The 112,887-nt window shown below is 41.5% G+C and overlaps 4 protein-coding genes across 10 annotated transcripts; 2 read left to right on the top strand and 2 right to left on the bottom strand.

Annotated features, from left to right (window-relative positions):
- Positions 1-16,185: 16,185 nt before the first annotated feature.
- Positions 16,186-73,149, top strand: LOC117468880 (Down syndrome cell adhesion molecule-like protein 1 homolog). 2 transcript variants are annotated; one of them, XM_034113247.1, is made up of 33 exons: positions 16,186-16,408; positions 25,343-25,663; positions 29,793-29,939; positions 46,602-46,748; positions 46,834-47,112; positions 48,667-48,942; positions 49,764-50,060; positions 51,440-51,712; positions 52,962-53,246; positions 53,404-53,523; positions 53,608-53,784; positions 54,311-54,510; positions 55,238-55,334; positions 55,966-56,094; positions 56,178-56,345; positions 56,470-56,540; positions 57,602-57,842; positions 59,026-59,211; positions 60,009-60,164; positions 61,798-61,937; positions 64,573-64,726; positions 65,335-65,452; positions 65,557-65,720; positions 65,816-65,914; positions 66,502-66,690; positions 67,367-67,654; positions 67,735-67,890; positions 68,001-68,031; positions 68,152-68,270; positions 68,367-68,519; positions 69,264-69,464; positions 70,154-70,465; positions 71,368-73,149. In XM_034113247.1, the coding sequence occupies exons 1-33, from the start codon at positions 16,186-16,188 to the stop codon at positions 71,790-71,792; spliced, it is 6,342 nt and encodes a 2,113-aa protein (XP_033969138.1). In that variant the 3' UTR covers positions 71,793-73,149. The 2 variants fall into 2 exon arrangements, with proteins under 2 accessions (XP_033969138.1, XP_033969146.1); XM_034113255.1 differs by having other exon boundaries at positions 16,287-16,408; positions 59,026-59,172.
- Positions 73,150-76,897: 3,748 nt separating this feature from the next.
- On the bottom strand, positions 76,898-88,494 carry arhgap35b (Rho GTPase activating protein 35b). Of its 2 annotated transcripts, none has more exons than XM_034113224.1 (7): positions 87,715-88,494; positions 81,965-85,871; positions 81,514-81,655; positions 81,107-81,184; positions 80,808-80,939; positions 79,494-79,599; positions 76,898-79,381 (listed from the first exon to the last, which is right to left on the bottom strand). In XM_034113224.1, exons 2-7 carry the CDS (start codon positions 85,679-85,681, stop codon positions 78,976-78,978), a joined length of 4,581 nt encoding a protein of 1,526 aa, XP_033969115.1. In that variant the 5' UTR covers positions 85,682-85,871; positions 87,715-88,494; the 3' UTR covers positions 76,898-78,975. The 2 variants fall into 2 exon arrangements, with proteins under 2 accessions (XP_033969115.1, XP_033969124.1); XM_034113233.1 differs by having other exon boundaries at positions 87,894-88,494.
- A 1,189-nt stretch (positions 88,495-89,683) lies between these two features.
- myo1ca (myosin Ic, paralog a) lies at positions 89,684-108,042 on the top strand. 5 transcript variants are annotated; one of them, XM_034113185.1, is made up of 33 exons: positions 89,684-89,792; positions 93,692-93,925; positions 97,557-97,715; positions 97,806-97,921; positions 98,863-99,061; positions 99,256-99,336; positions 99,485-99,664; positions 99,758-99,856; positions 100,549-100,662; positions 100,755-100,826; positions 100,925-101,044; positions 101,513-101,595; positions 101,730-101,835; positions 101,926-102,006; positions 102,090-102,181; positions 102,300-102,394; positions 102,511-102,557; positions 102,692-102,772; positions 102,917-103,022; positions 103,599-103,716; positions 103,821-103,934; positions 104,073-104,149; positions 104,761-104,829; positions 105,216-105,300; positions 105,399-105,558; positions 105,646-105,729; positions 105,831-105,924; positions 106,328-106,383; positions 106,481-106,616; positions 107,138-107,208; positions 107,283-107,380; positions 107,474-107,573; positions 107,658-108,042. In XM_034113185.1, exons 2-33 carry the CDS (start codon positions 93,908-93,910, stop codon positions 107,682-107,684), a joined length of 3,138 nt encoding a protein of 1,045 aa, XP_033969076.1. In that variant the 5' UTR covers positions 89,684-89,792; positions 93,692-93,907; the 3' UTR covers positions 107,685-108,042. The 5 variants fall into 5 exon arrangements, with proteins under 5 accessions (XP_033969076.1, XP_033969057.1, XP_033969065.1 ...); XM_034113166.1 differs by lacking the exon at positions 89,684-89,792 and adding an exon at positions 93,268-93,366; XM_034113174.1 differs by lacking the exon at positions 89,684-89,792 and adding an exon at positions 93,416-93,522.
- A 76-nt stretch (positions 108,043-108,118) lies between these two features.
- On the bottom strand, positions 108,119-110,313 carry LOC117468863. Its single transcript, XM_034113212.1, has 5 exons — positions 110,251-110,313; positions 109,292-109,450; positions 109,095-109,196; positions 108,657-108,848; positions 108,119-108,548 (listed from the first exon to the last, which is right to left on the bottom strand). Exons 2-5 carry the CDS (start codon positions 109,448-109,450, stop codon positions 108,369-108,371), a joined length of 633 nt encoding a protein of 210 aa, XP_033969103.1. The 5' UTR covers positions 110,251-110,313; the 3' UTR covers positions 108,119-108,368.
- Positions 110,314-112,887: the final 2,574 nt, after the last annotated feature.

Here is a 112,887-nt window from a genome sequence, read left to right as displayed (position 1 = left end):
AAAAATAAAACAAGTCGTGAACTACTTTTACTCCTCTTTTTTTGCTATTTAGCACATTTTAACATGATGATATGCTGACCTTTAACCTTTGTGTGCTGTTTGGGTCTGTGGGACCCGTTTGCAGTGTTTACTAAAAGAACATGTATTCAATTTAATTATTTTAACCTGCTTTATAGGGGGGTCGGGGGGCATGCAACCCCGTGCAGATGTTTTTTTAAATGTTGAAGTGAAATGCATCAATCTGGAGCACTTTGAGCACAACATGAATTGATGGATACAGCTCTCAACACTCAGGTGAAAGGGAGCTGTAGACTTTTCAATAATCCAAACATCTTTAGAATATGATCACAACCAATAACAAATCATTTAAACTGGTTTATTCTTATCTTATGTTACCTAGTTAGCATTCTTTCTTTCTATTTATGCATATTTTACTAATCACTCCCCTTTAAACTGTTTTTTTTATTTTTTACTGTCCTATAGTACACATTGGAATGATTTCTTACTTTATTTTTTACAACCAGGCTATATTAAATAGATAAAGGTGTGCTCTCTCTCTCTCTGTCTCTCTCTCTCTCTCTCTAAACATAGACCTATTTTTAAAGTGGGGGGCCACAAACGGGATTTCAAAAAGTGTCACGGTTAAACTCCTTATGAAGTGGTGAGGTGCCGCTCCACATTGCTTTTCTTCCCGACTGCAGCGCTGTTGTGTGTGTGTGTGAGAGCGATTCACATGTGTGTATGAGAGATTTTTACATATGTCTGTAAATTATTTTGGTTTCAGTTGTGTGTGTGTGAGCAGGCTCGGATTGGCCATCGGGAGATTCGGGACTTTTCCCGGTGGGCTGCTGCCTTCGGTGGGCCGCTGGCTCTGGCATAGGTGGGCCGTGGACTTTCACAGCTCCGCTGCGCCGGTACCGCACCCGCCACCGCACCCGCCACCGCAAATACCCGCCGTTGTGAGGCTCCGGCGGGTCCGGCGCAGCGGCGCTGTGAAAGTCCACAGCCGTTGCGAGTCTCCGGCTGTAACAGTCCACTACCGCCCGCGAGGACCCAGGTTCGATTCCGGCCTGAGGTCCAAATAATTAATTAAAAAAACATTTTTTTTTTAAATCTCCCGTTCATCACGTCCATTCGCGACCCACCTATCACATCTCTGCGCCCCACCAGTGGGGCGCGCCCCACACTTTGAGAAACGCTGACTTAGACAGTGAGAGGGAGGGGCATGATCAGGTTTTGTCCCACATGGCTCTAAACAGCTCAATAGGCACACACTGTAGACACTAATTAGAAGAACACAGACTAAAACAGCAATGTACAGACAAATCAGATGATTAACCATGATCTTAAAATATATTTTATATTTTTTTTAATTAATTTTTTGCATTTTTTGTAATCATTATTTGTAATACTTTCTGCTGACACTAGGTGGGGCTGTGCCCCACCTGCCCCTAATGACCAGTTGCCACTGCATACAACAAGGGCACTCTAATACATCGGCAACCATCCAGTTTTCCAGCAATAGGACCGTATTTCTGCAGAGGATATCACAGTAATTTACATTTTAACATATTATAACATATTATCCTGCCCCAGGTTCGTTCAGAAATTGAGATAGGTCGTTGTTCTTGGTATGCTGTATAAAACGTCCCCAGAACTTCTGGAACAGTTCTTGTTTGCCTTTGAGAATGTAAGTGATTTTTTCTAAAGGCAGACATAAAGAAAGTTCCCTAAACCACTGTGCAATACTAGGTTTGACCAACTTTTTCCATGTTAAGGCAATCACTCTTTTTGCTTGTAATAAACAGATATCTATAAAAACTTGTTCATAACTCTGTATGTTATGTCCATCCGGATATAGGCCAAGTAGGAACATTTTTGGTTCCAGCTTTAAGCTGATCAATAAAATATTCTGTACTGTTACCCTAACCTCTTCCCAGAATTCCTTTATTCTTGGACATAACCATAGACAATGGAACAGTGTGCCTTTTTCTTCCCCACATCTGGCGCACGTGTCTGGGATATTAGCATTAAATGTATTCAGTTTTTCTGGTGTAATATACACTCTCATTAGCCACTTGTATTGCAGAAGCTTTAGACGCGTATTACCCGTCTGTGTTTGGGCCGCCTTACAAGCTGTGCTCCACTGTTCCAATGTTAGATCTTCCTGTAAGTCAGTTTTCCAGGCATTAAGTCTAGAGTTCGAGGATTCTGGGGAGAACGCCAGCATGAGATCCTAGAATTCATATATGATGCCCTTCCCAAAGGGGTTTTTAAAGGGCCCATGTCATGGCCATTTCCACTGATCATAATTCCATTGTTGAGGTATACTAGAATAGATTTATATTGTGCAATTTTCCAAACTCACATTGGTTTCTCATACAGCATCTCTGTAAACTACGTGTATTCACTGAATTTCACTCTCTGCCTTTAACGGCTCGTTGTAGCTCCAATAGCTCCAGCCCCCACCCTCCCTGTGAGCACAGTGTGCTCTGATTGGTCGGGACGTTGTGAATCGCGCTGAGCTCCGTGGAGGTGTTGTTTCCTTGTTAGCGATACACAGCCAAACACAGCCAAACTCATCCTGAGCACACACAAAGTCACAGCCGAAGTAAAAACAATAAGTGTGGCTTGATATTGAGTAAGAAAAAGGTTGATAAACACTGTGAGAATGGGTCTGCAGAGAGAATTTCGCCGCGATCCCAACTGTCTGTTATCAGCCTGCAGCCAGGGAGGAGAAATCAGCAGCGCTCCCTGCTCCCTGCACACAGATGTGTGTGTGAGGAAGTCCGTGGATTGGTCAATTTGGACCAATCAGCGGGGGCTTAGCGTAACGGCTCCGCGGACGTAACGTAACGGCTTCACGGATTGGTCCATTTCGTTCCGGGTACGGCTTGACATCATGCCGTACCCGGAACGAAATGGAAGAATCAAATGGACAATGACGTATCTCCAATGAGGCGTTTTGGGGAGGTATTTTCTGTGTTAGAGTTTTACTCGCTACAGGGTGTACTTTGAGGGTTTGTGACTCTGCACACCGTTTACATGCACTGTAAAAAAAGTCCGTGAAATTAACAGGGAAAAGCTGTAAAATCACAACATCAAAAAACTGTAAATAGAGAAACAATGAAGCAGTGTTTAATTTACAGTAATATTTCGTAAAGTACTGAACCAAACAAAACTGTTAAATTCACATTAAGAATATGTTAAAAATAATTATATTTCATTGTATAATTTACAGATTACTGTGGTTTGAACACAGAAAAACTGTAATACATAAAACAATACAATACAGTTAAAATTACAACATGACAGTGTTAAAATCATGTTTTTTTATATTTTTTCATTCTTGAATATACTATAATATACTTACTTCTTATTTCTATTTGTTTAATACATATATTTATTTTTGAAATTGGAAATAACCCAGTACTGAGATATTCTTGGAAATTAAATGAGAATCCATAAAACAGCTGGCGTTTGGATTCTGCGGCCGACCGGCTATTTGGAGTGGAATGCAGCCCACGGCAGACAGCCCAAACAGTAATCGAACGCCTCCGAAGGAAACGGCCGCTGAACTGAGACACGCCTACTGAGCAGTATAGTTTGTTTCTGTTATTTCATTGGACTATTTAATTATCGCGGGAGCTGCCACTTTTTGCAGGTTAACGGTTGCGGCTCAGTGCGCGCCAAGTCTGTCTCTCAAGTCTGCCTTCCACGGAGCTGTATGTACATGAGCGGAGGATCACATCTGTAACACTGGTAAGCTAACCTTTTATTTTCTTCAAACTTCAATTATAACACTGTGTGTTGTCAGGACAAAACTAACTTCTGTTTGTGATTGAGTGCATTTTGCAGCAAAACGTTGAGGGTTTATGTTCTGCATTGCATAAGTGTTTTTTCAAATGTGTTGGCGCGAACTGCAAGCAAACAGGTGTGTTGTCAGGACAATGCTAGCTTCTGTTTGTGATTGAGTGCATTTTGCAGTCATAGTTATAACTTCTACTGACCGGGAGTTAATTTAAATAGTCTGGTAACGTTATTGAAGTATCATGCTAAAAGCTGAACTCTTTATTTTCGTTTAATTCATGCTGTTGTGAAGCGGGGGGTTTGAAGCTACATCTGAGGGGGTTCAAATTTAACGGGCAGTCATGTTAGCGCTAAAAATGATTACCTGCCGTTTTTGCAGGTTAACGGTTACGGCTCAGGGCGCGGCCAAGTCTGTCTCAAGTCTGCCTGCCACGGAGCTGTGTGCACATGAGCGCAGGATCACATCTGTAGCACTGGTAAGCTAACCGTTTATTTTCTTCAAACTTCAATTATAACACGGTGTGTTGTCAGGACAATACTAACTTCTGTTTGTGATTGAGTGCATTTTGCAGCAAAACGTTTATGTTCTGCATTGCATAAGTGTTTTTTCAAATGTGTTGGCGCGAACTGCAAGCAAACAACGGTGTGTTGTCAGGACAATACTAGCTTCTGTTTGTGATTGAGTGCATTAATTTTGCAGTCATAGTTATAACGTCTACTGACCGGGAGTTAATTTAAATAGTCTGGTAACGTTATTGAAGTATCATGCTAAAAGCTGAACTCTTTATTTTCGTTTAATTCATGCTGTTGTGAAGTGGGGGGTTTGAAGCTACATCTGAGGGGGTTCAAAGTTAACTGGCAGTCTACTTTTTTCTGTTCTTTCTGCCACTTCTTTCTCTCTTTTCTGTCTAATTTGAGACGTTTATGTTGCACAATCTTTTTTGTTACTGTAAGCTCGTAAAGGGCTAGTTTGGATGCTTATGGATACTTATCCATAGTCAGTGTATTACTTGCATGTCTTTGGAGGAACAGGCAGGAGTACGGGTACGTATGTAAAGCTGTGGATGGGTGCAGCAGCGAAACGTATTTTAGCCACCTAAAAATTCAGTTTACGTGTACGCTATATTTATAATATTGTCACAAATGTACCCTGCTGCTTCAGTCCCTATCAGAAACAGACTGTATAGCTGTCTGACAGAAAGGTAGAGCTTTGAAAATATTCTTTAATATAGCATACACTAAGAGTAATATTGTTTTAGTTTTTTTGGTGGCTTAACTATGTCCACAGCAGTGCATTGCTTAGCTGTCTGCTGGTTCTCCTCTCTGTTTCTCCAAACTGTAGCTCCTACAACCCCCCTTCAAACAATATGAACTATCCCCTAAAAGCAAGTCAAATTGACATTACATTTATCTCCCCTTAACCTGCAAATACACATACATACATTTTTGTATTGATGGTGAGCAATTTAACAGACCTTAAAATGTGTGCTAAAATTGTTTTGTGAAATATTTCAGGAAGACAAGTCTTGTTTTAATTTAGTTTGAATTGTGTTTTTCTTCTTTTTTAGGACGATCATGCTATTCTTCAAGGCGATTCATGCTGAGTGTGGATCGAAACATAGTACAGGACAACATCCCCTCCTTGGTTTCTGCCCTGTCCATGATGTTTGGGAGCTATTATTGCTTCAACATCGCCTACATCCACCCTGGAGTTTGTCCAGAGGTATGTGTTTTTTGGGATTGGCTTTATCCAACAATTTATTTTATTAAACTGCAACAAATCTAAAGCAGCTGCTTCAGTGAATTGGGGGCTAAGATAATTGTCATTTTGGCTTCAAAATAATAAGATTGATGTGAAGTTTTTTTGTTGTTAGGCAAGCTATTTTATTATTAATTCTGTTGTTTGTTTGTATTTTTATTTTAAGGTGTTTTTTCTCCATCAACCCAGAGAAGGGCACCAAAGTGGAGAAGACACGTGCATCCCGTCTTCAGGTGAACCCGAGAGTCCTCACCTTGATACAGGAACTTTCGGACCATGAGTGGCGTGATGTCTGAATATGGACAGTAAGATCAATGGCATGTAGCGATGTGCCCAAGTTACAGTTTCTTTGATTGTTTAAATCGTAGTTAAAATTTGAAGTGCCTTTTTTTTTTCCATGTTCTTTTAACTAATTTAAAAAAATGCAATATGTAACTCTCAAAATGTCAAACTATTCTTTTAAGGTCATTGTAAAAGCTCAGGACATCACTGTTGAGTGTAAAAATGTTGATGTGTTACACTCCACTGGGTGGTTTTGTTTTGTTTTCCACTTGGGTTTTTGCTTCTGAAGTGAAGGGTCTCTGCTGACCCTACCTCTTCACCTATCTCACTTAGACACACACACATGTGTTTTGCAACTGTAGCTTCATCACGTACACACTTCCTTTAGCAATGAACATGTATTCAACTAAGACAATCCCTTATTTTGGCTAAGTTACAGCTCAGTCTGTGGCTGTGACAGTCGAGTATTATATTATACAGGTGCCCACTATAAGAGATGAGACATATAAAGTACTAAAATATTTAAAAACATTATTTCCCATAAATCATTTGATGTGATGCAAGTAACCTCTCAACTTTGTTCAGCTTGAATTTCCTGGACAATGTGAGCTGTTTGTTTATTGTGCAGCCTTAGTTTGTATGTTTTACCAATATGTATGTTGAGAAATGACAGATGTTTTTGATCACTGCTATTATATATATATATAATAAATTCTTGGAAAGGCAAGTTCTTGTTGGAATTTTTTCAACTTTTAATACAGTGGCTCTTGAGGTTTATCTAGCTTTGCATTTTAAATTTTAAGTGCTTAATCTGTGTACCCTGGATTACATTCTTCACATTTCTGGTAATAGTCAAACATATATATATACGAAGGCAGTGTAGTTTAAATGAAATCTTTCAATCTGACTAATGTATAGGAAAAACATTTTTATATATCAATAATCCTTACAGGCGGTTTTATACTATATATATATATATATATATATATATTTGAGATTGCTATTCATAGAACAGTTTTTTCTGCATTTTAATTGTAATAAATACATTTTACAGAAAATTTAAATTGCAGTATTTAGATGTTGCTTTCACTGTAAAACTCGTCATTACTACGGCAAAATACACTAAATTATACACAACTTTTGATTACAATTTGCGGGAAAATTCAGTTAAATTACAGCATTACACTGATGCTTTTACAGTTAAACAGTGTTATTTGTTTGGTATTTTTCTGTAAAATTGAATGGGATTCAATGTACAATAGACAGCAACTGCATGTAAATCTTACTGAAATAATCAGTTTAATAGCAACGTGATCATGCTAATTCAGCAGAAAAGGGCTGTTGAAATGACAGATTTAAAATGTAAATTACAACAGTTTTAAACTGTAAAATATACACGTTGTTCTGTAAAGTTGTTTACAGTTTACCGTATTTTTTACATCATTATTCTGGCAACAAAGCTGCCAGGTTTTTACCGTAAAAACAACGTTTTTTTTTTTACAGTGTGCATAAAAACCTTCATAACACACAAGGGGACGGGTAATAACCGGAGCATGACATGGGCCCTTTAATTAAAACTTTCTCCAATATAGACAGAGGAAGGGCCAGCATGAGTCGATCCTGGTTCGCTCCAACAAAGCTCCTGAGTTGCAGATATTTAAAAAAATGTTTACGAGGGATATCGTATTTACTGACAAGTTCCTCAAATGATAAAAAGTTCCCATTATAACTTCCAAACATGTCTTTTAACTGTCCCACCCCCTTTTCAGCCCATAGTCTAAAACGCCCATCGGCATTCCCTGGCGCAAAAAGAGTATTTCCCCAGATCGGGCTAAACCAGGAGAGAAGAAGGTTCGTTCATATATTTTTTAACCTCCTGCCAGACACCAATCATATTTTTAACTATAGGGTTAGGTGTAGTTTTTTTAAGGTTTTTATGGTTGTCAGAATATAGATAAGTGGGAAGTGGGAGCTTTAAGGAGCAAGACTCAACATCCCTCTACGCCGGAGGCCTCTCCTCTGTGTAATAAAATATCAATGTTCTCAGCTGAGTTGCCCAGTAGTACCACAACATGTTAGGGAACTGTAATCCTCCTCTATCATAAGGAAAGTACAAGAGAGACAAATATTCTTAATAAAACATAAGAACCTAAACAAAAAAATAGCACATTGTACTACACTTAACAGCAATTTATGTAAAATGTCGAGTTTGCCCATGGTCATCCTCAAGCCAAACGATTGTTTTTGACCCTCCTGCTGTTGGTTCACGTTGACCCTTCTTTAAACAATAATCAGGACACATAACAATGTTACTTCACAAATACATCACCAGAGGTGGAAGAAGTACTTAGATTCTTTACTTAAGTAAAAATAATACATTGTGAAAATACTTTGTTAAGTGAAAGTCCTGCATACAAAATCTTACTTGAGTAAAAGTACAAAAGTATCAGCATAAAATTATAAATAGACTATCAAAAGTTAAAGTAGTTATTGTGCGTTACTGTATGTCCCATTTCAGAATCATATATATTAATTTTCTGGATTATTATCAATCATGCATTAATGTGTTCATCACTGCTGGTAAAGGTGGAGCTAATTTGATGACTTTATGTACTACTACTGGATATCTTGACCTATAATTATATATCATAGTTTATGTATTAGTTTATTTTGTTTATCTGAATCTGTAAAGAAACTAGTAACTAATTTTGTCAAATAAATGTAGTGGAGTAAAAAGTACAATATTGGATTCCAAAATGTAGTGGAGTAGAAGTATAACGTATCATAAAGGGAATTACTTAAGTAAAGTACAGGTACCCCAAAATCGTACCAGTGTAGTAGGGATACTCTGTTACAAGTAAAGATGCTGCATTCAAAAGGTTAGGCTACTCAAGTAAAAGTACAAAAGTAAAAGCATCAAAATATACTTAAAGTAGGCCTACCACAATTAAAAGAACGTATTATGCAAATTGTTCCATTTCAGAATAATATATGATATGTTTTGATTATGATTATAGATGCATTCATGTGTTTATCCAAGCTGGAAAGGTGCTAGCTTTTTAAGTGTTTTTTATATTTCACATTATGAATCCATAGGCTATCTGTAAAGTAGCCTAACTAAAAGGTACAACATAAATGTAGTGGAGTAAAAGTACACGATTTACCTCTGAATTTAAGTGTATTAGAAGTATAAAGTAGCATAACATTAAAATACTCAAGTAAAGTAAAAGGATCTCAAAATTGTACGGCAGTACACCACCAACCAGATACACGTAGTGGGAATTCCCACCTCTGCACATACTATTCATCTAGTTATGAAATGTTCCCTACCATTGCATTCTACAAATTCAGCCAAATGAATAGGGCTCTGTGCTGTAAAGTTAAATCAAGACATTTGAAGCTAAAGTGTGTAAAATTATGAAAGAATGTCGAACAATGTTATCAGTGGCTCTGACTTGAAAACACAGGAAAGCTAATGTTATCTTACCTTTCTAACTTTTAAGAAGAAGACTGACATCATCTTCAAGGCTCATTGTGCTTTACTTTCCAGACTGTGGGTGTTTCTCAATCGCGAGTAAAGCTGCTTCAGAGCCACTATTTCAAGCATACTACGTCATCGAGTGCCGCCGAAGTACTGTTCCAATCTCCAGCATACTTGGAAATCTACCGAGCCCGGCATACTCCGTTTGGAGAAATATCGAGGCTGCACATGAGTAGACTCCGCGGTCTTAAAATCCCCACAATGCTTTGCGCACGGACCAATTTCCCCAAATCTGCAATAGTATGAAGCTGCAGCCTCGGAGGCTGCACTCTCAGGACCACACTCTCAGGACCACATTCTCAGGACCCTAGTTGTTTTGCAACATCGCCACCTAGCGGATTGGATGACCGCAAAAGTACAACCAGCGAGTATTGAGTCTCATACACTGCGAGTCTCTTTAGACATTGTAATGCTTGTTATTAACCATCTAAAAATGCATGAAAATATGTTTTTCTTACTGAAATTACATTATTATTATTATTAACAACAAGTTGTTGTTAATATGTTTTTGATTTTTAATAATAAATGTATTTTGTATGTCAGATGTAAAAAGATAGTCTTTTATATTTGTCTTATCAAATTTGACATACAACATAAATATATATATATATATTGTAGTAATAATTATATAATCTATTTATAATTGTAAATGTATATTGTATGTAGACATACATTTAGATGTATATTTTGTTAAAAGAAAACTGTTAATTTAGTTTTTGGGAGAAGGGGTGGGGTTAAATAAGTGTAAACTCCTTTGAATCAATTTGATACTGCTTATGTTTCTACAGTATCATAATTCTCTTGTTTCATTTCATTATTATATATATATTTTTTATTGTATTACACGTTCGAAATAAATCAAATCAAATGTGTCTTTGAAGAGGTGCTAGATTACTCAAAAACAACTGTTAGTGTGTTTATGCACCAGGCTGCAAAAGATAAACATGCAATTTGACGAGAGGAATTTCAGTGCAGAATACATTTTTATTTATTGGGCACTGTGGATTGTTCACTGGGGTGAGGCGGGGTCTGCTGTTCCCTCAACCACCAGACAACAGCTCCAGCTGCAGTACCCCGGGAAGCCCTCTTCTGAGTAAAAACCCTGCAACACTCCTCGCCGTCCACTTCCCCGGTAGCCTGTGCCAACGTCCTTATAAAGGTTGTCGCAGTAAAAGCACCTGGAAATTTGGTATTCCTTCCGAAATTCCCTTTTGTGTCCCTCTGAGAAGACATTCCAGTTGACGACACCTGAAGTAGAATGTCATAAGAAAATTACAATTCAGACAGAAAAACAACAAAACCTTCCTTAATTTAGCTGACCTTAGTCAGTTAGTTAGTTTTGAAATACTTTCACAGACAGACATAAATTAGGCCTAATTGTTAGATTCTGACACGACAGATTCTAACCTACAGAATAGACCGACATAATAACTGACTAAAACACCTCATGCAATATTACAAAACATGTCAAAATGATGAGACTGTCTGATAAACAGTAAACAGGCAGTCAGCACAGTTAAGATTATTTACAATGAATTCAAATAGTAATACAATGACTATTAAAGAAGCATTTACACTGAAGACAGAACTTATATTAGGCTACTGCTGATTTAATGTAGCGGACAGACAGATCATATTGACATGCTTTTGTCATCCTTTGAAGTTTAATTAATTAGCTGACTATAATTAATGATCAGGGTTGGGAAGTTTACTTTTTTTAAATGTAGGTTACAGATGACTAATTACCCTGTTAAAAATGTAATAAGTAATGTAACTATTTGTATTGATAATCTAATGTTAATTATGGTTCTTTTATGTTTTTTGTGAGTCACTTTGGATAAAAGCCTCTGCTAAATAACATAACCATAACATACGTTTTCATTAAACAAATAAACAAAAAGGCTAACAGTTGGTTTTGCAGCGAGTCATCATAGGCTAACAGATGACATTTAGCTGTTAACTTTAAACAAACAACATGATTCACATTACTCACACTCTTACTGTAATTAGTGATTAAATCAACAATTAATGTAGGACACCTAGTTGGGCTTGCCAAAATCACGCTACAGTTTCATTAAACAAATAATCAAATATGCTAATTAAGCTAATGCTATTAGCATTAGCTTTTGCCGAAAGCTATAGCTAACAAATAATTGTTTTTAGTGCCTTTAATACTGTTAGAAGCTATCATAAGCTAACAGATGTTTGTTTGTATTGCCTTAAGACTATCATAGTTAATGTTAGCTAATCACACTTCATTTCAAGACACCGGAATTGTTATTAATGTTAAACAAATAAAACTTTAAAAGCACTTCACACTACTCACACTCTCTGCGTTGTCGTTCATATTCATGTCTCCTGCTCACTAGGTGGCGATGTTGCAAAACAACTAGGGTCCTGAGAGTGTGGTCCTGAGAGTGTGGTCCTGAGAGTGCAGCCTCCGAGGCTGCAGCTTCATACTACTCCAAATCTGTGGCGGAAGATGTAAGGCGGGGCCTCTCATATGACGCACACCTGCACACTTGCTAGTGTGTTCCACACTTCGTTTTCCGAATGGCAGGAAGTATTCTTGACTCACTTCTGAAGCAAGATGCTCGGCAGACATGTGCTACCAAGCAAGCGTACTCGCGATTGAGAAACACCCTGTATGGCGACTTCAAAATGTTATGGCTAATCCTGCTGCTGCCTGCTGCGACCAACCTGGTTTACAATTTAGCGTGAATTTGGGGGACTTCCTGTAAAATGGTGGACCGGATGCATCCTACTCCGTAAGTCCCGCCTGTCTGTCCCAAGCACATCCATGGCCTGTCCCAGTTATACACTTAGGCCCCGGCTCCACGAGGACAAATACGGCAAAACGCATCGGAGTAACGCAAATGCAACCGCAAAAAACCTTCCGTCCCCACGCAATATACACCGGATTGTGTCAAGCTCCACGAGACGGCTCCGTTTACATCCAAACGCTGGAAAAGCTGCAGTACATATGCCGAACCTGTACGTGGCGCTGTAACTTCCTCCACAAAAGCAGCAACTTCCTCCACAAAAGCAGCGAAGAAGAATGGTTGTCATGGTTGCACTTCTGTGTATTCTCCGCGGTGGGGGCCGACAGAACCGGGCAGAGTTTTTCGCCGGTCAGCGTGTGTTAAAGTTTAAATCTTCCGGACAAAATTATAAAAGTGCCGGTCAAAGGTCTTCATTGTTATTTATTGAGCTTTAAAACAAATGAATAACGACGATATAATGATATATAATCATCAAATACACTGAGCCTGTCTCTTTTTCCTCTCTTCTGACAGCGTCAGTGTCTGTCTCATGCAGCAGCTGATCCTGTAATGAGTGACCCGACAGTAAAAATGAACATATTTATAACTAGTTTAGGTAGTTTGAGAGGTAATTAAAATAGCTAAGGGTGATGATCTGACTTGAAGTGTGTGTTTTGCTCCCGCTGCATCACAGCGGCAGGAGCTGCGTGTCTCCGTCCTGTCAGATTAGACTTCAATCGCGTTTATGTCCATATCGAGATAAAGATAAATAATCTGAATTCAAGGAGGAGCTCCTGTAGATGTTGCACAAAGAACTGTAGCATGGTCAGTAGCGACTGGAGCACGATAGCAACCCTGCGGGGGAGAGGCGGGGCTATGAAAACGAATGACCGTATAGGCGACTCCACGGCCCCGTTGGACCCCCCAGAGCGCTCCGTTCCCAGATCTATCCACCTTTGGACCCGTTGTCGTTTGCGGGGTCTGTTTCTACGTTTCCCTTACGGCGTCGTCGAGCTTAGAGGGCTATACGCATGAGAAATATGCGGATTCAACCCGTTTTCGTCCTCGTGGAGCCGGGGCCTTAAAGGTGGGGTATTTCATTTTGGAGAAACCAGCTCGAGTGCGCTAGAATTTGAAAGTACACAACCGAAACAAATCTGCCTCTTTCTTCAGACTTCCTTACAGAGCCCCTCCTCCAACACACACGAACGCGCACATGACCAATGAGGGCACGAGATAAGTTTGTGCACGAGATGGAAGGCTGACAGGCAGGTAGGCCATCCAGTTATTTTAGCCGGGCCGGCTAAAATGATTGGTCGTGCTTTTTACAGTACTACGGCTTCCACAGATTAAAATGTGTTATGTATTTATTGTCAAAGCATTTAATATATTCATTGCTATCGGGATGTTAAGAGCATTCCATGGAATATAACAAAAAGTGTTTCTGAAATAAATTACATACCCCACCTTTGACTTACTGTAGCCTACAACGTCTATTATTTGGTGCTTTATAACTCTTTGTATTTTCCCCCATAATTTATTTTCTAAAGATCTGAGCCATGGCGACAAAAAGATCCCTGTCCTAGGCCACGCAACAAGACAACCATCTGCCATAGTTAAGGCTAAAATAGAAAAAGTGGAACTATAGCGCAGCGTTTTTCCAAAACAACACAACCTCCTTTCTCACCGACTAAGAACCAACAAGCCACTACAAAAAGTAAACAGAAATTAACGAAGGAATTATTGCCATTTTAGACGCAATAACAAAGCTAAATAAATGTGTCAGCAGCATGTTAGCTAGCAAAGCAAGCGGTCGAGTTGTACGCGGCAGAGATCAAGAGTCTTAAACTCAGCTACAAACCATGGAGAGACCGCAAGCAGAGCTACTGGAAACAGCCCTGGATAAATGATAAAGAAGGTAAAGATATTTGTGCTTTGGTTGTTAACCTGCAGGTTAAAGTCAGTGGTGTAAAATAACTAAGTAGGCCTACATTTACTCAAGGACCGTACATTTACTAAAAGTACACTTTTAAGGTTGGCCTACTTGTACTTTACTTGAGTATTTCAATGTTCTGCTACTTTGTACTTTAACTCGACTACTTTATTTTGTGACTAGTTAGGCCTACTTTGCAGAACACTTAGGCTAATAAGACTTTAGTTACACCTGGAGTAAATTCACAAGCTACCCTGCAGTATACAAAGGAATTACAATTAGCTCCACCTTTACCGTTCTGTGATAAACACATGAATGCATCAATAATTATAATCAAAACATAATATATCTTTCTAAAATGGGCATATCAGCATTACGAGTAACTTGACTTTTGCCTACTTTAAGTATATGTTGATGCTTGTATTTTTTTTTACTTAAAACTTCTTGTCATAGCTTTCCTACACTCTGGTAGCCTACTTCTACTTTTACCTAAGTACTGCTTTCACCTCTGGTACACATTTTCCCCAAATTACTGAAAGTGCCTCAATCATAATCATATCTGAAGGTCATTTTAAACTAGATAATTGTGCAGATTGTGGGCCCATGCACTTGCAAGTGTATCCAGCAGGTGTCAGCAGAGACTCGCATTTGGAGCCAGAGGCTTGAATCTCAGGTCAGATCATCAGAACGCAGCGCCGAGAGAAAGTGATGCTGACCTTTTCTTGAAGTTGTTTAAATCTGTAGACAACCACGTTTACAATGAGACCTCATACACAGGCGTCAAATACACATGGGTAGATGTTATTGATTGCTATACAGACTTATGTTGTTATTTACACAATCTGTGCAAAAGAGTCTGATATTTGATCTGTGAACAAAAACGTTATTTAAATGATCTTCATTAGAGGATTAAGGCTATTGTTTCACATATTTTAATGTGTGATATAGTTGAGTGAAACATTCGAATCACACACATATTTTATTATCTTTTAAACCCTCTCCAAACCATCTGATTCAGATCCTGTTGCGTGGAGAAGTGAAATGTCTAGGTGCGTTTGTGTAGGCCCACTAAAATGTCAATAGGGCCTACTGCATAATGCCAAATACTTTTTATTGAAGACGCAGCAACATGTTCAGTCAATCCTCTGTAAAGTGAGCTATCAGACAAGCTTCCGCCCAAAATCACACTGAATTAACATTAAGTTCCCTTTAAAAAACATTTCACTGTTCTTTCCATGCCTAGATGCTGTCTGTTGCAGCAGACGATCACTTCTCAGATCCAGCACTGGCGCTCACATTGACTTTAAATATTCTATGAACTGGGAGTGTCCTGCAACTTGTGCCATCCTAATATATGGTGATGCAGTTCACATGTGGCGCAACAGAGAGCAGGGGAAAATGGCAATGTGGAAAGTTGCTCGCTATGCTTTAAGGATTCGCTGAAGCCTTTGATAATTGTTTACCTGCTGTGTTATTCACCTGCTGTGTGTGGAAGTGTCATGCCCCACACCCCGATATACTCTCTCTCTCTCTCTCTCTCTCTCTCTCTCTCTCTCTCTCTCTCTCTCTCTCTCTCTCTCTCTCTCTCTCTCTCTCTCTCTCTCTCTCTCTCTCTCTCTCTCTCTCTCTCTCTCTCTCTCTCTCTCTATCTCTATCTCTATCTCTCTCTCTCTCTCCCTCCTCTCTATCTGCAGTGCATATCTGTGCGCAAATGTCTACGCACGTTTCATGGCTCCGAAAGACAAAGAAAAACAGTCATTAGTCTGTCGTGTAGCTCCACGTCCTTGTGATTAAGGCCCAATCTGCAGAGAAAAAGGCGTTTACGCATTTTAAGATTCTTTGCAGCAGCCTTAGCGGCTTTTTTAGATCCATATTGCGCCAATCACCGCGGTCATCAGGGGCGCACAGGTGGCTCTCCAAGGTGCCAACACATCTGTCAGCGCAGCTCAAACTAACTGGACATTTGGACACAACTGGACCCAAAAAAAAAACCTCACAACAACCCTCGGCTTTGCTGAGCCCCTTCGCTCCGCGGTGTTTGATTAGTGTAGGGAGGATGGATTTGCATGCACAGTAGTGTTGGGAGGAGAGGAGGGACATGGGCGGGGCCGAGGCGCCTCTCATTTCCCCTCCATGCTTAGCGGGGCAGCAGGGCTGGAGAGACCTCCGGGGAGCACAGTCGCCAGTCCAGCACGGAGACCCGCCTGGCCAAAAGACCGCGCCTCACACTTGCCAGGATTGCCAAATATTCCTGAAAAATATACCTGCTATTTATGGCATGTGGCTTGTAACTTTACTCCTGCTGTACTCTCTCCAAGAAGGTAAGAGGGAAAAAAGGAATGCTCGAAATATTTCAAATCGTGTGCACAAGGAGTGTTGGGAGTGTTTAAGTTGAATGAAAAGTGAAAATGAATGGAACGCTTAATTGAATTGCGGTGTGTTGAATGATGTGTGTGGCTTGTGCTTTGATGTCGGAAGCCTTGTGCATGAGGAATTGATTTAAAATGATTCTTTAAATCCAAATGTTTAAACTGTTGGTGCTGAACTACATTTTGAGAAAGTAAAATGCGTGAAGTTATTTGTTTTACCTGGCTGTTTTGGTGTTTTTACGTAGCGGCCTCAGATGGTGCTGATAGCACGGATTGTTTTCGCATTACCAACTCCAGTTATGAATATGTAAAATGGCTGAATAGGGAGAATGAGGTGCGAATTCAGAGGGAGGGTGAGAGGCAAATGAAAACATGTATCGGCCTGCAATTATAGCAATTGATTACCAATTCTAGAACAAATTCCCTCAAAATGTGCCAGTCCTGTAAAGTTTTGATGGGAATTCTTGAGATTTGTGTTATCTGGATGCTCTCATTGTGTAGCCTTTGCTAATTGCAGCTGTTTTCGTGGACTATATTTGGCACAAGCGCTCCATTGCACAGAGATGCTCTTGTTTTTATAGGATGACATTTATTTTAGGCTTTTAAATATTTTTTCTCTGTGATAACAAATTATTGCCTTTTTTAAATTGGATGACTAATAAAAGGCCCTCTTCCCCCCCCCCCCCCCCCCCCCCCCACAAAGGCCTTATTAGTTTAATAGATGTTCTCCCACATAAAGGCCATAATTGGTGCATTAAGATTGGTCCGCTTTATCAAATTAATTTGGACTACTCAGTTTCTTTTGTTTAATTTTCTATATGCATATAAAAGGCATGCTATTTGTTTAAACAGATTCTTTCTTGCTCGGTGCATGCAGTAAATCCCTGACCCTACTGCAAAGTTGATCTTCTGCTATTACAGTGCATTATAATAATCCTGTACAAATCTGCGTCGAAAATAACAGAAATTCAACACCATCTCCACATGAGAGCATTTGCTTAGGCCTTTGTGTAGCCTGTTTGTTTGGATACATGTTTACATATTGTTTCGTCCTAGCACAGGGCCTGAGAGGGTGTACAATAATTTAGCATAAAGTCTTGGTATGGAGGATTGGCTGGAAGGAGGCATATGGCTGTTAAAATGGGCCATTTTAAATCTTGGCATTTCCCCCATTTTATTTTATTTTTTAAATATCTGCTAATGAATTAGCAATTGGTCACATATGTGCTATGTTTGTTGTCCATGTTGTGTTCCTCAACTCGCTTAAATTCACTACAATTTCCTCAAAACAACTATTGATTTAAAGCAATTATTCAACTTGAAAGATGTGGTTTCAGAGCTTTGCAGAATCATATTAATATGCGCAAATGTATTTCCCCAAATGAGAAACTCCAGGGGCGTGGGTGCAGATTATAGACTTGCCCGGTCATGTTCCTCACTAATAGCGCACCTGGACCCCGCGGACGTGTTCGCGCGTGTGCCAGCGCGTGCGTCACGGTTCGTGTGTGTGTGTGTGAGTGTTGGCGGGCGCGCGGAGGAGGGGAAGTGACGGGGACACCCCTCTTTGGTTTTGTTGATAAATGTTGGACACTTTGGATTGGATTTTATCTCTGCCTTGAGCTTGACTGGAAGTTTACTCATGTATTTATTTATGAGGTGTTTGAAATATATTTAAAAAAAATCACACCGCTATTGATACAAAATGGTGCTAAATTATGTCAGAGACATAAGGTGGCAATCAGGTTGCAGGGTAATTAACGGATTCTTGAAAAAAGAGCTTGAAGGGCCTATTAGAGCACAATGCCTATAATTTTTCTTCAGTGATTTTAAATATCATACCTAATTAAAGTGATTGTATTTGTTCTTTAAACAATCAGTTAAAATGAAATTCAAAGACTGAATTTACTGTAATTGTAAATTAATTAGCAGTGAATATAATCCACCTTAACATATTCTTAAACATACAGGCCTACTGAAGGCCTATTCTGAAACTTGAATTCAAAATCCAATTTATTAAACAAAATAATAAAGGATTTGTGTGACATTTAAACTTAATTTGAGATGTGTCAAGCAATAAGGTGATCCCTCACCCTGGCACACTTCGTCCTCTCCACTGCTCACCCGCTACAAATAGAAATATGCAAACCCCTTCCCCCCCCCCCCCCCCCCCTACCCAGTCCAATTCCCTGTGCTTCCTTTGCAAGGCTGCACAATTAAAGCTGCAATCTGAGCTATAGGCAGCACTCAATGACAAAGCTGTGTGGTCGACACAGGGGTGCCAATCATTACTCAGGCAGGGCACAGGCCTACATTTTTTACCAGCTGAAACATGGCATTATTTAATTTTTCAAAAACACCCATCTTAAAGAGGGTTAAAGGAGTAATAGTGAGTTCTCTGTGTGATTTTTGTTGTAATTTGCTTCTTTCAGGGGTCATACACAACTCTGATTTATTTTAAAATGAGTGAACTGTGCTCCAACAAATATACACACGACTACTGTACAACACCCAAACCCACTCAACACTGCCGCCTATAAAGAGGCTTTTTTTGGCTATTTCCTTTTAAAGAAAATCATTTATAAAAATCTAGTTGAATGATTACTCCAACAACTTGCCTTTCAGCTTTTATACTTTCACCCGAAAAACCAGCAATTAAATTGAAAGAAAATGTAAGTTATTGTTCTCAAATTAACACGGATAAAATATCCGCACACACATCTCCATCAATGTTGTTGCCTAACGGTGGGCAAAGTGTGCTAAGACCATCAGCAGAGGAACGGAGCTCATTGCACTTCCCAGCTCTCCAATAGGATGCCACAGCTCTGTCACTGACATCCCTGCTCTCCCATTCGTCCTCAAGTCTATCATAAATCCCAACGAGATTATGAATAAGAACTAATCATTTAAAACAACGACAACAAAAAGACGCAAATGAACACCGTCAACGGTTAAAAAAAAATGTTTTTCCCAGCCAGAACTGCTAAATTGAACCAAACCCCCTCCAAATTGTATTGGATGCTGGGACTGCACATTTTCAGAAGGAGGGCGCGTTCAGCAAATGTCAAATCTCTGAAGCAAGTAGTTGTTTTTGTTGGATATCTCTCCCTCTATCTCCATCTCTCTCTCCATCTCTCCCTCCCTCCATCGCTTCCTCTCGCAGTAACTCCCCTCCCTCTCTCTCCCTCATCACTAGGCAGAATTAAAGGCTGGGGGAGGGGCAGTTTATGCAGACTGTGCTGGGACTTGTGATCCACAGATTTGATATTCACATTAAGAGAGAAACTGGCTGCTTTGATGTGAGGGGGAGCAGGTCCCAGGGGATTGCTGAAGTAGCACACTTTTTTTTTTTTTACTGACACAGCACAGGCCGGGGGGGGGGGGTGGGGGGGGGGGGGGGGGGTGTTGGTGGTGGTGGGTGGGGTGGGGAGCAGATTGTTGGGGACAGGGTGTACAGAAAGACAGTAGGTGGGGAGCGGCGATACCCCTTCGTTGATTAGATGTAACCCTGACAACCTTCCCCCCTACTCACCACCTACTTATGCCAGGCCCCTGAGGATTATCCATAAACTTACACCTATCTTCAGCCCCTTGCATCCAACCAATATTCAATTTACACCCCTTCGTGTGGCGCGTCTCCTCCCACTTCCTCCTCCTCTGCTGCTGTACGTTTCCACAATCATCTTATCAGAAACGCAACTTTCTGTCCCAGAAACACCTGAAGAGTGAACAGGAGTTACAGACTTGGTGGAACTGAATAGCAACGGCTCGAGGAGAGAAGGCAGAGACTATTCTCATGTGCTTATGGCCAGAAGTTGAATCCCACTTTTGACCTTTACCACACTTACTGCACTGAATCCAATACAGATGAAATGCTGTTAAGGTTTTATTTTACCGTGGTGAAGAATTAGATGGACTGAGAGAGGTGAGAGAAGAAGAGCAGGAACATGTGGAGGTATTATGCCTCTGGCCGGGCTCTGGGTGGGAGAATGTGTGTATGTGAAACAGTGAGGGGCTTATGGTGTTTGTTTACCTCCTCATCACAATACAGTTGTGAGCGTCAAGGGTTTGTGTGTGTGTGTGTGTGCACTCCTGTGCGCACTCACATCCTGGAGAGGCGTAGATCAGCTGCATTATGCATGATGAAACCTTGCATAGGTTATGACTTCTGCATCGCCGACATACATATTCATGCGCGGCTCTCTGGCAGGATGTATAAAATAGTGGCTGCGAATCTGACAGCCTAAGCAGCGCCGTCAGGGCTCCAACACCCTTTTCTCTCCGGGGCTGTGTCTGAAAGAGCTTTGTGAAGCCCACTGGGTGCAGGTGATCTGCTGCATCAGCAATATCAACGCAGGGGCCCTCATGACTTTGGTCAATACTGCCATCAGGGCCCCGACCGTCCAACCACTGCTGGTGTTCGATCTTTATGAATATGAGAAAGGTGACACCATGGGTTTGGGATGTTGTTGCTGAAATTGTTTAAGCCTACTTGCATATTGTGTTGTAAATAAGTCAATCAGCTGAGATCAGAGTGGACCTGGAACGATCTGTTAATTATTCATCGCCTATTAATAACTGCCGATTTAACGATTGTTTAATTGTTTTTAATCCTCAGTCTCAGTTTCTAGATTCCCCTCTTGAGAGGATTTGACACTTTTCTTAGCTTTTGAATAATTTTAAACAGAATATCTTTGTGTTTTGTTCTGTTTATTTGACCAAACAAGACGTGAAGATTTAGAGTCTGGGAATTTTCCTTTAGCTTTGCCATTTTGTGAATTGAAAGGAAATTGATGGAACTTGAAGTCGTGGATAATAAGGAAGGGACCATTCAAGAGTGAGAAAGCACTCACTGTATAACTGTCAAGCAGTGTCTGTAATATGTTGATATATTTGTGTTTAAATGGATCTGTTGGTAAATTGCAAAACTAAACTGTATTAACTTGACATATAGTTGATTTGTCGATTGGTTAAACCTTACCTAAGCTGGGGAGTACTTCCCTGTTCTGATGCACTTGAGGTCATAATGGCAACATTTGATCATGGTGATGTGTTTAAGGTAACATATCAGATAGTTTCAACCTAATGGAAATGTTGAAAAGCTGTGCATTAGTGTGATGCAACTGGCCCAACTTGAAATCCATTTTTAGCGTTTGGATTCAGCCATGACAAAGATGTGTTTACCATGCAGTCTCGGTCGTTTATCTCACTGTTTGTGCATGTGGCCTTTTCATGTCTTGCCACAAAATCCGTCTGTGCAGGTTGGCACAGGCGGCATGTAATGTTTCGACCGTTGGTTTTAAATGGAGTGGAAAGTCTGCAAGTCTGGCACAAACCAGGACATTGCCAGTTGAGTTTTGGAGCGTGCCCATTGTGACGCGACTGACCACACCTAACCTAAACATCAGTTTGTAATCCTCTTGCTGACTGTCTTTGGTATGTCAGGCATTTACACACTATATTACATGTCATTTGTTAGACGCTTTTATCCAAAGCAACTTACATACATTCAGTACTGTGGACAATCCCCACAGGAGCCATTTGGGGTGAAGTGTCTTGCCCAGGCACAAAGACATGCTGACTGCAGTGGGACTCGAACTTGGTATCCCCTGATTCGAAGTTCAGCACTCTATCCACTGAGCCACAGCCACTACCAGTGGTGGACGAAGTACTGACATATGTGACATATTTTACTTTTCTTCAATAAAAGTAGCAACACAACCATTAAAACACTCAAGTACAAAAAGTCTTGTATTCAAAATCCTGCTAAATTAAGAATATTGGCACAAATAGATACCGAAAAGGCCAAAAGTAAAAGTACTCATTTTACGAAACGGCCCATTTTAGAACATAAAAAAATGCAATGTTTGTGTTATAATTATCAAAGTATCCAGATTCCATCGCTGACTTTAAGCAATCTATTGGTATTTACTCTAAAATAAACACTTTTTTCATAAGCTCATCCAACTTTATGCCATTTAAAACATACCTGCTCACTTTAATCGCAACACAAAATATTTGAGCCACTGACAACATTTGGTGACTTGAAATGTCTAAATTTAGAATGTTCAGTGGGTCAGTGTTGTTGGGTTAAATTGTTGCATTGTTCTATATCCATTGACAGCTTTCAAGTGCCAGCGCCACCATGGCAACCCGCTTTGTCTCCTCCCAGTGTGAGTGCTTTTGGAGTGTGTATGTGTTTATGTGTGTCTGTATGCGTGTGTGTGCGCGGGGTGAGTTTCACCTGGTTTGGACAGTAGTGGTTTGCTCTGATCCCTTTTCTATTCTACTTCCCGCTCCATCAGTCCCAGTGCTCCCCAGCCCCCCAGTGCCCGGGCCCCCAGGCCATATAATCTACTGTATGAGAGGTTCTCCTGCTGCCCAGCCCCCCTGGGCGCTCAGGGTGACCCCCTCACTCCTCCACTTTAGTCCTGTCCCCCCATTGGGAGATTATAGATATTGCAATCTTTAATATGGGCTTTATGCTCAGGGGCCATTATCAGTAATCTGCAGAGGGGAGGGAGTCTGACCTGGTTTTTGCAGCCCACCACTGGACTGCCAGACACATTTTCATATACCATCTGTAACATTCTGCACAGCTTTATCAATCTCTAGTCAACAAGGGAAAGTAGCACTTCTTTGAAAGGAGGCTGGAATGATCACCAAACCCTCCTGGATGGCAGAGGTCACTGGGTCTGCTGTGACCTGCTGCTCTGGGACACTGTTGATGGTGGTCATTGATTCTGTTGCGATTTATGCATTTGTCCCCCAATGCTATAAGCCACACTTCATTAATAACATGTCCTAAACAAAGATTATATGTTTGGTGACACAATATTTGCTCTCACTCCTGATTACTTGTGTTTGGTGTTAGTGCTCCAGAAGGTCACATCTGCTGGACTTTGTTAAGTTTGGAATATTGATGCAGAATCGCTGCTCTCACTCGATTTGAACTCCTTCGGATATTCTGCTTTGTGATCTTGTGATATTCTCATAACTTTGTGAAAACAGGGATATTTGATACTTTCTAAATGATGTAAACAAGACCAACAGTTGGCTGGTAAAGCACAAGTACCATCATAAAGAGGATGCTGATAATGACACATATTCTGTTAATCCATCTGAGTATGTACACCTCTACCTGCAGACCTTTAAGATGTCTGACTGACTCCTTACCTCTGAGTAACAGAAGGTTATAATGTTTCTATTTACCGAGCAAACAACTGTGATTGGTGATACTGCTTTGGTGAAGTCGGAAAACAGATAATCTGGACCATGGGGGGTGAAAACCTTGGTGTGAGAAAAACAATTAGTCCATTTTCAATTACTCAATTGACAAAAGTAAAACTACCACCACTTTGATGATCAATTCATCATTTTCAAGGAAAATTGTTGTTCTAGCCTCTTAATTTCATTGAGTGTTGGTCGAACAAAAACAATGATTTGATGGTCTCTCCCTTTTTTCATCTCATAGACCAAAATGATTAATGGATTTATGAAAATGTAAACAAATAATCATATGATGCAACAATGTATTTTTGTATAAATAATACATTTAGTATTAAGTTATTCAATGTTTTGCAGTCATATTTCTAGGTAAATATTTCATGAGATTTTAGTGACATTCTGTGCTGAACTGTGACATGTCGGACGTATTATATTTACAAAATGTTTCCAGGATAGAATAAATGATTAGAACTGTTTTGAAACCGCAATAAACTATTTTCAAAAAGATACAGAGTAAGCATTAAATATAAAAAGCCAAAAGACCACTTTAAAAAACCTGATGTCACCACCACTGAAGTTTGGTCTAAAGTATGTTTTTGCACCATGTCAATGAAAACAATCAAATCATTACATTTAATTAAACTCAATCAGTTAAATATATAATAGCAAAATATCCAAACTTGTAGATTCTACTGACATTTTTCATCTATATAAATCTATATATAAATATTGACTTTAAAAACAATTCAGCTCTTTTAACAAACATTATTTAATAGACAATACAAATATATTTGATCCTTCTTTACAAAAAGAAGAAATAAACACACTCAGTCATGATTGAACCACAGTAAACTAAAGGCTAATTTCATCCAATTTGGATCCACACCATGGCTCCTTCAGTATCTGTGTGTATCCTCCCTGATGTGTCTGACTCTCTGGGCTGAACTGAACATTAACAGTGTGACCATGTGTTGCAGTGGTGTTGTATTAGATATAATTTAGAATCAGTGGTGGTTAACGTCCACATCTGTCCATCAGCAGTGTCCCCCCCACTCTTCTTTCTCTTCTAATCTTTTCTAATATGACCCCAAATTTGAGAGTGTCTCCCCTCCTCCTTCCCTCTTCTCACTCTCCTTCTCTACTGGAGCTGTATGTGTTTAATCTGAGTGCCAATGAAGAACATTCCTGCATGTGAGTGTGTTTGTGCATGTGTGTGTTTGTGTGTGTGTGTTAAATATGTAAGGAGATTAAATAGACTTAAATCTCTGCGTCTGGCATAGAAATTCCAATCACATAACCTATCATGGAGTTGCCTCTCTGTGTCTTTGTTTGTGTGCTTACACACTGTACGGAGGTAACAGGCTCCTCCTCCCTCCGATCCATCTAAACCATCACAGGCTTTAGCCCAAATCCCTGGCTTTCTGGATCACATGACTGATGTTTGCAGCTGGACATTTGACATATATTTGTTATGATTATTTTGCAACACATTTGAAGGACATCCCACTCTGTCCATTTTATTGTCCATTAATGTGATGCCGATCGCTTCAATTGTGGAATCCTGTTTGTTGGTTTATATATATGTGTGTGTACAGCACATGCCTCTCACCTTCACCTTGGCCTGTTATTGAGTTGTGTTCTGCTGTCTGTTTGCCCCCACAGTACACAGTGAGGATGTGGGCTCCACCAGGCTGTACTTTGTGAATGCCTCCCTGCAGAGGGTTACCTACTCCAGCTCGGTGGGGGTGTCCCTGCCCTGTCCAGCAGGCGGCACCCCCAGTGCCATACTGCGCTGGTACCTGGCCACCGGCGACGACATCTACGACGTGCCCCACATCCGACACGTGCACGCCAATGGAACCCTGCAGCTGTACCCCTTCTCGCCCTCCGCCTACAACAGCTACATCCACGACAACGACTACTTCTGCACGGCTGAGAACCAAGCCGGCAAGATCCGCAGCCCCAACATCCGCATCAAAGCTGGTGAGTTGGATCTGTGGTCGGGAAGCGGAATGAGCATGGGTTTTCCCACCTTTGTTGTCAAAGTAATCCCATTCACACAAGCACTGTTTTAAAAAGAAAAGTCTCTGTCCAGATGAAAACACAAATGGTTAGGATGTCCCCACACACACCAGTGGAAGTCTGACCACTCTGCTTCTCATATATAGGCCAATTAAAAGCAATGGTACAGTTGTGTGTAAACATATAAAAAGTCCATCAGAATACTTTATTCATCCCCCGAGTGGAAATTAGATGTTGGAATAGATGCTCAATTTTGTAATAAAATACAAAAATGGACATTGTACTATAATATATAACAACAATGGATGTATATTTGCCGTCAACAAATGTTGCCTCGTTTGTGTTGCCTTACAAAAGAGATACGGGTGCACACCCAGATGTTTCAAGCTAAAACCATTTATGCATCAATTCTGACATGTGGGGACTCTGGGATGTCCACCATGGCTTGAGTTTTCCAAAAGATTCCTTTTTAGGGATCTTCTATGCTGATTGGGTGTGGACGAAAGACCATTGCGCGTTTTAAAAAAGAAACCTTCACAAAGATACCCATGTACTTGAGGACTAGGCCTAAGTGTGAAGTAAGACCTGTTATTAAGATGAAAAAGTGATGTTGAAGATCACAAGGCCAAATTGAGACACAACATGATGAAGAAGTGAGAAAAACAACATAGTTGTCAAAGCATAAAGTCGAGCAGATGTGATTGGCAGCTTCAAAAGAAAGCCCCGCCCACACGGAGTCACCTGGCCTAAAATAGTGCGTCTCCACCTGGACACAGATTGACCCAAATCAAATCAAATCAAATCAAGTTTTATTTATAAAGCACATTTGTGACCCGCTCTATCGAAATCAGTCGGAAGTCGCAACGGCTCATTTCAAAATAAACGTGGATTTGCGTAAAAAACAATTTTTTCGGGGTTCGGGTGTTTTGTTTGATTTTAAATAAACAAAGTCTTGGCTTTCAGAATATGAAACTTTTATTTCCAAAATCACACGATAAATACATTTGTGAAGCTTGTAAAGGGAAGATGACAGGCACCTCTCACTCGCAATCTGCTCTTCCGCAGCGCCGCCCCCCCTCCCTCCGGCTGAAATTATGAATGTAAGGCATATAGTAATCATAGATAACACGGCAGGGTCCGTTACAGTTTGTTTTCATCTGATTTCAAATAAACAAAGTCTTGGCTTTCAGAATATTAAACTTGTTTCGGCAAATTTAGATGATAAATACAACTATGAAGCTTGTAACGGCATAATTACAAGCGGAGAACGGAGTAACTTAACGTCACAGCAGGCATAACAACAGCCGGTGTTTCTCGTGAGTGTTTTCCCCGGGAAACAAACACAATATACACAAACGCAAAAATACACAAACACACACACACACGTACACACACACACTCGCCAGCTTCCCCAGACCAGTAATCCAAACGGAAATATTTTCCCTCCCCGGACTATTTTGATCATTTGCTCCGCTAATGATCAATCAGATCGATGGATTCCAGAGAAGAGGAAACTTTGAAGGCCTTTTTCTCAAAATGATGACTCGGTGACAGTCATTATATAATGTGACATATCTTGCTTAATATTTAGAGTACAAAAACAATCCTGATATCATTAGAAAGCTAGGAATATCCTCTTTCCAACAGTGTATACAACTCAAAATGTGTCTTCGGGTCGATGCGACTGATTTCGATAGAGCAGGTCACATTTAAAAGCGATTTTTGGTTGAGCCAAAGTGCTGTACATGTAATAAAAACACATTACTACAATCACAATAAAAGACAATAAATTACAACAGATATATAAAAAACACAGGGAAAAGTCAGGAGTCATGCTCCGATCTGACTAGAAGGCCAGGGAGAAGTCTTCAGAGGAAACATCTGCATCAGATACTACACCAGGCCTCGACTCCGCTCACACCTTTTTGACTGAGCTGGTGATGAACCGCTGCACTTTATACCAACATAACCCCTTCAGCTCCATCTACAGCATCTGTTAGGACGAAATCCAGAGCACAACCCCTACAGCACTTAGAGTTAAGTGGCAACTTCGATGTGATTTTAGATGATATAACCACATCAGATGAGGAGGGAGAAAGGGTGACAATAGGTTAGATCACATCACCGCATCATCCTCATTAACACACTTCCACTTTTTAAAAGGTCAGTACAAGTAAGTATAACCAGGAACTTGACGGCCACTGGGATATTTTTTTTGAGGAATGCTTTTTAAAGCTTTGAAAGGTGAGAAAAGTAACTCCACACCTAGTGATAAGGAGATAAGTTTTGTGTGAGGGACCCTTTTTACAGCTAATGGAATCTCAATTTGTTATCTCATAATTTTTAAATATACTGTTACCATACATAAACATATATCTCAGACATTTGTTTCTGACATAAAAGAGAAAACAATTATTATTATAAGGTGTCCTTAGAGAACATAAAGAATCAATTAATTAACACTAGCAGCTATAATAGGTAGGCTATTTTTAGACTTTTTGACCAAAAGCTGCCTCTGTTGCCATCATATTCTCTTTTCTGTCCTCCTCCTTCTCCCTGCTCCATCGTTCTTCAAACTGTCCTCTTGTGCCAGACTAAAAATAGCCACAGCACACTTCTTTAATTATCTCTCATTAACCAACCTAATTGGCGCTTTCCGTTGATTGGACCGCGCGAGGCTGCTTTAATAAGCCAGACCTCATCTAGAGTAAAGCGGTACGTCTGGGGGTCTGGGTTCCTGCAGCAGATACTTCACCAAACAGTTACATCAAACCGCAGCTGGAACAAAAGCTGCAGCTGGATGTTAGTTACACTGCATCTATTGTCCCGCCCCCTCCTCCATCCCATCATTCGCTCAGGCCGGTCGGTCCCTCCCCCCCTTCCCTCCTGCCATCAACATCTGTTTTCATATTCTGCCTCCCAACACCGACCTGAACTAATACTCATATTCATTCTAATACTAATACAAGCGCCAAGTATAGGATTTGAGCCAGGGCCCTGAGCTGCATGCCAGCCGGTTGCTGCCTTCATTCCCACATGACCCAAAAGCCCGGCCTCGGGAGACGAGGGATTAGCATGAACCAAACATCCTGCAGCCAGCGGCCTCTGTCGGGCCGCGGCAGCGCTGGTGCACAGGTTACAGGCCAGACAGGATGCGGCCGCTCTATCTCGGGGTTCAGTCCCGTGGTCGTGGTGTTGAATAATTGACAGGCGTCTCATTTGAATCACCTTCACGGCTAACAATCAATTTTCAAACGCATTCATTGGTTGTTTCATTCCATGTTATTCCAGGAGAACCCGACAGATCTGCATTATTCCGCTCATTTGTTCAAAGAAGATGTAAATTTCCGTGCACTTGCATGTGTTTCCCCCTCGCAGCGGGCATGTATGCATGCTGCCATCGTGTCTGTTACCAGGGAAGGGATTCCGAACCAGTTTCTTAGCAACCTTCGGATACGTCCTAGCTTTCATGTGATTTTGCTAATGAGTCCCTGCTCATTCACCAGAGTGTAAAATATTGCACGAACCTGCATAAACTGAGCCCCAAAAAAGCCTTTAGTTGACTTTGAATGTGCAGCTCACTCCGTCGCATCCTTATGAAGTTCTGTGTTTAAAAAAACTGAAAAAATAAAGAAAATTGTGTTTTGAGATGACGCCATGCCACAGCTAGGAAATCATTTCCATGATTAACCCGCTTAATGGCGGCTTGCACCATTTATGGTGAGAGCGGAGGCAAAATTTGAAGAGTTCAACCGACGAAGAGTAGGCCAGTAATTTCCAATGAATAAATGTGGAGTACTGTGGTAATTGATGAAAGGACGTTTTGTCTCTGGAGTGTTAATGTGTTGTTTTTGATCATGTAAACACGAGTAGATTATTATTTCTGTCAAAACAAAAAGGCTTACATTGTCGTCATGTTCATCCGCCGCCAATATATCTTCTGGATAGGTGATGGAGAATATTTGTGTAGACATCTTCAAATAGTGACAATATGTTAAAATAAATCCTGGCTTGTAAGAATTAACACCTTCATTTACACCTAAAATATTGAGCTTGAGATATCTGAATGTGATTTGTGTGTCTTCTGTAGTTTTCAGGGAGCCCTACACGGTGCGGGTGGCGGACCAGCGCTCTATGCGGGGAAACGTAGCCGTGTTCAAGTGCCTCATCCCCGTGGCTGTGCAGGAGTACGTCAGCGTCGTGTCCTGGGAAAGGGACACGGTTTCCATCGTACCAGGTAGGTCATCACATGAGTGACTCTGGATTATCCTGGGGGTGGGCAGATTGATTCATTTCATAGGATTTAGGTATGTCTTTATCTCCTGTGTGTGTTTGTGTGTGTGTGAGCTTTTGTGTGAGCGGATGCACCGCTGTGCTCCATGTTTGACCGAACTCTTAACTCGTGTCTTCTGTCTGCTCACTGTTCTGGATCACTGAGCTGGTCCTCCTCCTCCTCCTCCCTCACTATCCTTCGTCTTCCTCTACTTTTCCCACACATTTCCCACTGCTTTACATCTCATCAGATACATTTCTCCCCCTAATGTCACATCCTGCCTTTAATTGTGATTGACACTGCATTAGATCTCTTCCAAGTCGCATGACTATTCCATAGTTTCTCCTCATCATATCTATTCCTGTCCTCTTCCTGCTTTTCTTAACACCACGTCCTTGAAGAACAGGGCCACAATTATAGACACATAGGATGACAATAGGACTGTGCCCCCACATTCATCTTCATTAACCTCATTTGTGTGTGTGTGTGTGTGTGTGTGTGTGTGTGTGTGTGTGTGTGTGTGTGTGTGTGTGTGTGTGTGTGTGTGTGTGTGTGTGTGTGTGTGTGTGTGTGTGTGTGTGTGTGTGTGTGTGTGTGTGTGTGTGTGTGTGTGTTTCAGTCTCATCTGTTGTAGTTGTTTGTGAATCCATTATAAGTGTTTTATAATGTGAGTGTATATTGTGTGTAATGTATGTTTGAAATGTTTATTTTCTGCGTAAAGTATGCTCGCAATAACAATAGGAGAGAGGGATGAGAGGTAGAGGAGGACATCCACCATAGGAGGAGAAGCAAGGAGGGTAGTAGGGCAAGAACGGCCTCAGGTCCTGCCAGATGGCGTTTTATATTATATGTATGCAAAACACACCCAGTGTCACACATTCACATGCACCAAGGATGCAGTAGTTTGTTATTGTCAGACATTTTTGTGTTTAAAAAAAAAACCTTTCAGTTTCACTTACAGAATATTAGTGTTTTACTGTACTTTTTATCAAATGATGTCTTCAGTTGTCCTGACAGATCAATAAACACATTTCAACACAAAAAACACCAAAACATTGTATCAAATGAATTACATTTCCGATCAATGGATAACATCAATTTGAGTTCTCCTGTTTTTCACATACAACAATTTTATTTTAGAAAAACCCAGACACCAACCAGCTACTTTTTTGGTTTAAAGTTTTTGTTAAAATTAAAATAGATTTTAGTGTTTGTTTTCTAATGCCTTTTTAAATATACACATATTTTATTTATTTTTTGATCTGCTGTTTTCACTTTAAAAATCAGCAGTAACAGTTCTCTATTCCCTCTGCAATCACTGTCATGGTTCACAGTGCCCTCCTATACGTTTCCTCAACATAAACACTGCTTTGGATGTGCCAGTCCTGTGTGTGTGTATATGTATTTTCATGTATGGGGTGTTGCTGTGTGGGCTGTCATGAGGCTGCTGTGTGTAATTAGGGGTATATAGGTCAGTTGATGAGCAGTGAGTGTGAGGATCAGATGTTGAACATGATGAGCTGCTCACTGAACTTTCGTTTCCCTGCGACAGCGGCGCACACAAACGCAACTCGCGATATGGCCGTGTTCAACCTTGACCCGCGACCTCCGCGCTAATCAACACAGCAACCTCGTCGTCCTCTCAGCCAATCACTGCAGTCGCTTATCTGCAGCATAACCTCTAAAACACAACACGTCTGCAGAACGGTTCATAATCTGAATAATGTGAGTGCACTCTCACATGGATGCACAGCAACTACACACATACAGTGAATATCAATATACAGTGGGTACATTTGGTTATATAAACATTATTGATGCTGATATCCAACTTCTCAGTTAACCCTCTCTTCGAGTAGCTCAAACATCAGCCGTCAAACTCTCTTTTCTACCTCTACAATCTACTTGGCCAGCAAAGGACTGTCTGGACAGGTCTAATGAAGATGTACAAATTAAAATGGATCTTTTTGAGTGAGAGGGTGTTGGCTTGTGTCTGTCACTTGTATTTGCTGAAGAGTTGCAGTTTATTTTGAGTGAGTAAATCCATACATGTTATGGTTGTGCACACCTGTCTTTTCTAATCAAATACTTTCATTCAATCATTTTCCGTACATGCTTGTTCCTTTTCCTGGGCTTTTCCCAGGAGAGAGAGACAATCACATTCACTTCACTGACTTGCATGTCTGTCTCTGTGGTGACAAATACTCTGCCTGGGATATTGCCTGGTTTTTGTATTGATAAAAAGGGACATTGTCTGCTGAAATCCACTGCAAACAGCAAGTCAAAGCACTCAACCATCACTGAATTAAATAGGATGGTTTCTATTTTCCAGCTGCAAGTGTGTGCACAAAGGATTAGTGCTGGAGATTTCATTAGTTTCTAAACATAGATTTTGTTTACAGACGTGTTTGTTTACATTTCAGGTGCCTTCTATGAGAGGTATTGATGGCTTAATGTCATCTACCTTTTTAGAGGGACATTTAAACCATCACAGTTCCTTCCTCTGTGTCTCCTCACTGATTCCTCACCCTCAGAATTAAAAAAAGAAAAAGATCAGAAAAGGGGCTAGGGGTGTAAATCACAAATGTCATCACGATACAAAATAGTTTGACAACGATACAATATTTGACAATGTTAAATATAGCTGCCACAATATGATTTTGTTTTGGTTTAGATCAAGGGTCACCGGTTGGTATCGGAGGATATCTTATGGCCATTTAACAAAATCAATTACAATTAAATCAACACGAAAAACTTGCAACTAAAATATGATTCAACATTTGTATTACTCTGCTTTTCCAGACATTTAAATGAAAGACAACCTATTCCTTTCTCACGTTTAGGCACGGTTTGAATATTTAGTAAGAAGATGTGCTTGGATGTAAATGATGACTCAGACTTGCAGTTTAAAAATAAATGTATCAAGGATTTCGCTTGGCAGATGATAATGGTTGTTGATCTTTAAATCAACGTATCAATCCAAATCTATGTATTGTTACACCCGACTCGTAAAACTTTTTTTTTTACGCCACCCTCACCACCTACCTGTGCCTTTGCACGGAGGAATCGCTGTGTGTATCAGCAGCCTGATCACATACCAGTCTGAAGGTTGAGTTGATGACATAACATAACGCAGCCATGCCCTCTGAACCCCAACAGGTTCCATTTATTCAAACACACGTCACCCATCTGGAGCTGTGTGTGTGTGTGTGTGTGTGTGTGTGTGTGTGTGTGTGTGTGTGTGTGTGTGTGTGTGTGTGTGTGTGTGTGTGTGTGTGTGTGTGTGTGTGTGTGTGTGTGTGTGTGTGTGTGTGTGTGTGTGTGTGTGTGTGTGTGTGTGTGTGTGTGTGTGTGTGTGTGTGTGTGTGTGTGTGTGTGTGTGTGTGTGTGTGTGTGTGTGTGTGTGTGTGTGTGTGTGTGTCCTTCCCTGTCCCACTTTCCTGTCCAGCCAGGACAGTGAGAGGCTTTAGGAGGGGAGGGGTGCAGGCAGACTGACCTATTTCCCTCTCACTTCCCCGTCCCATGCCATCTCTGTAGTTAAGCTTTGTGTGTGTGTGTGTGGGTGGGTGTGTGACCCTCATGAGACAATGGAAGCCTGCGAGTCTGAGCAGTGATCTGAAGGAGGAGAGCTGGAGCGCAGACAGAGAGATGGAGGGTCTATGGACAGGAATGAAAAACAACAGTGGGACACAGGGAGGGTTCAGCCTGCAGATCGAAGCGTCAGTCTAACCAGCAGAAAGCTAATGAGAGGCTCCGATGAATAAAGACTGGACCAGCAGATGGCTGCGGCCACATGGTGGTCCATAGAAGATGCCCAACCATGCTCCATCTCATCCACCTGCCACACAGTTTGGCCTTGTGCATGTGTTTGCACAGTCATTTAATAGACATGCCCATAAAACCCAGAGATGAAAAGGAGTAATAGAAGGAAACAATAGCAGTTTATAGATAGACTGCACAATAAATGAACATTATATCAAAATGTCAATATTGGCTAGTGCAATATTCAAACTGCAGGAAGCAAACTATTTGTTAAAAGGAAACCATGTGTTAAGATATAATATTATTGTGGAGCTGAGGAGATATACCAGCCTATAGATCGCCTTAACAAAACATATTTCCAGGTTTTGTACAGATAGTTTAAAAAAAAAATCTCACCATATTATTTAAATACATTTTCAGTGATAATGACAATTACGATGCAAAAATGATCAACCCCGAAATATCCTGAATCAAATTGATATGCACCTATCTTCTCAATTTCTCTCCATACTGCCACTCCATCTTTTTTTGTTCCCTTTGTCAAATTACACAATGCACACGAGTGTTTTGCATGCATATAGTCCATTAACAGATGCTCTTCCTCTCTACATTTCCAGAAATCTGGGAGGGAAGCTGTATTCGATCTACTCAGTCTAGTTAAATCCCTGTTGTATTGAAAATAAGGCCGGGTGAACCTGCGTTTAACCTGTCAGTGTGTAAGTGCTGAGTTATCAGGCCTTATTGTGAACTTGGATCCTAATGGGCGTCACCGGGTGGTGAGGTCACTTACAGGCTACATTACAGATCAATCTTCTGCCCCTGGGGTCCCTGCTGGAAGTCAAGCGGTTCAACAGACACACACGCATACACACAATTGGCTTTAATTGGAAACACCTGGAGAGTTGAGGTTATATATTTTGTAGGATATGAAAGTTACAATAACTAAACTGATTAGTTTGCAGTCACTTGAGTTTGAACATGATGAATTGAGTGGTGCGCCGTCCCTCCACTTTTGGTTTGAAGGACTTCATCACTGTGTATTAACTAGGCTGCACCTATAGCTACTTTTTTAATCGATTCATCTGCTGATTGTTTTCTTGCTTTGGTATTGTCTAAAAGAAATGTCTGCAAAATGTCTGTTAAAATTACCAGATTGCGAAAGGGACTCCAGAGAAAAATATAAAATCATCACAAACCAAAAGACGGAACCAGCCAGAAAAAAAATCCAAATATGAGTAATAGATTATCAAAAATAGTTGGCAATCTATTTTCTATTGACTGATTTTAGAGAATATAAACTTTAGTTATCCCCGTAACGAAATTGCAAAAGTGTCATAGCAGCAAGAGCAATAACAGTTAAACAGAATTGGTCAAGTATTTATGAATGAATTGACTATTTGCATGTCTTAAGCACATTTTCAAACGATTACGACGATTTAGTTTTATTTTTTATCAAGAAAATAGTTGGCCAAATACCTAATTTAAAAAAATATATATGTTGAGATATTCAAAGCTACTGGCAATGTTCTTCTTCTTAATGAAGTGTATAATAAAGTGCTCCCCATACAACTGGTTTGATAGAAAGATAGCTCAAGTCTACTAGATTTTAGGTAAAAGAACTAGGTTGCTGATTGGGCCTTTTTAATTATACAATATATAAAGGTATAAATATAAAATATATTTTATGTTTACATACAAGTTCACCTTGATAAATGGTAAACAAATCTATAATTCTGAATGTTTATATACTTATATATTATTTACTTAGACACTCCAATGTGTATTTGACGATTCTGACACTATTGTAGATATAACCCGTTCCCACAAGCACTTATACAGCAGCTTTTCCTCTGTGATTAAAAAGTTGCTGCCATCATAAGGCTCCAGCCAGGTGCAGTGAGGAGAGAGGTGACAAAGGCGGAGGGACCTCATGGAGAGCGGCGGTGTGTAAGGACACGACTTCTGTTTGTAAATCTGTGCTTTTGCACTCAGAGCAGGAATACATTAATAGATACACTTGTCTGGGACACAGCAGACTCTTGTAAACACCGGGCTGACACACACACTTACTCCTGCAAAGTACAAATGTACAAGCCTGCCCCTTACACACGCACACACACACATCTTCCTCAAAAGTAACACAATAAAGCCATTTTCAGGTTTTGCATGAGGCTGCCTGAATATGGAGCGCTCATTAAACATTAACTCGGGATACATTAAGGCTCCGCGCTGCTGTGGGACGGCTGTGTGTTGTTGTGCAGCAGGACGTGGTGTGACAGCGGAGGACAGCGAGCACGTGGCGTCCCCGGGGCTCATTGAACACAACCCCATCGACTGCTGCCCTCTGTCACCCCCACCCTCCAGTCTCACACAATCCCTCCCTCACCTCTCCCCCTCCCCTCTGCTGCTGCCTCTGTCCCACATGGCACACAGCATGGCCATGGGGGTGAGTGGGGGACATTAAAGACTGAATCACGCAGATGACGGTGCCGCTATTACGTGCAAACACATGCAAACATTTGGCGGTAACACCACAACCTAACAATGAGCAGCTCCTTGTAAAATCTTAATGAAAAAACAACATGGAAATGTATTCATTTTTTAATCCAGTTTCCAATGGGACTAGAGAAGTCACTTGTTCTGCAGTTTCTTCACCTCAGTCCACTCTTTTTTTTTTTACTTTCTCTGAATATTTTTGCCCCTGCCCCAGTGTGCTGACAGCGACTGAGAGCCGGACAGGAACAGATGGGATGCTGGCAGCCATCTTTTACTCAGTTGGTTGAGTAGGCACGTGGGTGGGTGTGTGAATTAGCACAAACAAGTGTGTGTGTGTCTATGTGTGTGTGTTCAAGGGGCACAATAGGCATAATTATCTCTGCTTGAGAGGTCCCAGTTTGGGGGGGGGGTGGGGGTGGCCGGCGTGGAGAGGCGGAGTTCAACAATGGCTCAACCACGGGCTTTGTGTGTACAGAGCAGAGGGCTGACAAGTGTCGGCTATTATTGACTATTTACACACTACTACACACGCCTGCTCACGTGCACGTAACACGGGAACGTACACACTCTTATCGCCGCCGTCGCTCTCTCGTGCCTCTTTTTCTCTTTGTGACTCCATCAAACACACTCAGGCTGGCACACACATGCAGCATGAGCATGTTTACAGTGCATCAGTGTATCAGTGTCAATCAGTGTAAGAGGGAGAGATGGGGAAGCCCCTGCGAGCGCATCACTCTGACAGAAATCTGGCCACTATCTCACCCTTTAAGCCAGCCTGTGTTAGAAATATTCAACTGAGAGAGAAGGAGAGTTGAGGAAGTCTGATTTGGATTGGTGCACTTCTTAACGTGTGCCTTACAATGTTATAATAGTTTAATATGTTCAGCTTTTTACATTATTTATGAAAACGTCACTTTTTGGACTTGCAGGGACAAAACTGCTGAAATATGATTGAAGTTAAAAATAAATGAGGATAAGAAAAGAGAGATTGTTGGGTACGTTTTAATTGACACGGAACTTTACTTTGTATTTCTTTTACCATTCTTGGAAAGCACCTTGTTATTTTGAAAAGAAAGCTGCAATACAAATAGAGTTTATCATTATTATTGCACAATTCAGAATGTCATCAGAAGCTCAACACCACATGTTAAATTGTGAGTATATCATGTTCATTTAATAATAATATCATACACTTATGTACAAAAGTGTATTATCAAGGAATCATTTGTCTTCTTAAAGATCTCAGGTCACATTGCCCGGTCTTTCTCTCCCCATATTATCACCATTGTGAAATGTTTTAGTATATAATCAGAAGAAAGAAACCAACATATTTCTTACTACTCACTCTGTAAAGGATAGATGTTAATCTGCACCACATCCTCAGGAAAAGTGAAAGCATGCCGGCTTGTGTCAAGGCTTAGAGTAAAGAGTCGGAGGGTTTATGTGGCCAGGATTGGGTTAAGAAATAGGATTTCACTAAGGAGGTTTTACCACTTTCCTCCCGCTTTCTTCTACTCTTTTGTTTAGGCTAGCGAACGAAGGATTAGCGCAAGGAGATTACAGCAGGCTCTACTAAGAAATAGTATTTAAGGAAATGCTTCTTTATTCGCAGCAGCGGTAAGGAGTTGGGTTCTAATTTCCCCTTTAGTCTCCATTTCTCAGTAGGAAAGATTTTCTCTCAAATCCTGTCAGAACTTCTTGTGTGGTTGCACACATTTCCATCCGATTTCATGGGATTATGAAAAACGTTCTTACGTATCTATATGATTACATTTAGATACCTATAATGTATAATGTAGATAAGGAAAGAAAGGTGTGTCAGAGCCTAATATTAGGCCCAAAATAGATATTCTCTATTGTGATTCATTCTTTTCTAGAGTGATATATTTGCATTTTAGTGACCCTGATGGGCAGATTTCTTTTTACAATGTTTCTGTGAAAGCATCTGGTCGCCGGGGACCATGAGAAGACATGATCAGGGATCAAATGGGATCCCCGGTGGTCATCCAAGTGCCATGTTCCTACATGACCTCTTAATCAGACCTATTGATCCGCCTCACTATTAGCTGTCCAAACACACATAAAGGTCAGATCAGCACTGCGGGCCGTGATTGACGGCAGCGGAGCGGGAAGGTAAGGGAGGTTAGCGGCGCCGCGACGCTGCTTTCAGGTTCAGAAAAGTGTAAGGAAGAGGTTGTGATGTTTCTCAGCTGCTTTTCTTTGTGTGTCTGTATGTACATAGTGAATATCATGTGTAAGCAAGTCAATAATTCAGCATGGTAACAGCATGGGAGTTGTTTGCTCTCTCTGTTTCTCTCTTCAGTGGAACTCAGTTAATATTTCAGTCAATAATTCAGCGTGTTGGATTTACAATAGGGATGACACAGAGCAGATAGCAGGCATTACTTTTTTGTGGATCAATAACATAAAAGAACAGCGTCAGTCGCATTTTAAAGCAGGGTCTTTTTCACTCAAAAATGTACGTTTGTTATTGGGCAGGAGTGAAATAAGGATGTTTTCCTGCGAATAATTGGTGTGAATATGAATGTACAGTACTGTGTGATCAGTAAGAAATGTAATGGTACAGTACCAACATGTAAAATATGCACACTTTGCCAGGTCTTTGAAAGTGCTGGAGCACAATCCATAATTTCCTATCAATAGTACTGTCAATTATTATTTTACTCACAGTGCTGTACATTTACAACACAATTTTGTTTATATACTTATACTCCACCACATCTCAGAAGACAGTATTGTGCCGTTAACTCCACGGCTTTTTTGGACACTTTGCATATTCAGACACATATTATCAATACATTTTACATTATTATTATTATTATAGATTAAACTACCCAACAGTGTATAACTTCCTATTGACTAATCACACTCATTTAAATGCTGTCTTTATGTTAAGAAATCAGTAGTAATTTTAATACAGTAAATATTGCTGATAATACATACTTTTTATTAAGTAAGGTTTTCATTACAGGACTTGTGTTTCTTATTGTAGTGTAAATAATTACTTTTTTCACCGCAACATTTTTTTAAATCGGAAGAACTTTGCCCACCACCTTTATTGTGTATGTTACAGTTAATATCTCTGTTGTTGTTATTGTCGATGACGATCAGGTCTGCGCTTTAATTTAAGTGAATGGGAGATTGTGACGTTTGATACTGTTATTCTGAGTGCATTTATAGTCAGTTGGCGTGCTGTGAGGGATTTCAACTGTGGTAAACAATGTAAACGTGTGTGTGTGTGTTTGTGTGTGTGTTTGTGGCAGCAGTTAAGCTTTCTATCTTTCTCTCTCTCTCTATGCTGGGCAGTGACACTCCTCTGCCACCAGCACTCTAATAGGGAGGGACCAGGCCGCTCACTCAGTCCCGCTAATGCAGCTCACTGCCCCGGGCCATGGCCTAAGCCTGAGTGTACACACACACACACACACACACACACACACACACACACACACACACACACACACACACACACACACACACACACACACACACACACACACACACACACACACACACACACACACACACACACACACACACACACACACACACACACACACACACACACACACACACACACACACACACACACACACACACACACACAGGATGGCGTGTAGACACACACCGTATCTCCAACACCGTCTCTTATCTAGAGCTGAATCAAAACAAGGTGGAGGGGCTTTTTGGTGCCGGATGTTAACTTTGACATGTCACCTTTTTAAAAGAACAGTTACTTCTGCCTCATGCTAATAACAGTTCAATAAGACATTATGGGATATCCAGTTGAAGGTGTTTGGACCATCGGTGGCACACTTATGTTGCGGTGCATAGGGGTGTGTGTGTGTGTGTGTGTATGTATGTGGTTTCTCTCTCCCGGGACTCTCATTATCACTGCTGTCCCAGATGTCACCAAGCACATGAAACACACGTCATGAATAATGGAGTCCTATTTCTACATCTCTCCCCATTTCTCTCCTATCCTCCCACCCTCTTCCCCTCCATCCCTCGTTTCCTCTGATGCTCCTACTGATGCTTAATCTCCTCGGCGCTCCCTCTATCTGAGATGGTCCATTTAGCTTTATGCAGTGTCGTCGGCCTGTCTGCTTAGGACGGCTTTATGGGGGGGAACATGGCGTCTCCGCGGCATTGCGTTGAGTTATATCCACGCAAACGACGTCTTTTGCATACGATCACTTTTTATGTCTGTCCTCCACTGGCCGTTCAGCAGATAGGTCGCCAGCCATTCCCCCCCCCACCCACCCTCAATGCATCATCCCCTCCCCCCAGTGTTTACTGTTTAAAGTCACACAGGGGCAAATTGGGACAGAGCAGTCAAGTGAAGCAGAAGAGACGTGGTCCCATCGCACCGGACTCTGTCTGTCTCTCTCTCTCTCTCTCTCTCTCTCTCTCCCCCCCCCCCACCTCTACCTCCACCTTTTTCTCTGCTCCTCACCTCTGTCCCATCAACTTTTCCCTCCTCTCGGGGTGAGTGGGTGCACAACAGAGTGGCGAGGGGCCGGGCATGGAGAGAGTGATTGAGGGACGAGGTAAGCAGTCAGAATTGGTTAGGAAAGAGGACAGCAGTTAGGATTAGACAGTGAAGCGTGGCTTTTTAATGAAAACATGACAGAGCTGTGCGGCTCCTTCTACGTCCTCGTCCCCGCTTCCAGAAACATGAACAAGCGGCCAGATGAGAAGCGAGAGTGGATCGAGTGCTGAGATTCAGATATTGCTCATGCAGTGTGAGTCTTAACTGGCAGCGCGTCTCGTGCTCCGTCTGAACAGTTTGGTCGTGTTAACAAAGTCTCTTTTATGGAGGAGATGCAGAGGGGTGGGCTCCCGTTGCACAATTAGTTGTTACACATCAGTTGTGCCAATAAAACCTGCTTTGAATGTGAATTGAAGGGAGTTAAGAGGGCGCCATTCATAGATGTTAAGTAAGTGTGCGGCAGAATAAAAGCCAGGGAAGTGTATATATTTAATTGGTTGACACCTGCTTCTACTTGGGCTTTTTAATGTACACAGCAGCGAGAGGGGAGAGAGCAAAGGGAGGGTGGAGTGGGCACGCGCTTTGAATACAGATGCAACACCCCTTTTTTTGCATAAAGGTCTAAAAGGAGGGGAGAACACAGACGTGGACTGTTATCTCCTCCACAGTTTGCCCTCCATCTTCCCCTTTGCTTTCCTCCCCTACTGTCTTTTCTTCCCTCTCATTCCTCTCTAAATCAACTCATTCAGCACGACAGCACTGATTTTCATGCTTTAACACATTCCTCTACTGCAAAACTGGACCACTGCCATTCCCTGACTCCACTGGGCTAATTTTATAACGTAGTTTGTTATTTTTCACTCCAGCCGGGGAATATTTGTTGTCCTATTTCGAGCCCGGTAGGTGTTTCTGTGTGTGTTTGTGCCTGGCGTGTCTGCATTTGTGAGCACAACCCAGCACCGCAGAGAGAGAATATCTCCTGAATATATGCTGCGTTATTTTTTCTTTTCCTCTTTCTTCTTCTTTCTGTGACAGTCACAAGTCTTTGATCCGCTCCTCCTCCACTGTCTCTGCTCACCTTCGTTCAAATTCCCTGCAACTTGCCGTTGAGAGCAGGGGTGTAAGGCAAAGAATACATAGTTTTTTCAGATTAGTCAGAATATCGCCCACTTTTTCTATCACAGCGTTCAAAGGATTGTGATTTATATGCTAAATTATTATGACTTACTTAACTTTGACGTCTCTGTGCCATATGTGTTCATTTGGGTTTGTGTGTATCAAAGTTTTGGGGATTCTTTTTTTTATAGGAAAGATTAATTTTTTTATCATTTAAAGGTGGGGTAGGTAAGTTTGAGAAACCGGCTCGAGATACACTTTTTGTTATATTCCATGGAATGCTCTTAACATCCCGATAGCAATGAATATCTTAAGTGCTTTGACAAAAAATCCATAAAAAAAAATCATCTGTGGAAGCTGTAGTACTGTAAAAAGCACGACCAATCATTTTAGCCGGCCCGGCTAAAATAACTGGATGGCCTACCTGCCTGTCAGCCTTCCATCTGTGCACAAACTTATCTCCTGCCCTCATTGGTCATGTGCGCGTTTGTGTGTGTTGGAGGAGGGGCTCTGTAAGGAAGTGGCAGATTTTCTCCGGCTGTGTATTTTCAAATTCTAGCGCACTCGAGCTGGTTTCTCCAAAATGACCTACACCACCTTTAAGTAACATCTTCAAAGCATTTTTGTGATGCATGACTGTTTAGGGTTTATTGCTGAAAGTAAAGTTAAAAGGACTTCATCACAGGAATGTTTTTTGGATCAAAATGTAATGTACCTGGCTTTTTTTGGGAACACATTTCAGGAGAGGAAAATTGCTCAACACCCTTAATTTTTATAACCACTCTCCAATGATCCCTGTGAATTATGAGTATTAGAACATGTGAGTGTGTTTTGTCTCTTTTTAGAGTAAAAATGTAAGCTCACATTTCAGCATAAACAGAGAAAACCCCTTCCTGTCTCTCTTTCGCATCATAATCGTAAACGTAACAAAGTTATTAAAGTCAATTTCCTTTTTTTTTCCTTCTTACTTCTTCTTTAATGGATACAAATGTTGCGCTGCAGGCATCTATCTGAGGATTTGTACTGTTGTTGTTGTGGTGGAGGAGTGGAGCCTCTGACCCTCCGCTGCTTTGCTACATTTTCTCCTTGTGCTAGCTTATAGTCACCATAATGAGCAGTGAAGATACGCTAACCTTCATTTAACAGGGAAAGCCCTTCAAGGCAAGGAACCGCTGCCTTTGACCGTCAACAGTGTTGAGTAAGACGGAGACTCCAGGGATCAGATGGTAGTGCTCTGCCAGGAGGAGAACAGGGATGTGAGTTCGATAGCTCATTAGCCTTTTCCAAACTGATTAGATATGGGGTCCATACCGGGAAATCCCACCGGAATACCAGTGATTTTACTCAGAGCTGTGAGTGCTGCACAATCTCACACTCCATTTGTTCTTTATTGTTGTTCCTTTATACACAGGAAACTCTGTGTTTCAGACGGGTAAGTGTCATTAGATAATTCCTGCTAAGAGAGGAAAAATGCTGTCTCTTAAAATAGACTAGTCTAGTTATAATATGGAAGTTTGCCCCTCTGAAGCATGTAGGTCAGATTCACTTCCAAGAGCCAAATTAGTTTCCTGTTGAGAAGTCCATACAGTTTCCAAACTGCGTAAGGAACTGCCAAACGAACAGGCCGAAAGACATCTTCCAGCTACATTCTGAGAGTCTGGAGGGTTAAAAAGTGAAATAAGTTCCTGTTACTATCCTTAATTTAAGGCACAGCATTGAAAACTGCATTGAAAACCAGCAAACTCTGTGTTGTGTTGTATGTGTTTGGAGAATATTTGTGATTGGATGCAAAAGCTTCTTGCATGTGACGAGCTATATTTAGAAACTTCATACTGATGCGATTTATTTCCAATTCATTACACTGACTTCTTCCACCGTTCTGATTTTCCCATTTACACAACACAGAGGGTTTCACTGATTCGTCCTCGGTGATTGCAAACACGTTGTGCTTTAATAATTGCTGAAAGTACACCGACATCGTAACAGGATGGCAGTGAGAAGACCCTAGCAACAGGGAGAGGAGGAAGAAAGCGTGAGAGTGGGAGGGAGGGGGAAAGATGCAGAACATCAATAAATAATGGCCCCACTGAGGAGGTGGAAATATGGGCCTCGTTATCTTTGCGCCGACGCCTTCATTTGCATGTGAGAAAATGAGGCTGCTACTAACTCTCACACACACGGTGCACTCACACACACATCTCTTGGACCCACACAAGCTACAGTATGTATCCTATTTATAGACTCTATCATTTCCCATTCTCTCTCTCGCACATTTATACTCCATTATTTTCCCCTTTTCTTTTTCTCCTCTTTGGAATTTGTCATAGCAGCAGGTCGGCCTGTTGTGTGATTGCGAGGCCGCTGGCATTTTGTTGGATTGAAAAAATAAAGCGGAAGAAACCCTTTATTGCACAAAAGGTTCGCTAAGGACATACAGTTCGATTCATTTGAGTAATGGCACTCTGACATTTGATACAAACAAACATGGCGTACAGCTCTACCACTTAGATTTTCTCATATAAATCCACCTTTATAAAAAGTGGTTGTTATCGATATAGACTTAAAAAAATCAAATAAAAGATTTCTAAAAACATATAAAAAAATCTTGGCTGGATAAATGGGAAAATATCTTGATTTTGTTCAAAAATAAGTCAATATTAGATTTTTTTATTGTTTTTTTTTATCTGAGAATGACATTTATTTTCCTGTCATGAACATATCTCACCTGACCCAGATATTACAAACTAAGATGATAAAAGTTTCCCTCTGGACCCCATCTGCATCAGGATACGCAAACAGTTTTGCACAATTTCCTCCATGAATGCATCTCATTGAGACTCTGACCGAACTCATACAAAATCCAACAATGTTGACATCCTCTAGGCAACACAGCTTCTTTCAGAGAGCTTATTTCTGGCTGAAAGAGCCATTTATACTTGATGGAAAATACTTAAACCTCTTTTGGTTTCCATCAGAGCTCTTTTGAGGATCCATGAGTGAGTCCATTATTTAACAAGTGGTGAAACCTTTATTGTTTCCTAGGTTTTGGTGTTGCAAAAGAAAATGAACCATTTTTTGGTTTAGAACAATTGAAAACACATTGTCAATACATGGATCAACAAAGCGAGTTTCTGTCTTCAAGTATGTTGGAAAACTTAAATGTGAGGAAAAACTAAGTGTTTGTGTAAAAATGTTTGATACTTGCAAAAAAAAACTGTCAGACTCCCTGGAAAAATTATACAACACGAACAACTGTGACCGTTTTCTCTCGACATCTACATCATCTGCATGTTTTGCTGCAGCTGTGCGTCCCTGTCTATAGTATGTGTGTGTAAAATGCACATTGGCTCAGTTTCTCGTTATCTAGTCAAGTCAGCGTGAATAAAAGCTGAGGGAGCACAGTGATTTAGTAATTAATATTTTACTCTGTCTGCCACTCTGCTTAGAGACTGAGAGAGAGGGAAACGATGAGAGCGTTCACACAAACAGAGATGGAGAGAGTCGACTAAAGAAACACTGATATTCTGATTCTTTGTACAAGCCACGCTCTTAACATGACCAGATAATAATGGAAATAATGTCGTGTGATATGTTTGAATCAGTGTTGCTTCAGAGGGATGCTGCTGAAGACAGAAAGTGTGGCTTTGTCAGATCCAGCTGACTCTCTCCCTCTCTCCCTCTCTCCCTCTCTCCCCCCTGCCTATGTCAGAGTGTTGTGACAGGCGAGTCGTCGGTGTTGTGGGAATAGCAGTCTTAAAGTGCTCATTATCCTGTAAGGCTTCATTCTAGGGGGGCAAACAAAGGCTGCTGTGAAATTGCAGACTGTGCCTCCCTCTCGGGTCATGCGGTATATTCCATGCAAACACATGCACAGTCCATAACTGCTGCCTTCAGTGTTGCTGCTCAAGCACCTCGGCAAGACCCCGACAAACACAGAGCTTGTAGATGAAATATTGATGCTGATAAACACACAGGTGCACCTGAACGAGGCCAGTCCAGCTGCTGGCCTGGAGCTCAGATGCTAAAAGACAGATGCTAAAAAGACACTAGTGATGCTTGCAAACCGAAATGTACCTTATTGTAACCATTTTAAATATATCTCGTTTACAGTGATCTGGCTGATCGCTCAATTTGTAGGAATTCTTCGGAATACATCAGAAGAACAGTTGCATGAGGATACATAGAGCAGTCAAACATATTTCTGTTGCAATATGTTATGTTTGAAATAGTACGTCTTCATTAATGTGCCTCTGGTTTTCCTCCAATCACTGCACACAGCATACACATTAGGTTCTCTAAGTAGCATAACATGCTTGAAAGAGAACAAGCAGCTCTCATTACATAATACAACACTTAATCTTCCACTTTAGACAACACCAAACTTGAAAGACAGAACATTTCAGATAGTTTTTTGATGAAGGTGCATAAGAGCTTTTCATTGTGTGTATAGGGTTGCCGTAAATCTGCCTCTGCGCTGTGTATGGGTGGTGCAAGTGACCGCTGTGTGTCCTCCAGGCCTTGAAAGAGTGCCAGGTTTTGGTAGGCAACATTATCAGGCAGGTACTGCCAACTGTTCAGGCAGCTGTTTGTTCTTAGCACAATACGGTTTTGCAATGAGCACAATGCATTTGTAGCAGAGCGATCATCTTGCTGCAGGTTTCTTACTGCGTGTTTCTGTCTGTCAGCAGTTTTCCTTTGGGGGTATTCATGTAAGTCTTTAATGGATGTGTCTTCCGCAGGTAACAGGTTCTCGCTGACCTCCTTCGGGGCTCTTTACATCTCCGATGTTCAGAAGGAGGACGCCCTCTCCACATACCGGTGCATCACCAGACATAAGTACAGCGGCGAGACGCGCCAAAGCAACGGAGTCAGGCTCTCTGTAATGGGTGAGCAGCCTGTCAGTTTACTCATGATGGACTCATATCACTCTTTGTCTTGAACCAACAAATGACCCCACCTCTTTCCTTCCAGACCCAAACGAGTCCTCCCCTACCATCCTGGACAGTTTCCAAGCAGGCGAGGTGAACGCAGGCCAGAGTATCGAGCTCCCCTGCACAGCGGGAGGGTATCCCACCCCCACGGTGCGCTGGCTAAAAGACGGTCGCCCACTCCCCTCGGACGCCCGCTGGACACGGCGTTTGACGGGGCTGACCATCAGCGACCTGAGGCAGGAGGACAGCGGCAGCTATGCATGCGAGGTCACCAACAGCTTTGGCTCAAAGGAGGTGTCTGGACTGCTTCACGTTATAGGTGGGTGAGCACACACACACACACACACACACACACACACACACACACACACACACACACACACACACACACACACACACACACACACACACACACACACACACACACACACACACACACACACACACACACACACACACACACACACACACACACACACACACACACACTTGCTAAAAGACTCCCACGCTGTCTTTTCGGTGAATCAGCCTGGCAGACGGACACATTCTCAAACTCCTCTCCTTTTGGTTGGAGGCACACATACAAGTCGCACCTCGAGTGTGTCTGTAACAAACATGTGTGTGAGCTGTATGATTGCCCCGTCATATCAGCTCTCAAAAAGAGAGGCAGGGCAGTAATTCACTGAGACTGGATCCGTAACACAGCTGCCAGCACCATTCACCATCAGGGAGGAGGGTGAGGAGGAAGGACGGGGATAAATACGAGGGGGTCACGGGAGGGACGATCAGACATCCAGACAGTTCCGGAATTACATTATCCACCATGTAATAACAAGATAATAAGAGAGGCGGAGATAAATGTACATTGTGTGAAGTATACAAAGAAACAAAAGAGCGGGAGAAGGCGAGACAGAGGGGGAGAATAGAGAGGCGGTGGGCTTTGCCAGTGGGCACATCATGGCAGCACACTCTGTGACTCTGACAGGGTGAGGGGGGGGGGGGCACAGCAATGCCCCCCAGCACACACCACCAGCTGCCTTATTGCTCACTGACATTTGCACACACACATACATACACTCTCTCCCTCTCTCTCACACACACACATAAGTGGACAGAGATGTGAAGAGATATCTCCAGCTGCTTTTTTAATGAGTGCGTCCATCTGATTGAGTCACCGCCGCTGATTGTGCTATCTCTCGTCCTCCCCATCTCTAGTAACACTAACGCCTATAGTATGTATGATTCCATGTGAAGCACTGTAAATCCAGCTGAAAGATTAAGGAGCAATTGGTACTTGACAATAAAACATACTAAATAAAGTATTTCAAATGTTTATAGATCAATTCAATTGTTAATGTTTTGCAAAAGAGGTATAACTTAATATAATGTCTAAATACAGGAAGTTAAATTAGCAGAGTATAACTAAAATATTTACTCTGAAATATAAAATGTATTTGTATTTATTGGATGATAACTGCTTTGTGAAGCCTTAATACCCAAGATATTAACCAATGATAAATGAACAATGGACAACTAATAAGCTATTTATGTTTATGAAACACTTCACAGGGATACCACAGAATTTTATAACTTTTTTAATTCATTTATGAACAAAAACAACAATTATTTTATAAAGTTGCCGGTGTAAAAGGTCTAAGTATACTAAATGGAATATAAAAGGGGAGTCAAGCAAAATGTATACACACTTGTGCTTAACTTAACTTATTTCTATAGTTTTTTTACAAACAGTTTTCTGCGAAACACAACATAAAAAATGGAAATCCGAAAAATGTAAACGTTTTTTTTTCTTTTTTTTTCTTCTTTTTGTGTTTTCAATTATTGCTCTAACAAACAATCTGCGTTTTTCTCCCAGATCCCCTACGAGTCACCCTGTCCCCTAAGAACCTGAAGACTGGCATCAGCAGCACGCTGTTCTTCACCTGCACTGTGGAGGGCTCTCCAGAATACACCATCAGCTGGTACAGCAACACGGAGCCCATCGTCCCCGACCAGCACATCTCCATCCAGGGGCAGCACAACGACACCTTGCAGATCACTGCGGCTCAGAAGTTCCACTCCGGGGCCTACCAGTGCTTCGCCTCCCGAAAGGGCCACACCGCTCAGGACTTTTCCATTATTCTGCTAGAGGGTATGTGGACAGAGACTGGCGGGGAAATAAACAAGTGTACATTCTGTTTTGATGGGTCTGTAGGAGTTTAAAGGTCGCCTATTATGCAAAATCCACTTTTTCATGTCTTTTCCACATAAACATGAGTCCCCTCTGTGTAAAGAGATTCTGAAAGTTTCAGGAAAAAAGATTCGCTCACTTTTTGTCCTGATCCAATTATATAAAAACCTGTCTGAAAATGAGCTGATCAGATTTAGGCCACTTTATGATGTCATAACGATTTTTTGGCTTGTGTAACCATTAGCCAATAACCAACCAAGGTAACCCCCCCCCCCCCACCTTATCACCTGAATCTCCTCCTAGAGCACCATTGGGTTCTTTTTAACCAAATATCTGTCAGAGGGGCTTGGGGAGGGGCTCCTTATTTTCATCTAAAGTAACAGACAGAGAATCAGCACTTTTGAAACAGGGCTGAAACAGAGGGGATTATGGGATGCTACAATGCACGATCTGTTTGGTATTTGGAGCCAAACACTTCAGAGACATGTTTTGTATATATCTGAGACCTATAATATATTGACGAAAAACAGTATAATAGGGGACCTTTAAGGAGAGCAAAATGACAGATGACTTCGATTTTGAGTCCTCTTCTTTTGCAGATTACGTTTATTCTTTATCTAAATACTTGGGCATAAATTGCAAATGTCATTGATAGAGGCATAAATAGGACATCACACAGCAGTGTCATTGAACAGACACATAAATCAGTTTGCTTTAGACATAAACAGATCTAAATCCTGCTTTCTGACCATTATGTGTCTTGTTTTTCTCTCTTCCCTCAGATGGTACTCCTCGTATTGTGTCTTCCTTCAGCGAGCGCGTGGTGAACCCCGGCGAGCCTTTCTCCCTCATGTGTGGCGCCAAAGGAGCCCCGCCCCCCTCCATTACCTGGACGCTGGACGACGAGGCCGTGGTGCGAGACTCCACCTACAAGACCAGCCAGTACACGCTGTCGGACGGCCTGACCGTGTCGCACGTCAACGTCAGCAGCCCGCTCATCCGGGATGGGGGAGTGTATCGTTGCGTCGCACGCAACTCGGCCGGTAGCGCCGAGTACCAAGCGCGCATAAACGTAAGAGGTGCCTGTCTGCTTTTCAATATAACTGCACCCTACACCTGACTGAAAACAAACACACGAGGGCTAGTTAGTGTCAAATATCACTTTGCATTTCACACAGTATGTATGTATCTATCTGTCTATCTATCTATCTATCTACCTACAGCTCTATCTATCTATCTATCTATCTATCTATCTATCTATCTATCTATCTATCTATCTATCTATCTATCTATCTATCTATCTATCTATCTATCTATCTATCTATCTATCTATCTATCTATCTATCTGTCTATCTTTCTATCTACAGCTCTATCTATCTATCTATCTATCTATCTATCTATCTATCTATCTATCTATCTATCTATCTATCTATCTATCTATCTATCTATCTATCTATCTATCTATCTATCTATCTATCTGTCTGTCTATCTATCTATCTATCGACAGCTCTATCTATCTATCTATCTATCTATCTATCTATCAATCTATCTATCTATCAATCTATCTATCTATCTACAGATCTATCAATCAATCTATCTATCTATCTATCTATCTATCTATCTATCTATCTACAGCTCTATCTATCTATCTATCTATCTATCTATCTATCTATCTATCTATCTATCTATCTATCTATCTATCTATCTATCTATCTATCTATCTATCTATCTATCTATCTATCTATCTATCTACAGCTCTATCTATCAATCTATCTATCTATCTATCTATCTATCTATCTATCTATCTATCTATCTATCTATCTATCTATCTATCAATCTATCTATCTATCTATCTATCTATCTATCTATCTATCTATCTATCTATCTATCTATCTATCTATCTATCTATCTATCTATCTATCTATCTATCTATCTATCTATCTATCTACATCTATCTATCTATCTATCTATCTATCTATCTATCTATCTATCTATCTATCTATCTATCTATCTATCTATCTATCTATCGCTCTATCTATCTATCTATCTATCTATCTATCTATCTATCTATCTATCTATCTATCTATCTATCTATCTATCTATCTATCTATCTATCTATCTATCTATCTATCTATCTATCTATCTATCTATCTAGATGAGGGTCAGATAGAAAAATACACAGAATTACTTGGCTACACAGACTATTTAATTAGATTACAATCAACAAATATCCTCAATCCGACTTTAGTAAAGGGAGCATAACTAACCTCCCTCTCCACCTGTCAACTTGCCCCAATCACTCTATCCCTCAAACTTTATCTCCTCACCTCCTCTCGTCTCCGTGGCTGCTCCCTGACTCTGCCATGGCCTCCCTCACCTCATCTGCCCCTCTCCCCGACCTCTGCCTCTCTCTCTGTCTCCTCCCTCCATCCCCTCCCTCTCTTCCCTGTGTCTCCAGGTCCACCCCGAATCAGACCCATGCGGGACATCACCGCTGTGGCGGGCAGGAACACCTACATAACGTGCCGGGTGATTGGCTACCCGTATTACTCAATCAAGTGGCTGAAGGAAGGCATGCAGCTGCCCGATAATCATCGTCAAGTGGTGTTTGAGAACGGCACGCTGAGGCTGACGGACGTGCAGAAGGGCGCGGACGAGGGCACCTACTTGTGTAGCGTTCTGATCCAGCCCCAGGTGTCAATCAACCAGACCGTTCACGTCACTGTCAAAGGTAAGAAGAGAAGAATGGACTCAAAGGGATACAAAATGCACAGGGCAATGTTTTCCGGTCAAATACACACAATCAGTCCAGATAGAGTAACCCACCAAGGACTTCTTGCTAGGGATTGACTGTAGCTTTGGCCTCTTTCCCCAAAAGAGGTCATCTTGCTTGTTGTGGGCATCACTGTATACAAAACATCCCTAAAAACAGTAGTGAGGAATAACTTTTACCTTATCAGATTATTGTACTATTTATATATATATATGCACAACCTCAGAGCATTTTGACTTGCCTTGATATTGCCCATATGTTTACATGCATGTTTGTTACATAAGAATGTCAACACAATTCTAGCCAACATGATGGCAGAATAAACAGCAGGCTTCACCCTACCATCAAGACCATTCAATACAGACATTGCCCCCTTAGTAAGATAGTCCATTTTATTCACAATTTCTCGCTGTTTAGTTTTATTCAATTGTTACCTTATACAGTAAGAATATGTTTAGTGGTTAGTACTTGCATTTTTATGCTATTATCTTATGAATATGTCAGTTGCATTAAATAGTCTTAAAACAACTCATATTGTTATCGCAGTTAGGTCTGTGTAATTATCATGACAGACCCAGTGAGAATTAAATCACAGCCAACACAGTAAACATTAGTTCTCTGCCTTTCCTTTTAGAAATAATAAAAACAGACTGGTCTGGTGCAGTTTCCAGATGTTAGATATATAGATTTCTGGATATCAGAGTACTTAAACCATACCACCATGATACACCAGTGTTCAAAGTTGTTTACAGAGGTAGATGGTGTTTAGGACAGATTTATGTCTCGGTGTGCGCCTGCATTTTGTTCAGTCTGCGAGCGGGCGATGATGGTAGCGGGGCAGCTGCAGAGGTGTGTAAGTGTGTGTGCATGTGCCTGCGTGTGAGTGTGTCTCTGATTTAATTAGATGAATAATAATGAAGCCTAGATTAAATCCCCCAGATGTCTCAGCTGTAGTACCCCCACCCCAACCTCCATTACTATGGCAACGGGATGACTTCCTCCTGCCAATTGGACTCTAACCAGAGCAGCTATTATGGGCTTCAGGAGCTGGGGGCTGAAGAGTGGTGGGGGGGAGAGGAAGAGGGGCCCACTGGCCAATGACCTTCCCTCTCTCTCAGCATTGCTCCAGATGGCCACACTGCCACTCTTCCTCGTCTATCGCTACCTTCATCTCGCTGACTCTCCGCACTCTTCCTCTCTCCCCCAGTGCCGCCGCTCATCCAGCCCTTCGACATCCCCTCTACCTCAGTGGGGAAGCTCATGTACATCGCCTGTGTGGTGTCATCTGGGGACATGCCCATACGCATCACCTGGCACAAAGACGGCCAGCTCATCGTGCCAGGCTCCGCCTCTGGCGTCGCTATAGAGACCAAAGAGTTCATGAGCTCCCTGCAAATATCCAAGGTGACACTGAAGCACAACGGAAACTACACCTGCATCGCCAGCAACGCCGCCGCCACCGTCAGCTGGGAGAGGCAGCTGATAGTAACTGGTGAGGGATTGAGCAAGGAGAGAATGATGATGAATTAGGTCAGATCAGATATCTAATGTGCACTGGAAGCTTAGACATTTCACATCAACACTTACATGTTCTACCTTTTTACTGTAAGACCTTCCATTGAGGTTAATCTCATCTTTTTGTTTCTCAGTGCCTCCACGCTTCACGGTGCAGCCCAACAATCAAGACTGCATCTACGGCAAAGCTGGAGTTCTCAACTGCTCTGTGGAGGGTTACCCACCTCCAAAAGTCATGTGGAAGCATGCAAAAGGTAACATCATCACTGCCTACAACATAACAGAAACAGAAAACAAGAAAAGAACCAGCACTAACACGCGTGTTCTTTGTGGTGCAGGTGTAGGAAACCCTCAGCAGTACCACCCAGTCCCTCTCACTGGCCGAATCCAGATCATGTCAAACGGCTCTCTGCTCATCCGACACGTGCTAGAGGACGACCGAGGCTACTACCTCTGCCAAGCCTCTAACGGCGTGGGCTCAGACATCAGTAAGAGCATGATCCTCACCGTCAAAAGTAAGGGCCAATATACTCTCTTTCACTTTCATAACCACATCTCCTGGATTGCACATATACTGTACACAGAGACAAGGTTTAGCTTTTTGGAGGGAAGGATGCACTTTTGCCCCAGGCTAGTGTGGCCTGCACTGAACCTCACTAAACCCTGTCTCCGTCCTGCGCATCACTAACTGAGGGTATCTTTGCTATCGATTGATGTGTTCCGGCTGCCGGTCTGTGTGCTTCTCAATGTTTTTTGGTGGGGAAAGGGGCTGATGAATTAGTGATGAAAACAAAACCGCAGGAACCCCTTCAATCAATAATCTATGTCTGCGGAAAGGAGAAGAGTAGAAGGAGAAGGCAGGGAGACAGCGAGCAGGGCTTGAAGCGTGAAATGAAAATGGGGAACGCAGCGCAGAAATAGAGATGTCTATACATCTGTAATATATCCTCGCTTTCCAATACCACATCCCCGTGTTTCCTCGTCTCATTACTCCATATAATGCCATCCGTCACACTGACATACGTGTGCCATTCTGCTCAGTTCCCGCCATGATCACCAGCCACCCCAACACCACCATGGCGAGGAAGGGCCAGACCAAGGAGCTGAACTGCACGGCGCGCGGAGAGCAACCCATAATCATCCGCTGGGAGAGAGGGGACACAGTCATCGATGCCGAGAGAAACCCCCGCTACTCCATAACCATCAACAAGAAGGGGGACGAAGTCATCTCCACGCTTAAGGTGAACAGACAGTGAACACAACACAGAGCAGACCCTGAACTCAGCTTATTGTAATCACAACATCAGTTATGATACTGTTCAAAAACAATTAAATTATCATTAATAATGATTACTCTCGCTATAAATAATATTATTTTAACTTTGTATTGTTGCACACATTATAAAAAGGTAATAGCCATATTACGTTTTTGTTAGTTATTACCAAATGATTTGTATATTGACCAGATATTTGACACGCTTTGTTAATGGTTCATAAACATGATTTGAATGGCTTGTCTAAAGCTGCAACTGATGATTATAATACCTTTGAAAATGGTTAATAAATACTATGTAATCCATCTTTAAAATGTTATTTAGATGTTGTCAATGGTTTATAAATGGCTTCTGGTCCATGGTTTAACAATATCTTAAAGGTGTACACATTTTACACAAAAAATAAAAAGAATTACAAATGAATAATACGTTTTACAAATAAACTGTAAATAAGCTAATGTAAACTAATGTTATTAAAATAATTATTGCCACACATCAGCTATGATACAGTATATCATTTATGTTATATTACACAAATGTATAATAAAGTTGAAATAACTTATAAATGCACCATTCATTAATAGTGGTTATTCTCAACTCCTAACTTTGGGAAAAATGTGCAAAATGTACCATTATGGTTGGGTGATCGATCTGGCACATTGTAACATTTTTCTGTTTGTGTTGATGCTCACAGCTGAACCCGGCCGAGCGAGGGGATTCTGTCTTCTTCTCCTGCCACGCCATCAACTCCTATGGAGAGGGTCGAGGGCTCATCCAACTCACTGTGCAAGGTATTTCCACCACATACTCGCCTGAAAACGTACTGAACATTAGGCTTTATTGGCTGCCCTCTGCCCTCCCATCACCAGCTCTCGCTGCCTCAGGAGGACCAGTTCCATCCTGAAGGACTCATCCCACCCAGCCCGTCATTTGTTCGACCTGCTGCCCTCGGGCCGGCGCTACCGTTCACTGAAAGCCCGCACCTCCAGATTCACAAACAGTTTCTTCCCATGGGCCATTAGGACATTAAACACACAAAAATAACTCCCCATATCCCCACTGTGCAATAATCATGGTCTGTCTCTATGTATATACTGTAATATTTATCATATATATTTTATCATAACTCTATTTTATTCATTTATTTATTTATGTATTAATCCTGGTCATCTACATGACGATCCGAAGCTGTGTGCACTACTTGCTGGTCGTAACTGTCAGACCTTTTAATCTGTGTTTAATATGTCTGTTTTTAAAGCACTCGCTGGAGCAGTAACTATAAATCTCGTTGTATTCTGTACAATGACAATAAAAGCTTTTGAATTTGAATTTATAACGCAGTTCATGTATAACATTCTGGAATCAGATCTCCAGTGAAGTACTGCAGGTGAAGAGCGCTCACCTCCTCTGTCTCTCACACAGAACCACCAGACCCCCCTGAACTGGAGGTGCGGGAGGTGAAGGACAGGAGCATGAACCTGCGCTGGATCCAAAGGTTCGATGGAAACAGCATCATCACCAGCTATGACATCGAGTACAAGAACAAATCAGGTTGGTATTCCTAATTCAAATCGTTTGTCAAATGTCTTTAAGATACATTTGCTTACATCTCAAATCTTGTTTGTATTTCATAGACACCTGGGATCACATGTACACAACCAGGAACATCTCCCCCACCAACAACCAGGCCAACATCGTGGAGCTGCACCCGGCCTGCGTTTACAGCATCCGCATGTACTCCTACAACAAGATAGGCCGCAGCCTCCCCAGCAAAGAGCTCACCATCAGTACTGAGGAAGCACGTGAGTGATTGTTTTCGTTCTCTAGAAATAACTCTTTCTCCATGTGTGCCTAACATTTATTTCTGTATGGAGGAGCGATAGGAATATTCATAGTAACACTTTATTTGACATCTTCCATTAACAGCTCCTGATGGGCCGCCGATGGAAGTCATCCTCACACCGATGACATCTCAGAGCATACGTGTTACATGGAGGGTAAAGTCACTGCTATACATGTTATTATACACAGAGAACCCATACACCTGTCTGCACCTCACTTCATTTAAATGTTAACCCTAGTGCCTTCTGATTTGTAAAGGGTTTTTCTTTGTTCAACCTCAGCTCCTTTAATAGGTCAATTATAAACTCAGTGAACAAAAAGCAAACACTCTTAAGTGTTAACAAGAACCCCTTAAAGGTGGGGTAGGTAATTTTGGAGAAACCAGCTGGAGTGCGCTAGAATTTGAAAATACACAACTGGAAAAAATCTGCCACTTCCTTACAGAGCCCCTTCTCCAACACACACGAACGGGCCGGCTAAAATGATTGGTCGTGCTTTTTACAGTATTACGGCTTCCACAGATGAAATTTTTTTATGGATTTTTTGTCAAAGCACTTAAGATATTCATTGCTATCGGGATGTTAAGAGCATTCCATGGAATATAACAAAAAGTGTATCTCGAGCCGGTTTCTCAAACTTACCTACCCCACCCTTAAGAAGCCCATAGCATAAAAGCATGCATTATTGCATGTTGTATCAGACTTTCTATCTAGAAGTTTGATTTCAAAATTTTACTTTTTACTATTTTGCACCAGATTATGCAATCTTTCTCATGTTTGAAAAGTGCAAGCCATTTTCCTCGTTTTCTATAATAATGATAATAATATTTGACATATCTCATACTGTGAACAAATACAAAATCCCCCCAGCATTTAGTATACTGAATTAATTCGTTTTTCATTTATTTAGTTTGACTAAAAAACTAAAAAACTAGTGGCATTACGTGAACAAACAGACAATAATGATCAGGACTGAACTTGGTGAAAAGATTGAACTCAAAGAAAGTGAAAAAAGATATGTAAATCATAGGATATAATTGTTTTCATGCTGACAATTGTACTATTTTAAGACATCAGAACATGTTTTTATGTGTGCTGTTAATACTGGACATCTTGCCAAATTGTAAAATAACTCACCAGTGATTTGAATGCAGCTAATCAGGGTTATAGTTTGACATGCACTTCATTGTTAACTTCTATTCCCACGTTTGTTTCAGGCTCCGAAGAAGGAGTTGCAGAACGGGGTGATCCGAGGCTACCAGATCGGTTACAGAGAGAACGGTCCGGGCAGCAACGGCCAGTACAGCATCGTGGAGATGAAAGCTACGGGGGACAGTGAAGTGTACACCTTGGACAACCTGAAGAAGTATGCCCAGTACGGGGTAGTGGTCCAGGCCTTCAACAGGGCCGGGACAGGTCCATCCAGTACTGAGATCAACGCCACCACGCTGGAAGATGGTAAGAGGAGGGAGAAGGATGGGAAAAAACTACAGTAGATAGAAAGAAGAGGCAAAAGTAAATATGACACGAGAGAAAGTGGAAGTATGTGAGGGTAAAACGCCTCAAATGTTAATTTGTCAAAAAGAATGGAAAACAAAGTAAAAGCAGCAACAGGATGACAGACAAATATGATATAGATTGAAATCACTGAAAAAGGGAAAGGTAAAACTGAATTTGCAGCACATCCCCCATTCTCCCTTTGTCTTGAATTAGCACCCTCATTAGGCTGGTAGAGAGCGAGAGAGGAATCAGGACCCCCATTTCTCTCTATATGTCTGCCCACTCTGCCTCTCTCCTTCTTCCTCCTCATCCTCCCTCTGTCTATTTCACATCTTTTGATTTCATATATTTCTCAAACACTGCAGATATAAATATATGTATCACTTCCTGTCTGTGTGGACAGTAATGATTAGACACAGTAATAATAATAATAGTGTCAGTGATTTTAGACGAACATAGATTTCCTTCAGATTGTATCCTCCACCTCTCAGCTCACCCTCATCTGCATTTAACCCCTTAAGGTGTGACTGTTTTTCTTTTCACGTACATTGCTCTCTCTCTCTTCCTCCCCTTCTCCGACCCCCTCCTCTCTGTGCTCTAAAAGCTAGCGCTGAACAAGGAGCCATTGAGATCTAATTTGAGCTTATTTGACTGATTTGTTTCAGCAGAGATTGCCTGTGGGTTGTTGGTGTTGAGTAGTCATTAATTATGTGTGCTTCAGCCGCCATGCTGGATCAGTCAGTTCTTCTTAGCAACAGCAAGGATATTTTAGTACAAATAAGTAGAAATGGTTCAAACAGACTCACGACTGTTTTGTATCTGGACTATCTGTCAAATCAGTGTCAAACCTATCTGTCATTGAGGTATAAGCTAGTTTTATCCAGAATTTCACACAAATGCCGCCATAAGGTCTGTGTGTGTGAAAAGGTTTAAATAACAAGAAGCTGCAATATTGTATGACTGAAAAATGTGGGAAATCCATTGTTGTTACAACCACAAAAACTGATGCATTACATTACTTAGCACTTTCCGGACATAAATTGCAACAAATGTGAACTATTAATAATGAAATAGGGAAGAAAATTAAATGTAATGTACTTGTAAACCCTGTATCTCTAACCCTCTCTCCCTTTCTCTCCAGTGCCCAGCGAGCCTCCTCAGAACGTGCGAGCCATCTCCGTGACGTCGGACGAGGCGGTGATCACGTGGTCAGAGCCTCCGCGGCTGACGCTGCACGGTGTGCTGAAAGGCTACCGCGTTGTGTTTTGGTCCCTCTTCCCCGACGGAGGTGGGTGCTGTGGGGGCCAGGCCCAGTGGCCATTGCAGAGTAATTATCACCTATCTCATTCTAAATGTCACCAAAAATAAAACCCCACCCTCCCACCCAACCACCTGCCTCTGTGTCAGTGTCGTGCGTCACAACGTGGTAATGTGTGTCCACACCTTCCGCATAAAGCACTTCCTGTTCCTGTGTGTCGTTGAATTTATTCCCAATTGTTTCAGTCCCAGTTGTTTCTTTAGCATCATCCATATTAAAGGGATGAGATTTCAGTTACAGTAGTGTGTGTGTGTGTGTGTGTGTGTGTGTGTGTGTGTGTGTGTGTGTGTGTGTGTGTGTGTGTGTGTGTGTGTGTGTGTGTGTGTGTGTGTGTGTGTGTGTTTGCTCCTTTTGTGTGTTAAACCTTGAGTCCTTAAAAAAGGTTTATATTCAACTAATTTGCAATAGAGAATATGTTTTGGGCATATGACGATGAAGCGCAACAAAACGCATGACAAATACCTTTTCATGGTTATGTTCAGGCTTCTGAAGCACTAAGGCTAGGGAATAATTGTGTGTTGACTTTTTCATTATTTAACCAAAACCTTAATCTTTTCTTAACCACAAACAAATTACGCAACACAGCCTGCAAATCTGACACTTTAACTGCTTTAATGTTTTCAACTTTAAACAGCCACTAATCTACCCTTCATATCTTCGCTGAAACTGCTGCTTTGTAATCCAGGCAGTCCTTTCTACAAAACATATTTAGCAAAGCAAGTTGGTAGAATATAAATACATTTTGTAGAAGATGGAGTTAGTTCTCGTTCCATCAGATAACCTTCCTGTTCTCATCTTGTCCTCAGAATGGGGGGAGATGCAGAACATCACCACCACACGGGAACAGGTGGAGCTGCGAGGGCTCGAGAAGTTCACCAACTACAGCGTCCAGGTGCTGGCCTACACACAGGCGGGGGACGGGGTCCGCAGCAACGTCCTGTACATCCAGACCCGCGAGGACCGTGAGTACTCACAGAAGTAGAAACTATAAACAAAATGTCAACTTGATTTTCAATATATGTTAGTGTGGAAAAAACGCTGAAGGAATGCGTGCACAGAATATGGGGTGAGGGTAAGGGGGGGGGGGGGTGGGAGACAGGAGGGGGATATATAAAAAAGAGTGCTGGGCTGTATCTCAAACCCATGACAAAAGCTCATTTATGCTGCGAAGCTCCATTAGTGGTGCTAATGAGAATTAAGAGGCTTTGGGTCTCGGCTCAGGACTGAGGGGGGGCAGGCGGTAGACACTGGGGGGGAGAGGGGGGGTATATACCATGCAGGAGTCAGCCATCAGCCCGGGGCCCGCATCCTCTCCACCAGCCTCTTGCCATAGGCAGAGGGATTAACTGCTCTTGGATTAGGGAGAATTAATGTTCTGCTTACACCATTGGAGGCGGGATTACAGACGGATCCATGTCTCTTTATAAAGGAGGGGGAGGGGCCTCAGGGTGGAAGATGGAAAGATAGAAAGGTGATCACACGGGCTGAAAAAAAAAATGAATAAGCCATCCTCCAAAAAAAAAAAGATAATGGAAATGTCAAAGCCGAGGATTTCATTTTCTCAGCCAATTGAAATGAGACTGCAGCGCTCTGGTATTTAGCTGAGCGACTCCTCCCTTTCCTGTGACACACCCTCCTCTGATTGGCACAGCAGTGAATTATGTATTCATGTCGATGGGGATGTTTGCTCAGCATCATCGTGCCCCGCTCCCTCGTCATCACCGGGCCGTGCTGGCTGTGTGTCTGTCTGGAGGCCTGGGCAGATTGTGGGCACCAGATGGGACTTAGCTCTCCCCCCTCCCACTGCCACTCCTACTTTGACATAGAGGTCCAGATATGATAATGATGACTGCCTACCCTGCCCCTCCCCAACACCACCACCACCGCCATCATCACTCCCCCAGGAGCTGCACCTATCACTCTCGCCATTCTCTCCTCCACGCCTCCCTCTTTTAAAACCTCCCTCACTACATCTTGTCTTTTTTTGTTTTCATCCCTTTTATCTCATGTAAGGTGCAAGATAAAGGAGTCCTGTGTGAATGACCCGGGGCCTCGCGTGTAAGGAAAGAGGAATAGGGGGTTGAATTTACAGAGTTTTGACGTCGCTTCTTTAGGCCCCAGATGAGGCCCACTGTCAAGTGAAAGTCATATTTATGGTGAATAGTCCTCTCACTGAGAACCAAATAGTGTAAAGCCAATGCGACAAAAGCCTCATTGTTCACCTCCAACAGTATCCAGCGTCCCGATGTGTCTTTCTTCATCCGTTTTAAACCCTTCTTACGCCTTTAGACTGCAATGAGCGTATTAAGTGGTGTCCAGTGTCCAGCTTAAGTGGCTAGCGGAGGATCAGGCGCTAAGTGTCTAATCTGTTTGCGAGTTAAGAGAAAGCTGGGTGTCACAGAGTCAGAAGTGCTGACCAGTGTCTGAGCGAACATATGTCACCACCGTGACTCCAAAGGGAGTTCATCCAAGTCCTCCCAGAGCGGCTTAGTGCGGGATAAGACTAGCAATCTGCAAACAAGCCTGCTCACTTTAATGGGCACCCGACACAAAAACAGATGCATTTGCTGATGTTCCCTTATGTGTTCTCTACAGTTCCTGGACCACCGGCGGGCATCAAGGCGGTCCCCTCCTCTCCGAACAGTGTGGTCGTGTCCTGGTTGCCGCCACTCAAACCAAACGGTGTTATCCGCAAGTACACCATCTACTGCTCCAGCCCGGGGTCTCTGCAGCCGGTGAGTCCTTCCTCTGTGGGCGTGTCTCGTAAGGGGCCAGTTAAAAAAATGCTCCATGAGATTGAGAGGCTAGCAATCTGTGAACTTGATAAAAATCCACTAGTGGAAATTAATCATTTGTAACCACTTCTGTTAATTGGGCCTGTACGTGTGTGTGCGTGTATCTTTACGAGTATCTCCCTTTCACCGTGTTTGCAACATCGCTTTATTTCCTGCCCTCCCAGATGAACAGATGAGGTTGTCTTGGCAACGTGATGAGACGTAGATATGCAAATGAAGCGGAGAACAAGCTCACACATGCACACTGCCGCATCAGAAACACACACACACAGACATCACATTTCAAAATGTTTCTATTTATACACGCGTGTGCGGCATTTCACTTGTGTTGAGATCTCATGCGCACACAAACACCCGCACAAACAAGAAGAGTGAAATCTGATATGAGGATAGAATCTCACTTTCTTATTATTCACAAATACTCCTCCCTCTCTGTGCATGAGTGCCATGTAAATGAGCACAGGCAGGGAGGAGAGCGGAAGGGAGGGAGGAGGGGGGGGGGGGGAGGAAGGAGGTTGAGAGAGAGGGAAAGAGAAACACCATTAGAGGTAGGGAGAGACTGAGGGGGGGGGAATGGGAGGAAAACAGGGAGATGAGGGAGAGAGGGAAAGGAGGAGCAGAGGAGGGTATCAGTCACATCGAGATGAGAGTGCTTTTGTCCGTCTTTTCATTATCTCCCTGTATCACTCCCTGGATCACCACAACACCTCCGCTATGCTGGTGGAATGTTGGAACGCACCCCCTACACACACACACACACACACACACACACACACACACACACACACACACACACACACACACACACACACACACACACACACACACACGCACGCACGCACACACACACACACACACACACACATCACACACACACACACACACACACATCCCTCCCTCCCTCCCTCCCTCCTTCCTCCATCCTCTCCTCTTCACTGAGCTAGACAGAGGGGGGTCGAGGGAGAGGGGGAAAGCAAATGGTGAAGAAACTGAAGATGAGCACTGAGAGATGAACAGATTACAGAGATAGAACAGAGGATCGACTTGAGAGAGAACCGTGTTTTTGCGAGCGTGTTGGCATGTGTGTGTTTTCGTGCCTGCAGGTGTGTGTGTGTGTGTGTGTGTGTGCGTGAATGTTTTCTCAAAGATGAGTTTGTAGGGGAAATATCTACAGGAACACATCATTCCTGTCATCAGCACTGAGTCCTAAAATGACGGGGTTTTTTGTGTATGCGAAGTGAAATCATTTAATTTGTTTCCAATTGATTTGGACCAGTGGCTCTATTCTGTTTTGTTTTAAAAAAAAAAGGGGATACCCAATAACCCATCTTAACACATTTTGTTATTTGTCAATATATTTATCCTACAGTTTTTCGTCACAACTGTTACATTTAGATTACCAGATTTATAAATGCATTGTGGTTTTACATCTAAAACGTTAAAGAACATTGTCACTCACTTAAAACATTTAACTTGGGCGTCGAAGGTAAATAAATTCATCAATGAGTGAATCACTACAATCGAAATGACATTTCCATTTATCATCCTTTTAATCAATAGAGTCCATAGAGAGGTCATTCCAGGCTGAGAGCGGCCTCCGACACGTCTCCATTCAGAGAACCTGCAGATACTGTACAAGCAGCAGAAATACAAACATTTGACAAATTAAACATCTCAGTGCTTAAATAAAATAAAGCAAAAAGGCCTTTTAATAGGGAATTACATGCTTTTCAGTTACACATAAAGTGTTTACGGTATATCAAAGACGGCTAAATCATTCTTAAACATACAAGACTTGAACGTTTTGATAATCTAAGACTTTAATATTATTTAAATAAACATAAATTAAACACTCAAATATGTCACAGGCAAGGTAAAACATCTTTATGTCATTTATTTTTGGTTTATTGTGAACTGTAAACTCAGTAAATTAAATCGGATTATTTCATTTTTATTTTTTTCATAAAACATGTTGATCTATAGAATTAAAATCAACCTGAAAGCTGTGAGAAAGACTTATGGGCAGACTTTTCAATTATTTTTTCTCTCTGTCTATTGGCGGATTGCAAGCCAATATAAAAAAAAAAGAAGGACACTGCTGGAACAGATACAGCTACTACAGACACACACACACACACACACACACACACACACACACACACACACACACACACACACACACACACACACACACACACACACACACACACACACACACACACACACACACACACACACACACACACACACACACACACACACACACACACACAGTAGCCCTTAGACAGGAAAGCACAGTTATTATAATGTGGGAGCATATCATGTACAAAACCAAACACCTTGAACATTGACAATTCTACTGCTACCACTTGCTATGTTTTCTAATGGGATGACACATTATCACAAAAAGGTTGATATTAAATGTGTCACACCCACTTGAACAGGTTGAAAGTATAACCTGTAATGACTCTTTAAGCTGCTAGAGTTCCCAGTACAGGAGCTGCCCCCCCCCCCGCTGTCCTCTCCCTGTCTCATCATACTTCTCTAACATGACATTGCGTGCCCTCTGTCCCAGGCACCCAGCGAGTACGAGGCCAACCCGGAGATGCTCTTCTACCGCATCACGCACCTTACCCGCGGTAAACAATACCACATCTGGTCTGCAGCCGTGACAACCGCCGGCCGTGGCAACATCAGCTCAAAGGTCACAGTGGAGCCTGCTGGGAAAGGTGGGTCCTCCGGGCGAGCCTGTAGTGGAGGAGAAGGGTAAAGAGATCTCTGTAAAGGTTACGAGGCAGCGCGCTCTTAAGATGGCTATGAAACGGCAACATGATCTCCCGTTAACACAGATCACTTTCATGACTCGCGCTCCTCCTCGCACTCCGTCCCGCTCTCCCTTATTGATTGACAGCCGTATTATTGATTGAGTGGCGGCTGTGTTGCAAGAAACGCTGTTGTTAATTATGTGGTGATGAACAGGGCCTATCCAGTCAAATGACCCTTGGGGAGAGAGATAGCCGGAGAGAATCAATAGAGGGGAGGATCTATGGAGAAAAGATAGACTGACACTGAGAGGTCAGGGGAGGGGCTACGCTAAACCAGCTCTCTATTCCCTCAGCAGTGAGTTAAGGCCTTTAGGCAAACTGGGCCACTCATTCAGCGCTGACTGGCAGATACACATCAGAACGTACAAAGACAAACTTCTTGTTGAGACAGTTGCTGAAGCACATTCTTTTAATGTATTGATTTTATTGTATTTTGATGTATTTTATTATATCTCTCACTTTCTGTGTGTCAAAGATTGATTATTTTTGTGTGTGTGTGTGTGTGTGTACAGTCCCGGGTAAGATCTTGTCCTTCGGCGGCACGGTGACCACACCCTGGATGAAGGAAGTGCGTCTTCCCTGCGGCTCCGTGGGAGAACCCGCCCCCACAATTAAATGGACCAAAGACAGGTCAGAGATCAACTTCTACCTCTTCTATGTCAGCGCCATGACTCACCGAGAACTTTCCTCTGGGATGAGATCAATAACATCTGTATCTGTTTTGGCTCCTTCAGTGACGACACTGCCATCCCGGTGACGGCGGACAGTCAGCGGCAGATCCTATCCAACGGCACACTGGTGCTGCGTTCGGTCAAAGCGGAGGATTCTGGGTACTACACCTGCACGGCCACTAACACTCTGGGCTTTGACACCATCATAGTCAACCTGGTGGTGCAAGGTGAGGAGAGAGATGTGTTTAAGGGGAACTCCAGTGGAGGATGTGTTTGTTTAGTGGCTCTGTTGCTGAGTCACTCTCTCTCTCTTTACTCCCAGTTCCTCCAGATCAGCCTCGCTTGACCGTCTCCACCACCTCCACCTCCTCCATCACCCTTGCTTGGATCCCTGGGGACAACGGGGGAAGCTCCATCAGAGGTGAGATTTTCTGTGAACAGAGGAACACCTGCCCTCCAACAAAAGATCTATCTGATTTTGTGACGGATGTTTTTCAATGTGCTTCACCTTCGTTATATCATTTATACAAATAAGATAAAAAATAAGAATTACTTTATTGATCCAAATTTGGGAAATGTTTTCGTCGCAGCAGCGTGTTAAACTAGGCATTGCAAATAATGTGAAAATAAAAAAGTAATACATCAACAACTACAAAATAGAAATATCTCAAAATAGAAAAGAAAAGCAGAACTAACAAGTAAAATAATGTTGACAGTGAAAGATAAAAATCTGTCAGAGGCCAAATTACAGCTAACAAAATGTTAAAGTAGGATATTATTTACATTTTAAAAGTAGGATATTGTTTACATAATTACATCAACACATTTATAATGCACATAACAGTGTAAACAATATTTCTAGGCATTAAGTTGACAAACTAAAAGTGATTGTAGCTGATGGTTGCCCCCTGGTGTCCAACAGATGCAGCAGCAGGGAGAATGCTCCACGTTTTAATTTCCTGAATGTGCAGTACTTGTTCTAAATGACTTGTGTTGGTGTTTCTGCAGGATTTGTGCTGCAGTACTCGGTGGACAACACGGAGGAGTGGAGGGACGTGTTCATCAGCTCCAGTGAGCGCTCCTTCAGGCTGGACAACCTGCGCTGTGGAACCTGGTACAAGGTCAAGTTGGCCGCCAAGAACAGCGTGGGCTCAGGACGCATCAGTGAGATCATCGAGGCCAAGACACATGGAAGAGGTGAGGGGGGGGGGGGGGGGGGGTGACGTGTTGAAGACATGCATGAAGCAGGAGACCAGAGATATAAATCTGAGGACACCAAAAGGAATATAGTTGTTTTTGGCTTTTGCTGTTCAGTCCTGTTTAGTGTTTGTTTTAAAGGGGAACGCCACCTAAAATAGGAATTCCAATATTTTATTTCCATGGCCTAATACAGTCCAATCAAAATGTGTGAACATAAGAACAGAAAATGTGCTCATACACCGAGAAAGATCCCCTTGGATATTATTTTTCCATCTTTCCTAATTCTTTGTCAATTTAGCATTTAGCTCATTTGAGGTTTTAGCATTATAGTTTGTGGATTTGGGTGAGAGTAGTTCATGTTTGCTAATATTTTTCGACAATCCTATATAAAAGAAATAACATATATGAATTATGGAAATGGACTTAGTTCCACTTTAAAGCGTTGTGATTTGCCTTTAAGATGCTTTATGCCGATCATGAGCATATACACATATGTGTCAGTCCAATAATAATCCTGTGGTTGCTCTTTTCCACCTACTTAATACTATTTAAATAAATACAAATAGCAGTATTTTTCCAGGTGTTCATTGAAATATCACAAATAAATTCAGATATATGATGTTGCCAGTACCTGTTTCATTCTAACATGTGTATTTTCCTCTCTTGTGAACAGAACCGGTATTCAACAAGGACCAGCCGCTGCTCACACACATCAACTCCACCCACGCGGGGATCAACCTGCAGGGCTGGACCAGCGGCGGCTGCCCCATCACCGACATGATGCTGGACTTCAGACCCAAAGGCACCTGGGCGTGGCAGAGCCTCAAAGCCAACTCCACCTCTCAGCTGTTCCTCAGCGAGCTGCGTGAGGCCACCTGGTACGAGCTGAAGATGAAAGCCTGCAACAGCGCCGGCTGCGGAAACCAGAGCTCCCAGTTTGCCACCACCGACTACGACGGCAGTGAGTGTCCGACATACGTTTATTTTTGAGTGCCTCTCTCACTGAATGTTCTGTTCTGAAGGTTTTCTTCCTTTCCGCAGGCACAATCCCTCCCATTAGATCTGCTCGTGGAGAAGGGGATGACGTGAAGAAGCTGTTCTCCATCGGCTCTCCCGTCATCCTGGTCACTCTGGGCGTCGCTTTGCTTTTTATTATCCGCAAGAAACGCAAGGAGAAGAGGCTCAAACGACTTAGAGGTGAGAGGGAGGGAAAAGGAGTAGTTCAGACAGAGATCGGTGTTATTGTGTGTAATGAAGTGTATCTTCACGGCCAAACAATCTCTAACTAATATCTTGTCTTCCTATAGATGCTAAGAGCCTTGCGGAGATGCTTATCAGGTAAGAGACCGTTTTTTTTTGGTGCTATTGTTAATGCCTGCTGTGAAGAGGAAGTCATATATCTTGTAGGCGCAACCCCAAAAATAATCTGACCAAATGTGTCCTTTTCCATGTGTGTAGCAAGAACAATCGCAGTATAGACACTCCGGTGAAGGGCCCTCCTCAAGGGCCGAGGCTCCACATTGACATCCCTCGTGTCCAGCTACTCATCGAGGACAAGGAAGGAATCAAACAAATAGGCATGTGGCAGCAACACACACGTCTTCTAGCTTACGTTAATTATGTGTTTTTTTTTTTTTGTCTAACTGTTTATATTCGTGTTTTGCCTGCAACAGGAGAGGACAAGGCAGCAGTGCCTGTGACAGACACTGAGTTCAGCCAATCAGTGAATCCGCAGAACTTCTGCACAGGCGTGTCTCTGCACCACCAGGCCCTCATCCAGAACTCAGGGCCTTTGATCGACATGTCCGACATCCGCCCAGGCACGAGTGAGTTTGTATTTCTTAGCAAAGATGTGACGGTACACGAAATAAATAGAGCAGGTCAATTCAAAGAGAGCTTTATCTGCAAATATTGGGAATTTAATATAATGATGTATTCATGATGCATTAATGCTATTAACTGCATGTAAATACAAAGCTAAATTGCTTTCTTTAACGTGACAAACGCAGCGTCTACAAACTAGAGTTAGTAGCAATATGCACCTTTTTTATAAAGTTAGTTTGTAAACCGCCTATTAACACAGAGAAGACGGACACAAATAACAAGAGTTGCTGCTGTGGATGTTTTTCACAGAGAGACAACACAAGTTTTTTGATGTACTTGAGGAAAAAAATTAGATAAACAAACATGTTCTTTGTTTTTGTTAATTAACGACAATCAGGAAGGTTTGGTTATTTCCGAGCTAAGGAATAATAAATCATCCGTCTTTGCTCGCTGCATCTTAACCTTTCTTACCCTCAGGTGTGCATAAACTACAGGTTATTATATAAGTCATTTTTTTAAATATATTTATGTGATGGAGGTTATCTTATCGGTATCGACCATGACAAAACTGGTAATTAGCGGTTATAGCTTTCAAATGAAATAAATCGATAATCTCTAACCCTAATCTCATATTGAATTCTACTTCATCCACTAGAGTAAGTAAAGTCAGTATCTAGCTTTCGTCTCGATCGATACATGGATACACAGTGTTTGTAACACCGAGCTGTCCTCTGATCCCCTCTCAGACCCCGTGTCCAGGAAGAGTATAAAGTCCGCCCACAGCTCCAGGAACAGATACTCCAGCCAATGGACGCTGAGCCGGCCGAGTCAGAGCCAATCGACGGCCTCCGCCCGAACTCTGACCTCCGACTGGCGGACCATGGGCTCTCACGGCATCACCGCCACGGAGAGCGACAGCTACAGCGCCAGCCTGTCGCAGGACACAGGTGGGTCATCGCAGCCAGGAACCATCGCTCGATAACATTATTTTATACTAATTATTTTATGTCTTTTAAAAATAATGTATAGCAAATGGCAGTTCTTCAATAAAAATCTACTGAAAATATTTTAGTTCTCTATAAGAAAAATTCACTTTTCTAAATATTTTCAATTTAAATCATCCACGGGCAAATCTATTCCACACGTGATGTAATGTACACCTATGTAGTATCATACAAGAATATTTTAGAAAGGGTTTTCAAAGGGTGGTCAAATGTTAATCCAACCATCCAGTGGCATATAAATAATATATACATCATAAATGCATCTTCAAATTACCAAATGAAAGACTGGAGAAAATATATTCCATCTTTAACCTCCCTAACTATACTGCACAGAAAAAAGGGGAATAAATAACAGATAATAAAGTGACTAAATACAAATAGTGTCATTGCAATAAGCATCAAGGTTACACATCAAAATAAATAAGGATACAGTTGCCCACTCACATCAATTCATAAACCATAAATGAACTCAACAGTTTCAGTTTCTCCAAAGGGTCTGTATCTGGTCATCCTACTTTTCTCAATACAAAATATCATAAATAATGTTATTTTATCAGTCAAACAGAAATTGTATCCACTTTAAATTAAATATGAGTTTTTTTTAATACATTTCCAATACGTATGTGTTCCAGATAAGGGTCGGAACAGCATGGTGTCCACAGAGAGCGCCTCCTCCACCTACGAGGAGCTGGCGCGGGCGTACGAGCACGCCAAGCTGGAGGAGCATCTGCAGCACGCCAAGTTCACCATCACCGAGTGCTTCATCTCCGACAGCTCGTCCGACCAGATGACCACCGGCACCAACGACCCCGCGGACAGCATGACCTCGCTCAGCACGCCGTCTGAACCCGGCATCTGCCGCTTCACCGCCTCGCCGCCCAAACCGCAGGACTACGACCGCCGGCAGAATGTGGCGGTGCCCATTCCCCACCGCGCTAATAAAAGTAAGTTCCAAACGAGGCAGGACAATCTGACTTGTTCTTGATCAGTGAGGATACTCAATGTGGAGGCAGATTCTTGCTTCTACTACGTTTTAGACCAGCCATACCCTGACACACACGACTGAGAGTAATGGGAAGCAAGAGACTAAATCCAACGTAGGAAATATATAACTACAAATAATAAATACAATAGGGCTTGAATAGATATTTCTCCAAACAAATACAAATATGAAGTGGGGATTAACTAGAATCTGTGGGGAAAGGTATTACCTGCACACAGTTGACCAGGCCGCCTAAAGCTACACAGAGAAGCAAGGAGTAACACTGATATTTCATGTCACACGCAAAGGCTTGATTTCTTTTCACACTTATTAAGAATCTACTTAAAACCAGCGAGACATGTGTTAGTACGATGGTTAGTATATTGGTATGAAAGCATGAATAAAGAAGAAAAGAAGAAACCAGTGATATTGTCTTCTTACAGCAGCTGTGGACAGTCAAAATGCACACGGAAAAAAACACATTCTAAAAATAAAAATAAACAAAAATGTGAAAATAGTATAGCTATAAGCATATATATGCCTTGCACCTACAGTATATATTTATATATGATCATAGATAATTTCACAGATAGTTGTTATAGAAACAACATTAATTCAAGTATTAATTCAAATAATTGCATATGATACAAGCTTTAAAATATAATATAAAATGATACAGGATGGTCATGTTGTAGGTGTGGGGTGATGGTGACAGTGTTCATAATGTGACGCTCGTGTTAAACAGTCTGTCTGCTGTTAAGAAGGCCCTGCTGTGTGACACAGGAGCTGTTGCAGTCTGTAACTGCATTAAAACAGGAAACCATGAATGACTTTAATCTTAACCTCTCCTCTCGCCTCTCTCAGGTGAATTCTGCAACCTCCCCCTCTACATGAAGACAGACCCATTCTTCCGTAAGCAAGGGGAGCTGCACGACCCCTGCCCAGTGGTGCCGCCGCGGGAAGCCTCCATCCGCAGCCTGACACAGCGGGCGTACCACACCCAGGGCCGCCACAAGACTCTAGACCCCAGCAAGCAGCAGGTCCTGACGCTGGGCCACTCCGGGCTGAGCAGCCTGGGGGCCAGCTCGGGCACCTCCACCCTCCCCCAGAGGACTCTCACCATGCCCAGCTCCAACACCGCGGCCACGGCCTCCACCTCCAGCACGAGCAGCAACTGCAACAAGGTGGGCGGCTCCAGAGACTCGCTGCTGGAGAGCAGCTCCTCCGCTCTGGGGAGACTGCAGAAACAGAGCGCGGGGGCGTACTCCAAGTCGTACACGCTGGTGTAGCCTCCGCCCCGCACAGACTCGCTGCCCCGCTGCTTCAGTCTGGGTCAGAAAGGGCATGCCACCATCTTTCTATAAAACCTGACTAACGGTGAACTGCCCAGCGGTCGCTCTGATTTTCCTCGGGACAGGTTCCTCCCAGACAGAGACCCAGCTAACCCTACGTTAATGTTCACCTGGGACTCTTTAAAAGAATTACTAACTCCAACTAACAGATCCAGCCGGCTGGTGCTCGGCTCCGCCCGCAGGAGTAGCACAGCTAAAAAAAAAACAGGACGTGATTCTGTGGTCATTTGGATATATTGACTTTAATTGAGGAGCTGAAGCTCTTTGTTTATGACGATGAAGACTACGATAGCCAGTATGAAGCTGTGTGGCCATCCTGTCTCTCATGCACACACACATACTCCTCCATAGTTTCAGTATTATTGTCAATTTGCAGGACTTCCAGTTAAGTTCCCTATTCTTACTGTTTCTCTCACCCTCTGTGTGTCTCCTAAAGTCCCATAAAGCTATTGGCATATTTTCTCTTTCCGGTGAATCCAAAAGAACAGATTCAGGTTCTCCTCCAGGAAAGATCTATCCCATAAACGCCCTGCACACGTCTCTCTCCAGCTGAACCGTGTCTCACTTTTGAAACAAATCACGACAACCCAAATAAACCCGCCATAAGTTCTCACATCACAAATAGAGAATATTTGGTATTATAAAGAATTTACATATATATTTCTATGTAGGTATATTATTGACATTTAAATGAAATTATGACAAAGTATAAATTGTATGTACTACCATAGTGTAGTAGTATATACAGCAATTTAATGTTAATGTCAAATTTAAGAACGAGACAATCGCTCAATCATGGAATTTAAAGAAGAGAAATTTAAAAAAGGTTGGACTAAAGAAAGGAAATTAAAGTATGTATACGGGGTGCTCTGTATGTTACTGTATGTAGAGCGCCTAAGAGAAGAGTGTTTCCTGTATGGACACAGAGCGGCCCTTTACAAGCCCAATGTTGAGAGGGGAAAATACTTTTAAAATTATATTTTAGTTTCAGTTTCTGAAAGGCAGGCTGGCTGGGTTAACCAAACACAATCCCCCTGGTTTAAACTCTGCTGTGTGTTTATGATGGAAACAATCATGTAATATTTAAAAGATCCATGAATGAGGTTTATGTTACTTACAGTATTAATGCTTCGGTGACCACTTCCCGCCTGCCTTGGTGACACTCAGCCGAACATCAGAAAGAATCCCAGTGATGATGTGAATGAAGTCAAAATAATATAATAATGAGCGATGTTATATGTCAGGGAGTTCCGCTTTGAAAAATGATATAATGTTCACACAATTTATATCTTTGTTGTTGCCCTGTCTGAAGTACTGTACATGTCCCGCCTTCTTTATCCCCCCCCCCCCTCCATTTTGTACATTCACACGTTACCTATTGGAATGTCTTTTTGAAGCATCTCCATGATAGCGTTTTGTGCTTTATATTTATTTATCCATTTTGCTTTGTTTGTTTGTTTATGGGACGGGGTGTGTGTTGGTTTTCATTCATCATATTTGCTTTTATTTTAGTTTTTTGGGTTTTTGTCAAATGTTTTGGTTCCAGAGGCCGAACAGTACTAAGGCCGGTGGGTAGATCCAAGTGAAATCAGGGACTCGTAGCTATTCGTCACACAAACTGCTGTTGTGTAAATACTGGACTGGAGTCGGTCCGCAAACCTGAAGCATTCTGACTCCTGTCCCCCCCCCCCCCCCCCCCCCCCGCTCAGATAAATTAAAGGTTAAAGTTCACCACCCTAAACATACTAGATCCATCATCTCCACCTGTCAGTGTTGTTTATAGATTAAGTCTTGTACATAAAACACAGTTTTGTATGAAGAGCTATTTTCGTCAGAATAAATCAGGGGACACATCAGGGTCGAATGCCCCACTTTCAAAATTGAAATAGTATCAAAAATAAAAATATTTTACTTCTGAAATGGGCACAAAAACAACATTTTTCTTTCCCTTTATGTTTTTGATACTAATTTGTTGGATTTTTATTCTTTTTTTAAAGGTTGTTTGATGTCGTCATTTGTCCTATTTACTTTTTTTATTCTCATTATTTTGTATTTTGTTCATCCTCAAAAAATCATTGCATGCTTGCTAAAAGGGAAAAATTGAAGGAAAAAACGTATGAAAAACAAAACAAACAAAAAAATAATGTTGAGGGTATCCCAAACATTTGTTTGAGTTGCTTGTTATAGCAATTGCTTGTGTTCAAAAGTACATTTTCTATGAAAAGAAAGCAAAAACTAAAAAGATCATTCTAACACCTTGTGCAATAAAGCTATCTTTCATACGTCACGGCTTCTGTCATTCTCAACAGGTTTGTTTGCATCTGAAATGTTTTTATTGCCATTTGTTTTTAATTAGCAGAGGCCCATGACATGAGATGGGGGAAGTGCTATACATGGAGAATACTATCTGATGTTGATGCTCAGCTTAATATTTACATCATATGAACATATAAATAGATATCCAGTATGAAATTGGCCAAAGCATGATGAAAATGTGAATCCAATGCAAATGTAAATGTAACAATGGATAGTGTACATGTGTCATTTATACTGACTTTAGGGTGCACCAGCAATTTAGCATTACAACATTAATGGCTCAATAACTGCCATGTCGTTAAAAATTCCACACCAACACTTTGTAACAAAGGCTTTCTGTTGTGTATTTTAAGTATCCGGCCAAAACTACACTTTCCCTGATGATTATGTTTTTTTGTTCAGACTCTGAAAAAGGCTTCTTCACATACACAGAAGTCCTTATACTGTTGCATTTGTTCTCCTAATGACAGGTAAGTTGGAGAATGCCCCTTTAAACAATCTGCAGATAAGTCTGTAGACACAGATTGTGTATTTACTGTGAGTAAGGTCCTGATGTGTACAAGTACAAATGGCTAAAGTGAAACAGTATATTCCCAATGTATAGTGTCACTTGGTATACCAGTACTTAAACACATATTCAGTTACAAGGAGATAATGGGGTAGCAATTTGGGATTACAAAAATAGTATGGGGTACAGTACCACCATAAATGAGCAACAAAACTGGAAATGTGGGTTTATAAAGGGGGGGTGAGTTGCCCGAATACATCTCTTGTGTTTCAAATAACTGAAATTATTACTTTTTTTTGTTTTAAAGTGAACTGAATAACTATAGGACACATGGGGAACACATGAAAGAACCACATAGCCTGAAGAATAATCAGGTTATAGATTGAACACTATTAATATTAATAACAATCGTGAACAGCCTATCACTCAGCAGTGGAGCGAGGTAGTGACAGGCCTCAGTGCTGCAGCTCACAGAGAGCACATTCAGGTCAGCAATTGATTTACTCTTGTAAGCGCTTAATGTGCCAATAGCAATGAAAAGGATAATTACACTCAAACCGTGTGATAGGCCTCATTCAGTGAATTGTATATAGGCATATATCTTTAGGAAACATCCAAAAATCAATTCCTCAGAATGTGCTCAATCACATCTTTCCCATAAACCACAGCATTTATAATCTCAGGCTGCAGAGTTCCTCAAATTAACCTATATGCAAAAGACATACATGTACAGAAGACATATTGGACTTTTCAGTCAGATGTGCGATTTTATGTGTGGAATTGAGCAGGAAGTAGACTGTATAATAGCAAATCGTGTCAACATAGGTATTACAGGTCAATTAGTGACTGATACTTCTACTTTTTAATCAAATGTAACATGATAACCAGGGTATCACGTGACATGCAGACGCCCACCTCTTCTCCCTACTGTAACTCTATTCAACCACAAGAGGACGCCATAGCATTACACTGTCCAGTCGCTCTGCATGGGTCAACAGATACTGTGTGTGTTTGTGTGTGTTCGTGTGTGTGTGTTCTACTAAAACTGTGCAGTCACTCATGAAGGATATGCTGTAAATAATTGATGTTTTTCAGAGTCACCTGCACGGTGGCAGAGGTTTTTCTGCAGGTACGATGTGTTGTGTAGGATCAAGCTTCTTTAATATGCTTCATTTAGAGCAGGGGTGTCAAACTCAATTTCATCACGGGCCACATCAGCATTATGGTTGCACTCAAAGGGCCGGTTGTAACTTTAAGACTATATAAAAATACATATATAAATATTGAATATATATAAAATAATGTATTATATTACATTATTGCCTCTGCATTGGATTATTATCGGAATAACTTCATAATTAACTACGTCTGAAAGCAGAAGTCTAGGGCAAATAATTGCAAGTCTCTTCAGTAAGAATGTCACAATATGATTTTAAAAGAAAAGCCACATTCTGGAAAAACAAAAAAAAATAAGTGACATTTTGAAAAAAGAAGTGAAATAAAAAAATAAAAAGTAATTTATGAGAAAAAAGCTAATTCTAAGAAAAAAGGCATATTTTGACAAAAAATGTCAAATTCTGAGAAAAAATACATATGTTGAAGAAAAAAAAGTCAAATTCTGAGAAAAAGTCACATTTGAGATGCATTGTGGGACATGTCGTTTATGGGCAACGTGCTTCTGTAAAGTAGCATGTAACCGTATAATAAACATATTATATTCTTTGCAAGCTCTTGTGGGGCCACATAAAATGAAGTCGCGGGCCGGATTTGGCCCCCGGGCCTTGAGTTTGACACCCCTGATTTAAACAATTATATTAATTTAGCTTGGCCCCTATCTTTAGGTAGCATTTATGCATTGTTTCACAAGTTGTCAATCAGCATTTTAACCACTAGTGAGAACTGTGGATAATAATAGCCTGTGTGATATTTTGTCAGATGACAGCATGGTGCTGCGGGGGCTTTTGAGAATCTGTCATGAGCCCACCCCTCCTATTTTACAAAATACTGACATTTTTGCACAACCAAATTATATGTTCTTGATTTCCCCGGGCTCCTTTGTTGTGACAATATTGATCTAACTGCTAGCATGTGGCTTTGTAAATTAGAATCAGACAATGTATTTTTACAAATGAAGTACGGAATGAAAATGCAGAATTAATGGATTGAGATATCTGTGGATTTGTTCAAACGGCTCAATGAAAGACACAAGGAAGCTTAGGACAATTTTACAAGATTTAATTTATTAACTATTATACAGTTCACATAAGGCCTTCATCTTCAAACACTGGTCTCAGTCAGACAAATTCCATGGTTTGCTCTTGGTGCACAGTACATAAACTTTTCACGTTTCAGCTATTTCACTTCAGCATTTTGTTTTTGTTCTCGCACTAATTTTCATGTTTTAAAACCGGGAGAGGCTTTCATCCTTCTCCCTGTGTGTGTGTTTTATCTTTTTTTTTTTATTTTATCTTTTTTTAAATCATGCACTAAACTTAAGTGGCCTTGAACCATTCACAAAAATTGTAAAAATGGACTTTCAATCATTGAAATACACACTAGAAATGTTTTCTACCATTGACTAACGGGTGGTGTTCCCCAACATACAAATAAACAACCATTATAGAGTAGTATGCACTCACTTTTTGCTCATTGAACAGCACATTTTGCCAAAGGTTGTGTCAGAAGTGGTAAGATTATATACTCCCGGGAGTCGTGTTATAGTGGGGAAAGTGCCGGTCTTAATGTTACAGCTCTGAGCGGTTTGAGAAGAGCCCAAGAACGCGTAAAATGACTGAGTTCCTAACAGCATTCCCAACAGTACCAGTAGGTGGTGATCCCAAATACTACAAAGCCAAACTACACTGACATTGTTGCAACCAAGAACCGCCACGATCATCCAGAACCTCAGTGTCTGGTGGTCCATTTTTAATAAGACAGAACTCCCTCCTCCTGAATGTTTCCCATCCAACATTTTTTTTTTTACTTCTACTGGTCATTGTATTGTGTAGCAGGACTAGCGGTAACAGTGCGTTGAAAATACTAAACCTTCCGAGTCGAAGGTCCTTAATATTAGATGAGTACAAAGAGCTTTAGATAGACAGCCACAGCAACACGTCCAGCATCCTATCATGTTTCAAGCGTTTGGTTTCAATAGACACCAGATGGCAATTGTGTTGTGTTAGGGTACAATTAGGTTACACATTCAAAAATGGCAAAATGTTCTCCTTCACTTGACTGAAAGCAGGTAGATTCTTCTGATATTATATTGGTGTAATTAAACCAAACTTCCCTAAACGTCCACTCTGATCAACCAACAGCTAGAAAGAGGACAAACTCTGAAAGAAAACGATTCTTTCACATGGCTGGGTGATTATGAGTAAATTCAGATTTCCCATCAACCTCAAATGGGACTTCTGGATCCACTTAAAGAGAACGTAAGTTTTTACAAAAAGGACTTTGTTTTACAAGCCTGCACTGATGCCACATTCAGCCACTAAAAACAAACAATATGGACAATTAATAAACGTGGCATTTCTTCAGATGTAATACTACACTATCAAAAAAGTGCTTCAGGTACGTTTGTGGATACAAAAAACAAGTTTGATGTAAACAAAGTTTGATCTACCAGAGCTCTGTAGAGGCAATGGGTATGGCTGTTTGAGCTGTGAAATAAAAAACACACAAAAAAACAGTATGTCAACAAAACAAAAAACCCTTTTGAGGGGAAAAACAACAGTGATCATTAAAGTGCATCCCTGGATGTGTATCCCCCCCCTCACTTCCTTTCCCTCCCCATGCTGACCGCTCAAGTAGAGCCGATGAGAAAACCCGAAGGTAGACCTCAGACCGCTGCCCAAAGGACCTACAGAGGAGCAGTCTAAAAATCCAGTGGCAGTACTTTCAGGATGAACAAAAAAAACAGTTTTACACAATGGCCACAAATCAATTCTTCCAGCTTTAAGGTTTCTATTTCTTGGTAGTGTAGGATAATTGGAGGCTGTAGACAGATGAGAGGCTGTGACGGACACCTCTGACCGGATGTTAAACTCCAGGTGAACGGGGGCTCAGAGGAGTCATTGATAATGGCCGCCTCACGCCCTGATGCACACGAGTATGGACACAAATGGCCGGTTAGGGAAGTTTCTCGTACACTTCCTCATCTCCTCTCTTCATGCCCTCAGTTGTCCAGGATGGAAGATGTAGTGTGCAAGTGCACTTCTCTTTTATTTATTTTTATTTTAGTGTATAGGTGATAAGGTCCAGCATCATCATGGGCACATGTGGCGTCAGCGTCTCTCACAGCGTCTCTTGTTCGGCAGGGGAGTGGTGAGAGTGGGGGTGCTGGTGGAGGGGAGGGAGCAGGGACTGCAGGGGAGACTGGGGGGTGGTGGGCGGAGACTGCTGCAGGGGGCTGAAGTGTGCGGCGTTGTGGGGCGGAGACGAGCGGTAACAAGAGTAGGCAGAGCTGAGGGTGGTGGTGGGGGAGGCAGGGAGGCCCGCGAGGCCCGTGGGGGAATCGAGGAGGGGCTGGTTGTAGAAGAAGAATGTACACTGGTGGATGAAGCTCTCGATGATTGTCTGGTAGGTGCGCGTGGCCGTCAGGGCGTCCATAGTGGTGAAGTCCGGCCGCATGAGGGTGGGCCAGAAGCAGATGGACAAGTTCTCGCTGGTCATCAAGTTCAGCCGGTGCAGCTGACTCACCCTGAGGAGAAAAACAAACACACCACAAATGACTCATCATATGCTGAAAAAAACAAATGGGAGTCTTCCACAAGAAAACAAATCCATCACAGTGACTTAAACAGTGGTCTTACTTGTGCAAGTGGCTCACTACATATTTGAACACATCATAATTCTCCCTGGGGAACCTCCTCAGGACATCCTTCATGGTGTAGAGCCTCTGTTCTCGGTCATTGATTTCTGCACACACACACAGAGAGAAGCTACCATTAATACTCATCGTTGCCCACAGCCATTTGAATCAGGGTTTCCGCTAGGATTTTTTCTTGCCGGTCAAATGTCCGGAAAGAATTAATTTTACCGGTCAAATTCGAAACTTACCGGTCATGTTTCAATAATAATAATAAGAATTGTGTAGTTTCCGTTAGCAGGTAATTACTGGACTATTACATTACATTACATTACATTACATTACATTACATGTTACTTGTTAGACGCTTTTATCCAAAGCGACTTACATACTCAATACTGTGGGCAATCCCCACAGGAGCAATTTGGGGTGAAGTGTCTTGCCCAGGGACACAACGACATGCTGACTGCAGTGGGGTTTGAACCTGTGCTCCCCTTATCCCAACACCAAGGCTCTATCCACTGCGCCACACGCCTCCCTGTGTGACTATGACCGGATATGCTGATGTTTAAAACTCAGTTAATGGGGCTCATTTTTATATTGCTTCAGTTTATAATCGTAACAGATCGAAAAGTTCAGATTCATTTTTCAATAAATGATGCGCTTCCACAAACAACAAAATTATTAACAAACTACTTTTAGTAGATAAAGTACATTATTCAAAAGTTTACATTAACTTTGAATAATAACACGGGAGAAACGGATCCTCTCTTTTCCCCTCTCCCTCCCTCTCTCTCCTGACAGCCCGTCTGTTTCTCATGCAGCTCGCTAAACAGTGGGCGGGGCTTCAGGTGATCATGCAGAGCTGCGTGTCTCCGGCAGACTCAGCAGCTGATCTGATCTCTCTCTCTCGTCCTTTTATACTTCACTCGCGTTTATGTCCATATGGATCAGATCCAGCTCTCCTGGTCGGCCTTTATAGAGAGCACCGATCAAACTATTAAGAGTGAATATCGGCCGATAATAACCGGCGGCCGATCGATCGGAGCATCCCTAATTATTACCGGATATTTTGACCGGCAGGTTTTTCATTTACCGGTTTGTCATTAATTTTACCGGCTAAAAACCGGTAATTACTGGCTAACGGAAACCCTGATTTGAATGTCTCCGTACTACCATGAAAATTATTCTTGTGAACACTAAGGCAGAGCAAAATAGAACTGCAAAAACCTTCCCAGCACCCTCCCCTCCCTCTTAAAGAAATAATCATTTTTTATGTTCTTGTGAAGACCCTCCCTGCCCAGCAGTGTTTGCTTACTGTAAGCCTCCAGTAGGTCCACCTGCAGAGGACAAGGCACCAGGGGGTCAGGCAGCTCAGAGAAGAAGCTTTTGAGGCCTCCAGCCACAGTGTTTATGGCGTAGTCTTTCTCCACCAGGTCCAATCCGTGGTCTATACGAAGAGAAAGAGAGCGTTAGAAGGATCATAGGAAATAAGCAGTAGCTGCCATCAGGAGCAAACATTCAGCTGCATGTCACTTTCCTTTAGTAACTCTCTGTTTATGTTTGGATTTTACATGTAATTATGTGTCTGCCTAACAAGTCTGATGATGGGCTCACCCTGTTCAAACTGCCTCTGCATGCCTTCCATCTCTGACTTGTTGCCGCTTACTCGGTACAACCCCTCTGTATTCAGGCCTGAGGAAAAGAGAGTGCAGCAGAGAAAAAAACAAGGGAGACGTGGGGGGGGGGGGGGGGGGGGGGCACAGTGGGGAAACAAGCACAAACACTTCATTAGCCCCCTTGGAAACACATATGACGAAACATACAGTACTAGCAGTGCTGAATAAATCAATGTATTACTTTCACATAAGATTGTGGTCAACGGTAATCATTATAAGGTATCTAATCAACAACATTAGAATTATTACGCTCAGTAAAGAAATACAATTCATAAATGTCCCTTCTTAAATCTGATTTTGCACACATCACATGCAGAGCAGCAGCACGTGTAAAAGACAACGCACCTGTGGTCTCAATGTAGCGGACACACTTCTCGATGAAGAGTGGGATGGGTCTGTCTGGGGAAACCACATTCACTAGAGGGACCCCAAAGTAAGTGCTCTCCGGGGGCTTGGGAATTGCTGGACGGGGCTTTGTTCTTGTTTTCTGCAGAAAAAAGAAAGACAGAGCACTCCATTAGAGTCTCGAACACGGATAATTATCTTGTTTCTAAGTGGCACTTGTTGAATTCAGTCACAAACGTTATGTGTGGACCCTAAACATGCTCACTTAACAGTGACCCCCCCCACACATTTCATACCATCTGTAAACCTGCTATCATCATACCTATAGAACAACATTTAAGAAAACAGTTTAAAAAATAAGTAATGCATTCATTTCTGTTAATGCACATAAAATTACAATTAGCTACTTTTTTTTGAAGGATTAAAAGAGAAAAGTTGGCTTAATACACACCTTGGCTGTTCGTCGCAGGCTCTTTAGAATGTTCCTCTTTTTTGGGTCTTCAGTCTCCTCGGTCAGAGTTTCGCTTTTCAGGGTCCCGAAATCATCCTCCTTGGTCTTTGGAAGAGCTCCTATCTCATCGTCGCTGCCTATGAAGCTTGTGCGGAAGCTGCTGAACTTGCCGAGCCTCTTGGAGCGGTCGCGGTAAAGACGAGGCTTCACCCCCGCTGCCGAGAACTTCCTCCTTCGCTCCAGGGAGCTGCTGTCGGCCTCGCTGTCGGAGCCGTTTCCGTTGGAGTGCATCCTATTAGAGTTGCGGATGGTGATGATTTTGCCTTGCGTGCTGTCGTGTGGCACCGAGTAGATTATCTCTTCATTGCTGGGGCGGGGTTTTGAAACGGCGTCGATGGGTTCGGCGTAGTCTGAGGGATCGTAGCCCACATCGCCACCAGGAACCCAGGTAACCGCAGAGGGGAGGGAGCGACGGTGACCCATTGTATCCATATACGGGTTACGGCTCACTTTCCGGAAGTCAAAGGTGACGCCTGGTTTAACTCTTACTTGTGGGGGTATTTTGTTGTTGAGTTTGTTCTCAAAGTCTCTGATTTCAGAGATGACGGAGATGTCACTGGAATCTAGGTCAGGCAGGTTGAAGCCCCCACCATGAGAAGTGAGTGTGCCATCGTAGTATGGCGGGGAAGGCTCTACGTCGTCCTCTGAATCCAGGAACATGGTGACGGGACTGGGAGAACTGCAGCGTGGGGAGTATACGTTTTCATTGGTGCATGCTTCAGCCACATTATCGTACATGTGCGTTGCCTCCACGATGTTGCGTTTCTCTACCACCTCCATCAGAAAAGAATGGAACATTTCTATCCTATGCAGACCTCCCACAACCCCCCCGGATCCACAAACCACACTATTGAAGCGACCCTCGATCTCATGTGCTAGCTCCTCGCCCTGCATCTGCTGCTCACAGGCGTAGTCGCTGTCAGTGAGCTCTGCCTGGCTATCTCCCACTGCCAGCAGCTGAACCGGGATGATGTCCTGAACTTCACACAGGAATGCACAAAGCGTCTCCAGGGAGGCTTTTCGGGAGACCGAGTACACAGCAATGTAGCCGTGCACTAACCTGCTCTTGCGCAAAGTGAAGGAGGCGTGGTATGAGAGCAGAGAGAGCTCTATCGCCAGCTTGTGTCCGCCAACTGTCTGCTCCAACAGCACAGAGGTGCCACAATTAGACATGGGCCTGCAGTGCTGATGCATCAGAAAAGGGGATAGGAGCTGCTCAACGTCATAGTTGTCCCCACACATTAGGCACATGACAATTCGAAGGTCTGCCTCTTGCGCTGGCTGGTGAGGGGAGTCTCTGAGCCCTGGAGGCTCAGGGAGGAGGGGCGGGGAGCTGCTACTAAAGGATGGGCTCCTCCTAATATCCAGGAGGCCCCTCAGCACCTGGTTGATTTGGGACTCATTGACGTTATGGCCATAGCCCACACCCGGGGAGGCAGGGTCTAAAAAGCTACACTGCAACCTCCTTGCAGTCTGCTGTCCCTGTGTTATTAGGTGTAAGGCAGTTTCTCCACCAATTTCCACATATGATCCTACACCTCTTTTAGTGACTAAGAGCAGTGAGGTTGGCAACTGCGCTAGCTGGCTGTCTCTTCGTCCTAGAGTTGATTCCCTAAGTCTCTCAAGACTTTCAATCACATAGGAGAGGGACTCTTTTGAGTTGTACAGACACAGACATCCGTGAGGGGTGAAAGTGGGGGTGTTGAATGAATTTACTGGAAGACGTACATTTCCCTCAATCGGCCGCAGCGTCAGTTCATACATCTTCCCATCCAACACGTACCAGTCATCATTTGTGCAGAGAGCTCTAATCTCATTGGCAAATTCTCTTGCCAGTCCATCCTTCCCTAGTATGACAAGGTTGATTCTATCAGCTTTGGTGTCCCCAAAGTGAGCTTTCACATCGAAAAAGGGGTAACACGTGGGGAAACGTGAAACTAAAAGTTGTTCAATCTTAAAGTCTCCGCAGTGAGGACTGCTAGGGCAGGTCTCCTTTGTAGGATGATAGACGAAGTGGATATGCTTCAACACCAGAGCATCTCTTTCAGCTGGAAGTTTTTGAAGCGCCTTGAACCTCTGTTCTTCACCCAAAACCTCCTGAATTGCCCCCATCTTCTCCTTGCTTGGCTTGGCATCCACCTCAAGCTCGTAAAAAAGCTCAGAGTACTCCAGTAGGAGCTCTTGGAAGTCTTCTTTAGCACGGTCAATGATTTCCTTTTGATGGCGGTTGTACAGGTCCAAGTACTCTGTCTCCTCGAGCCACTGGTAGAACTCTTCATTCATGATAAAGCTGCGGGCCTCCTCCCACGGCCTACCAGGTGTGACAAAGGGAGAGGAAGACAACTTTTGTTTGAACTGCAGCCTCATCTCTGCCCGCCTGCACTCATTACGCAGATGTTCAAGGTGGGCATTAAATAGGTCTTCTGCTTCACCTGTCTCCAGTAGGTCTGAAGGGATTCTCTCATCTTCCATGTTGTCGATGTGAGATGTATCCTCCCATGGTGAGTCCTCCAGAACAACAAACCAATGGGCAAAGTGCTGCTTGGATTCGAGGACCTTCTGTACCCCAGACCAGCTCAGCTGATCTATCTCATCTAGGTCAGGCACTAAAGAACTAAGTGCTAAAGGAAGAGTGCTTAAGTATATTTTGCGACGCCTCTCAATGTGCTCCTGTTTCAGACGGTAGACATGCTGTTGGAAAAGCTTCTTGCACTTAGCTGTTCCCTCCAAGAAGACATATTCTTTGAACTCTGGAGAGGTGTTCATGCGACGACTGGTGTTTAACCAGGTTTCATTATGATTCTTGACTATGCGGTTGATAAGCCATTCATAGCGATCCTTTGCAGAAGCTATCTGCTGACTCTGGAGCTTTAGGGCTTCAAAGTAAGGTATGATCTTGGGTTTACCCCTGCCCTTATCAATAAGCTGAACCAACGTGAGGAAGGCAAGGTCCACATTTATATTTGAGCGTGCAGATGTCTCAACTACTGGTAGACTCTTTTTTGTAATACCAAAGGTATGTGCATCTTTGATGTAACGTTCAACTCCTTCATCACATTTGGTGAGGACCAGCACAATGGGCTTCTTAGTCTTGCTAATATGACCATACAAATTTGTGACAAATTTCAGCTGGTCATCAAAGTTGCGGTTCATGCCCCGGCTGACATCAACACAAAGCAGGAAGCCATCCACCTGCAGCTTTCCCTCAGGCATTTGTTTTTGCTCGAAGTCTTGCTCCAGGCCCAGCTGATCTGTACAGAAGTACATGAGCTTCTCTGCTGAAGACAGCTTGGTTCCTGCTGCCCGTTTGATATAGGGCTGCATAGCAGTGCTACGATGTGGCTGAAATGTCTGGTCATCAATGAATTCAGTTTGCTCAACGACGTGCATCCTGCACTCAGGCCCCTCTTCGAAAACCCGGGATACCTCGCCCCAAAACAAAAAGTGATCATTGTTAACCACTCGACCCCCAAAGTCACTGGTGCTCAACACTGATGTGTGGTCCAGGTAGAAGTCATCAGCGCTTGGCCGCACATACCTATTACAAAAGCAGGATTTGCCAACCCCACATTGCCCTTTCTCTTTCTCAGTTCCTGACAAACCCACCACAATGAGGTTGTAAATGGGTGCCCGGGCATCTTGCTTTTTTGCCATCATAGCCTGCTGACTCTCATCCTGCCACAAACAGGCACTGTATAAAGGAGTTCACTTCAATGTTTGTCCATAAAATTGCTGATCCACAGAGGAGATCAGATTTCACTTTCTTCTGCTGGTCTTCAACTTTAAACAAGGGCCATGCAGTGATATGAGCAGATGGTTCTTTTATTCACTCCTGTGACATCAGATCCTGTAAAAAAACAGAAATAAAAAAAGAATCAGACAAACTGGGTTATGAACAGAACAACATTTTGAATTGAAATGGGTAAAAAGGTCAGACCCTAAACCTTAGGACTATGGTAAAATAAAAATTAAAAACATAATGTTAAAACATGCTTTATTCATGTGATAATGGTCTTTGCAATTTTGTATTATGTTACTTACAGTATTTTTATACCGTGATATATTCCACATAACCATTGCAAAATGTCAACTTGCATAAGGTCTTTTCCCTTCACAGTAATCGAGTTTAACCTATATCTGAGAATGATAAGACCATTTTATTGTATTTTGTGCCCATTTCCTTTGTATACCAAAATATATTGAAGGAGTGGACCTTGTCAGTGGTGATTGTAAGGCAGAATGTTTAAGGGGAACTAATGCTGGTTCAACGTTTTACTGCGCTCTGAGAATTGTCCATGATCACAACTATGGCCTTGAATGTGTTTCAATTTAAACATTTGTCAAAATCAATACATTGTAGTTTATGACATCATATCTAGTCACCATCCAAATTATAATAAAGATGATAGCAGTCAATATATTTCCAATAAGGGGTCGCACTATAACATCAAGTAAACTCAATTCCAAATGGGGAAACACACAGATTTTTCCAAATGTCATTACATTTTTAGGCTGATTTGTTGCTGATTGTGACTGACTAACAACTTTTATTATCAAATTAGAATTAATCTGATGAATATTTAGTCCAATTATGTAGTATAACATATAACAAACAAATCACATCATATTCCCCCTGAGATGCAAGTGACAAACCTATTCTGTCTCACCAACAGTCCAAATTCTCCAAGTACTTTATTTAATATCATAGAAAACTAAAATAAATATGTCATTACACACATGTCAGACATAGCCTTATCAAGGTGTATCCATGCAAAATGATCACTCATTAATCCTACCAAAAAACATATTGGGAGTGGTGCTCTTTAAATGACAATGTCAGCTGATCAGTGAGTGGGGTGATAGCATGAAAATGAATATGATGTAGAGTCCTCAGTCTGTCAACCTAACTGAAACAGCAGCCATCAGCCCAATCTCCACAGACAAATCGGTGACTGAATAAAGAACTTATTAAAAATTACTGCCAAAGACACTGAATTTGCTCAACCCATTAGGACACGTAATGCTAATAGACCAACTTCTATTATCATAGCATTGATAAATGCCTCCATCATAATAGCACTGATGCATTTCTGATGTGCTCACAATTTCAATAGAAGGCAAACATGACATATTGCAGAATTTCACTTTTGTCTGATTTGATTCACTGGAGTGAAACATCATGACAAATGAAAATATGAGGAAATGAACAACATGTAACATGAGGTGTCCACACATTAGGAACTAACAGCTCCGGCAGGGTCAAAAGCAACCATGGGCAGTCCACACCGCTCAGCTGAGCTAGGCCGGATACCAAAATGCAGACAAGTTCTTTACGAAGAAAAACAACCACACTGATCAGTCTATCGGAAATAAAAACACAGTTTACTAAAAGCACACATTAAACCAATCCCATTTACATAACCAACTTACTTAGATAAGATCTAGTAACGTTATATTTTTTGCGAAGGATTACCAGTTAACATGGGCTTTAGGGTGCACACAGAGGGGCTGACCACGCCAGGCCTGTCTACATAATGAAATTGCAGAGCCGAAATTTGGGATAGCCTACCTTCTCCACACCGACAATGTTTAAAGGGAATTTATTTACCCTGCTGGCTGCAGGGTGCAGCCCTCGACAGCTTCTGGAGGAAATAGCCGATAAAGAATAGCATAGAGAGTAGGGTACATACCATCGCATTTCTCCCTTTCTCCTCCTGCATCTGTCAGGCCAGCCCTTGCCGCAGCCCTCGCCGCCTGATGTGCATAAGCATAAAGCCGCAGAATACACTATGGGTCCTCTCAATTCACATATAATACTGATAAAACTAAAACTTGTGCGATGGCGTACTTAGATTTAAATATCCATTACCCATGCCTGGATCCTCTTGACCAGCATCACTCTTAGCGTTGCAATTAAACACGGGGAATGAAGAAATAAATATCTCGAATGCTAAAACAATCAGATTTGTTCTTGCAATGGGGTTTCCTGTAGAGAAATCCAGGCGTATAAAAATCTGCTTAGCCGTCTTCCTCTCGGTTCACCACGTTGCTTTTTCAATAATTATTCTGTCCATTGTTGTTCCCACATAATGCTGGGCCGGCCGCGCACACGAGAAAACGGTGAGTTTGTTGCAATCGCCGTGGTGTATTGTCTCAAATAATGTTTCTACTGCAACAGAAACTGTTCATGTCCTGGTCAATTCATGGGCAGATTGCGTGTGTGAAAGTGCTATTTCTGCCAGCTTTCCGATAATGGCGGCGGCCCTCCTCCCCGGACCTAGTTCTCCTCTTCTTTTCTTTAGGAAAAGGGAGCTGTGGAGAGAAGAGCAGCGGAGAGACTCACCCAGCGGCGCCCTCACACAACTGCAGCAGGTCGCTGCTCTATGCGGGGCTCGTTACTCCAAAGTAATCTATTTCTCACAATTCAGACTGTATTTATAAAGTATTACCACCGCACTTAATGTTCCGTAATTGTTACTGACTGTCACATGCCTACCCGTAGAAAGTAGCCTACGTGTTTCAGGGCTACATTAGTACAGTTGTATGGGGTTAAACAAACCAAATTAAAGTAGGGATTTATGTGACATAACGTTAGCGTTACCAATGTAATGATAACGTACGTAGCTAACGTACTAGATATTTTGCAGTAACTAATTTACAAGTTTTGTGTGGTTTTATCGTAAACTAATGTTATTGTAACATTACTCCACAGAATGTTAAAAATTCAATTGAATATATTTTTTTTTAATTGTTAAAAAAGACTGCATTGCTGTCAACAACGGTTTAAAGAGGTAAGGAACGTTGGCCTTTTTGTATGCTAACAAGCAAGCATACCATTACACCAAACACAGTCAGGCTAGCAAAGTTGGCTGATATGTGTCAAACGATAATGTTTATTCAAACGTATTTAAGACCAAACAGAAACACGTTTAAGCTTTAAGCTTTGGAACAGCACTTTTTTTTTAATACTGACAATCATCAAAAAAATTGATGGTGTAGCCTAGACTCCAGCACTAGCTTTAGCTTAGATGTAGATAAGCAATACAAATAATTCATTTTGAGTAGTGAACATGCTTAAAACACAACATGATATCATATTACAGATATTAACAAATACATTCCGTAAACAGACAAACAGTTTAGGGGGGAAATATAAATAGGCCTAATAAGTAATAATAAACAAATTAAATGGAAATGAGACTGAAGCAGCATGCACAGGGACCATGACAGTCCAGGCGTTATAGATACAGCAAAACAATATAATACAATACAATATATGCAAAAGCCCCTGACAGACTGATGTAATAAATGCAACCATGAGTAGTCTAATTGTACTCATAAGTTTGCCTGTGTAATATCACAGTACACTACCATTCAGCACCTCCACCTTTAACAGAGGCTGTCATCAGCATCATATCTGATTACTTTTTGATTAAATTTAGCGTTGCTGCCTCCTAGCGGATTTATGGGCTATAAACTGCATGAAATGTTTTATCACCCTTTGCAGTGAAGGCTTAATGCGGTCTCATTTACTTTCTATGAAGTTTTGTTTTGTGCGTTTTTTGTGTTGTAATTCTATCCATCTGGATTGAGCGGTTCAGTATTCAGAGTGCATTTGGTCCAGGCTGCTGGGAAAAGAAAAACAGACAGGCAATGGAGTGTGTGGCCAATAATACCACCAGACTGCTACTGGAGAAGGATATGGGAGAAAGTGTTAGCTGCACTTCAATAAGGATGTTCGTGCACTCTGACGATTAAGGAGCACCAGGTAGGCTTATTTGTATGTGTTTATGGTATATTACAGATATGCATGTGCATTATATTACTACATATGTCATGTGTGTACAGTATGCATGTGAATATTTTTAGGATGTGCAAGATGCATGCTATTGTAGAATAAGTATTGAGATGATTGACAATAATTGATGTAGCCTATTGTGAAAAAAATACTATTACGGGAAAATCCTGCATACAGTTAGTCAGTGTGAAATTTCATCTGTGAGACAAGATGAAAAGTTTAGCAGTCATCAAACTCATGAGGAATTCATTCTGGGCTCCAAATGTAATGGCAATCCACCCCTTTCACAAAATATAGAGGCATAGGATTAATTTCAGTGTCATGAATATTACTACCACTAGGCAGAGCCCTAAGCCTTTCTATAATTCAGAACAACATGAGGAGTTAGTGATAAACTCATGCTTGCTCATCTGAGTGATCATGCAGAGGAAGTGACACTATTGCCCTTAAACATCTTCCTCATTGTGTGTTTACTATTATTATTATTATTGTTATTAATGGAAAACATATAGATATCATTCCTAAGTAGATATTTGTTCCCCATTTGTTTTTGTTTCTAAATTCCTGCAACATTTAAAAGTATTTCCACAGCTTGTAGATTCAACAGGTTTTGTTTTACATCTTGATCAATTTAGTAGCCCTTGTGGTGTAACAGGGATCTGGGGGATGAGAGGCTGCAGAGGTGAGAACTGGGTCAGCAGATGGGTGCTGAGCGAGGGCAGTGCAGATGGACGATAGGTGACACTAAAAGGCGTCTCTTCCAAGGACATGCCAGAAAGTAAGAAGTGTTAGGTTAAGTTACCCAAATAAGGTTTGATTTGCTCTTTATTTTCAAGTTATCTTCCAAATAGTTCTACACTGAATCATAAATAATGCAACATAACAAGTCAACGAAAGGAAAGAAGAGATACATTTGATGATGTAAATGCTAGCATGAGGAGATTCAGATTAGCACTATATGTGTGCCTTTTTAATCTGATATCCACTATCTCATTTATTCATATACGTTGTCTATGAGTGTGTGAGAGACAGAGGGAGAGAGAGAGAGAATTTGAAAAAAGTGAAGAGAGAAAAAACGATTTTCCTACTACATTCCTCAATGACTCATTGTTATATTGAATCGGAAAACCTTTGCAATTTAAATACAAAATGAGGGAAATGATAGCTGTTCCTCAAACTCAAATAATGTCACAGGCAGCCAGTTTAAGGAGGGCGGAGGGTAGGATTCTTTGGATTGGTTCCATATTATGTCAGATGTTCAGAATTTGTTTTGAGTTTTTATTTATCTGAAGTTGAAGTCAGGCTCAGGGTTGCATCTTTTAAAAAAAATGTTATTTCTGTTATTCAGTTCTCTGGAAAGGAAACAATTATAAACAGCTAGATTTAGGCATGCAGATATAACTAAACATTAAAATGCATAGTTCACATCAGAACTGAGCTAATGGTCATGGAGGAAGCCCCTGAACATCAGGAAACAGCTAGGAAGGAAATCCTTCTTACAGGAACTGCTAAACAAAGATAGGAACACTTATTGAAAAAAATTCAGATGGAAAATAACGCAGGAGGATACATCAGAAACGTAGGTGGTTAAAGTGCTGTCTACCGTGGAACTGTATACATAGTTTTCTCACTGGCTGTAGGAAGTGATTTTTTTAATTTCATTAGCAGAAAGGTCGTGCCAGATGCAGGGTATAGACACGCCAGATGTGTTAGGTGAACCCTCATGTGTTCCACATGCATGTGGTTACATTGCTATTTATTGGACGCCCTTCAAAAGTAAGTTTAAAAAAAGCTGCCAGCAATCTATCTGCCGTATATTCTGTCTGAGACGTCTTAGCACAGTTCTGACCTCAAAATCTTCAAGTTGACTTTTCTGACAATTATTTTAATAGTTTGAGCAATAACCACACATGCTCAAACATTACATTCTGAACAGATCTGAGAAATAGATGCGTCGTCTATTTCAAATGGCAATTGCTGTGTTCTGTATAAATAATGGCTGCCTGCAGTAATCTTCACCTTACAGTATAGAGGAGCTTTTTTCCCCATGTGACCCCGAAAGCTTAGTCGAGTTGTGTTCAGGATCCGCTGCGGCTGTCTGATTGATTTTTTTTTTGTGCGACCTGTAAAGACATTGTTAGACAAGCCTACTGAATTTGGAATTATTCCAGGTCTATATGACATATGACACTCAGCTGAGGAAAACAGGGCCCTGAAGCTTAGCCTGAAAGAGGAGCTCGGCGAGGCCAGGCATGGATGCATGGTGCTCCTGTGAACATAAACTCCTATTTAACATACTGTACTCATATTTCAAAATAACATTGGTCCCAACAATAGTTCAGCGTGTATTCTTTTTCAGAAGAGGAGCATTTGAAACCAAACATACAGTGCATCCTGAATTACACCATGTTAACGTCTATATTATATATATATATATATATATATATATATATATATCATATTTCACTAGAGCTCTGTTCAGCTTTGATAGGGGAACACAACAATAACTACCATTCTGCTTGTAGTCTGTGACAATTAAATGACCAACTATGATCTAATTCCTTTGATGTTTTGGGTTTATTGACAGTTGACCCGCAGATCATTTGAGGTGAGGACTGTGTGAATACAGCACATGCAATTCTGGAGGAATGCAGTTAGGCAAAGTAAAGTTTCATCAAGGAAATCTGTTAGGAAATGTGACTGCAACAGTTGAAGTGAGGAAACATAGGGTAAAGCCCCTTGGGGCAAATTAGTGATTTATGATATCTATCAAATTGACTTGACAAGGGCAGACCTGGCAGGAGTGTTTATATTAAAAGAGGCAAGGCATCTTAATGGAGTTTTAGGTGACTCCAAGTGGAACAAGATCTTCAAACAGTTTAATAAACGCGGCAGTGTCAATTCTCCCTTAGTTGTGTGAATGTTCGAGAGGTAGCAGCATGAAGATTTTTTCCATCTTACTTTAGACAGCCTGGGATTTAGGGAAAGAGCGAGAGGCTTTCTCCATCTGGGTAACATTATTCAGATTCCTCAGCGTTGGATATTTGATGATGCTGGCAAAGGGAAGGGAGTGGGGCGTGGAAGCAGAGTGAGGGGAAATGGGGTGAGAGCAGGGGGAGGGAAACCAGAGGGGGGCGCTGTTCTCTCTCAGAGACAATGTGGCCCTGACAGCACTCCTCAAAAATGTCAAAAATGAAAGTGACGCACCTAGCGGTCCCTGCTAACAGCACTATCACTATAGAATTCATATTAGGTTGTATTTTGAATGGAGCTTGGACAACATTACACACATTTGGGATTATGGAGGACCAGACTATTATCAGAATAATAACAGCCTTTTGAATATCTGCAGGGTGATGTTATGATGATGGTGAAAGTTATTTCATCAGCGGTGAAAGACTGTCACTAGGAGACCGTCAGTGTTGCTGGTGAAACAATTCCATAACTCACATCCCATGTCTCTGTCTCAGCTTGTGGGAGAAAAGGGAGGGAGCCAACTAAACAGGGAGGGAATGAAAGAAAGAATGTAGTGAGATCTCCTCATGTGAGTTGTGTTTTTTCCCCCTTTTTATATAGCTGCACAGTGATTACATGTTTTTAGTTTGGGGCTCTTAGCACATTTTTCCAAACCCTCTCGGTCTGATTCACTGGCTCTCACCAGCAGCTTACTTTCCCTTTACTTTTTTTTTGTGTGTGACGTGTGAGTGGAGTTCCTGCCCTTGTTTCATGCAATGTAATTTAGAGGGAAGGAGAAGGACTTACGGAGAGGCAGGCATTTACTTGAGCTGTCAAAGGGAAGATGAAGTGAATGTATAAACAAGAGGAGCTGTTTGTGTTTTGGCCTAAGTGCTTCTGCTCTGTCCTCACAGGGGAGCCAAACGGAGAGGGGGGAAGACGTGCTGACCAAAGCTGAGAGGGAGTGAGAAAGTGACCGACGTGGGGGAGAAAAGAGAGGATAAGTTGAAGTCTGTTGCAAAGGTGGATGAGAAGATCGAGTTGAGGATTCTGCCTGACACAGGAGGAGGAGCGCCAGCCTGGGGGGGACCACCAGATCAGAGGTCTTCCAACAACAACAACAGGACAGGATGAGGTACCAAGGCAGGGTAAGATCCTGACTACCATGATGCTCCTTGTTGTGTTTTTTCATGTTAAGGGCTGCACACTGGATTTTTTTCTGGTGTGCTTAGACAGTGAAGCACAAGATCCGATCCACCAATTCACTTTGTCTCTCATGGAGGGAAAAGCAAAACAGAACAATGAGTCACTTAGAGATTTGTTTTCCTTTTCTTTTTTTTAGAGCATGAGTCATTGCGTATTTTGGTTTTTGTTTAAGATATAACCCAAGCAACCTAAAGAGGGTAAACTTGGTATTTTTCCACCGTTAGCATTACTGGCACATCAGTGGTAGAGAGCCAGCTGTGGTCCCAGAGCAGCTCGCCCTGGGACAGAGTGCAGGGGCAGGCCTTATAAGGAAGACAATCCGAATGTAGTCGGCCCAGCAGAGCTTAGTCATGGGGCCTGGAGCCAAGTCCCACTGAGGGTGAGCCTCCTCTCTGGATGTCACTGCTGCTGCAGCCACAAACCTGCATTTCACTGAAGCTCCACCACTCTGAGTCAAATCCCCTGTAAAGCTCCGTAAAGTTAGATCAGACCCCCACTGCTGTAACAACAGGGCCTCGGGTCAGTTCTCTGACAACAGAGCTGCAAGGATGACTTTATATTCTGCTTATATCTCCATCCTAGGCCTGTAGTAATGTAGGTGATGTGTCTCCAGTTCCATTATTTTAACTTCCTTTAAGATTTCCTCTGCTCCAGCGGTAGAGGTAAACATGTTTTGGACGAGGCTTCTCCACATTAAAAATGAATTGGTTCCACATGTGATGGTGAAAATCGCGAAAAAAATATATAACCCATGACTGCTGAGGGATAGATTATTGAAAACAATGTTTGCTGTGTTTTTTTAGTCCTAAAAGAAAACAGTGTTTGGGAGGTCTGATGTTAGTTCACATTTAATTAGAAAAATAAGAGCAAACCAAGATTATTACACAAATCTGGATGTTTCAGACATTGGAAGGCACGGCGTTGCACAGACAGTGCCAGCACAGAAGCTACTGTACATCTTACTGATAATAATAATCACAGATGATCATAAAAGCAATGAGATCTGAGGAGGTGGAATGAACGTTTCATGCCAAAGCCGTCTGTCACAGTTCAGAGGCATGCATTACTGTTCAGCATCAACCACTGTGAGGGTTGATGTGTCTGCTGAACACATGGAGGACTTTCTTTATAAGATCCATAATACTGTACCAGCCCACATTGAGCTTTGTGACATTATATGTGATAAGCAGCAATCACATGAATCAATAAAGGTTTCATTTAAGAAAGTTAGTATTCTTGTGGAAGCCAAGAGATAAAATAAACTTTTAATATTAATATATTTTAGTACCAACAAGAAAATCAAAAGGGGAGGAGGGGGTACAGAATACAACTTCACACATTTTTATGTTAGCTGACATTTAAATTTAAATGTAACAGTTGATCGATTGATGGAGAAAATGATCAAGTGTTTTGGTCTATAAAATGCAAGAAATTTGTGAAAAAAGTAAATCCAAGTTTCTCAAAGTCCAAGTTGATGTCTTTAAATGTGTAATTTTGTTAGTACAAAATCAAAATATATTCTGTTTAATATGACATTAAACATTACAAAAACAGAAAATCTTGAAGTTAAAGAGGCGGAACATTTTATTTTCTGCCATTTTGGCATGAAAAAAGAACTTTAACAATAAACAAATGTCAAAATAGTTGGTGATTATGTTGATCGAGTAATAGTTGTGATTGACCACAGCTTCATTTCATCCTCAGCACCTGAAGTTGAGTAAGGACACATTCAAATGTCTTCCTGGCTATGAATGCAGAAACACAGTACAGTATCCTCAGTGTTTGTTATAAAAGCACAGCCGGCGACACACAACACAGAAACATTTAGTGGCATCCACTGAGTGCTGCCCTAAACATGACCCTCACATTCCTTCGTTGTATCCTTTGGAAAATCTGACTGTGAGCTTTAATTACTATCTGTAGGAAGCCCACCTGCAGGAGTGGGAGAACAATACTCCAAGGTGAAGCAGAGAGGAGGGGCCGCAGTGGAAGAGTCCAGTGACTTTCCTTTGCTCTCGCACTTTGGCTGTGTTCCACTGTTGTCCTCTTGTTTTGAAAAGGGTTTTCCTGCATCCAGTTCTCAGAGATAATGACCTTTTACCGGCATTAAGCTGCCAAATGAGACCCTTGAGAGGCTCGTGCTTTCAAGAAAAACAGAAGTCCTGTGGAAGTCTAGCCCCTTTGTTCCACTTCTGCTTGTTTTTTTTCAAATGTGTAAAGGAAAACGGCAGGGCTTCTCTCATAAATGTACCTTTGATACTGGAGTAGAGTGCAGCTGGTTTGCTGGGGTGTAGTGCATTGATTACTCACTGGACTGTTTGTCTGGATTATTATCATCAGTGAGTATTAACTGCTGACAGTTTTATCTCTTTGCATGAATGTGGATGCGGTTAATATCTTACCTTAGGGCATATCTGAGAATTCCTCTCTGCTTAAAGGGTTATTATTTCCTGTCTGCGCTATAATGTTAGCCATCACATTGTGGTTGACATGTAAACATACTTTCCTTAAATCCCAACTGGTGATATAAAGCTGTGTGTACTGTACATACATGACTATCTCACTATTGTATCATAGAGGAGTCTACCCTGTCTGTTTATCATTTGGATTCCTTAAATGTCTTCATTGTTTAATCTTGGCATGGCTTAGTAGAGCTGTTCTTCTTTGGAGTGTAGTTTGGTGATGAGGCCGGTAAGTCTGGAGACATTTGCCCTGATATTTTGAAGGTGTCTCTCTTCATACACGGATTCTATCTTGTAATGTAATTATGTGGTAATTATTGTTATATTGAGCACTGCGCCAGATGTAAAACCTTTCTAAACTGGGTGAATGTATCATGCCTCAGAATAAATGGGATAAGGCCTGTTCTGCCCCCTGCTGGTCTACAGTAGTTATTGCATCTATTGGAAGAGTTCACATCTTTATACAGGCAGCATATGGTTAACAGTAAGAACAGTCATCTTTTCTCTGCAGTACTGCTAAACATTGTATTTAATACATCTCTTGATTATTTAGTACAATAAGCAAAACCAATTAAGAAACAAAAACAAATATGAGGTTATGAGTTTTACCAAACACTTATATTTTCTGTATGTAGCACTTTGGCCTTTTCGAAGCTAATGTACTTTGCTGTAATTAACTTGTAGCCTCATGATTGAATGTACTTATTGTAAGTTGCTATGAACAAAAGTGTCAGCTAAATGAAATGTAAGTGGAATTGTGTTGAGTAAGCCCTGCTTTAGAAGATACAAGCGTTTAACTAAAACCAGTGTTCTATAATGTTTACCTGCTACCAGAAAGATCTTTAGGAGGTGGGAATCATCTTTACAAGAGTGTAAGCTTTGTAAAAATAACATCAATGAAAAACCAAAAAAGCTACTTCTTTTAATTTTGCCAAAAGAATAATGATTCCTACAGGCCTAATAGTTGTCTTGTTGAAAATAATCAGTTATCAGTGAACATTCTCTGTTGCTCTTGGCAGATTCCCTATACAAGTGTTGAAAATACATGTTCTGGAAAGTGTGACTGAGGTGCTTCATATCTGTAATGTTCCTCTTGTCGCTCTTCCTACAGGAGGTGGATATTGAAGGCAGAGTGCGCCTGGTGATGGAGAGCGCTTTGACGGCCCGGGACAGGGTGGGGGTGCAGGACTTTGTCTTGCTGGAAAACTACAACAGTGAGGCGGCCTTCATTGAGAACCTACGGAGACGCTTTGGGGAAAACCTCATCTATGTAATGAAGCCAATTTTCCTTCACATGTTCCAAAACACTTCAGCTGGTATGGTGAAACATTTTAAAATGTGATCTAATGTTTTGCCGCAGACGTATATTGGCTCGGTTTTGGTGTCGGTGAACCCTTACAAAGAGCTGGAGATTTACTCCAAGCAGCAGATGGAGCGCTACAGAGGAGTCAGCTTCTACGAGATATCGCCGCACATGTGAGTCCCCTCATGGTCCTCACACATGAATGTTTAAGGCCTCTGCTGGAAACTGCCCAGCTAATATTCACACAGTATGCTGAGAAAAATATATTGCTAAATGTATTCTCAAACAAGATTTATTGAGGCATGCATGAGATATATGTTTCTTTAGTAATTAAACCTCCACATATAGCTCAATCATTTTAGGGACGCAACTTATAAATGATTTCCATATCAAATGATCTACTGTTTTCTTGTCAGTCCCTTGATATATTAATTGTTTCGACTCTAAAGACCTTAATATTATTAACAGAATAAATGTCCAAACATTCTGAATGTAATCTATCATGTTGTTACAATCCGTAAGAAAATGTTGTTTTACAAATATATTTAAAATAACAAGTATGTAAACTACTGACTTTACATTTTAATCTGTCATTACAGAGTTGTATTTAATCCATTTGACGGATGTATTCAACTTCAAATTCAGTTTAACATCAATTTTAGTTTATTTACAGTAGACGTTATCCTGAATCTGTCAGAAAAGAAAAGACACACTATTGCAAACAAGAGTAATCACCCACTCACCTCATAATGTTAATATGTCAGCAAGGTTAAGATTCTTGAAGATCTTCCTCTTCAGCGATCATATAATCACAACAGGATTGTTTGGCTTATCAACACACTGCGATTTGGGTGACCCAGCTGACGGTCTTAGAGAGATCATATTAAACAGAAAAACCTATTTATTTTCAGCGTTGATTTAAAATGATGAACAGAGCTTGCCTCCGAGATGGCAGTCAGAGATTATTCCAGAGAAATAGAGCTCAGTGGGCAAAGGCTCCACCACTAAACATTTCTTATCAAATCAAGAAATGGTTAAGTAACAGGCAAGTGTTTGTGTGACTGTATTCCACAAAGTTTCAGCGTATTGATCTGTTGTTGTTTTTCCCCCTCAGCTATGCTTTGTCAGACAACACTTACCGGGCCATGCGGACCGAGAGGAAGGACCAGTGTATTCTGATATCAGGTGAGAGTGGAGCGGGTAAAACAGAGGCGTCCAAGAAGATCCTCCTGTACTACGCCGTCACCTGCCCCACCAACGATCAGATGCCTGCCCTCGGTGAATGCCTGCTGCAGTCCAACCCCGTCCTGGAGGTATTTCTTCTCTTAACTCAACAAACATTACAGTTGAAAGCCCAGTGTATTTAGACTTATTGCTTTTTACAAACATATGATACTATCCGGACCTTTGCTTGTTCTTTATTTGTAAATATTGTTTGATTTTGTTCTATTGTTGCTCTTAATTTCCCTTCCTCCTTCTAATTTCCTGGCTTGTTTGCTTTGCTCAGGCATTTGGGAACGCCAAAACATTTAGGAACGACAACTCCAGCCGCTTCGGAAAATACATGGATGTCCAGTTTGACTTTAGGGTAAACACTCCCTCATTTCTCAAACTTTTATATAAATCATATGCGCTTAAATCATACTGATAACACCAGTTAGTTATACCATTAATAGAAGCTCAGACTTTTGAACCTGCTTTTAATAGTTGCTGTTTTTCTGTAACTTCCCCTATAGGGGGCACCAGTAGGCGGTCACATCCTGAACTACCTGCTGGAGAAGTCCCGTGTGATTCACCAGAACCACGGCGAGAGGAACTTCCACATCTTCTACCAGCTGCTGGACGGAGGGGAGGACGACCTGCTCACCACGCTGGGCCTGGAGAGAAACCCTCAGAGCTACCAATATCTGGTAAAGGTGTGTGTGGTGCAGGTTATTTGTTTGTTTCCAAACTGAGGTCAATGCAATTGTTCCATCAGTTGTGCTGTAATGTTTAATCATCTTGTTCAGGGAAACTGTCCAAGACTCAGCTCCGTCAGTGACAAGAATAATTGGAAAGTCGTGATGAAGGCGCTGTCCGTTATTGGCTTCACAGAGGAAGAGGTGCAGGTGAGAAGCAGTCAGCGCCTGGAATGATTTTGACCTGAATGCACGCTACAAAATAACTGTTTTGTTTTTAACTAATAATCTCTGGTTTAACACGCTCAGTGGAACACTTTAAATGACAACTTATAGGTTTTTTTCACATAAAGGCAGTTAGTTAGTTTTATAAATTCTTCATATAGTCATACATTAAAATGCAGTCAAATTATGTAGAACACATTGATGGATTGGATTTAATACATTCAATGTTCTTACAATTTGCATAATAATGGGAATATTATTTTCCACCATCAATATGTGTGCTGTTTAATATCCTTCATTCTTTCCCTTGGCCTCATCACATCACATTTCCCATCATCATAAACACATTCAAAACTGTTTAAACCACAGGACCCTGTGCAGTTTAAATGGCGAAAACCTTTTTTACAAATAATTTGTATACTCAACATTCTTTTTTAGTATGCAACATTTTGAATATTTGTATTGTTCAAGTAAACTTGCTTACTCAAGCATTTGTGTTGACTATTTAATATGAGAGTTGTTTGAAAAATACTTTTTTTTACCTAAAGCACACTTTCTCTGGTTCTGATGGATGTTATTAATATTCTCAGTGACCTTCCAGACATTGATTTGAGTTAAAGAACAGATCGTTCCTCTGTGAGGTTTTTGTTAACTGTCCTTCCTGTGTCTGACCTCAGAAATTGCTGAACATCATCGCAAGTGTTCTCCACCTGGGAAACACTCAGTTTGGGGAAGGCGAGGAGGGAGAAACTTACATCACCACCGAGACTAAGATAACAAGCCTCACAAAGGTCAGAACAGTCTCACTGGTATTATCAGATGTTCAAATATGCAAAAACATTCGCAGAAAGTCCGAACTGAGAGCAGATTTGTTGTTTTCCAGCTGCTGGGTGTCGATGGCTCGGCCCTCGGGGAGGCACTCACTCACAAGAAACTCACTGCCAAAGGAGAGGAGGTGACGTCATAGTGTCCTTGATCCTCATGTTTTCTCTTATTTAGTGTGTGTTGTGTTGTTTTATAAATGTGTCTTGTGCTTGCATCCGCGCTTTACAGATGATCACCCCACTCAGTTTTGAGCAGGCGGTGTCTGCCCGCGATGCCTTAGCCAAGGCCGTGTACGGTCGGACCTTCACCTGGTTGGTGGAGAAGATCAACCAGTCGCTGGCTCTGAAGGTGCAGTAACTCAAATTCCCCCATCATGTTGTGAGGCCTTGTACGGAAGCCCTTAGGGGACTTTTTAAATGATAATGTGGACTTGAAATTGAATATCTAATTCCACAATATAACATTTTTCACACATGTATGTGCTATTTGATTTAAAATAAAAATGCAATAATTCATTTTTCATAAGAACATGCACATACTCGAATGGGCTTTCTATGACCATATTCAAATAAAATGAAAAGCTGTTTGACATCTTATTTTAAAAGTTACACTCCGATTTGACAATATTTAAATGTTTCTTCAAATCTGACATTGGAGGTGCAATATATAACAAATTTACAGTTTTGCAAGCAATATTGAAGTCCAAATAAAGATGTTTATACCTATTTGAACATTATCATTTTCATGAAGTCAGTTATGGGCTACCAAACTGTTATTTTGTTTACCATTGCATGTTCTGTAATGTACATTATACAGGAGGAAATCTACCACAGCGGTAAGGGCTGCTCTGTCATAGGGCTTCTAGATATCTACGGCTTTGAGGTCCTACAGCACAATAGGTATGCGCTTTATTCATTTCCATTCTCTCTTACACCTTAATCTGCTTCACAGTCTCTTATTGTCCCGATTGCACAAAGCTTATACATAACTCTAGCATGCAAGTTTCCACATTCCCTTCCATTTCTCCCCTCAGCTTTGAGCAGTTCTGCATCAACTACTGCAACGAGAAGCTCCAGCAACTGTTCATTGAGCTCACCCTGAGATCTGAGCAGGAGGAGTACGAGACCGAGGGAATTGCAGTGAGTTGAGTGGTCAAGACAAATAAAATGTGATATATTTTGATATACATTACTATGCTTACACTACGCTGTTCTACCTTTTAATGTCAGTGGGAGACGGTGCAATACTTTGACAACAAGATCATTTGTGACCTGATCGAAGAGAAGCACAAAGGCATCATCTCCATTCTGGTACTGTATAACAACTTTATAGGTTTGTCTGTATACGATGTTGTCTCTGTCACTGTGGGTGAAGTTAAATGCTTTTTTTTCAGGATGAGGAGTGTCTGAGACCTGGAGAGACCTGCGATGTCTCCTTTCTCGAGAAGTTGGAAGACACACTGGGCGGCCATCCCCATTTCGTCACGTGAGCATCATCTTGTATCAAATATCATCAAGACATACAGTACAAATACTTTATTATCCACAGCTTCTTGTACCAGCAGTCCTGTGCATGTTAAAACTCCTACATGTGTGTCTTTCAGTCACAAGTTGGCAAATGGAAAGACTCGCAGGGTGATGAGCAGGGAGGAGTTCAGGCTGCTGCACTACGCCGGAGAGGTCAACTACAATGTCAATGGTGAGATGGGGTTTTCAATAACCAGATGATTATTTGTATTCATGCATTTATTCCAGTCTTATAAACCCGCTGATTCCTTATTGACAAATGTCTGTGTTTTTCTTTATCTGGTATAGGTTTCCTAGACAAGAACAATGATTTGCTGAACAGGAACCTGAAAGAGGTGAGAATAATGAAAGGTAGAGTCTCACCACAGCCTTCGAAATCCTCGGTCTCCTGAGTGAAGAGGAAGAGGAGGTGGTGGGGGGGGGGGAGTGCCATGTTGACATGTGGTTGTGTGGTTTGGTCTCTGTCCAGGTCATGTGTCAGTCAGACAACCAGATCCTGAGTCACTGTTTCCGCAAGGAGGAAGCGATAGACCAGAAACGCCCGGAGATGGTGAGAATCTCTCTTTCTCTCTCTATCTCTGTCAACATTGCCAATGAACCCTCTCTCTCCTTGAAAAAACCCAAACACATGCCCACGAATATACAGAGAATTTCCCATAGTTTAATGCTGTTGTTTTTTTGTTTTGTTTCTTAGGCCGCCACTCAGTTTAAAAACAGCCTGACGAAACTTATGGAGATCCTCATGTCTAAAGAGCCGTCCTATGTGCGCTGTATCAAACCAAATGATGCCAAGCAGCCAGGTAGATATTTACATCTTGTAATCATATTGTCTTTAAAGGCTTACCTGGTTAATTTCCACATAGTTATCACTACAACATAGTTTTACTCAAACCCAACAATCACTGCAGATTTCACAATAAAAGCCCCGCTGGGAGGGGAATAAACGATGGCATTTTAATTCGAAAGAGATGGAGGATGTGTTGTGATTAACACAGGAAATACAATCAGAAAACAAGAAGGTTTATCCCTAAAATTGAAAAATAACCCAAAAGACCAAAATAGGGAAAACAAGGCCGATCCTTCAAAACACATACAAAATATTTGAGGTATATCAATTATTGACTTAAGACATATAATATCTCCACAATGGCTAAACTGCTTTTTACCATTTAAAATGGATGTCAAACTACCATATTCCTTCCTTCTATTGATATTTGAACTGTGTAGTTAACCCTCAAGAATCTCTTAGGGATGATCCCAATAAAGTAATCATTTTGAGGACTTGCCATATGTAATCATTCGCATAGTATATAATAAGTACCATCAGATTTGCCAATCTTGTATGAGTCAGAGGTTAATGATATCTCCCCCTGCAGGAAGGTTTGATGAAGTTCTGGTCCGACACCAGGTGAAGTACCTGGGTCTGATGGAGAACCTGAGGGTCAGGAGAGCTGGCTTTGCCTATCGCCGTCGCTTTGAAGCCTTCCTGCAGAGGTGACTGACATCTCTCTAAACTCACTGCCTCGATGACTGTTCATTATGTATGTACTCTATGTTCAGCCTATTGTCATTATAATGGTTTGTTTAAATGACTTTAGGTATAAGCCCCTCTGTCCCGAGACGTGGCCCAACTGGCATGGCAGACTGTCTGACGGTGTCTCCACACTGGTCAACCACCTGGGATATAAAGCAGAGGAGTACAAACTGGGCAGGTAATGTGTTGCCAGGGGGAAGCTTAGTGGATACAACCCACACTTAATACATTCATGCAAACACTTTATATTGTAGTGTTCATCAAGAGAAATGGTACAGCTGTGTTGATAATAAATGTCTTTGGCTATGATCTGCAGGTCAAAAATCTTCATCCGCTTCCCAAAAACTCTCTTCAACACCGAGGATGCACTGGAAGCAAAAAGGCCAGATATTGGTGAGTAAGCAAGGACAGCGAGTTGAGAATTAAAAAGATTAAAAAATGACTTTAATAACATTAAACGGCAACATATCACCTCACTGTAATCATCATTTTGGATAAATAATGAATAAACAACTTGGCCTGATAATGCTTAACTAGGGATTCGAATTGTTCACGTCTCATACCGATACTCCATCCATGATGAGTATCTGCCAGTACCAATCCACAATCATCTTTTCCTCTTTCTTAAACAACTGAGCTGTTAACAATACATTTGTATCCGCTACACTTTGCCTGACCTAGCCATCCCAAATCCTGCTCAAAATGAAACACAGGAAGGAACACAACGTGACCTGTGCAATATTGCGGCTGCTTTTTTATTTCCATTCTTTTTACACAGAACTTCTGGCAACCTTTTTGATCTGTCAACATTATTCCAACACCCACGTTTTCATGTGACACATGCTTATCTGTGCTCCCCATGGCATATCACTTTGTTATTTTACAGTTTGTCACTGTTATAGTTAAGCCCAAGGGAACAATGCATTATACTTTTATCCAGTTATTTTGGCAAGTATCTGTCATATATATATATGTCCGACTCTCTTACATGTGTTTTATCCCAGCTTTGACCCTGCAGACGTCTTGGAGAGGCTACAGGGAGAGAGCCAAGTACCAACGCATCAGACGAGCAGGTCAGAGCGCCCCCTGCTGCTGACCCCTCTCCCTTACAGAACAGTGTCACTATGCTCATTTATAAAGAAATATAACTACTCACATCAGGTTTATTACGTATTTATTTCGCCTTCCAAACTTTAGTTTGATGGGGGTTTATTGACATTTTTACTTCTTTATATGTTTGTTTTGGGTTTCTTCAATTGTCATATTGGGCCTTTGAGCTTTGTTAAATGTATGTACACAAACGTAAAGATACCTTTTTTTTAAATGTATACATTCCAGTTCATGTATTTAGATTTATATGTTTTTTTTGTTGTCTGTAACTTGTTGTTGTTTGATGTTTTCTTTGACTGAGAAGACAAGTTGTCCCGGGGTTAATACATGCATGTATTTGTACTTATAGTGATAGTGATCCAGTCAGGGTGGCGGGGGATGAAAGCACGCAGGAGGGCTAAGAGGCGTCGCCAGGCTGCTGAGTTAATACGCAGGTGCCTCACTGATACTTTGTTAATGTTTGTTTCTCTAAATATTTTGTACACATTTTGCATGTACAGCTAACTTCTTTCTCTATCTGTCTTCATTTCAGGCTAATAAAGGGCTTCATCTACCGCCATGAGGAATTCTGCCCTGAGAACGAGTATTTCCATGATCACGTGCGCTACTCCTTCCTCAAGAACCTACGGAAAAACCTGCCCAAGAGCGTTTTGGACAAAAGCTGGCCGACACCTCCTCCCTCTCTCATTGAGGTACACCCACTATTACAGACTTATAAAAATAGTTAATAAGTAGTAATAATGCAAATTCTATATTGTAATTCCCTTGGCTCTCGACAGGCCTCTGACCACCTGCGGAGGCTTCACATGAGAAACATGGTCGCGAAGTATTGCCATAGAGTCCAGCCTGAATGGAAGAAGCAGGTAGGCTCACTGCAGAAGGCATGGCCTAACTTGTTTTGAACAAAAAGAACAAATCTGCTAATTTTCTTTTCTCTTGCTTGTTTTTTCTTTCGTTTCTCAAGATGATGCAGAAGGTTGTCGCCAGTGAGATCTTTAAGGATGAGAAAGACAGCTACCCTCAGGGTGTTGGAAGGCTGTTTTTGGACTCCAGGCTGGGTACGTGTCGATACACGCATCATTTAGCTCTGTACTTACTATCTACGGCAGCGTATTCAGTCCATTGTAGGTTTAAACAAAAGTAAAACATTACAGAGCCAGGGGAGAAGAGAAATATTGCAAGAAAAATCTCAGCCTTTTCTAAGATTAATCATTTATGACGAGGTTCCTTGACAAAAAACAAGAATCTTCTGAGTTGTTGTCTCATTCAAATATGACTTTAATGTCAGAGAATTATAGTAAACTTGTGAGTTTTGTCTTGTTTTTTGTTTTATTATTTCTGAGTTTACTTCTTCTCACGGTTGCTCTGTAACACCTTTTCAACCTATGTGGCTAAATGAACACCATACAGAAGATGTTAAGATAGGCTTTCTAAAAGATACTTTCCCATTGCTTTGTATAGAACGTGAGCAGATCAATCTGAAAGTTGTCCAGACCCTCGGCAGTGACAAAGTGCAGGTGGGATTAACCTTTATTTATCCTGTGCGATTATTATAAAAGTGCTGCATAACTTTTCCGCAGGCTCTTACAAATGCGACTTTCTTGTGCTTCTCAGTACGGCGTTACGGTTGTAAAGTACGACAGGAGGGGTTTCAAGCCCCGCCCTCGCCAGCTGCTCCTCACTAACACTTTCGCTGTGCTGGTGGACAGGACCAAGATCAAACAGAGGATCGACTACGCTGCTCTGAGAGGTAAAGAGGGGGGCAATTTGATACATTATATATGATAAGATATAGAGCGATGTCCTTTAATCCATGATCACTACTGAGCTCATTGTAATTGGGGTTTGAGATTGTATGAGCTACTTATCCATAGACGCTTTACAGGAAATGGATGTTTTAATGCACACAGTTTAGAGAAGCAGACAGGAGTACCAGCCCTAAAGCTGTAGTTTGGTTAGTCTAGTTTCACCACAGTCACACAATTACGCAAATGAATGAGGCGGCGGAAGACTAGCAGCTCCTGTGTTCTGCAATGTAAAACTATGGATTTTGTCAATGGATCAGGTGGCTTTGATTAGAGCAAAGCAGTTTCAGTTCCCCATTGGAAAGATCTGCCTGAAAACAAGATAAAGCAGTGAAACTATAAGAGTTTAATGATCTTATAAAATAACCCTTTCGCCTTTTACTGACTAAAGAATGTGGCTCAAACGTAATTCAGTGTGATTGTGTTCTTTGGTTCAATAAGTCTAAGCCAGGTTTTCTCTTATCAGGTATCTCTGTGAGCTCTCTCAGCGACGGGATGTTTGTGCTGCACATGCCCAACGAGGACAATAAGCAGAAGGTACAGTAGGACCCTCAGAAGTGACTGTTTTACCGGTGACAAACGACTCTAAATCCATGCTGTGTGTTCCTCAGGGCGATGTGGTGCTGCACTGCCACCATGTGATCGAGGTGGTGACTAAACTATCAATGATGGCCAGCAAAGTCAACTACGTCAACATCAGCCCGGGCAGGTGAGGCTTCCCTGCCTGCTGCTCTATGGTTATTTGTTGGAAACCCATTATAACTCATCTCTTCCTCCTGTGTTTTATTTGTCCCCCACGCAGCATAAGGTTTGTCGTGGCTCGAGGCAAAGAGGGATTCATTGATTTCGTCAGGGGGTCGGAACTGAAGGTGGCCAAAGGCAAGCGAGGACATCTGCTGGTGGTGAGTCAGCGACTGATCTGGAGTCATGTGTTTTGGAAAGGGGATTTTGGGGAGGTAACTGTTCAATCTGATTTCCCTCCACAGACCGCCCCTCAGATCAACTCTGCATGAAGAAACCTAAAACAGCGTCCAGTCAAACGGTAATCCTTTTAGCTCACGGGAGGATTGCCGCTTTAGAAGTTGTCCTTGTTCGTTTGTATCTTGACAAAATGCAGCACAAGCACATGCTCAAACAGAAGGAAGTTCCCTTATTAATTAATACGCATCAACTTTATTACGAATGTCTTCAATGTTGCAAAAATGACTGATCTTTTTTTATAATAAGAAAACCATAACATGAAGTCTTCACTGTTTTTCAAATGCTCTTTATTGTCAGTCATACATAAATACATTTCCATTCTATCAATATAAAATATAATAATGTTTTAACACTGTATCTCTATTGTAAGAGAAATAAAAATACTTTGAAATAAATAACATGTTAATAAATATGTCAATAAATAATTAAATATATTTTTGGAAAGTCCAGTATAGTGAGGGGAAAAACAGGATGTTGGGAAGTGTTGTCTGTGTTGGGAGCTTATTGCTAACTGTAAGTTAGAGAGGATACAGAAACTGTGGGAAATACCCAAGAAAACCCTTAGACATACAGTAAAACATCATGTAAAAAATGTGACTAGCAAAAATAAGATCTCCTAAAGTACTAACTTGGGTATTATTCCCAATAAGTGCTCATTGCCTTCTCTTAGTTTTGCTGTTTTTTTGTCGTCACGGTTCTGTTTCAGCGCTGAGTCATCAGTGTGTTTTCGAAGCCAGAAACAGGAAGTCTCTTGCCAGCCTGGTGAGGTAAAGGTCTAGATCCCGCAGAATGATGTAACCCTCCACACTGCTGTCCCAAACCGTTTGGGATCTGTTTTGAGGGTTTAATGGTGTAGGAAAGGTTGGCTTTGTCCAAGAACTCCTCATGTAACTCATCTGAAGAAGAAAAAGTATTATTTATCAAAACCATGGCATCATTCCTCCAAAATACTTAATGTGGGGGTTAACAATGTGAGTGTGTTTCAGTAAAGAGCTTGTGGATACCTGGCTGCTGACTTGGCTCATCAGGTCCCTCAGGTCATGCTGAACGTGCCTGATGTTCTGAGGTAGGGTGGTGCCGACCGCCCGAGACACCATCTGCTCTTTCTCGTCCCCCTCCAGCTGTTTTCTCTTCCGGTCCAGCCTATTCCAATAGGCCTGCATGTCCACAAATGCACTGTGCAGTCGTTCCCAGTCCTGAACAAGAGAAGGTCACATTATTACATAATAATAATAATAATAATAATAATAATAATAATGCCGCGCTTAAAGTTGTTAAAGGGGAATTCCAGTCAAAGTTTTACAAGTTTTATATTCTGCAAGAGCAGACTTGACAATGTATCATGATTGCGGGGGAGAAATGATCAAAACAATGAAACTTGAGAATGTGTTTAGCAGAAATACATCACAGTGATTTTCTATTTGTTTTGAATAAATACTAACCGTGAGCTTTAGCCAGCTGTAGAAATCTGTAGAAAGCAATGGCAGGTCATTTAATTGCCGGCTTCTGTCCTCGAAGTGCTTATTCCCCAACTGCTGCTCCTTCTATTGAAGTAAAAACATTGAAACATTATGTTTAGTAAGAGAACGCTAGTACCGTCTATATAACTATAGAGCAGGGAGTGGTGTGCAGTACTCACGTATTTCTTCTGCAGCTGCTGGACACGGGTTCGGGTTGACCTTGTGAGGCTAAAGGAGTCTTTGTATTTACTCTTCTGGAGGACTGGAGATGGAGAAAAGGACTTCACACAGCTGAGGACACAGCAAAGGAGGAAGAGAGCTCGCCAGCAAAGAGTCATCTGAAACAGAGATAATGGTTATAGATCATCTGATGTTCACACTTCATTATCTCAAATAGCTAACATTTAACAACACAAAAAAAAGGGGGACCCACAGTATCACTTCCAACATCAAATGACAGCGTTCCGGTTAAGCACACTGGTTCTGTTTATGGGAACCTAACTGGCCATTTGCATACCAAGCATTGGAAGGAAGTCCACTAATATGTCTAAAAACAAAACCCATATCCACAACCTCTACCACGAGGCATCCTCATGCTTTCTTTCTTGTGTTATTCAGTGACACGTTGACAGCTGCACGTTCATGGAAACAAAAATGTCCTGATTCCTTAAAAATAGTTTCAGTTTGGAAGTATTCGCTCAGCATTGTCACAGACTTTCTTCCTGGTGAGTCAAGCTCTTTCTCAGTCACTGAATGTATGGCAGTGTTCCCTCATGATCTTACTGACAATAAAAGCTAACACAATTCTACACAAATAAACAGCAGAAGTGTCATTAGATGTTATCATGCATATACAGAATCACTGCAGCTGTCTGACAGGCCTAATAACATACATTTTGAAGTGTGTTCAAGAAAGAAAAACAGATTGTTACCTACAAATGTTTCCCTATGTTTACATAAACACCACTGTGCACCTTTTTAAGAAAATAGCCTGCTGTCGTTTGTTTTAAATGCTCACATGATACACTAACCAAAAAGATATACCTTGTGTGTATATATATATATACTTATATAGACAAATACTAAAACAATTAATCTTTTCATTTCTAAAATATCTATATTTACAAGATGGTCTTACCTTGGAGGAGCAGTGAACAGTAGTAAGATAGCTTCATGTTATAGTAAGGCGTGTGTACTGTTTATATATCTTTCATGTCTTAGTTTCAGTTTCTCGCATTGCTGGGCTTTTTTATTGTTTTCCTTCCTCTCTCTCTCTCTCTCTCTCTCTCTCTCTCTCTCTCTCTGTTTCAGCATCCTGCGGCCTGTGATTCATTCAGAAATGTGAGTTGGGGAAGCAAGTTATACAGAAATGATTCTACTTAGGGAAAAAGTGTTTTCTTGAGCGAGGAATAAATGTTTAGGGAGTTATAGTCTGCAATTTGAATTTTTATAATAAACACTTTCACATTTTGTGCTTTTAGTACATAGTGAGGTTGTTTATTCCAGCATATATAAAGTTAAATGTCACACTGACAATCAGATAAGGATGGAACATAAATCTTAATTTGATCTAATTGGCACTTTTGTATTCCCCTGCATGCTTATATTCTGTTTTTCTTCTCTTTAAGGGACACATTTTCTTCACAATTACAGCAATGAGTATTACTGCACACTCAAACAATGACAACACACACAGATACATTGTCTTCTTCCTGTGGAGTGTCATCACATGGTCATGACGATGAAAGTGGGATGTCTGAAATCTGAAACTTTTTTTCAACAGGGAAACGTTTTGACTGTGCATCTTAAGGGAATATTTGAGGAGTCTCATGATGGACATTAGTAATGACTGCCACAGTTTCACTGAATCTCACTAAACAAAAAAAAGTTTTAAAGTTTCCTCTTATCACAACTGTTATCATCCCTGACTGTCATTATTGGAAGTAGGTGTTTTTTCAGAGTTCTTGACATGAAGGCAATTCTTATCCCCCTGTTTTTTACGTATGCACCTATTTATTTCCAATCCAATCCAACTTTATTTATATAGCACAACAGAGTTGTACATCAATAAATATATAAAAAGCAGCATACATACATTTAGACAAAACCACTCGGACAAAAAACAAATGCAAAAACACGAGACAATAAAACCAATTTAAAAGCACAGACTGATAAATCTTATACGAAGTCTGCAAAAGCACGGGAGAATAAAACCAATTTAAAAGCACAGACTGATAAATCTTATACGTAGTGCAAAAGCACGGGAGAATAAGTGAGTCTTTAAACGAGATTTAAAAACAGGCAAAGTGGGAGCAAGTCTGATCGGGGTTCCAGAGCCTGGGAGCTGCTACAGCAAAGGCCCCGTGGACCGCAGGGAGGAATCTGTCAGCATACCTCAGTGACCATGAGGATGTATAATGTTGTAGGAGTCCTGCCAGGTAAGGTGGGGCCAAACCATTAAGGGCTTTGCAGGCAAACAATACAATTTTTTAAATCGACTCGATTTTATTGGAAGCCAGTGTAAAGATGGCAGTACAGGTGTAATGTGCTTGCGTGTTCTCGTGAAAAGGCGAGCAGCAGCATTTTGAACTAGCTGTAAGTGGGAGATGGAAGCCTGGCTAACTCCAACGTAGAGGGCATTACAGTAGTCAAGTTTAGTTGTGATAAAACAATGTATCACCCTCTCAAAGTCATTAAAAGAAAGGAAAGGCTTGACCTTTGGTAAAATTCGCAGCTGACAAAAGCTGGATTTTACAACAGAATGAATCTGTTTATCCAATTTAAAATCCCGATCAATCTGTACACCAAGATTTGTAACATTGGGTTTTATATATGGGACCAGAGAATCAAGCACAAGCGGGGCATTTTGGCCACCAGTGGGTCCAAACACTATCACTTCTGTCTTATTTTCATAAACATTTGAAAGGTTCAAGGCCATCCAGGCTCTTTATTTAACCAAAGCCAACATGTTCTAGCCTATTTTTACTCTTGATTTCAAATGAATTATACAATCTTAAAACCAGATGGGAGAGAGCATCTTAATAGAAGATTTAACTATAGCCCTTCTCCTGATTTAGATTTGTGCTGATTAGCTGGCACTTGTTTCTAATGTCTTTATTTACCAAATGATTTTGCTTTTATTGATGTTCTCTTTATTTGCTCTGTGTGAAGCACTATGTAACTTGTTTGTTGAAAAAAGTTATGTTCAAATAAAGATGATGATGATGATGATGATATTATCAGTGACATACATGTGTGTTTTCTGGATCTGGGGCAAAAGAAAGGAATCCATCTACTGGAATCCCCGAAGCATCACTTGTGCTATGCAGAGTCATAATTTACGAAGAAAATAATTAAGAATAAATGGTATTGATCTGTTCTGTTTTCATGCCATATTCCAACCAAACAAGCTTGAAAATGTGTTGCTTTAATATCTTGTTGTTTTGTGTGGACTACAGGAAAAGTAGTTTGCAATAACTAACCTTTGTTTATTTTTTTCGAGTTTGCATCAAGTGTTTTTAATTTGAGTTTTGCATGAGCTGCCGCCTGATATTTTCATGGTCTTCTGGTTTTGATGCTTTGATACTTTGATACATGAAGTGATACATGAAGTGATACTGAATTGTTCTGTTTCATAAATTGTTTCTGTTTAAGCTACCTCTACATTTACTGTACTATTCCTGGTAGTGTAATGGAAAGTGTTATTGAAAGTATAATGCATCTTCATGGCTTAGGAGTTCCCTTAGCCATGAAAAAAACCGAAGATGCATTATAC

The sequence above is a fragment of the Trematomus bernacchii genome, unplaced genomic scaffold (genome assembly GCF_902827165.1).
Source record: "Trematomus bernacchii unplaced genomic scaffold, fTreBer1.1, whole genome shotgun sequence".
NCBI lineage: Eukaryota > Metazoa > Chordata > Actinopteri > Perciformes > Nototheniidae > Trematomus > Trematomus bernacchii.
This window is presented reverse-complemented; position numbering and strand designations above follow the sequence as displayed.

Coding starts and splice junctions, on each gene's coding strand:
- myo1ca (XM_034113185.1), top strand. Junction 102,007..102,089: donor AAGGCATCATCTCCATTCTG/GTACTGTATAAC, acceptor CTTTTTTTTCAG/GATGAGGAGTGTCTGAGACC. Junction 104,830..105,215: donor CCAACGCATCAGACGAGCAG/GTCAGAGCGCCC, acceptor TTGTACTTATAG/TGATAGTGATCCAGTCAGGG.
- LOC117468863 (XM_034113212.1), bottom strand. CDS start 109,450: ATGACTCTTTGCTGGCGAGCTCTCTTCCTCCTTTGCTGTGTCCTCAGC. Junction 108,849..109,094: donor ACAGCTGGCTAAAGCTCACG/GTTAGTATTTAT, acceptor TCTCTTGTTCAG/GACTGGGAACGACTGCACAG. Junction 108,549..108,656: donor TGAGCCAAGTCAGCAGCCAG/GTATCCACAAGC, acceptor TTTCTTCTTCAG/ATGAGTTACATGAGGAGTTC.
- arhgap35b (XM_034113224.1), bottom strand. CDS start 85,681: ATGATGGCAAAAAAGCAAGATGCCCGGGCACCCATTTACAACCTCATT. Junction 81,185..81,513: donor CCGCTACATTGAGACCACAG/GTGCGTTGTCTT, acceptor TCTTTTCCTCAG/GCCTGAATACAGAGGGGTTG. Junction 79,600..80,807: donor GGACCTACTGGAGGCTTACA/GTAAGCAAACAC, acceptor GTGTGTGTGCAG/AAATCAATGACCGAGAACAG.
- LOC117468880 (XM_034113247.1), top strand. CDS start 16,186: ATGGGCGGGGCCGAGGCGCCTCTCATTTCCCCTCCATGCTTAGCGGGG. Junction 51,713..52,961: donor CGTTCACGTCACTGTCAAAG/GTAAGAAGAGAA, acceptor TCTCTCCCCCAG/TGCCGCCGCTCATCCAGCCC. Junction 67,891..68,000: donor GAGGCTCAAACGACTTAGAG/GTGAGAGGGAGG, acceptor GTCTTCCTATAG/ATGCTAAGAGCCTTGCGGAG.